The following is a 121,958-nucleotide window of genomic DNA, read 5'->3' on the forward strand; positions in this document are numbered from 1 at the left end:
TGGAGAAGACGTATATATTTGCGTATCATCGGCATACATGCCAGGAGTTCTGGCAAATCATTTCTATAATAAGAACATGAGGGGTCCCAAAATAGATCCCTGTGGGACTCCGCATATAATTTCTTTGACTGAAGATGTATAGCCATCAACCACGCAGACTTGACTGCGTTTAGCCAAGTAAGATTGGAACCACTGCAGCTCCAAATTTTGAACGCCAAATTGCTCGTGCAACTTTTTAGTAAGATTTTATAATCAATAGAGTCAAAGGCTTTCTTATTATCAACTGAAATTAATCCGGTTATTTCTCCGCTGTCAATATTTTCAATCCACTTATCACTCATTTGTATTAATAAGGACAATGTCGAATGTTTGGGTCGGAATCAACATTGAAAAAGTGAGAGCAAAGACTGATCTATCAGGTATTGATAAGATTGACCAAATTCTTCTTTCTCAAATAGTTTACTTATTTCGAGAAGAATAGGTATTCGGCGGTAGTTCTCACATTTCGTTCTATCTTATGATTTATATATAGCTGTTACCCTAGCTATTTTTCTAATCGTCAACAAATATACCAGAAAAAATTGAAAGAATAAAGATGTAAGTCAGGTATGGGGAAATAATATTGCTAGTTAATTTCAATATTCATGCAGGGATCCCGTCAACCCGGGTTGCCTGGGATGTTTTAAATTTTCTAGGTTTTTCAGAATGTTGAACTCAGTGATTATGTGGAAATGAAATTGTGAATTTGCTTCATTTGAATTGCGGTGGAGTTCTTCAGTATCGCGATGAACATTCACATTCAGCAGCAAGGGTCGGGCCGTTATTAGCAAAATAGTCGTTCAAATGTTCAGTGTTATTTGTTGGCGGTCCAACTAATTCACGGCAAAGCGATAAAAAAACAACGCATTGACAGGCGAAAAAAGGCGTAAAAAATCCAAACTAAGACGTTTTTCGGGTATGTTTTTTAGCCTTTTCCAGGAAGGTTTTCAGACATTTTAACGGTATACGTTGTTTTGGTTTTGTCGTTTTGTTTACATTTTCCACAACGGGCCGGATGCATTTCACAATAGGCCGGATGCGTTTCACAGCAGGTCGGAATTTTGCATCTTCTCAGCTAATCAGGCTGCTTCATTTACACAGTTAAAAAATAAATGCATGTAATTAACCCCTCTGGTTAAATCATCCTCTCCCAAACTCACATCGCACATAAAAATATACCAAAAGTTAAAGTTAGATTACAAATTACAGACGACACCTTTTTTATTGACTATTTAAAATTAACAAATAAACAAATTCTAATTACTTCTTCTTTGGGTTGACTGTCCAGATATAAGATCAAATCGCACACTAGTTTAATTGGTTAGGGCCCTGAATACGTTAATAAGCCCCTAAAGGCCGGCGCACACTAGAGCTATGTGCTTAGCAAAAAGTCATTCGTGGCCATTGGCGTAAGCCAGTTGCTCTCGTGTGCGGGCGATTTTTCCAGTGACTTTCGTCATTCGTGCCAAAAGTCGCCGGAAAAGTCGCCCGCACACGAGAGCAACTGGCTTACGCCGATGGCCACGAATGACTTTTTGCTAAGCACATATAGCTCTAGTGTGCGCCGGCCTTAAGCCACCAGCCGCAGACCCAGAATAAATCAAATTTAAAGTACCTTATTAATGACGCTATATTTCTATGGATATGATATCTCATTGACTTTGAGTGAAATTTCGATTCTCTTATATTTTTTATATCAAGTACTTTTCAGGAGTAATAAAAACTTCAGGGATTACCAGAAGACCCTGAGAACGAGATGGCATTACCTCACGGCTTTGCAGCACATATGTTCTCTGTTATACCAAATATTTTCCACTCAGCCCATTTGCCGGTGTTATAACGCACAGAAGTGGGATTATGAGGCAGATTATAATCCACATGTAAGCTCAATGTGGTTCCACCGACCATAACGAATTTTTCAGAACATGACCATGCAGTGCTGCCCAAACACAAACTTATCACAACAGGAAACACGCACCAGGCTATATGATTTAATCTCGCCTTCAACATCCAGGCATTTACACGAGTGTTTGTTCATCAGTTGATTTCCATCTTTTATCCAGTACCATATTTGCTTTGGGTCATTTGGGTCACAGGGCTTTCCTACAACGATGTCATCGCTTCCGACCGATAAACATTTCATCTTTTGACCAGCATTTTGAATGGAAATATCTAAAATATATATATATATATATATATATATATATATATATATATATATATATATATATATATATATATGTACTGTTTTATTCTTACACAGATTACTAATGGTCTAGTTGTTTTAAGTTCTCACTTATATAATTTTATTGAATTAAATCTCAATTTGCATGTCTTTATAGTTAGTGCATGTAAAATCATGGTCACGTTTCTGAATGTTTTATGTTTGCAGCAGTGTTCCATGCAAGAATGCGATAAATTATCACGAGGACCTTTTATCTAATTCAGGGAACTGTGTTCACTTAATAAATGACCCCTTAAGGCAGTTCGAACGAATTTAATTGAATCATATCTATTTTTTGCGTCCAAATGACGCGATGAATTCCAATGAATTCTGTCGAGTCGCTTCGTAATTGGAAAAGAAAACCGGGAAAAATACTTTACAGAAACCGACCAATTTGTTTTTTACATCTTAGTTATGTTAATTTGAAAAATTACAAATTTTGAATTTTGAGTGCCCTACTTTGTATTGTTGAAAATCTCCAAACAAGTCTGATTTTCCGCAACGCTGGTCCAAATCTCACACACTCTGGAACTGTATATAACTTTACAACAAATTACGCTCTAACACACTAACTTGCAACAATGATTTTAACCTATAGTTGTAATAACAAAACAAGATGCTTCACCAAACAATTATGCATTTCCCTGACCCGACTCTTACAAAACTACAGAATGTTTTTTTGTGGTTTTCGCTCCACTACAACCCACACTTGCGTCTGCTTACGTTATTGTATGGGACATTGATTTCGCGGTTGCTATTACGTGCAACCTCAAAACGTCTATTTCTATGCTGTATGATACTGCACTATTAACATTTACGTAACAACCTTTAATAATAATCAATCTTTGGATGAGGTTTTTGTGATATGCAGAGTTATCAAGGTCGAGGTAAGCGTTGTCAGCCGAGCCGAAAGTGAGGCTGACAACGCTTACCGAGACCTTGATAACTGTGCATATCACAAAAACCTCATCCAATAATTGTTTTATTATACATTTGAAGAATAGTAAACATAATAGTAATACATACACAATTTACGACCATAAAACTTTATATTTGCGCATACTATGTAAATGACTGTTTCTTACGGTTGGTATACTCAACCATGCGTTAACCTAAATTCTGCAACATATACTCTTACCATTTCCTTTTTGTTCTTTCAAGAGATTTTTAAACGTTCCCCCGAGAGATGGATACTCCTTGCAACCCTGAAACAAGTGTTCATCATAATTTAATTAATACCGCCGAAAAGCTCATTAATCTAGCATTCCTTGGGTTTACGGGGTTTATGTGGTTACATTAAATTATGGCAATAAGGGACAAAAAAGAGACATTAATTAATAAAACGAAATCGAGAATTTCGAGGATCGTGTTGCCTTCAATTATATGACAAGTTTGACATCAATGCTCCAGCGAGACCAATGACTCCAGCGTCAGCGACGGAGGTGAAAATTCGTGTCGGTTTTGTTTTGTTTTTTTTCTTTTTGTTTCTTTCTCGTCGTCGCAAGTGTGTTATGGCGTGAAATATACTAGTATTTGAAATGCGTATGTGACCGCATTTATCTACGTCCTAGTGTTGTCTCCCAAGAGTTGTGGTACACAGCTTTGGCTAATTTCCGGCCGATGCGCGATTCGATTTCGCTCGCATGATGCGGCAATTCCTCCAAGTTTAGATTGAATTGGGGTAACAATATATTGAATACAAGTAGATTTTGGTCCTATTTTAGTAATGTCTCTGCTATTTCGCCATTTAACAAGATGTGGTCGTGTATGAGCGCGTTGACACGTCGCAGTTTGCACAGGATTGAAAATTTAATATAACTATATAAGCACGATTTAATGTACGATGTGCTTTCGAATTTTGCGATCGAACAAAATTGAGGTTTGCCAGGCATCTAAATGAGTATGAACTGTATTATTTATGTTCAGAAGCTTTATATTGAAGACTGGAGTTAACGCCAAAAAATTTAATTTTAAAAATGACGAAAGATATTAGAACAATTTTTAGGAACAGGCGAATGATTTTGCAATGTTTTAATTCTTTACTCATGCATGCAGGATTACAAATTGCTATATTTATACTGCATTGTATCGGCATATATAACCATAACCTTATAGCTGATCTATTGATATATTCTATTCTATTCTAGTTATGGACCTGAAAGAAACATAAGCGCCAATGATGTATAAGGGGAAATTATCTTTGTGCGCATGGATGTTTCTGTACGAGAAAGTTTAATTGAACAAAAGTGATGGGGAACTCTTATCAAACAAAAGCGAGCAAACATTCCATATCACAGCTGCAGCCTCGACAGTGCCAACTTTTCTTTTTTAGTTATGGTTGCCCATAGCAATTTCAATGTTTCACTTACAGTTAAAATCTTTGGACAGTTGCATGCGAGAAGCAAAAGTATATACGTTTTTCATCAACCCCAGTAAATCGTTTACTCACACAAAATGTTTCCGTGTCTTCGTAAAGTGTCCACTCTCCCTTTGCAAAAACTTCAACATCTTTTTGTGAAGTACTATTACTGATTTGACAATTTATTTCATCATGTCCTAACTTAGGTTTGTAGTTGTAAGCCACACACATTTGTTCTTCCAGGCATTTTAAGGAGCATTCAATTTCAGAATGAACAACATGACTTGATATTATATCGTCAGTTGCTAACGAGTTGCCTGTAAAGGAGAAAATAATTCTAAACGTCTTGCCATATAATCCTGGAGTATTTCATGATGAGTATTATTCTCAGTAGAAATGTTATTATGAGCCTTCTATGCTGTGAAAGCAAAATCGGTACATTATTTCGGGATGTGTCTACTTTATATATGCAAAATATGCTCCATTATTTTTTTCCTTGCGGTCCGAATTCATATTTCAGCGTTTCCTGTAATCTGATTGGCTACGCGAATGGTCCGTATGAAGCCGTACGGACCACGCGAGATTTAATGTGCCTATATCACTTGTGGGATCTTTACGGATTTGAGTAGGGTTTGAAAAATTTGTTTATAAGTTCCAGAAACTTTTTTGATATAATTAAATAGTTTCGAAAATACGTCGGTTTGGGGGACCGGGACTCAGGGATGATTTGCAAACACGCCGTCTTTTATAATGTGACATGAAGAAATTCACTGGCGATATAGTTTGCGCTTTTCAAGAAAAAAATGCGTGAATGGTGCGTTGTGTATGGCTGTAATAACTTGGCGAGTTTTTCTCAAAATATTTTACGTTATTGGAAGATCGAAGTAAAATTATATTGATTATATTATTTTTGACAAGAACTGGGTTCCCATGAGTCCCAGGCCTCCGAGCACGACAGAAATTTCCGCAAATTGACATGTTTAGATGTAAATATTTCTGAAATATATCAAAAAGGGTTGTAGAACTTATAAACTAATTATATAATTTTTCAAGCTCTATTCAAATCCGTAAAGATCCCACAAGTGATATAGGCACTTTAAAAGCACAGAGCCAACGCTGAAATATGAATTCGGACCGCAAGAAAAAAAAAATCTATTATTTACCAGACGGAGTTTAGTCAGTCCATATAGGGAAATATTTCCCTGGGTCTCAAAGACGTCCCTCGACCGAAGCCTCGGACTGTTTTTAAGACCGTGGGAAATATTTCCCTATACAGATCTCCAATCTGGTAAATAACATATAAATTATTTACTATTACTTCATTTCATCATCGTTTTTCTCCTGAACATATTTAACTATATTGTTTACAAGAAACATGGATTTTTTTTTCAACTGATGACGTTCATTTTTTTGGGAGTGCATGTATATAAATTATTGTTTTAAATTTTACAGCGAGCCCACAGATTATTTCTCGTTCTCCTAAACTCTTACGCGTGTTTCTACGACTGTATTGAAACACCGAGAATGTTTTCTTATATAACTAAACCATATCACAGCTATTACTTCACTATATATAGAGTCGTATACACATAATATATTATATTATTTCATCATCTTTTTTCTCCTGATCATACTGTAACTATTGTTTTCAACTGTTTATTTTTTCCGCAGTTTCTATATTGTTTTATATTTTACTGCGAGATTATAAAACTATTTCTTATTTACTCGTCCTATTAAACAAGGTAAACAAATGGATTGTGTCGAACTAATAAATTATCGATGACAACATTGCTACTCACCGTTTTTCCTCACTGTTTTGAAATATTTTTCATATTCCAAAGATGATTTGGAAGATTTGGTGGTGGTACCGGTGTAGCAATCTATACCTTTCAGCAACAAGAAATGAACCAAAATAATATACATTGGCACTCGTTCAGTTCAGTGACTTTAAACTAGAAATGAGCGGTTGAACGTCAGTCCACGCAGTGAAACTCAACACACGAGTTGAGAAGTAACGTACGTCTGTACATAAGGAAAGATGAAAAGAAATATTCAAGAACACCTGCGTCATTTTAATGTTATGGACATCCATCATTATTAAAGTTTTATATTGATAGTTATATTATTATTATTTAATTTATATATACCCAAACAAACAAAGTTGTTTTAATATTATACTGTATATAACCCGCAAGCTACAATAATTGTTTCTAAGATTTATAAATATTCAAATGTTAACCAATTCAATGCGATTTCAGCATTACACGCTAGCAGCACTCTCGCCCATGGAAATTAAAAATCACTTTAATATAGCATTTGCCCTCCATTAAGGGAAAAACAATACTGAATTACGCTTATTGCATACTTAATAGTGCGCTTCTAACTTCAATAACAGCAACAAAATGTCAATTGGGCGTCATGGGAGTTCAATAAAACAACGATTTAATTTACACCGAACGTTTTAATGTTCAAATGTGAGAGTCAAGTAACAATTGCATGTAGGGAAGAATCATTAGTGCGATAAGATAAGGAATTTTCTGCGTAACTTTTTGCGTAACATAAAGGAAAAACCATTGATCATTAAATTTTAAATAACAATGTATTTTCTATTAACTGAAGTTTACATTTTTATTATGGTTATACCATTCTATGACAAAGTTTTTGCAAGACTCAGACAAACAGTTCATGTAATCATCCTCAAATATTTTCTCTCGCCAGGCATCGTGGTAGATAGGACTGCATAAGTCGAAACCAATGCACTTTTCGATGCATGGTAACGAAGAACGGAACATTATCTGCAGTGTAATTTTACGTCTTCTTCCCACAGCAATAATATGGTATGCTGTGATAAAAATCCATCCAGTGAACGTCTTTTTATGCTAACATGCATTCCCATTTGTGTTGAACTTTCAAAATTCTTCTTAAATTTACAATGGCACGAACAAGAGTTAAATTGAAAATATATTATTATTTAAATGATCTATGGGTTTTCCTTATTGCTTTTCATATCGCACTAATGATTCTTCCCTGCATGGTATTGTTATTTGACTCTCACATTTAAACGTTAAAAGATGACATCAATTAAATTGTTGTTTTATTAAACTTCCATGACGCCCAATTGACATTTTATATTGCTGTTATTGAAATTATTGAAGCGCACTATTAAGTATGCAATAAGCGTAATTCAGTATTGTTTTTCCCTAAATGAAGGGCAAATGCTGCATTCACAATTATGGCCAATCAACATGCAGAAAGCAAAGAGAATTGCGAAGTTAAATTAATATAATTTTCAATAATTTCAAATTTTTGAAATTATGAGAAAAGTCATGAGAAAAATGATATTGAAGTTCCATACATTTTAGTCCCTTGTTGAATACAGAAGACATATAATTAATAATTAATAAAAAGAATTAAGTCGTGCAATTGTTACCAAACCAATTCGTTTGATTTTAGCATTGATTCCAAATCGAAAGTCTAAATCCTTATAAATGTCATATTTGAAAAAGAGAGATTAATGAATGAAAATAACTTATTTTCAGTGGTGTAGCCAGCACGATAATTGGGGGGGCACATATTCATATATTCGTGGTACGCAGGATTAATTTATTTTCAAATCAATTGTCTTTACAGTCTGTTAACATGAATATATGAATATTCGCCCCCCCAATTATCGTTGCTTGCTACGCCACTGCTTATTTTCCCGCAAATTTTAAGTAAGAAAAATTTGGAAGCATGTAAATTATTCTCCCGTAAAGAAAACGCATAAGAGGAAAGCAGCCTTTAGTGAAAGCAAAGGTATATACGTGCGTAAAATATCTCAAAATTAACGAACTTAAGCAAGCAACGTTTTCATAAGGACGACGGCGACGCCACTTCTTCGTTTCGACTGAGACGAGCATAATTATGCACGTCTTCCTGCCGTCGTACGCGTGGTCTTGTCCAAGACCTGAAAAATTTATTTTCACGTTGTAGCTGAAACGTGAGTAAATATAATCGCTTAATTTAACTTACTTATGCGTATATATAATTTTTAAATAATTTTTATCTCTCTGATCGTTTAGAAACGCATTAAAATCAACATGACTGTTTTATTGGTTTTATAGTACCAGATGGCAAGTGCTGCTTCAAAGTCCAGTTGTACAACAGCAAAGTAAGTTCAAGCTTAACCAAATTTTAAGGTAGCATTGCGCATAGTCATTCGAAAAACTTTCATTTGAATAACACACGGTAATTCACAATTTTGGTTTATTTAGCGAAACAATTAAAAAATCAGAGTTTTCTTTTTCCACTTTTTATACAGTTTTTTAGTAGTAATAGATTATCACAAAAAATGTGACATAAATTTGCTTTTTTGAGTCTGTATACTTTGCCTAAGATAGCGGGAATACGGGATCGGCTTATTTTATCTTATACTTAGCAAAAGTCAGAGAAGAAGGTCATCAAGTGGAATCAGCCCAGATGAAGATGAAATTGATTCGTTACTAGAGAAAATTTGTGATGAAGAAGAAGAATGGATGCTTAATCCCCCTGTTACATCCAAGGAAAAGAAAGCAGAAAATGACAGAGCCATAGCTATTTAAATAATACTTCAAACCATGGAAACTGTAGGAGAGACTACTAAAAGAAAGAGGAAAAATGAAAGGGAGAATACAACAAAGAGAAGAAAGAGTACTAGTACGGCTATCAGTAGCGTATCCAGCCTGACGATTTGTCCCGCTATGCTAATATTTTGGTGTTTATTGATTGTGAAAACAATAAATTTCTAAACATATGAATAATTATAATAACTTGAAATTTACATAGCGGGACAAAATGATCAGGCTGACTACGCCACTAGAGGCTATGGAATTTTTAAAAGAAAAAGCTAAAGCTGACCTGCAGTCTCTGAAAGAAAGGGAGTTTGAGCATAGAAAAAAAGAGCAGTCATGCAAATAGTGCTTTGTTATTGCAAAACCAAAGCCAAATGCAACAGGACATGGTGATTTTTATGCAGCAACAACATCAAGAACAGAAGAGGTAACAGCAACTTCAGCACAACAACATGCACAGACCATGCAACAAATGTTATAGCAACAACAAATGCAGAGTCAGGCCTTGATGGCTCTCAAATAATTGCTAACAAATAGGACACATGAAGGCATGCATGTACACTTCGTAAGTTGTGTTATTATTTGTAGCTTTTTTTGAATGCCGGTTAAATTTAGAATATAAAAGCTCTTTTATTTTATTTTCTGGACAATATGGACAAAGACAATGTTAAGAAAATTGGAAAATACAAAAATATTAACACTTTTAAATTAATGTTTACTGTTCAAATGCAAAGTATTCTTCCAGGCTAAGTGGTTCCAAGTTAAAGTACTCAGCTGTTTATCTAGGAATTTGAAATAATTTATTATGTTACCAAACAACCATTTGACATATACTCTTGTGGCGCTCATGTTGCCAGTTGAACATTTGCATTTGGTTAGTCAGATTTCCTTGTCGAAATGGTACCAGTAGGTGCACCCTTAAGAGATATGCTGGATCCGCATACAAATATACATTGGATCTCACCTTCTGCGGTCTGTTTCTAAGGTCTGCAGCAGTCCTGAGTCAGCCAACATAGACATGCTGTCTTTTCCCTGTAAGTTAGTGTAAATTCCTCTCCTATATAGCAACATTAAAATACAGTCCCATTCATTTTTAAATTACCCTCCTTAAAAAATAGCTGAAATTAACTCAAAAATAGCATTACGTTTATTATACCCCACTCTTTAACATTTCCTTTCCGTGCGTATCCTTAAGTATATTTCGAATCCATATAGCCCCAAAAGGGTTTTCATATTAACCTACAGGTTCATAAAGGTTTGCAATCATTCCATTTGGAAAAACAGCAGGCTGAAATTTGGGAGAATGTAATTTCTTGTGCCCATTATAAATCTAGTTTTGTCTAGGCCTGCAGATCGGGCGGACACTTCCATCAATGAACCCGAAACAATTTTGTAACGGGCACCTTTTTGATGAATGGATGTTGCGTTAACTTTTCAGAAGGCTGTTGTTCCATTCAGTTATTCGGTAGTGATGAGTTTCGTAGATGTAGTTTAACACATGACTTGTAATCATGCATAATGCATATTTCGGGAACTTGTCTTCCGAATAGGGTTATCATATCGCCGTACCTGCAAGGATAGGCGAATCGATTCATCAGCATGCACAAGCCTTTCATACCATCAGCAACACTTCGCTGGTACATCTTGAACGAGAAAGGGATCTACAGAGCATTAGCTGATGAATGTAAACCTTTTTTTCCACTCGAAAATTAGCCTTGCTTTCAGCCTCCAACAGCTCGTCGAAATCGAACTTGGGGGTGTCTTCGTGGGTGAAATCTGGATTTTTCAAGTGAAAATTATCGTACAGTAGCACACATTCATCGTTTGAGATAATTTCGTCAGCATAAGAGCAGACTATAATTTCACGAATGTTCCTAAATGACATTTTGTTCACGTCCCCGTTTGTTTTTGCTTAATGATTTGTTTTTCGCGCTAAAATGTCGTCCTCAGGCCAGTCTTTCGCGGTTAAATGGCGTCACGTCGTTGTGAAAACGTTGTCTGCTTAAGTTTGCTACTATGTGTACAAATTAAGCTGCACTGACGAGACGTTAAACTAAGTGGCAGTGGCGTAGCCAGCATTGATGATTGAGAGCGCCAAATTCATTTTATTCATGTTTATAACAGACTGTAAAGACAATGGACCAACCTTTCTTTTTCAAGGTCATAGATATACAGAATACATATTTATAAGCGAAATAATCTAGTAGCAATGCCCTCGGTTTTAACTGAACTATTTATTATTTTAATATTCTCAACTGGATTCTCAATTTAGTATTCTCAAATGAATTTTAATGTTGATTTTCGATTAATGACATAGCTATACGTTAATATTTTGTACAAAAGAAAGGCCACAACAGAATCATGCATTCTTGTATTTTAATATGCATTATTCATAATTAATTTTAATCATCATGGTATTAAAGCGTGATTTTCACTAGCGACATAAGCATTAGGATAAAGGCAACAAAAACAAATAATTTTAAAATTCTTGTCCTCGTGCTTATGATTAGGTGCAAACAAGGGCATGCAAACAAATTAACATAAGTGCAAGCGCAAGTCAGTTTCTTTTGACCAATCAGAGGGGGCTACGTCATACCAGTAATAAAGATGGCGGATGACCAAAACAAATTTGTTTCGACCAAAAAACGCGGTGACTAAATTTTATGCGAAAAATATGCGAAATACTTGGGGCCTCAGAAGTAGGAACGTGTTTAGCGTCAATACAGGCAACTGTGGATCGTCTTCCAGATATGATAAGGGTCTGTTATTCGTACAGTTCTCAACGTCCAGCACGACGTCTTGTAATTTTAAGAAGGTCAGGTTCCCACCTCCACAGTCTTGCAAAAGGCGGCTTTGAAGACCCCGATGAGGCATTCAAACTGTCGCCCCACCAAGGTGTCTTAAGGCGGATTTCCACTTACAGCGAAATTGTTCGCCAGCAAAATATTTGCATATATTTTCTTTTGAATTGAGAACAGTCAAGTTGCACTAATTTATTTATGTTGTTAAAATTCAAAAGAAAATATGCAAATATTTCGCTAGCGAACGATTTCGCTGTAAGTGGAAATCCGCCTTTAGCGAGCTTAAAGTGCCAGCTTATCTCTCGGGTGCATAGGGTGGCATGGATTTTCTTGTCTTCACGGACCTTCCTAAGCCATGTTACTGCGGCTTTAAATGTTGTACCATTGTCAGAATACACCAGCATTGGTCTGCCACGACGAGCTACAAAATTACAAATCGCTTGAAGTACCTTAAAAACTCTTCCGTTTCGAGACTTTTCACAAGCTTCAAGTGGACGCCTCTTGTTAGCTGGACCCATAGCGAATAGGAACCGCGTAATCTACCCCTACAACGGCGTAAGGCGTACTCCCCGTCGTTCTGGTCACTGGGAATGCACCAGGAGGCGGGTCCTCCTCATGTTGCACCGTGCAAGGTAGCAATGTTCTCGCCTTCCTTGAAAGCAGTTCAATATATCAGAAAGAAACAAAAAATAGAGTCCAACGATGCGACCAAGGCATTCCAACAAACCGTTTGCATTGCAGAGGTCAAGTTCCGCGTTTTTTCCTCGCTCTGCAGCTGTCATCGACCTTTGAAATATCATCACCCACCACACATTTTCTTTGAAGTTCTTATCATACCGGAGTGGACTTTGTTCTCTTTCCACGGGTGAGCTCCTAATATTATGAATGAACCTCTTTGCGCAATTGTGAACTCTGTTAAGGTCTTCTGTAAGCTGTATTGCTCTAAAGAAAGCGTGTGACAATCTTTCTCAGGCTCGACGTGTGCAACTGCTAACACTTCTCGCGGTACTTTGGCTTTTGCTTGCGACTCGAGAGATGTTTGAACAAGTATCTCTGCTGTCCACTTTGTTTCGTCGTCGAGCTGATCTCCTCTGCTGCCTAGGGGCTAGGTCAGCTGGATTCTTTTCTTTAGGAACGTGGTGCCACTTGATATCTGAATGATCTTATATCTTTTCCACATGATTGTCTACAAACTGGCGTTACTCTCCAGCACACTCTATATCCAATAGAGGGCAACGCTGCTGTCCAGCCAACAATGCTGCTGTCTAACTCTCTCTTTAACGATCACTTTTATAACATGAGATTGGCTGTCATATGGCCTGCGACCAACTCCAAACGTGGTATGGTGAGACCTCTTTTGGCTAGGCGTGCATTCGCTGCCACTAACATCTGGATGGTTTTGGAATCTTGTTTGGTCAGTGCGTAGACTCCCTGCTTGCTCGCGACTCCGAAGCCGTGAAGGTGTATGTCTGTAATTGGTTCTCGGTATGGTGCCATTGGCCTCGAAAATGTCACCACAGCAAAAAGAGACTGTTCCCATAAGGACCATCGTTTCCATTGAACTCAGAGCACCGAGTGTTCTATTGATCTCTATGACATCATCAGGTCGTGTCTCCTCCCACTTGTCATCATGGGCTGACAGGACTACCCAAGAAGGAATGTGGACGATGCTAACCCAAAGACAACCTCTCCCCTATAACACAGCGAAATTACCCTGGGTACGAGGTTGGCCCAAAGAGCGTCCTGGTGAAGCGGAGAGTTTGGATGTCTTCATTTCCTCTTCTCCAATGAAACCGAAGGGCATCTCTTTCGGTAGATCTTATTCGAATTTGTAGAAGAGCTTGCTTAATATCTTCACTTAAGGCCACGGGCTTCACAGGGTAGATTCTGTAAATACGTCCCTGGATAGAGGCAGTCGTTCAGCGATTGGCTGCTTGGTTTCTCCCTGGCCGAAGCATACCAATCATCCGACGATCGTTACAGCTGTTCGACAGCTAGGGTTGTTGACGAACAATACTTCACTTTTATTAACTCTTGTCAAGGTCACATCAAGATTGTAGTCTGAGTCATGTGCCTCCACATTTGCGTTCATTTTTGGTCTTCCCATTGTATACAGTTATAGAAACACGCTTTTTGACCAATCAGCACGCGCGTATTATAAATGTTATTCTATAAATTAATAATGTTAAAAAAAGTCTATCGGTTCTCGACAATATCACTGTACACACGATATAAGTATAAGAATTTTAGCCATCGACTGCAATCACAGAATAAAACAACATTTGAGTCTTTTTAACGCGGATATGGACGGATAGCGACGGACGGACGGATGGATGGACGGACGGACGAACAGATAACTTACTTTACGATAAAAAGATTTTAAACGTCATATCCGCGTCATACCCGATTGGGTAATATAATTGATATACATTAGCTGTCATTTTCACACATATTATTAAGCAGTTTTCTTAAAAGCCTCGAGTCCTTTCTGATTCATTTCGACTTTCGACTTTCGACTTTCGACCTCCCTCCCCAGCGTTATACTATTGGAAAGAATCTTAATTAGCGTGGCATGCATAATGGCAATGAAGACTATTAGTTCCGGGCGTCACGTCCAAAAAAACAGTCCTCATACGGGCCCCTAAATGATCTAGATATATATATCGATCAGTCAACATAACCAGAAATTTAGGACATTAATTACCATAATGCCTTGAATATAATAATCATCATAATGAAAGATGGCTGCTTTGTTATAGTTGAATTATATAAGATTTGTTGAAATTAAAGCAACTTCCGTCTTACATATTGCAGTTGCCGAGTTCGATTCAAGACGAGCAGAAACTTGGCACTTTTATGACAATTTTTTCATATTTTTATCTTACCTTTAACAGGTTCCCCAGTAATGTCATCTCAGCAACGCTTTAGCTCCTTGAAATATAATGGTTAGCAAGTTGCTGAAATAACATTACTGGGGAACCTGTTAAAGGTAAGATAAAAATATGAAGCCGTCTTAAATAGAACTCGGAACTGCAATATGTAAGACAGAAATTGCTTCAATTTCAAATTTTGTCTCTTATATAATTCTATTATAACAAGGAAGCCATCTTTGATTGCGAAATCTTGGCATTATGGTAATTAATGTCCTGAATTTCTTGTTATGAAAAGAAAACATGCAAATAACAGCTAGGACGCTCAAAAGAAACAATTCAAAGTTAATATACAGGCAAATTGACTTTCTATATTTTTCTCAGTTTGTTCCTCCCAAATTTTCTCAAATATCGCAATTTATCTTGATCTGTTTGTATGACCTTTGCAATATTGTATTTTTATGTACTTACCGCATGACATGTACGAACCTGAAATTTTAGGAAGTATTAAAATATTTAATGCACTGTCATGTTTGTCTCTCTATCGCCCACATATCGACAGCATAGTTATTGTAAAAGATTGTAATATGAAACAGGTAGCTTTATAAACGGGATCAGTTTGACTGAAGCATCGCTTTTAATTCCTGAAATTCATCACGCTTTTTATAGCATTTACTTGAAATTTCCTAGTGTAAATCCGCTGTTAACTGTGAGGTGAATGAGAGCTAGACGGAAGAATTTGATTCATAATGATTTTGTTGACTTAGAAGCGACGTCGCTATAGAACAAATTGACCCGTCGACTTTTAGTTTGATTAAGGCTCTATTTAATTAGGGTGTAGACAAAAGGCGGGCGCTGACTGGCGGAAGCGGACTGGCGGACCGGTGGATTCTCACTGGCGGACGCGGACTGGCGGACCGAAAACGGTTATTTTATTAATTATTGTGTTATTAATGATTACATTATCACTTAACAATATTATTATACTTTTTGCTAATCATTAAATCCACTATTTTCTATATATTCTATGTGCTCTGGTGACAGGCTCTAATTCCTTATGGTATTTGCACAAGAGAGGGGGCAAAATATGGTTGTCTTTTCGTTAAGCATTCCCGGGAGTTTCATTTAACTCTCAGGTTCCATCATATTAGGGTCTATTCGCATAAGGCATAATCACTAAATCCCAAGGTCCGGGAATGTTTACTACCGTGGCACGTAAACAGTGGGTACTTAAAGAAAAGACAACCATATTTTGCACCCTTTCTTGTGCAATACCACAAGAAATTAGAGCTTGCCTGTTACCAGAGCACGTAGAAATTTAGAAAATAGTAGATTTAATAATTAAAAAAAAGTATAATTAATATCAATAAGTAATAATGCAATCATTAACAACACAATAATAAATAATATTATAATATAACCGTTTTCAGTCCGCCAGTCCGCGTCCGCCGGTCCGCGTCCGCCGGTCCGCGTTCGCCAGTCCGCTTCCGCCAGTCTGCGCCCGCCTTTTATCTACACCCATTTAATTATGGATGTGATAACAAAAGCTATGGTAAAAAATGTTAATCAGGTATAGAAATCGACCAACATACAACAATTTTAGTCTCACAAATGTGATATTATGCCAAGGAACTTTGCTGTGTTCAGCACGAATTTTTTGACAGGATTCCGAAGTTTTCGATTTAATAGTGACCAGCTTGTACCAATCATGACCGTATTTGTTTTGACATTCAAACTATTCATGACTAAGTCCACATGTCATTCATTACTTATAGGAAAGATTCCTTGCATCAGCAAATACTAGCAACGCAGACAAGAAGCGACAATATGAAAGGAAAATCCGCTTTTGTTACACTGTTTGTCATCCTATCGATACAATGGAGCATACAGGAATCGTTGTGCGGCAGTAGGTATCTGTTATTATAGAGGTCTCCCGCAATATTTTTTATATATAAAACTAGTCGCATCAGCTCGATCTTTTCGATCTCGTTATGAAATACTTGTAAATCTCTATTTTATAACATTTTGAACCCCCACTTTATAGCAATAAAGTATATACGATGCGTATAATTATAGCGTATCTAGGTATATCTACTATGTATTCCGCATATACAGAATTATGAACGGTAAATGCGGTCGTCTGGTGTATGTCGTAACTATACTCGTAACTTTAATACGCGCTGGCGATTCAAACCAAATCGTAATTTGTATCCCTATATACATAAAGTCAATTGAAACATATCCTAAATGCGGATAACTATTCTTATTTATTCAATATAAGTGTATCTATCTATTGATACCATATACTTTCACTTTAAACGTCAACTTCAGTTTATAAACGCCATTGCTGAAACGCAGTCTAGACAGTCATGCATTCTTGGCTTATTACTCGTGCTCTAGGAGGGCACGAGTCTAGGTTTCGTCGTGTGTCGGTCGCGTTTTGGACCTCGATGACCCAGAATGCATTGCGCACTTGACCCAGTAATGTATGACGAAATGTAATTATTCGACAATACAAGCCACTTTTACAAACAATACGGCAAAATATATTGCACAGAAGACATTACTACGGTGCGCGATGTATATTACGAGATATAATTATCCGACAATACAAACCACATTTTACAAACAATACGAAGGATGCAAAATATATATGCACAGAAGACATTACTACGGTGCAACATTTAATGCATATTCCATGGTGCGATGTATATTTTTAAATTCCTATATGAAAGCAAGATACATGATCGATGTTTTCGCAGTTTTAGACCTACAAATGCTTATAAGCAATCACACTTATTAATACCTAAATGTTTGAACCGTCGACTGACATTACGAACAATGCGAATCAATACTATTACAACTAGATTTTTGAAAGCTTTCGTCGAAACTAAAACACTGCAGTCTGCAGTCAATATATAATAGAAGCATTGACACAGTAATATGTCACGCCGTGCGGATTGTTTATAGGCTACCTATAATCGGCATTTGTGAATTGTGATAATAATGTAAATGTATTATTTTATACTTGTGTGATACATTTTTGTCGTGTAAGTTCTCCCAGGCCTAGGGTAACCATAAACCCTTAACTTACGCTATAGGTTCCCACAACACGCCATGATTGTGTCCCTCAAGTAATGCTATTAAATCCCTAAAACACAATCCCTAGAGCACGAGTGTACGCCTAAGCCGGCGTCTTGTTTGTATATTGCGGTCGGCTAATTTGCAACTGCATGCCACGGTGGGTTGAAAAAAGTAAAAAGAGTCGAACTTCATAAAAACAAGTTGTCATACTAAACGGCGTGTTAGTACAAAAAATATTATTTCAATTATTAAGTCAACTGACTGCGATGCGATTAAAATGTTTCATTAGTTCGCCGTTGCAGTTTAAAGGTTAATTGCTTAAACGCGAATTGGCAACGCGGCGCGAATTTTCAACGTTTTATATTTTTCAAAAGCAAATAAATTTTAACTTATCAACAATTTCTTGTAGATTACATAAAAATAATATAGCTACACTTATTGTATGCTCCCGAGGGAAATAGTGAGTTTTGATTTCCCAAGAGTCTGAATGTTTCCCGAGACGGAGTCGAGGAAAATATTGAGACTCGAGGGAAAACGAAACTCACTATTTCCCGAGGTGTAGCGAACGTTAAGTGTTTTGTTATATAGGAACAAGACATATTTGTTACACGACAATTTCATTTCAAAAAACTTTGTTATGATAATATGCGGGCAACAATTTTTCACTTGTTTCCCTGGCGGGAAACATTGCATTTATTTAAAGTCATGTGACTATACGAATGAACCAATCACATTTAAAATACACAGCACCTATATAACAATACACTTTGACTGCTCTATAGCGTCCATAGATTCCAAATTTTGATCCCAGAATTTAATTTATATGCTTCTTAAAACTGAAAATTCGCTTCGCATTGCCGCTTCGCGTCCAGTCTGTGTCGACCTTAATGCGGCCACCGAAAATTATCGTCGCGTATACGATATCCTTTCTGAACACAGTGGGCCCAAAACCAATTCCTTGCGAATTCGGTATTAACATGAAGGTTTGATCTTTTTTGATATTTTTACGAACCAGTAAATCTCTTTGTATTTTGATTCAGAGTAAATCTCTTTGTATTTTGATTCAGATTGTGTTTCGCATTAACGATTTTCGTGTACAATCATATAATAATTGCTCAGTTCCGGTTCCAAGCTAATTTTAAAATTGTACTGTGTCTGAATTCAGTGAATTCTACTATTTAGCTTTTTGAACACCCGTCGATGCTAAATTAAATGTGCGCATGCAGAGTGTTTGAGAAAACAGTCTTTCAAATTCGAAAAAATCTTGACTAAAAATCTATCTGAAGCACAAGCAAGGAATAAAGAAAATAACACTGAGATGGAACACTCTCTTATGTATATAAAAATGTTTATTACAAAGTGTACGTATATAGTGATATGTATAGCAGTACGTCACCAGACCTTGCACTAGGCATGGAAGAACTATAAAAAATTATAATGCATTCATAGTAGAATGCGGCGCAAGTTATCACAGTGATGAACTTGCGGTACTATACTTTATGGTACTATATATATTTCAAACCACTTTCAGCGATGGCATGTGCATATATATTAAACAAGATGCCCGCTAGGCATTAACCTCGCGTGCATGACTCATGAGGAGCGTCGGCTATTATAGTCATCGACATTCAGTGTTTCAGCATGCCCACCGGGGATGCGCATATCACTAGGGATCTGAGCATGGGGATACCCAAAACACGGGGATGCCCATATCAACGTGACAGCGAGACTCCTTGCTGGCTGAAAGCGAAACGCTGAACCATCAGGAATTGTCGACAGCACGTTGACCGTCTCCTCGCCTTTCTCTGCGATTACATACAGCTCCCTGGCGAGTCAAGGGATTATCGATAGCACGTTGGCTATCTCCATGCCTTTCTCTTCCATTGCATAAAGCTTCCTGGCATGTCAAGGAATTGTCGACAGCACGTTGACCGTCTCCTCGCCTTTCTGTGTTACATACAGCTCCCTGGCGAGTCAAGGGATTGTCGTTGAAAAACAAACGAAGGATACTAGGATAGCCATATTTCTCAAAGAGCTTGTCGAAATTGCTCGCTATTGATCAGGAATAGAGAAGCAATGAGATTGAAAACAGCAGGGTGAGCCGGCGAGCAGATCATGCGTCGTGGCCATCACGCCACGATCACGCGCTTAATTTCGCATTCAGTTTTATATATGGCGCTTAATTTCGCATTCATTCAAATATGGCGCCGGATCTTGGCCTCAACTGGCCTCAACCAATAAAATTCTCGACACGACAGAAAAATAAACGCTGGGCAAATTAAGACCTCGCTGCGCTACGCACGCGAGGTAATTATTGATAATGTTCGGCATTATGTCAATTTTATTTGACCTTTGTTTTGCCATTTAGTAAACAGAAAGTCCGTAGTTGATATAGAAAGAAAATAGTGAAGTACGAAAAAACCCGAAAACTTGTCAGAACCATTATCAAGCGCACTAATCGTATTGTTTTCCCTGTACACTTCCATTGAAATTATTAAAATACACTTAATTGTTATAATGCGGGAGAACTGAAATCTTCTGACTCGATGGCTTGGTTAATAATTAATTATTCTATTCCGTGCATCCAGGGGCCGGTTGTTCAAAAGCTGCGGTTAGCTTAACACTTGGTTAAATAAAATCTTGACATTAATTTTTCAAATCGCTTCTTTACAAAGATGAATATCTTTTACTATAAATATTTTCTGGACCAATAAAAGCCATATTTTGTAAAGGTTTCAAAACGAACAGCGGTTCAGAAGCGCTTAACTCTAAACTAAAACACTGGAATAAAATTTAGCCAATAAGGCCAAGGGTTAGCGGTATAACCTAGTTTTGAACAACTGGCCCCCTTAACACGAGGATGATTCAGAGACAATGAAATACGGAATTTGGCAAATATAGAGGCTGAACTGCATGGGTTTAAACATTGGCTTCTAAACCCCCGTTTACGCTACACTCAATTTATTGGCACATGCAGCACGGCTAAAATGGGTACCCGTGCCCATTTCAGTTGTGTTCGACCTTTGTTTTGGTAGCCTGAACTCTAAGAAAATTGGGTACGGGTACCAATTTTAGCCTAGCTGTGCCGAGTGTAGTGTAAACGGGCTTTAAAACGGTTGAACAGAAACATGTTAATTGGATGAAATCTTGGTTACATGCCAATTTAAACTTCCCAACCCGTTAAAGGCGCTTAAAATTTCGCGAGCGGTCTACGCATGAAGGGTTTCAGTATTGGTTTATATGGGAAACAATAGCCTAATAATCTGGACCAAAAATCTTCTTACCTTGTGATTTCACTAACTACTGAGGAAATCTGCTGTAATCGTATTCCAATAAATTTGCTAACAATTTTATTACATAGAGGAGGCAAGAGCACCTCCAGGTGGATGCTGCCCAAAGCGATTTATTGCAGATTGTTGTCCGTTTGCGGGCGATAATGAGACAATCCGCCCTTGTGAGGACCGCCCTACATCCTCTGCAAGCTCCAGCAGGGGGGTTTTAGGTGGCCTGTCATTTGACCCAAGGATTGCGTGCGTCCATTCCTGGAATACTCAGGCATGCGCAGGTGGATTCTTCCTGAATTCGACAACTAAGAAACCCCAACGCTGTCCACGTGGTACGTATTACCATAGACAATCCAGGAGACATGGCCTGGAAACGCTATTGCTTTTGCACGAAGTTTTTTTTTATGATAATTTAACTTTGTTTAACGTAAAACGATGTTGGAAGATGCGATGTGTGCGCAGTTAGTTGATTTATTGTGTCAAACATATTAAAGTATAATATATTAAATATATTATATAGTCAAATATATTAAACTAAGTTTCATTTCACCGGAAGTAACGCTTGCGATTTTTTCCTCCTTGTTGCTTACAGTTTACCAAAGTGTCCATTGTTTGCAGTTTACTAAAGTTTGTCAACTTTAGAAACATATGTCGAAACAATGCCAAGAAGAATATTCCTAGCATGCCCAGATAAATATGATAAATTTTTCAGAAAGTTCGTAATATTCTCAACCACTCGACCTTGCGGTGTTTTGAAACAACGAGAAATCAGTTTTGAAGTCTGTAATAATTTTATAGGGTTCTTTTGCCCTCATGATTTTCTGTGCATTATTCCATGTCCATCCGGCGCCTATTGCATCCCCAAAAAGAAGCGTAATGAAACCGTAAGTATTGCATTCTTAATATTCTTACCTAAATGATCACTTTGTGGGGACACCACATGTATAATGTATTCATGATATGCAAATAAAAAATTCCATGGTTTTCCTACAAACTGGTGATTTAATAAATTAAGTCGTAAATATTCCAATGATTTCAGAAACAAGAAGGACTGCGTGTGGTCAAAAATTTTCAGTTAAAAATTGATTTAAACTTTTCACTTCACTTTCGCTTTTACTAAAATTTTTCGCCCTCTTTAAAAACGGTTTGGCCTCGAACCTTTTTATGGTTTCAGTCCGGTTTTCCCTCTTCCGGACCTTGCAGCCGGTAAATAACATATATACCATGTAGTAAACGTCTAATCACGGTGGGGTGGCCTGGGGGTTATTAAAATATATATATTTATCAAAATACTCTCAACAAAACCTAATGTGTTCGTGAAATGGTGAACTAACGTGTTCGTGTAATCCTGAATATAGAAATAACAACTAACTACGTGGAACAAAAGTATTTATTGCTATTGTTCATCTGACCGTGACACGTGTTAATAGATGAGACTTACGTCATTGGCTAATCTGAATATTAATGTTTATCTTAACGCATTATGTGCTTACTTTGCCTATTTTGAAATCGACAGGAAAAAATGAAATGCAAGGGTTTCGGTGTTTGCTGTGGCAAGAACGACCCACCTCTTATAATGAATATAACAGGAGTGAAAAAATGCATTGGTATTAAGGATAAGAATTGCGCGTGTGGTGGAACATCAAAACCTGAGCCTTGTCCTGGTGGCTATTACTGTCCAACAACTGATGTTAAGATTGAGTGTAGCTCCGGTCACTATTGCCGTCCAGGAAGTGTTCAACCGGATCCATGTCCGGTAAGCATGTCCATTTTGAACGATTCAGGTTTATTTCAAGCAGTAAGCTCTGAATGAATGTGAAGTAGGAATTTCTAGCAGTAATTGACCTACACAGACCACCTAGCCTGTAAATAACGTTAACGTACATTTATTTATTTATGCGCCTGCTGTGCCTGTGACCTAATCGCTCCCCTTCATGTTCACCGATAATACGATGAAAATTTGAATGAGCTTTTGTTAGGTTTTTTGACTCTCAACTTGATATTCATTCTCTTTTTCTAGTGGCTTACGGATTGCGATAGAGGAAGTTCAGCTCCAATCGCCAACTTCATTGCTCCTTTACTGAACCTCATCGTCTTAATCATATTCATATGTCTCGTTCTACTTTATCGCAATAAGCAAACGGTCAAATTTTACTGGGGATTATACTTCGCCCCTCGTAAAGGAAGGGAACGCTCCTCAACGAGAAGCTTTCATGTCAACGAAGGTATAGCTCATAGTACTATCAAACTTGGAAACCTTGGAGACATGGATGATACTGATGAGGATATTAAGCCAAAGTCGTATACAATCGACATCAGCTTTGAGAATCTCGGTTTGACTTTGAAAACGGTAAGTTGTGCAATCTTTTCCGGAAAAGGGGTATCGTACGTATCACACTAAACTCTAATACCACTCGAAGGATATAACTCAGAGGAAGAAAATACTTTCATTTCCATTTAATTAAGTATAAAGCATGAAATATTTCACTGGGTTTTTTTCAGTGGCGTAGCCAGCCTGACGATTTAGTCATGCAATGCAAATTTTATGTTATCATCATTATTCATTTCTTTAGAAATTCATTGTTTTCACACTCAATGAACACCAAAATATTAGCATAGCATGACTAAATTGTCGGGCTGGGTACGCCACTGGGTTTTTTACGTTCAAAACATCATGAAATGTGATAAATTATATTATTTACTTTTAAAATTAATAAAAAAGATTTTGGACGCACATTTGAACGTATAACCATACAAAAATCATGAAATAAGCCTAAGAGCATGTAAAACAAATATTTATAGACTTTTTACAGTCATGGTAAACTGAATGTAAATTAACGTATTCCGTTGTTTTAAAATCATTCGTTAAATGTACCTGGCGTTTCAGCAAAGAATGGCACGATACACTTTTGGTTCGATACGGTTTTGCATATTTTTGTCCAATGTTCAAGGTTATTAAGTCCATTAGTTCAAGGTTAAATTACCTCCTCGCTCTTTTTGAGCTGTTTGCTTAAAAACTTCATTTTACAGTAGCGCAGACAGCCTGACGATTTTATCCCGCTATGCAAATTTTAGGTTAATATCTTTATTCATTTCCTTAGAAATTCATTCTTTTCACAGTGAATGCCGGACTGTGATTATTAGCATACAAAATACAGTAGTCCCCCGCTAACTCGAACTCGCTTAACTCGAACTCCTCGCTAACTCAAACTAAATCCAATTCCCCTTGAATTTGACAGTGTTTTTTATAGTAATTTACTCCGCTTAACTCGAACTCCTTCGGTTAATTCGAACAATTTTTTCCCCGGGTTGAATGTATCCGGTTAACTCAAACTTTGATTTCGAATCATAGATCAGCAAACTTTAAAATGTGAGAAAATAGCATTTTGACAACTAGAAACTATCGAAATAACAACAAGTTAATCGGTGTATGAATGTATAACTGATTTTAAGTTTCATAAGATATTTTGAAGTGTCACGGTCTTTATTGATCTAGTTTTTTTTATTTTCTTTTGTATTCTTTCGATCTTTTTAATTTTAAAACGTTGTCCGCTCTCGGTGACCATTCATATTGGTAGGTATGATATCTCTTGAAGATTGATTCGATAGGACTTTATACCTTATTGTATTACTTAAAATAAACGTATAATCTGACACCAACTGCGGTTAACTCGAACCCCCGGTAACTCGAACAATTTTTCTTTCCCCTTCGGAGTTCGAGTTAGCGAGAGGATACTTTATTAGCATTGCAGGGCTAAATTGTCAGACTGCATGGCTGCGCCATTGTAATTTCGGCTTAAACTTGAACTACTCCAACCAAAATCCTTGTGACGAATTTCGATTGTTTTTAAAAGATGTAGCTAATTTCTAATGTAGTGAAATATATTTTGTAGGCAAAGGATAATGGTAAAGTTGTGTTAAGTGGAGTTACAGGTCATATAAATTCCGGTGAAGTAACGGCTGTCATGGGACCTTCCGGGGCTGGAAAAACAACATTCCTCAACACGCTCAGTGGCAAGGCATACTACGGGGTAATTTGTACTACCAAGCTTATATAGCGAACTTGGGTCATCAATTTGTAGAAGACATCACGCGTGTATTCGTTATAGGCAGAGCTTTCTGTCTGTTAATCGTGGCCTCCATCACTGCAACTAACTCCAGTTTACCAAAATCTAAACGTTACTTCTTATCACGGTTTGCAAAGTAACCCAACTGTTCCATCTATCTTGCAGGTCGCTGTTGTATGTTGTCATTATATAGTGTATATTTACCTAAGATCATATCTAGCACATATACTGTACATCGTTAAACATGACCAAAAATAAACTTTGTTGCCGTGCGAAAGCCTTGTTTTAAAACGTTTATACATTATCAGCCGATCCTATTAGTCATAACGAAAAACCGTTTTTGTGATCCAGCCATAGCCATAGCTAGAAGCTTAATTGGGGTCTGTATATTCGTAAATTCATCTTATGCCTGACTGATTTCTTTTGTACGCTATTGTTCCTGCGGTAGATAAACATGAATATATGAATATACCCCCCCCCCAATTAAGCGGTCTAGCTACGGCCCTGGATGCAGCTTTTCAAACGAGTAGATGCCCCTCGGAACCGTTCAGCAACAAGTGATTAAATTTATTGTATATTTTTTATTTTAGAATGCCAGAGGGAAAATAATGTTTAACAACAAATTGGTAAAAGGAGTAAAGAAACTCCGAACAATCACCGGATTCGTTCCTCAGGTGTGAACCGTGAACCCCTTTTTCTTTTAAAAATCTGCATCATCATCGTCATCGTCATCATCGTCATCGTCATCACCATCTGCCTGATCAGATGTTTATCCGTGCAAGCAAGCTTAGTTTTTCACTCTCTTACTTTCTATAGGAGGACACGATGCACAGGAATTTGACAGTCCGTGAAATTTTGTTTTATCAAGCTAAGTTACGTTTACCTGAAGGAACCGATTCTAACACCATTGATAAAAAGATACATCAGGTAATGTTGATGTGTTCACGATGATGATGTATAGATGCCAGGGGCATCCCGATAAAATATCCGGCAGAACTGGCGATTTCTTGCCGCTTCAATATCCATTATGAGCCGATGGTAACCGGGACAGGCCCTGCCGGAGAATGCGCGAAAATGGGGCATCGGTTTCATGCATCTGAAAATTTGCATTTTCGCTGAGCATTTTGAATAAATAATTAAGTCACGTTTTCGAATCCAACATTTCGCTCGAGAACGTTTGCGAAGTTTTAGAAATACCCATTTTCCAATTAGAACTGCCTTGGCTTTGGGCGATTGAGCTCTAGGACACGCAAAAAAATTTTGACGCTATTTTGTTCACGATTATATAAACAGGCGTAAAATTCGTACTTGGTACGGTTGACGTAAAATTAAAATAATTGAAAATTCCAGAGACGTCGCCGTATATGTCTAGCGCAGAAAACCTCTGAGTAAGGTTACTAAGAAAGGTAAATTTATCCTGTTATTTAGACACTCCATATTCTAGAAATTTTGCATGTAGCAGATTCCCTTATTGGCGACGAGGTAAGTGATATCATTCATGTTATCAAGGTTTTCACGCGAATATTCAGCCTTTTGGCAGAAACTAGGCTCTTGCATGAATTGAAGTGAATGCCTAATAGGAACTATTGTTTATTTTACGTATTCCAGATCTAAGATTTAGGTCACGTGAAATCAGTGTTCCACAAACTTTTTCTACCCGATATGTCCCAAATACTTAGTTCTTAACGATACATGTGCATACGTCTAAAAGACATTTCCAAAGTGTCGACCAAACCTTTTTATACAGCGTGTATGTAGCTTGGATATGAGGATTTTCGTCTTCTTGATTATATCAGAATTAAGATTAACTTAATTATATCCAAAATGAAATCATCCATCACCCAACGGCTTTTTTAACCCACATAACTAAGCCAGCATGCATGAAACGTCGATCACGTATATGATCATACCTAAACTTGTAGGAAGCGCGAGGTATTTCTGGTGGACAACGCAAAAGAGTAAACATTGGAATGGAGTTGATTGCAGATCCAACATTGTTGTTCCTTGATGAGCCTACAAGGTTCGGAATTAAACATTTTTCATGTCATGGATTGTTAGGTTGCTATATGCATTTGCTAAAAACCCACTATTATCAGTCAGCTTGACATTAACAGACAGTCATACGTGAATAGCAAAAGGCAAACACACGAAAATTTAGTTATTGTCGGGTGGTTATACAATAAATAAGAGCTATTGTTATATAGGTGCTGTATATTCTAAATGTGATTGGCTCATTCGTAGTCACATGACTTTATAAAAATGCAATGTTTCCCGCCAGGGAAACAAGGGAAAAATTGCTGCCCGCATATTGTCATAAAAACGTTTTTTGAAATGAAATTGTCGTGTAACATGCATGTTTTTGTTCCTATATAACAAAACACTTAATGTTCGCTACACCTCGGGAAATAGTGAGTTTTGTTTTCCCTCGAGTCTCAATGTTTTCCTCGACTTCGTCTCGGGAAGCATTCAGACTCTTGGGAAAACAAAACTCACTATTTCCGTCGGGAGCATACATTAAGTGTATATTATAATCCCCGAGCCGGTGCGGAGCACCGTGCGAAGGTGCTAATTCCGCTCGGATACTTACACCCACGATGTGAAAATGCGAAATCAAAGTCGTCCGCCATTATGCAATGGACCTCACGCCATTGATGGTCTTCTACGTTATGCGCATGCGCCAGTGTGAGCTACCAAACTCCTGATTGGTCGAGAAAAATTTATATTTTCAAACGTCAAGGAATAACTGTCGTTCAGCAAAATTTATATTTTAATAAATATGGAATATATGTATTTTTACTAAATTAGAGGGAAACTCGAATGAGGTCAGGACTTTTCACGGTTTGACAAATAACAAGACCAAATTTTCGACCGAGTTCACCGTGTATAATGATGTCGGAAGATTTTACACTTGATAATATTTCATCCGGCTATAGGCGGCCCAGAACTGATCTCGCTGACCTCGCGCGACGCTCATGTAGTCTGAACAGTCTCATATAATGACAAGGTAGGCAACTCTCACGCTAAATAAGCTAAAAACGCACGCCGGTTAACTCAAACACTCAGGGCCGTGCCGACCGATATTTTATTGGGGGGGTGTCACAAAATTTTGGGCCCCTCAACACTTTATCGACTTTTGGGCCCCCTTAAAAGTCGCAACCTATTTAATGTTTCAGTAAATCTTTTACAGTTACAAATAATTAGAATCTAACCATTGCAAGTTTAATTTTGCCCAAACGAAGGAATGTACAGTCATATCAATTTAAATAATGCGCCTGTGTTTAATTCCAGACCACGCCTTGCCAAGGTTTTGGAGATCAACCTTCTCAGCCAAATCTTTTTCGCATGCCAAAAGCATAAGAGAATCAAGTCTTTTATTGTCCATTGAATTTCTACAGCGGGACTTGACAAACTTAAGCTTACTAAAACTTACGTTTTGAATAAATGAATAAATACCCGGCTTAATTTGTCTTTAATCCTGCTTAGAATCTTTCAATATGATGAAAATGACAGACATTTGAGCCCACAGTTGATGTGATCAAAATAAGCGCAAAAAACTTCATGTAAGTCGTGCTTCAAAGGGGGAGAAAACGAGAAGAAAACGCTAGTTTAAGAAGACATTAGGGGAGAAAACCAGTTGAAAATCGAAAAATGTTGGTTATTTTCTTCATAAATATAATTATTTTTAGCTTTGTTGTTAAATCAAATAACTGAAATAAGGCAAGTTCTTCCCCAAAAGCAGGGCCCCTTAGGATTTATTTTGGGGGGGTGATACACCCCCCACACCCCCCCCACACCCCCCCAGGAGGCACGGCCCTGCAAACACTTTCATAAAACCGCAAATATTTCATAAAATTATAGCGAATAAGAAAAAAAGAGTAAAACACATTAAACTTGAATAATAATTTTTACTACATTTATACGATATTTTTAGCATTCAAATGTATTCTTATGCATGTATAAAACGTAAATGTTTTTTAGGTTTGTGGCAAATATATTTCAAAATTCATGCTGGGGACACCCAGCCATACCTTCATCATATTTTTGAATTGAAAATAGAAAGCTGATTGGCTCTTTTTCCAACTGACTAAACTCAAAACTAGCTCAACCAGTGCTAAACTATTGGACAGCTTTCCATATACGGCAAGCCCTGCCCTCCTCAGCTATATTTTTTACTGTTTTTGCAAGCATCAAATAATTTCAGAAACCAGTTCTTAGCTCAGAAGATCTACTTCATCCATCTTTTTAAAAATTTTCAGTCAAATTGGACATGGCCCTAAAGGTTATGTTTAAATCAGGATTTGTGTGTCAAAAATTCGATTTCCCTATCGATTTACTCATTAAAGTTCGACATGACACTTGCCAAGCAAGTTCGGCATGCGCACATTAGGCAAAAGACCGTGTGGCTGGATTTGGCTTCAGTTTTATATCTGTATATAGCTAATCTGTGAAAAGACTGTTCAGACAACATGAGCATCGCGCGAGGTCCTAGGTAGCCCAAAGGTATTTGTGTTTTAATCTAAAGCGTCCATCCAGTTTAATATCGCCGTCTGTGACGTAAACACCAATTGCTATATTTGTTTAATAATAAGATACAAATATAGCAATTGATGTTTACGTCACAGACCGCGATATTAAACTGGATGGACGCTTTAGATTAAAACACAAATACCTTTGGGCTACCTTGGGCGAGGTCCGCGAGATCAGCTCTGGGCCTCATCCGGCACAGCTTTTTGTGGTAAACACAACTTAAATGTTATCAAATGTATTACACTATAAATCTGAATGTGTTATGTGATAAACAACATTATAATTTCATTTATAAAGCCCGTCCTCATAATTAAAAAGAAAGAAAATCAAAACATTCCCGTGCAAAAACCAGTCAAAGCGTAAACATAAAACTTCGGAAGTTGTATGAGACGTCTGATGTTATATTTCATGGTAATTAATAATTAAAATAACTTACCATAACACTGACTATAGATTAGCAACTTAACTTCCAGAAAAAGGTAAGAATCTTGTCGTATTTTTGCCATTTTTTCACAAAAATATGACGGTAAACTTTGATTCTTTAAAAATATACGGCCGTTGCGAGTTGCTATGACTACATAGTTTCCACGTGCAGAAAAATATTTCCATACTTTTCTCAATTTCTATTTCTCACATACCATGTGCCCTCCAAAACCCCCAACCCACATAAATTTTCCAACAATCATGTTACCATCCCTACGCTTAATAATTTCATTTGACCGAGGCGAGGGGTTGCTGCATGCATGTATTTCTTGTATTATTTGTTATATCCATTAGCGTGGTTGACATATTCATATACTGCATTCATGTTTTAAATTATTCATTTCTTTTCAAATTGATTGTTTTTAAAAAACTTTTTATACCGTCTGTGAACATGATTATGAATATGTCCACGCCACTTATCGATGCTGGCAACGCCACTGGTTATAACAAATATATAATACTACTTTCTCGTGTAGTGGCCTGGATAGTACTTCAAGTTTATCTGTGTTGAAGTCTTTGAGAGCTGTTGCTGAACATGGCAAATTAACAGTCTTGTGCGTGATTCATCAGCCTCGTTTCGAAATATTCGGTGAGTGTAATTCGTCAATATTCGTATCGTGATTGTTTGATTTGAGTTCGTGCAGTAGTTTTAGGTCGCGTCAAGAGAAAGTGTGCACATGCTACATGTTTTAAATGATGTCTAAAATTTATACAAAACTTCACTCATCTAGAAATGTTTCACAACATCTTGCTTCTCGGTAAAGGAGGTAAGACGGTCTATCAAGGAACTGTGCCTGGTGCTGCCGACTATTTCTCGTCTCTCGGCTTCAAAACTCCAGCTAATGTCAACCCCGCTGACTTTTACATGGATGTAATCGGAGGTTCGGTAAATGAAAAGGACATTGATCTATTTGAAGCCTGGAATAAAAATTCTGATCATGCTGAAGGAACTGCTTCTAAAGACCGAAAGGCTACATTGTCCTGTTGTGGAGACGAGGGTATGTACGAAATAATTTTACTAAAGCACGGTTCATGTATGGATGGCACAAACGTTGAGAGGTTGTCTATGTTTAGTATTTTTTGTACTCTCTTTAAAAGAAAAATACGGAAAAATTGCATTTCTTTTTGGCCTGTTGTTTACGATTAGGTTTGGCGCACTAAATTAAAAACCGCAAAAATACCAAACTAATTCACTTTCTATACTTTGGATATAGTATTGACACGGTATTAGTGTAGCGACATGGAGAATATTTCCATAGTATGGATTTTGAAAAAAAAATTCCAATTGGTGTCACTCAGTGTTAACACAGTAATAAATAACATAAATTATTTCAAATATTTATCGTTTTCCAGTGACACGTGCGTTGCCCAACCCGTTCTGTCAATTCTTAACGTTTACTCGACGAGAGTTTTTGCTCCAGTTGCGGTTGGTAAAAACATTATTCATTGACGTTTTCCTCGTGTTCTTTGCTGGTGGTGTTCTTGGAGCATTGTACCTGGAGGTAGGATATGCCTGTTGCCGCGATCTGAAGGCGATTTTCCACTCCGCGCAATTTTTCGATCGAACGAAATTTCTTGCTCGATTTTGCTTTCAATTATCACCAGGGAAAGGAATCCGCTACGGTCAAATTCTCACAATTCAAAAGAAAATGGAGCGAAAAATTTCGTTCGATCGAAACATTCCGGCTTGTGGAAAACTGGCTGTTTGCATACCCTCGAAAATCCAAAAGGCGGACATATCATTTTACCTGTGATGTAGAATTATTCAGCATTTAGAGCAATTTCGATTTTTTAAATAATCTAATTTTCGACTGACAGGTGTCGTTGAGAAAATTTACAGCCCTCACCCGTATGAGTGGAATGGCCATAGGTCTGACATCCATGTTATCATCGTTAAGATGTTTTGGAAATCACAGAACTACGTTTTGGAGGTAATTTTATATAATATATTTTAATGTGCTTAGGGCTTCAGACAATTGTCTGGAATTTTTACTTTCGTTTTCACCGATGAAAGAATGAACAACATCATTTTGAATTCCAATCAATGTTCTATTCTTAGTTTCGTAAATACAGCTATTTGCAAGGCACCGTTAACCGTGAAGTTCATACCGCGTTTGTTTACGTTTCAAACTTCTGGGTTTTACCGGAAACGTTGAATGTTAAACTATAAACAAATCTCGTTACACAGTCATATTTCGACGGTTTTGGCAGGTTCCGCCCAACTGTCAAAATATCATAGTATAACGTGATTGGTTCATAGTTTAACATTCAATGTTTCCGGTTAAACCCAAATGATTGAAACGTAAGCAAACGTGATAAAAACTTCACAGTTAACGGTGGCTTGCAAATAGCTGTATCAGCTAATAGACCCTTTCGATAATTACGTCATTACATTATCGTTTTAGATTTAGAACCACCTTAAATAAGATGGATTTCTAGTTTTACTCTCTCGAGCCGTGTGTAAAAGTTCAAAACATATTTCTTCGACACACGCATGAAAAGAAACTTTTCATTTTGCCTTATATTATAAGTGTGCAAAAAAGCCATAACTCGAGAACGAGGTTTTCGGTCGCAGCCTGGTAGCCTCGTTTTAGTGTCACAACTTATTTCCACACTTATTTGTCAAAATTTAAATTTTTTCTCATTCATGTGTTGAAGAATGATGTTTTGCATCGTTGCACGTGGCTCGTGAGAGTAAAACTTGAAATACATTTCATTTAAGGTGGTTCTAAATTTAAAACGTTAATGTTGTGGCGTCATTATCGAATGGATCTATTAGAGGATTTTTCTGAAAGACATTGTTTTTGACCATCTGCTTTCTTTGAGAGTTGGTGCGAATTTTCTAAGGGGTGAAAATTTTGTGGTGAGGAAAAAGAGGTAGAAACTTAATTTAGGGGACGGGTGGAGCAGCCATCGGCTAAAATTATAAGAGCCTTAGACTGTTTGAACTTGTAAAACAACTATAAAAACTCCAAATGTTGCAATTTTCTGGACAACTTACAAACACGAATCCAAACATATTGTCTATTTTTTCCGTCCTCCTTACTTGAAATAAATATCACATATTATTATTTAACATTTCAGTGTTAAAAAAAACTAACATCTTTGTTTTCAATCTTTCAGAGAAAGTGCCGCAGGAGTTAACCGCGTTAGTTATTTTTTAGCAGTAAATTTTGCCCAACTTCCAATCTTGGCATTGATGCCGCTGGTGTATCTCAGTTTACTTTACACTCTCACTTCACCCAGATGTAGGTATACTATAGCTTATGGGCAAGACCTAGAGTGTATTTTAGAGAAATTAATGCTACATTACTAGTATACTATGTAGTCAACATATCCGTGGCTGTTTTAATACGCATGTAGTTTTGATCGAATACACCGGGAAGAGTTTGACATAGCTTTCCAATCGGAATATAACATCCCGAGGAGACCAGGGCTGTAGCTTAATTCGGGAGGGAGGTGCATATTCAAATACTTTTCTTATGCCCGACTGATTTCTTTAGAAAGTTATGTCCATACATTATGCAAACCGGAATAAATGAATATACTCCCCCCCCAATAAAAGGGTCCATTTCCGACCTTTTTCGGATTTTTTTACTGCTGCGCGAAGCATCCGCACATAATACATGTATGCATAGTTAAAACAAGGAAACTCGATTATTCATTGCTGACTCATTTTTTTGTTATTACGCTAGATAGTTCACAGTTGAAATATATAACGCAAAGTTTTATTACTTCCTCTTCAATACGCTACTTGCATGCATACCCGGACGCGATAAACAAGTCTCAGTTCCTCGGTGCTATTTTTCCTGTCACTCATTTGCGAGAAAATCTCAAACATTCTTTATAATTATCCCCTAGCCTACTTCGCAGCCCATTATGCCGGAGTTTTCTGTGCTCAATTATGCTGTTCTGGTATTGGTTATGCCATTTCAACGATATTTAATCCCAAGAGTTCTCAAATGGCCTCAGTAGTTGTCGTTTTGGTCATGGCCATGGTGTCAGGTGAGTAAGATATCAATCCGGCATTAATGAGGCGAATAAATGAATACCCAGATGACCTGATTATAAAAGTCAACCAATAAGAAGGCAGATCCTCGACAAAACTGAATTATTGTTTCCTTCATCTGATCTGACTTTAATGCTTGGAGATTTTAAGTATTTCTATTATTTTTAACCCAACTGTAAATTATAATTTAAAATTTTCGCCTGTCATGTTTTTGTTTAAAAAACGGGAACAAATAATTTCAAGCGTATGATAACTCTTTGTCGAGCCGCCTCAGGACGTCATGCATTATCTCAGGTCAACTGGACGCAATGAAATTTTTGCAACTTACAATGCACGCATTTCTGCTTTTGAGAGGTCTCAATTTGGTAATTACAAAACCTTTGCTATTCACACTTCATTTGAAAATTCTTCGACGGAACGAAATTTTTCCTCTAATAGATATTATTTTTAATTTTGATAATTCGACCGTAGCGGATTCGGTCACAATTCAAAAGAAAGTCGAGCGAAAAATTTCGTTCCATCGAAAAATTTCACTTAGTGGAAAACTGGCTTAACACGACCTTAATTCTTCGCTCGCTTTATGGGAATATAGGTTCCTCTCCAACATTGTGTAAACTTGATGAATTGAAATTCTTTGGACCACTTGGTTATAACCTATCTTACATCCGATGGTTTGTTGAGGCCATGTTCGAGAAAGAAGCTTTACGATATCCAGACGTTGTTCGACCAGTACGAGATGCAATTGCGTTCTCTGACCATTATACCTTGGATGACAATTATGCTTTCTGTTTAGGAATGATACTTCTCATGGCTGTAGTGTACCGCGTGATTGCGTTGCTTTTCTTGCTTTTTACTAACCGTGGAAAGCAGCAATAGATTAAAATAATTTCGCAAAAAGCATCATAAATTGTACCACATAACAAAAAATTTTTGGAATGGTTTAAAATATTACGCGACAAAACAAAAATCACGCATAAATTATATGAAGCTTCCTCATATTTTCATATTCATGAAGCTAGTTCACATTTTATACTAAACTTTGTATTTGTTTATTATTCATTTCAAAAGAGATCCACCATTCAATTTCATAAAGAAAGATGTAATATAATCATTAGCATAGAGTAAATAATTCACCATTATACAAATTATTAATATCATATAGTTCGAGTATATTGAATATATTAAATGATAATGTTATGGCCGGTGATCGAAGAATATAGACTTGTTCTAGGTCGACTATAGTCTATTTATTATTCACTGTATATTATATAATCTCCGTTTTGATTGGTTAGCCATCTACAAATTTATTAATTCCTCGTATTCTGTAATTGTGACGTCTAATTTATTAATTTACTAATTTATTCGACATCTTTACTGCCACTTAATCAGGTGAATAATAAAATAAATAATAACTGATTCGGCTTTCGCGTGCTATTGAGAATTATTAAGGCCTCTTTTGGCGTTATCTCCCTCACGGCTTTGGCAGATAACGCCAACCTCTGCCTTAATAATTCTCAAAATCACGGTCAACTTCTTTCATTTATAATCCCCGAGCCGGTGCGGAGCACCTAGCGAAGGTATTAATTCCGCTATGATATTTACACCCACGATGTGCAAATAGCAATCAAAGCCGTCCACCATTATGCAATGGACCTCACGCAGTGGACTGTCTCCTCGTAATGCGCATGCGCTAGTGTGAACTATTCAGCTTTTGATTGGTCGAGAGAAAAATTTGTATTTCCTTGTTTGGCAAAAATTTTAGAAACTCTAACTCCCTAAGTACATTTACGTTCTCTGGCGCAGCTAGCACTAAAATATCCAAGATGCTAGCTTTTTCAATTGTAGGAATTTTTTTATTAATAACAGCCCAAAAAAGGCAAAAAACGATTTAATCAGCCTCAGTCAAAATATGGACGGTGTTGCACAAGCTGTGAAAGTCGGTTTCAAGAAATTTGGTACACGCGTAGGCCAACGCGAGATCTTTAAAACAGGATTTTCTACCTTTTTTGCAGTTCTAATAGGTTTCTTTGGGTGATTTAAAAAGCATTTATGAAAAGCATTCGTTCCTTGCAAAATATTCCTCTTGGAGGAACTGCCTTATCATTCGAGCGAAATCGAATCGTGCATCGGAGAATTAGTCAGAGATATCGAGGGGTGCACCACAACTCTTGGGAGACGAAACTGTGACGTATAGATGAACACGGTCACATACATTGTTCAATGTGTTGTCATGGCGGACGGTCATGAAAATTTGGGCTCAGCGATTTCAAAAAATATCAGCCAAAATTCTTGTGATTTGCCTGAAAATTTAATACAACTACAGTAGTAGAAAATGATGTAGAAAATATTACCGATGTTTCTACAATCGAAAATTACGATCCAGTTACGACGAATGTAGAAGGTCATGAACAAGTGAACCTTGAAAGTCATGAACAAACTTTGGCGGTCAGCTGCGACAGCGAGGCAAAAGGAGTGTCAATCTTGATCGGAATATTGTCGATTTAGAGAAAAGTGTTGTTAAGAAAAGAAGGAGAAAATGTGGTAGCTGCGAACCATGCCTGAGGAAAATAAATTGTGGCGAGTGTAATTGTTGTTTGAATAGAAAGACATAGAAAAACAAGTCATCAGAAATGTAAGCTTCGTAAATTCTCTAAGCTCAAAATGAAATCAAGCTGCATGGAAAACGAGTCGGGTACCGTCGCCTTTCAACACCCCGCACAGCAAGCAATTCTAATAGATAGTTCAAGTATCGAGAAATTAGGACATGCCAAAATAAATCCTGAGAAAGCGAAGGGGAAACTGCAGTCATGCTTCTGCAACGGTAAAGCTGCAGAAATTTGCATGGACACGGAGATTGCACCTTATACAAATCCCCTCTGGGACTGATGGAATTTGAACAAAGCCATACAACGGAAATTAGCACAGAGCACAATAATGTTGGCATTCCAAATGGTTCCCTGTGGCACCATTTGAACCAAAATATAATGACACAGGGAATAGAAATAATAAGCCAAATCTACCTGAATTGGATGTTATGGCGTCTGAAATCAAAGACAAAATGTGGGGTTCTATTAGTCCACAAAGTTTATGCGATCAGATTAGTAACATCTATGACGAAATCGTCCATTTTAGAAGGAACATTTTTAACATACCCCGGCAGACGGAAAAATTTCATTGCAGAGTTGACTTATTGGCTGAAGCAATTGAATTCCAATTCTGATCTCAATTCAATTGCATTAAAAGCCTTTATGGTGCTTCCATCTTTGATTCTCAAAAAGCCTTTGGCAACATCAAAGAGCAAAGAACACAGCACAAGATAAAACGAAAATTAACCTTATGGAAGCAAGGGGACTTGAATCTACTAATGAAAGAAGTGAGATTTTTACAAGATCGATTCTTATCATCAAGAAAACCCCGCACAGTAAATGATATCTCCAGAGTTTTCGCCAGATTGGTAATGCAAGGAAAACTATCCGCGGCGATTAAATTTCTGGATAAAGAAAGCTCCCCGGGTTTACTAAATCTTTCGCCGGAAACTTTGGAAGCTTTGAAAGAGAAACACCCGGCAGCCAGTGATGTAGAGGACGAATGCCTCCTAAATGGTCCCGTAGATCGAATCGCGTCCAATATTTTCGACCTCATCAATGAGCAGATGATTTATAACGCAGCTTTTAAAACCAAGGGCTCAGCTGGACCGTCTGGTATGGATGCAGACATATACCGACGAATTTTATGCTCAAAGAATTTCAGTAACGAAGGTAAGATCTTAAGAGAAGAAATATCAACGATGACCAAAAATCTGTTGAAATTATGTTACCATCCATCCCTGTTAGAAAGCTACACATCCTGTAGGCTAATTCCACTAGATAAACATCCTGGAATTCGACCAATTGGAGTGGGGGAAGTGCTGCATGCGAAGAATAATCGGTAAGACAGTAACTTCATTTTTGAGAGAGGAGATAAAGGAAGCAGCGGGGCCATTGCAAGTTTGTGCAGGATACAGTGCTGGGGCCGAGGCAGCAACACATGCCATGAGCCATGTTTTTGAGGAAGAAGGGACTGATGGAATCCTATTAATAATTGATGCGACCAATGCTTTTAACCAAATGAATAGAGCGGTAGCAATGCACAATCTTCGAATAACCTGCAACAGAATGTCCATATACATCATTAACACCTACAGATGCCCCTCCAGGCTATTCATATATAGGGGAGGTGAGATTTTGTCGCAAGAAGGTACCACCCAAGGGGATCCTCTAGCTATGTCCTGGTACTCAATTAACACAGCTATAATGATTCAAAGTTTGAGATTGAACATACCAGGAATCAAACAAGTATGGCTGGCCGATGACTCAGCGGGAGGAGGAAGATTGACACATTTATATAATTGGTATAAGCATTTGGAAGAGGAAGGAAAGAAATACGGCCCAAAATGGTCCAAAGTGTTGGCTGATAGTGAAGACGCAAGAACTGGCCAAAGAAGCAGAGCAGATCTTTGGAGAAGAAGTTAACATTACAACAGGAGGAAAACGCTATTTGGGTGCTTTTATAGGATCAAAAGAATATAAAGATGAGTATTGTAGAGAAAAAATTCAAGTATGGGTACAAGATATCTCATCACTCACGGAAATCGCGAAAAGCCAACTTCATGCAGCCTACATTGCCCTTACGAAAGCATACAAATCAAAATTTATTTTACCTACTTCATGCGAACAATTGAGGCCTTCGAAGAGTACGTAGAACCGATAAATGAAACATTGAATGACATTCTCTTACAACAATTTTTTGGTCAAGAAGAACCCCTTGCGAGTGAAACTCGTGAACTTGTGACCCTAACGCCAGCTCAAGGGGGATTAGGCGCACCGAATTTGAGAATAGAAGCTCCCTTGCAATATGTAACGTCAAAATTATTTACTAATCAACATGTAAATTCAATTAAACGGCAGTGTGGGGCTCTGGAACCGATAAAGAAGTCTATAGATGATCTGAAGCGAATGCAGCAAGCAAACAAAGCGGAAATTGCTAAGTCAATAATGGATAACATTGGTGCAATACTTTCTCCAGACCTACTGTTCTTGGTAAAGCAATCCCGAGACAAAGGAGTGAGTTCCTGGCTAAATGCGATTCCACTCAAAGATCAAGGTCTAGCCCCCAATAAGCAAGAATTTAGAGACTCGTTACGAATGAGATACAATCTAACTTTGAACGATTTACCAAGCCATTGTGCGTGTGGAGATCGCTTTAACATCAATCATGCCCTCTCTTGTAAAAAAGGTGGGTTCGTGGCACAAAGGCACCATTGCCAGAAATCGTGGACATTTTGCTCCCGCGTAATACGGTCAGCGGGTATCCACTGTAATTATTCAAACGCATGTAAAATGGCTGCTCGAAATAATAAAAAGAGAGTTCCATACAAAGTTTTGGCTAATATAAGCACATTGGACCTCGAATTTTATGAAAGAAAGCCGAAAAGAAAGTATTTTTCAAAAACCCTTGGCATTTTTGAAGTTGAACGATTGGTAACCTGCCGTAGGTTCCCTGAGGTAAGCTATACAGGTTATTGTCAGGTTATTGAATCCTCACTAGAAATTGTCCATAATTTACGACGTTTTGGAAGTACTTTAACTGTATATGGTCGTAAGTTTAAAAACAGTTTAAAAGCATATGGAGTTTTCGAAACGAGTTAGAGCTAGCCCTCTCCATCAATGGTTTCTGGACAAATCAACAAGAATTTGGCATGGTTTGTGCTATATTGTAACATAAATAAATGCTGCTGTGGAGGTAAGCAGACCGATTTATTTTAAACAAATTTTGGGTTAGAAACAAAGCAATATCCATACTAAATAGGTATCGAGTTTGAGCTAAGATTTTACTTCTTCGTAATTTTTGTAATTCAAATTTTTTTGCAATCCTAATACATTTTAAGGTGGCTCCCTACAATTTTTTAAAATATTGAAGACTTGTGATTTTGATTTAAAATTTTAGCACGAGATTTCTTGCTAAGGAAAAGAAATTTCCCAGATATATTAACCAACATTCTAACAGTCAGAAATTGCCCATAAGCATGACGTCATTACCGTTGTTATGGTAATAATGGCGATTCAATATGGCTGACATTTTACCTATTTACGCATTTTACTCGAAAACAAGTTCGGTAACCGCAATTTTTTATTTTATAAAAAGTTTTCTTAAAAAAAAATGGAAAATTTGAGCCAGTTAAAAAAATTCTATAGAGCCAAAATTATTAAAAATTAAAAAACGTGATTTTTCGTTATAGAAATTTTTTGGCTCTAAAGAATTTTTTTAAACTTGCTCAAATTTCCCATTTTTTTGTAAGAAAAGTTTTTATAAAATAAAAAAATGGGGTAACCGAACTTGTTTTCGAGTAAAATGCGGAAATTGGTAAAATGACGGCCATATTGAATCGCCATTGCTACCATAACAACGGTAATGACGTGTTACTCAAAGACAAGTTTCGACTGTTAGAATGTTGGTTAATATATCTGGAAAATTTCATTTCGTTTAGCAAGAAATTTCCTGCCAAAAATTTCAATCTAAATCATTAGTTTTCAATATTCTTAAAACTGTAGGGAGCCACCTTAATAGACTTTTCGGCCGCCATTAATTACGTCATTCTTAATCATTTTTTGAGCTATTTTGACCGATATTTCTAGCAACGCGATGGAATCCGTAATTTGCTAACAGCGCAACTGGGTAAAGTGTGTAAGAATGTGGAAATTGAGCCTCATCTTCAACCCCTTGACAATGAGAGATTTGATCTAAGATCGGCCAATATAAGTCCCGAAGCGAGATTGGACATAAAGGCGGACGGTTTCTGGCTACGTGGAGCTACTGCATTTTTGATGTAAGAGTAACGCATGTAAACTCCCGATGTAACCAAGGCCGGCCAACCCAGAACATTTTTAAAGAACACGAGAACGAAAAGAAGGGAAAATACCAACGGAGAGTTTTAGATGTTGAAATGGGCTCCTTTACCCCACTTGTTTTCGGAACCAATGGCGGAATGGGGTCTGAATGCCACAAGTTTCTTACTCAGCTGGCGCAGAAATTAGCAGAAAGAGATCATGAAGGTTATGCAGTTGTCATAGCTTGGTTGACAACCAGAATCTCTTTCGAAATTCTAAGATCGGTACATGCGAGTGTAAGGGGATCTAGGTCACCTTTCTATAGAAAAAAACTTGAAGTAGTAGACGATTTTGGATTAAATGTTAAGATTGGAGAGGTTTTTTAAAGTTTTTTAGATTTCAACTTTACGTGTGAAGTACTCCTTTTCTATAAAAATTAGGAAGAACAACAATCATTATGACTTTCGAAGAGTTTAAACAGTCCATCTGAAAATGCATAGTGATTAAAATAGTTAATTTTGATCTAGTTTTATTTAGAATTCTTTTAAATATGTATATAGTTAATTTTATCATAAATTACATTAAAGTTTCAAAAAAGTATGATCACATTACGCCCGTACTACGTGAACTGCACTGGCTACCAGTTAAATATAGAATACAATTTAAGATTTTACTTTTAACCTTTAAAGCCATACATGGTATGGCACCAGATTATATTAGTAGTCTACTTGATGTTAGGCAGCAGACGCGCTATTCTCTGCGTTCAAGCTCAAGTATTGTTCTGAATTATCCTAAAGGTCGGATGTTTAGTAGTTTTGGTGATCGATCTTTTAGTGTGGCAGCGCCCAAGCTTTGGAACTCTCTTCCTGCTAGTCTACGTGACACTGTTTCACTAAATTGTTTTAAAGCTCAATTAAAAACGTATCTTTTTACGTCAGATTTTGACTGATTTAATTAATGAACATTAAATTTTAATATATTTGTAATATTTGTTCGTGAATGTATACATTCTAGTTAGTTGTAAATACTGTACTGCGCTCTTGATCATATTCATGTAAAAAGCGCATTATAACTGATTAAATTATTGTTATTATAAATTATTATTATTACAATTGTTGAGTAGCAAATCAGAATGTAGGATTTGTAATAGACAATAGTCGGGTGTAAACTAAATGATAATAATAATTTGTATAATGGTGAATTCTTTACTCTAGCTATGCTAATGTTTATATTACATCTTTCTTTATGAAATTATATCTCTTTTGAAATGATTATTAAACAAATACAAAGTTTAGTATAAAATGTGAACTAGCTTCATGAATATGAAAATATGAGCGAAGAATCATATAATTTATGCGTGATTTTCGTTTGGTCGCGTAATATTTTAAACCATTCCATAAGTTTTCTGAGGTGGTGCAATTGATGATGCTTTTTGCGAAATAATTTAATCTATTGCTGCTTTCCACGGTTAGTAAAAAGCAAAAAAAGCAATGCAATCACGCGGTACACTACAGCCATGAAAATCATCATTCCTAAACAAAAAGCATAATTGTCATCCAAGGAATAATGGTCAGAGAACGCAATTGCATCTCGTACTGGTCGAACAACGTCTGGATATCGTAAAGCTTCTTTCTCGAACATGGCCTCAACAAACCATCTGATGTAAGATAGGTTATAACCAAGTGGTCCAAAGAATTTCAATTCATCAAGTTTACACAATGTCGGAGAGGAACCTATATTTCCATAAAGCGAGCGAAGAATTAAGGCCGTGTTAAGCCGGTTTTCCACCAGGCGAAATTTTTCGATGGAACGAAATTTTTCGCTTGATTCTCTTTTGAATTGCGACCAGTGAAAGGAATCCGCTACGGTCGAATTATCAAAATTAAAAATAATATCTATTAGATGAAAAATTTCGTTTCGTCGAAAAAATTTCAAATGAAGTGTGAATAGCAAAGGTTTTGTAATTACCAAATTTAGACCTCTCAAAAGCAGAAATGCGTGCATTGTAAGTTGCAAAAATTTCATTGCGTCCAGTTGACCTGAGATAATGCATGACCTGAGGCGGCTCGACAAAGAGTTATCATGCGCCTGCAATTATTTGTTCCCGTTTTTTAAACAAAAACATGACGGGCGAAAATTTTAAATTATAATTTACCGTTAGGTTAAAAATAATAGAAATACTCCTAGCATTAAAGTCAGATGAGACGAAGGAAACAATAATTCAGTCGAGGATCTGCCTTTTGACTGGTTGACTTTTATAATCAGGTCATCTGGGTATTCATTTATTCGCCTCATTAATGCCGGATTGATATCTTACTCACCTGACACCATGGCCATGACCAAAACAACAACTACTGAGGCCATTTGAGAACTCTTGGGATTAAATATCGTTGAAATGGCATAACCAATACCAGAACAGCATAACTGAGCACAGAAAACTCCGGCATAATGGGCTGAGAAGTAGGCTAGGGTATAATATAAAGAACGTTTTAGATTTTCACGCAAATTGTTTATCACGGGACTGGTTTATCGGTTCCGGGAAAGCAAGTAGCGTATTGGAGAGGAAGTAATAAAACTGTGTATGATATATTTCAACTGTAACTTCTATCTAACGTAGCAATAAAAAAATGAGCCAGCAATGAATAATCGAGTTTCCTCGTTTTAACTATGCATGCATGTATTCTGTGCGGATGCCTCGCGCAGCTATAAAAAATTCAAAAAAAGGCCGGAAATTAAGCCATAGATTTTTCTTTCATAGAATTTTCGCTCCCAATGTTTTATGAAACAGAACCTCATCCAGTGGTGTAGCTGAACCGCTTTATTGGGGGGGGTGGTTATTTCATTTATTCGGGTTTACATAATGAATGGACATAGCTTTCTAACGAAATCAGTCAGGTAAAAGAAAAGTACTTGAATATGTATGCACCCCATAATTAAGCTTGTAGCTACGGCCCTGATCTCCTCGGGATGTTATATCTCCTCGGGATGGTCTATTGATCAAAACCACATGCGTATTAAAAACAGCCATGGAAATGTTTGACTAGTACTAGTAATGTAGCATCAGGGCCGTTGCTAGAAGCTTAATTGGGGGAGGGGGGTGCATATTCATATATTCGTCTTATGCCCGAATGATTGCTTTTGTATGCTATTGTTCCTATCGTATGTGAACATGAATACATGAATATACACCCCCCCCAATTAAGCGGTCTAGCTACGGCCATATCAGTAGCATTTCTCCAAAGTACCCTCTAGGTCTTGCCCAGAAGCTATAGTATACCTAGTACCTACATCTTGGTGAAGTGAGAGTGTAAAGTAAACTGAGATACACCAGCGGCATCAATGCCAAGATTGGAAGTTGGGCAAAATTTACTGCTAAAAAATAACTAACGCGGTTAACTCCTGCGGCACTTTCCCTGAAAGATTGAAAACAAAGATGTTAGTCTTTTTCAACACTGGAATCTACTTAGACGAACTATTGTGCTGTGGTATTAATAAAACATTAAAAAAATCAATGTTAAATAATGATATAGTGTGATATTTATTTCAAGTAAGCAGGACGGAAAAAGTTGGCCAGAAAACTGCAACATTTGGAGTTTTTATAGTTGTTAAGGTGGTTCTAAATCTATAACGATAATGTTGGGACGTAATTTGTCGAAAGGGTCTATTAGCTGATACAGCGATTTGCAAGTCACCGTTATCCCTGAAGTTTTTATCACGTTTGCTTCCGTTTCAAACGTTTGATTTAAGTTGAATGTTAAACTATGAACCAATCAGGCAATCACGTTATACTGTGATATTTGGACAGTGGGGCGAGACCTGCCAAAACCGTCGAAGCATCACAGTGTAACGTGATTGGTTTATAGTTTAACATTCAACGTTTCCGGTAAAACCCAAACATTTGAAACGTAAACAAACGTGGTATAAACTTCACGGTTAACGGTGCCTTGCAAATAGCTGTATGTATATGAAACAAAGAATAAAACATTGATTGGGGATCAAAATGATGTTGTTCATTCTTTCATCGGTGAAAACGAAAGTGTGAAATTTAATAAAAATTCCAGATAACAATTGTCTGAAGCCCAAAGCACATCAAAATATTATATAAAATAACCTCCAAAACGTAGTTCTGTGATTTCCAAAACATCTCAACGATGATAACATGGATGTCAGACCTATGGCCATTCCACTCATACGGGTAAGGGCTGTAAATTTTCTCAACGACACCTGTCAGTCGAAAATAAATTAATATAAAATCGGAATTGCTCTAACTCTTGAATAATTCTACATCACAGGTAAAATGATATGTCCGCCGTTTTGATTTTCGAGGGTATGCATACAGCCGGTTTTCCACTGGGCGGAATGTTTCGATAAAATGAAATTTTTTGCTTTTTTTTTAATTGCATGTGAGAATTCGACTGTAGAGGATTCCTTTCACTGCTCACAGTTGGAAACAAAATCGAGCAAAATATTTCGTTCCATCGAAAAATTGCGCCGAGTGGAAAACCGTCTTTAGATCGCGGCAACAGGCATAGCCTACCTCCAGGTACAATGCTCCAAGAACACCACCAGCGAAGAACACGAGAAAAACGTCAATGAATAATGTTTTTACCAACCGCAACTGGAGCAAAAACTCTCGTCGAGTAAACGTTACGAATTGACAGAACGGGTTGGGCAACGCACGTGTCACTGGAAAACGATAATTATTTGAAATATGTTATTTATCACTATGTTAACACTGAGAGAAATTAATTGGAATTTTTTTCTTAAAATCCATACTATGAAAATATTCTGCATGTCGCTACACTAATACCGTGTCAATACTATATCCATAGTATAGAAAGTGAATTAGTTTGGCATTTTGGCGGTTTTTAGTGCGCAAAACCTAATCGTAAACAACAGGCCAAAAAGAGATGCAATTTTTCCGTATTTTTCTTCTAAAGAGAGTACAAAAAATGCTAAACATGCATAGACAACCTCTCAACGTTTGTGCAATCCATACATAATCTATGCTTTAGTAAAATTATTTCGCACATACCCTCGTCTCCACAACAGGACAATGTAGCCCTTCGGTCTTTAGAAGCAGTTCCTTCATCAAAATTTTTATTCCAGGCTTCAAATAGATCAATGTCCTTTTCATTTACTGAACCTCCTATTACATCCATGTAAAAGTCGGCGGGGTTGACATTAGCTGGAGTTTTGAAGCCGAGAGACGAGAAATAGTCAGCAGCACCAGGCACAGTTCCTTGATAGACCGTCTTACCTCCTTTACCGAGAAGCAAGATGTTGTGAAACATTTCTAGATGAATGAAATTTTGTTATAAATTTTAGACATCATTTAAAACATGTAGCATGTGCACACTTTTACCAGACGCGACCTAAAACTACTGCACGAACAATCAAACACTCAAATCAAACAATCACGATACGAATATTGACGAATTACACTCACCGAATATTTCGAAACGAGGCTGATGAATCACGCACAAGACTGTTAATTTTCCATGCTCAGCAACAGCCCTCAAAGACTTCAACACAGATAAACTTGAAGTGCTATCCAGGCCACTGCACGAGGAAGTAATATCATTTGTTATAACCAGTGGCGTTGCCGGCATCGATTAGTAGGGTGGACATACTCATATTCATGTTCACAGACGGTGTAAAAACAATCAATTTGAAAAAAAATGAATAATGTAAAACACGAACACAGTATATGAATATGTCCACCCGACTTACCATGCTTGCTACGCTACTGGATATAACAAATAATATTATATAGCTCTAACTTATTTTAAGACTTGTATAATCACCCTACAATAACTAAATATTCGTGTGTTTGCCTTAATGTCAAGCTGACTGATAATACTGGCTTTTAGCAACTGCATATAGCAACCTAACAATCCATGACATAAAAAAATGTTTAATTCCGAACCTTGTAGGCTCATCAAGGAACAACAATGTTGGATCTGCAATCAATTCCATTCCAATGTTTACTCTTTTGCGTTGTCCACCAGAAATACCTCGCGCTTCCTACAAGTTTAGGTATGATCATATACGTGATCGACGTTTCATGCTGGCTTAGTTATGTGGGTTAACAGAGCCGTTGGGTGATGGATGATTCATCCATCACACAACGGCCTTGTTAATCCACATATTGATTTCATTTTCGATATCATTAAGTTAATCTTAATTCTGATATAATTAAGAAGAAGAAAATCCTCATATCCAAGCCAGATACAAGGAGTATAAAAAGGTTTGGTCGACACTTTGGAAATGTCTTTTAGGCGTACGCACATGTATTGTTAAGAATTGAGTATTTGGGACACATCCGGTACAATAGGTTTGTGGAACACTGATTTCTGGTGACCTAAATCTTAGCTTCCAGTAGTGACGAACTGGAATACGTAAAATAAACAACAGTTCTTATTGGCCATTCACTTCAAATCATGCATGCATGAGCCTAGTTTCTGCAAAGAGGCTGAATATTCGTGTGAAAACCTTGATAACATGAATAATGTCACTTACCTCGTCGCCAATAAGGGAATCTGCGACTTGCAAAATTTCTAAAATATGGAGTGTCTAAATAACAGAACAAATTTACCATCTTTAGTAAGCTTATTCAGAGGTTTTCTGCGCTAGACGTATACGGCGACGTCCCTGGAATTTTCAAATATTTTAATTTTTCGTTAACCAAGTACCCAGGGTACAAGTTTGATTTTATGTCTGTTTATATAATCGTGAATAAAATAGCGTCAAAAATTTTTTTGCGTGTCCTAGCGCTCAATCGCCCAAGGCCTCTTATTTTCCAAAATGGGCAGTTCTAATTGGAAAATGGGTATTTCTAAAACCTGAACTTCGCAAACGTTCTCGAGCGAAATGTTGGATTCCGAAACGTGACTTAATTTATTCAAAATGCTCAGCGAAAATGCAAATTTTCAGATGCATGAAACTGATGCGCCATTTTCGCGCATTCTCCAGCAGGGCCTGTTCCGGTTACCCTCGGCTTATAACGTATATTGAAGCTGCAAGAAATCGCCAGTTCTGATATTTTATTGGGATGCCCCAGGCATGTATATATCATCACCGTAAACACACCAACATTACCTGATGTATCTTTTTATCGATAGTGTTAGAATCGGTTCCTTCAGGTAAACGTAACTTAGCTTGATAAAACAAAACTTCACGGACTGTCAAATTCCTGTGCATCGTGTCCTCCTATAGAAAGTAAGAGAGTGAAAAACTAAGCTTGCTTGCGCGGAGAAACATCTGATCAGCCAGATGATGATGATGACGATGACGATGACGATGATGATGCAGATTATTAAAAGAAAAAGGGTTCACACCTGAGGAACGAATCCGGTGATTGTTCGGAGTTTCTTTACTCCTTTTACCAATTTGTTGTTAAACATTATTTGCCCCCTGGCATTCTGAAATAAAAAAATATACAATAAATTTAATCACTTGTTCCTGAGCGGTTCCGAGGGGCATGGACTCGTTTTGAAAAGCTGAATCCAGGGCCGTAGCAAGACCGCTCAATTTGGGGGGGGGGGTGGTGTATATTGATATACTCATGTTTATCTACCGCAGGAACAATAGCGTACAAAAGAAATCAGTCGGGCATAAGATGAATTTATGAATATACACACCCCAATTAAGCTTCTAGCTATGGTTCTAGCTGGATCTTTGTATAGGAACTATTGGCTATCACAAAAACGGTTTTTCGTTATGACTGATAGGATCGGCGGATAAGTATAAACGTTTTAAAACAAGGCTTTCGCACGGCAACATAGTTTATTTTTGGTCATGTTTAAGCGATGTACAGTATATGTGCAAGATATGATCTTAGGTAAATATATACTATATAATGACAACATACAACAGCGACCTGCAAGATAGATGGGAACTGTTGGGCTACTTTGAAAACCGTGATAAGAAGTAACGTTTAGATTTTGGTAAACTGGAGTTAGTACTTGCAGTGGTGGAGGCCACGGTTAACAGACAAAAAGCTCGGCCTATAACAAATACACACGTGATGTCTTCTACAAATTGATGACCCAAGTTCGCTATATAAGTTTTGTAGTACAAATTACCCCGTAGTATGCCTTGCCACTGAGCGTGTTGAGGAATGTTGTTTTTCCAGCCCCGGAAGGTCCCATGACAGCCGTTACTTCACCGGAATTTATATGACCTGTAACTCCGCTTAACACAACTTTACCATTATCCTTTGCCTACAAAATATATCTCACTACATTAGAAATTAGCTACATCTTTTAAAAGCAATCGAAATTCGTCACAAGGATTTTGGTTGGAGTAGTTCAAGTTTAAGCCGAAATTACAATGGCGCAGCTATGCAGTCTGACAATTTAGCCCTGCAATGCTAATACAGTATCTTCTCGCTAACTCGAACTCCGAAGGGGAAAGAAAAATTGTTCGAGTAACCGGGGCCGGGTTCGAGTTAACCGGAGTTGGTGTCAGATTACGTTTATTTTAAGTAATACAATAAGGTATAAAATCCTATCGAATCAATCTTAAAGAGATATCATACCTACCAATATGAATGGTCACCGAGAGTGGACGACGTTTTAAAATTAAAAAGATCGAAAGAATACAAAAGGAACTAAAAAAGCTAGATCAATAACGGCCTTGGCACTCCAAAAAATCTTATGAAATTTAAAATCAATTATACATTCATACACCGATTAACTTGTTGTTATTCGATAATTTCCAGTTGTCAAAATGCTATCTTCTCACATTTTAAAGTTTGCTGATCTATGATTCGAAATCAAAGTTCGAGTTAACCGGATATATGCGACAAGGGGAAAAAACTGTTCGAATTAGCAAGGAGTTTGAGTTAAGCGGAGTAAATTACTATAAAAAACACTGTCAAATTCAAGGGGAATTGGATTTAGTTTGAGTTAGCGAGGAGTTCGAGTTAAGCGAGTTCGAGTTAGCGGGGGACTACTGTATTTTGTATGCTAATAATCACAGTTCGGCATTGACTGTGAAAAGAATGAATTTCTAAGGAAATGAATAAAGATATTAACCTAAAATTTGCATGGCGGGATAAAATCGTCAGGCTGTCTGCGCTACTGTAAAATGACGTTTTTAAGAAAACAGCTCAAAAACAGCGAGTAGCTAATTTAACCTGGAACTAATGGACTTCAGTAACCTTGAACATTGGACAAAAATATGCAAAACCGTATCAAACCAAAACGTGTTGTGCTATTCTTTCCTGAACCAGCCTCGTACCCAGGCGCTTTATTGGAAAACATAAAGGCTGCATTCAGCGTAATATAGAGATCTGTGGCTAAAATGTGCGAGCGCGCAGGGGTGCTTAAGGAGGACGCGACAAATGAAGCGCCTGGCAGAATATGCAACAAATATGGCGCCGGCGGACGACTTATTCATATTCATAGATGCAAATGAGCAAATTGCCGTACACCCTATCACCGGGCGGTACATTTGGGAAAGATTTTGTGCAAAAATTGTCACTGCGTTGTATTATTCATCATTTTTGAATATCAAAGCACAAACAGTTATTAACGAGCGCTGAAAGAAGAGAATCTACTCGAATATGCAATGATTTACATCAGATTTAGGTTGCACATTTCTTCCATCTGTTTGACTTCTTTATTAATTTGTTTTTCTGGGGAATCTGTTATTTTAACACCTCCAGAAACACTAAGAATTTTGACTTTGACCTGGTACGTTTTTATCATGCTGAGTTTAATTTGAAAAATTGTTGCAATTTCACATTATGGTCTTTTGCAAAGCTCATTAGCCAGTTCAATGTTTCCATCATCTAATGCAGTAATAGCAGCAGTTGATTCTGTTCATCTAAGCCATTTTCCATTACATTAAGTTCATTCTGCATTACAGAAATATTATGGTTTACTACCATGTGGTTTTATTAACAAATTAGTGTAAATAACTGTATTAAATGTTAAGAAAAATTAACTATTGAAACCTATGTAGAGAGTAATTCATTAATATTCCTTTACAACACCAACACTCTTTGGTATACTGTACTGTACATGAAATTCAACTGGTGTACTACAAAGCAAATAATAGACTTAATTCATCCCTACAGCAATATACTTATATACATCACACAATGTAGATGCAGGTTGTGTACAGTATTCCAAGAAATTACTATAATACATGTATAAATTATATTGTTCCATAGTCCTATTTACTAAAAGGAGATAAATATTTTCACATCCAACAACTATTTTCTTTTTTGTAGAATGTGGGAAAATTTCTTTAATTCCCGAGTCAAAGTATTATTTTTATTATCAGAATGCCATGTAAACTCATTAATAATGTCTGTTTTTCATGGACATTGGAGTCTTCACAATAGTCATTAGTCCAACAACCTTTCTAATTCAGAGCATAAATTTGGTGATTTATATCTTCCACTACCTATGAAAAGCATAAATATGTATAATTTATGAATAACAGTCCCAATTTCTGACAGACGAGTCTTGATATATAATATGTACTTATGTTTATTGTTAAATTCACACAAACTCCAAGCATTGGGGTTAAAGCATGTTTCCCTGCTGAAATGATTCTTTTCCTTCCTCTTTCTGTGGGGTGCTGGTAACAATCTGACCTGGAGTTTGTTATTGTATATCACTAGTAACACGCATATAAATTGCAACTTGATAGCATATTTGATATAGAATGAAAATAAAAATGTATTCTTGTTTAATTAATATCAATAGTGGAAATATTTAAATCTCAAGGCAACTAAGCACTCGCCTCTTGATTCTTCGATACCAAACGTATACCTTTCCTCCTCCGAGCTTGACGATACTTTTGTAAGGAAATTAAGACGAATTTAAATAGTGTTAAATACTGCGCGACTGCATAGTAACACAGAGGAGTATACTCATACACTGTTTACGAAACGAGATTTGTCAAAATAGTCGTAAAATAAAAAAATTCAGTATAAAGCTACCTTCAAATGATAGTTTTTGAAACGATCGTTCCAAATCATCCATAATTTTGATCGCAGGTTCAATTCTTCTTCAAAATATATCTACATATTGTAGCCTTCACGCATTTATCACTTTTTGCAAAAGTGGGAGCCGGAAATCTGCATATTCTGCCAGGCGCTTCGTTCTCCCGTCGCGTCCTCCCCAAGCACCCCTGCGCGCTCGCACATTTTAGCCACAGATCTCTATATTACGCTGAATGCAGCCTTTATGTTTTCCAATAAAGCGCCTGGGTACGAGGCTGTTCCTGAACAGCCAGGTATATTTGACGAATGATTTTAAAACAACGGAATACGTTAATTTACATTCAGTTTACCATGACTAAAAAAGTCTATAAATATTTGTTTTACATGCTCTTAGGCCTATTTGATGATTTTTGTATGGTTATACGTTCAAATGTGTCCAAAATCTTTTTTATTAACTTTAAAAGTAAATAATATAATTTATCACATTTCGTGATGTTTTGAACGTAAAAAACCCCAGTGAAATATTTCTTCCTTTTACTTAATTAAATGGAAATGAAAGTATTCTCTTCCTCTGAGTTATATCCTTCGAGTGGTATTAGAGTTCAGTGTGATACGTACGATACCCCTTTTCCGGAAGAGATTGCACAACTTACCGTTTTCAAAGTCAAACCGAGATTCTCGAAGCTGATGTCGATTGTATACGACTTTGGCTTAATATCCTCATCAGTATCATCCATATCTCCAAGGTTTCCAAGTTTGATAGTACTATGAGCTATCGCTTCGTTGACATGAAAGCTTCTCGTTGAAGAGCGTTCCCTTCCTTTACGAGGGACGAAGTATAATCCCCAGTAAAATTTCACCGTTTGCTTATTGCGATAAAGTAGAACGAGACAAATGAATATGATTAAGACGATGAGGTTCAGTAAAGGAGCAATGAAGTTGGCGATTGGAGCTGAACTTCCTCTATCGCAATCCGTAAGCCACTACAAAAACAGAATGAATATCAAGTTGAGAGTCAAAAAACCAAACAAAAGCTCATTCAAACTTTCATCGTATCATCGGTGAACATGAAGGGGAGCGATTAGGTCACAGGCACAGCAGGCGCATGAATAAAAAAAGTAAATGTACGTTAACGTTATTTACAGGCTAGGTGGTCTGTGTAGGTCATTACTGCTAGAAATTCCTACTTCACATTCATTCAGAGCTTACTGCTTGAAATAAACCTGAATCGTTCAAAATGGACATGCTTACCGGACATGGATCAGGTTGAACACTTCCTGGACGGCAATAGTGACCGGAGCTACACTCAATCTTAACATCAGTTGTTGGACAGTAATAGCCACCAGGACAAGGCTCAGGTTTTGATGTTCCACCACACGCGCAATTCTCATCCTTAATACTATTGCATTTTTTCCCTCCCGTTATATTCATTATAAGAGGTGGGTCGTTCTTGCCACAGCAAACACCGAGACCGTTGCATTTCATTTTTTCCTGTCGATTTAAAAGTAGGCAAATGTGCTAAGATAAACATTAATATTCAGATTATCCACTGATGACGCCAGTATCATCTGTAAACACGTGCCACGTTCAGATGAACAATAGCATTAATATTTTCGTTCCACGTAGTTAGTTGTTAGTTCAAGTTAACACGATTACACGAACACATTAGGTTTTATTGAAAGTATTTTGATAAATATATATATTTTCAATAAGCTCCACCCCACCGTGATTAGTTTACTAGATAAATATATATGTACAATAACCCCCAGGCCACCCCACCGTGATTAGTTTACTACATGGTACATATGTTATTTACCGGCTGCAGGGTCCGGAAGAGGGAAAACCGGACTGAAGTCATAAAAAGGTTGGAGGCGAAGCCGTTTTTTAAAGAGGGCGAAAAATTTTGGTAAAAGCAGAAGTGGAGTGAAAACTTTAAATGAATTTTTAACTGAAAATTACTGACCACACGCAGTCTTTCTTGTTTCTCAAATCATTGGAATATTTACGTCTTAACTTATTAAATCACCAGTTTGTAGGAAAACTATGGAATTTTTTATTTGCATATTACTATATGAATACATTATACATGTGGTGTCCCCACAAAGTGATGATTTAAGCAAGAATATTAGGAATGCAATACTTACGGTTTCATTATACCTCTTTTTGGGGATGCAATAGGCGCCGGATGGACATGGAATAATGCACAGAAGATCATGAGGGCAAAAGAACCCTATAAAATTATTACAGACTTCAAAACTGATTTCTTGTTGTTTCAAAACAGCATAAGGTCGCATGCATGAGAATATTACGAACTTTCTGCGAAATTTATCATATTTATCTGGACATGCTAGGAATATTCTTCCTGACATTGTTTCGACATATGTTTCTAAAGTTGACAAACTTTAGTAAACTGCAAACAATGGACACTTTGATCAACAGTAAGCAACAACGAGGAAAAAATCTAAATCTAAAAATCATTTTACTTCCGGTAAGAAAATTCTCCCAACAATGTTTCAATGGGAGCAAAAATAGGGAAGCATTTGAGGAAACATTATTAGCGAAATAGATTTAAAAATATTTTATCGACAGCGTTTCTATTCATGGATGCATGAAGTCGAGAGTTTGAACAATGACGAATAAAAGGTTATTATATGTATCGCAAGCGTTATACTTCCGGTGAAATGAATCTTAGTTTAATAGATTTGACTATGATATATTTAATATATTTTACTTTAATATATTTGAAACAATAAATCAACTAACTGCGCACTCATTGCATTTTCCAACATCGTCTTACATTAAACAAAGTTAAATTATCATAAAAAACTGCGTGCAAAAGCAATAGCGTTTCCAGGCCACATCTCTTGGATTGTCTACGGTAATACGTACCACGTGGACAAGGTTGGGGTTTTCCGGTTGTCGAATTCAGGAAGAATCCACCTGCGCATGCCTGAGTTTTCCAAGAATGGACGCACGCAGTCCTTGGGTCAAATAAATGGCCACCTAAAAGACCCCTGCTGGAGCTTGTAGAGGATGTAGGGCGGTCCTCACAAGGAAGGATTGTTTCATTGTCGCCCGCAAACGGACAGCAATCTGCACTAAATCGCTTTGGGCAGCATCCACCTGGAGGTGCTCTTGCGTTCTCTATGTAATAAAATTGTTAGAAACTTAATTGGAATACGATTACAGCAGATTTCCTCAGTAGTTAGTGAAATGACAAGTTAGATGACAAGATTTTTGCTCCAGATTATTAGGCTATTGTTTCCCATACGCTACACTTGACACGGCACCGTCGGCACGGCCAAAATTGGTACCTGTGCTCTATTTTATTGGTGTTGAGGCTATCAAGGCCGAGCGCAAATTATATGGGCACGGGTATTCATTTCAGCCGTGCCGTGTCAACGTTTTTCACTACACTCGATTTATCGGTACCCCACGGTTAAAATTGTATCCCGTACACAGTTTGAAAATTGTTCTGGCTACCAAAACAAAGGCCAAGCGCAGATGAAATGGGCACGGTAACCCATTTTAGCCATGCCGTGCTAATAATCGAGTGTAGTGTAAACGGGGCTATAAACGGGGCTTTAGAAGCCCATGTTTAAACCGATTTCAGCCTCTATATTAGCCAAACTACGTATTTCCTTGCCTCTAAATAATCCTCGTGTTAAAGGGGCCAGTTGATAAAAGCTAGGTTACCGCTAACCCTTTGCCTTATTGGTTAAATTTTAATCCAGTGTTTTGGTTTAAGCGCTTTTGAACCGCTGTTCGTTTTGAAACCTTTACAAAATATGGCTTTTGTTCTGGCCCTACACTACATTTACATATTAGTATTTCCTGTTTCTTCATTTCGCGCTAATTTACTGCTATAGCGGCTCTCATTGGCTCGCTGGGTTTTACCTGGGGGGTCCCTTCCTTCGTTTTGCTTGTGTATTATTTACGCTTTACAAGTACACTCTTTTTACGGACAAACGTTAGTAAATAAAGATTTTAAAACTATTGCTTCGTCGTTCGTTATACGGCTGCTGAAGGGCAACACGTGTTCAACGTTGCCTGAAGGAGCAGCACAGTAAAAAGAGTACAATTTTGCGTGATATTTGCATCGAGAAATCATAGTCGTTAGTCGTGGCATGGATGTAAACGAAGATGAAAACGCTACAAATCCGACTCCAAACATCGACCCAAACTCTCTCTCGAAGTCTGAATCTCGTCCTACCGAACCGGGGACTTCAGAAGACGTACAGGTACGAGAAAGTCGAGAATTAGCTGAAGCCTTATCGCAAAATAATGAAAATATCGAGAATATAACTCCGAACGGGACTATAAACCCACATTTAACCGATAATAACAAGAATGTCGAGACGCACAGTCGTCCTAAAAGGACAGTAAAGCCATCAAGAAAGTCCATAGAGAATAGAATCCAATCGGACACGAATAAACTAGATAAACTATGGCGAAATATAACACAATCTGTATCCAAATTGCAAAACACACCCGACTCCTTGGATGAAATTAAATTCCATACCTCAGAAGTACGTTCGCGATTCCACGAATACCAAACGGTATCTCAAGGCCTTATAGAATTCCTCTTAGCTCTAAACGACTCCAACTATCAAGAGGACTATGAAACAAATCGCAGATTATTAGAAAACCGCCAACACTATGTTCAAGCTAACATAAATGAAGCCAACGAACGTAAAACCCAACTACTCCTCGAAATCGGCTCATTCAAACGCTCACGCAGCTCTCGTGGTTCAACTATGTCTTCTACGACCGCTAGAGCACTCGCTAGAGCCGAAGCTTCGGCAGCAGTGAAAAAGGCTCAAATCCAAAAAATACGGTCAGAACGCGAGTCTCAATCTGCATTAGAACTGCAAAGGCAAGAACTCGCTTTGAATCAAAGGAAACTAGAAGAAAAGGCTAGAATGGAAACGCTACGCTTAGAAGAAGAAGCTGAAATCGCAGTGACAAAAGCTCAAGCAATAGATCAAGAACTCAATTTAGGAGAACCTGAACAAATAGATCTGCCTGAGGAAGACCCTAGCGAAAGAACCCACCGCTATGTCCACTCACAAACGGTCGAAGGACAAAACCTCCAACTTAATATGAGCAACGACACCCATCATGGCGAAAAGGAACTGCCTACCTTGAATCCATCAGCAAATGTATTTGCCCCTCAGCACCCTAGCCGTACACCAGACCCAGTGCACGACCCTATCAACCCCTACATTCAATTCATCGCTCGTCGCGAACTAATAGCAAACAAACTAAAAAAGTTTGACAACAACCCACAAAATTACTGCACTTGCGAGAATCCTTTAAAACAATGATACGCGGCGTCAACATCTCTCCCAGTGAACAACTCAATCTCATAATAGAACATACAACCGGTGAATCAAATACACTTGCCCAACGTATTCGCAATGCCTACATACAAAAGCCTGCGGAAGGTGTTTCAGTTCTATGGCAGAAACTCAATCAGAGGTTTGGATCTAGTTCAGTCGTAACGCAAGTCCATTTGAAGAAACTAAGCGAATTCCCGAAAGTAGGATTCCGCGACAATAAGAAACTCCAAGAACTTGGCGATTTGCTGCTAGAACTCCAATGTGCTAAATCAGACGGCGGATGTCCGGGACTCAAGATCCTAGATGAGCCGATATACATCAAGCCAATCATCGCAAAGCTACCAGGAGACATCCAAGGGAGATGGCAAAGATACGCATACCGATACTTAAAAGAACATGCAGCAATGGACTACCCACCGTTCATAGAATTCTCCACGTTTATCCAGGAACTCTCGTTAGAAAGAAACAACCCCAACCTAATCATCGATTTGCCTGAACGTGATCCAGGCTTGAGAAGTCGATCAAGAGAGGTTATCAGCACCAAGAGAACGGAAGTGAAAACCCCACCTCGTGACCCATCCAACTGGTGTCTTGTGCATCAAAAGCCGCACCCACTACGGAAATGCAGAGCCTTTTTGGCCAAACCCCTAGCAGAGAAAACAAAGATAGTGAAGGAAAACGGTGTTTGCTTTCGATGCCTTGCCTCCTGCGAACATTGTGCCAAAGATTGCCAAACAAAGGTTACCTGTACAGAGTGCGACAGTGACAAGCATCTGGCCGCACTGCATAGCGAAGCCCATCCGAAGAACGGCGGGGAGCTCCCGCCGAAATCAAACGAAACAAAAGAAGACACCCATGAAGAAATAACCACGAAATGTACTGAACTTTGTGGTAATACTCGCGGTGGAAAGTCTTGTTCTAAGATATGTTTAGCCAACGTCTATCTACATGGGAATCCTGGACACAAGCTAAAGGCGTATGTGGTCATAGATGATCAAAGTAACAGTTCCCTCGCAAAGCCTGAACTCTTTGATGTACTAAACGTCCACGGACAGACAACCACTTACTCACTGAAAACATGTGGTGGAACCAGCGAGATCGAAGGAAGATGCACCAAAGACTTGGTCGTAGAATCCCTTGATGGAAAAACAGGATATAAAATACCTAACGTTTACGAGTGTAACGATACCAGACTCACGAGACGAAATACCTACCCCAAAGGTGGCTGCCGCATACCCACATCTGCAGCGCATCTCAAAGGAAATGCCCGACATATGTAACGATGCTAACATTCTCCTGCTTATCGGACGTAACGTTCCACCTTTGCACAAAGTCCACAAGTCTCTAAATGGTCCCAAAAACGCACCTTGGGCCCAGCTTCTTGACCTTGGATGGGTAATTGTTGGCAACGTCTGCCTGAATGGAGCCCACAAGCCCGATCTTGCCTGCTACAGATCCAACATCCTAGAAAACGGACGTCCTTCAAACCTAGAACCTTGCCCAAATTTCTTTCGTACAGCCCCAAGTCTCCACTCGGCGCGAAAGGAAGAATTCCGAAACGGCTATTTTGACGACAACATCGGCCAGAACGTATTCAACACCTCGAAAGATGACAATAAGCCAGGACAGTCCATTGAAGATCTGAAATTTGCGTCAATCATGGAAACCCAAATGACAAAGAATGCTCAAGGAAACTGGGAAGCACCACTGCCCTTTCGAAATCCTGCGACGAAACTCCCTGACAACCGACAGGACACTCTTAAACGCTTTAACAACACCAGAAAGATGTTACAGAGAAAGCCCGACATGGAAAAACATTATCATGAATTCATGGGAAAGCTTCTTGAAAAAGGCCATGCCGAACCAGTCCCCGACGAATGCCTTAATTCCAACGCTGCACGGTGGTATCTCCCTATTTCGGCGTGTATCACCCTCGTAAGCCAGGAAAAATCCGTGTAGTCTTTGATTCGGCCGCAGAGACTAGTGGAATTTCCCTAAACAAGATGTTGTTATCCGGCCCAGATCTCACGAACAGTCTGATAGGAATTCTCTTACGCTTTCGCACCGGTCCAGTCGCCTTCACAGTCGATATCGAACAAATGTTTCACGCGTTTTTTGTCAACGCCCGACACAGAGACTTCCTAAGATTCTTCTGGTACAAAGAGAACGACCCGTGCAAAGAAGTGATCGAATACCGTATGAAAGTGCATCTTTTTGGCAACACCTCCTCACCAGCCGTTGCCACCACTGCGCTGAGATTAACCGCACACACCGAAGAACGTAACTACGGGACGGACGCTAGGGAATTCGTGGAACGTGACTTCTACGTAGACGATGGCCTAAAGTCGACATCCAACTGTGAAGAAGCGATCAGCCTGCTAAAACGCACACAACAAATGCTCGCCACCGCTAACCTCCGCCTTCATAAAGTCTCCTCCAACAAATTTGAAGTAGCACACGCCTTTCCCGAGGAAGATCGAGCCACAGAACTGCGTAACCTCGATCTTCACCATAATAGCGTCCCAGTTCAACGCTCGCTCGGGGTATCTTGGGATCTACACAACGATGTCTTTACCTTCCAAGTCGCTGATGAGAAAAAGCCATTCACCAGAAGAGGCGTCCTATCTACTACTAACAGTCTATATGATCCTCTTGGCATCGCTGCTCCTGTGGTCATTAAGGCTAAGATGCTATTAAGAACAATGACGACAAGCCTCCAACGAAACCCACTGGACGTTTGGGACAAGCCTCTTCCGGAAGAATATCGACAACCGTGGGAAGTTTGGCGGAGGTCACTCACAGAACTGAGACAGGTTATGCTGCCAAGGAGCTACACGGCAACATCTCTCTCGGAAGCCAAGCAAATTGAAGTCCACACGTTCAGCGATGCCTCGCAAGAAGCTATTGCGGCCGTTTCCTACCTAAGAATAGTCCTGAACGACAACAAAATCGAAGTCTCCTTCTTGATCGGAAAAGCTAAACTCGCTCCGTCTCACGCAACCACGATCCCTCGTCTAGAACTCTGTGCTGCAGTACTAGCGGTCGAAATCACAGAGTTGGTCCTGGAAGAGTTGCCCATTAAGGCTTCGTCAGTAACGTATTATTCGGACAGCAAAGTAATACTGGGTTATATCCTAAACGAGACACGACGTTTCTACGTCTACGTCGCCAATAGGGTACAACGAATCAGAAAGTCTTCATCACCGCATCAATGGAGATACGTAGCGACAGATCTTAACCCAGCTGACCTCGCCACCCGTTCGATCAAGGCTAGTGATCTCAGGGATTCCATATGGCTGAACGGTCCAAAATTCCTCCGAGATAGTACACCCCACCACGCTCAAGAAGAAAACAAGGAGACTCAGACACTTGCCGACGACCCGGAAGTCCGACCATCCGTAAACACCTTTGCCACCATGGCAGACCCGGAAAAAAGGAACATTTTGGGTACAACCAGATTCCTCCGATTCTCGCGTTGGACTAACCTCGTAAATGGAGTGTCACGACTGATACGACTGGCCCGAAGGTTACAACGCCATAGAAATAAAGAAGAGAGAGACGATGAAGAATCAGTAGTCAAAGCAAAGCGGTGTGCTCAAATGCTTATCATCAGAAGCGTGCAAAGTGAATCATTTAAGGACGAAATCCACTGCTCGAAGAATAAGAAAATTCTCTCGAAATCGTCACAATTACGGAGCCTTAACCCAATCATAGATCCCGAGGGCATCCTGAGAGTCGGAGGACGCTTACACTACGTTGATTCGTCATACGAAGAACGTCATCCCGCTATTCTTCCTTCGAAACATCACATCTCCAGACTAATCGTTGAAAATCTCCACGAGGAGGTAAAACACCAAGGTCGACACTTCACCCACGGAATGGTCAGGGGAAAGGGATTTTGGATTGTCGGAGAAAAACGCTTGATCAATCGGGTTATCCATGAGTGCTTCACCTGCAGAAGGCTAAGAGGAAAGTTCCAACAGCAAAAGATGGCTGATCTCCCACCAGAACGCGTACACCCCTCTCCTCCATTCACCAACATCGGAATCGACGTTTTTGGACCATGGTATGTCGTAGCCCGTCGCACCAGGGGAGGACACGCTTCGAGCAAACGGTGGGCGGTGCTATTTACGTGCTTAGCAACAAGAGCCGTCCATATCGAGCCAATCGAGAGCATGGACACGTCAAGCTTTATTAACGCACTGCGGCGGTTTATGGCAATTAGGGGTCCTGTTAGACTGATACGTTCAGACCGTGGAACCAACTTCGTTGGCGCGCGCAACGAGTTCGAGGCAGCATTAAAGGAAATGGATAGGAATATCATCGAGTCCTACCTTACCTCGCAAGGTTGTACCTGGGAGTTTAACCCTCCTCACGCCTCGCACATGGGTGGAGCGTGGGAACGCATGATCAGTCTGCAGACGCATATTGGACTCTGTACTACTGACATCCCAAATCACCCACTTAACGCACGAAGTGCTATCCACCTTTTTGGCGGAAGTCTCGGCGATCGTCAATAACAGACCACTCATACCGGTTTCCAACGACCCTGCGGCTCCGGAAATATTGACGCCAGCAGCTCTCCTAACACAGAAAACTCAACCTCTTCTGGCAGCCCCAGGTAAATTTGTTCCCCGAGACCTATATGCCAAGCAATGGCGACAAGTGCAATGTCTCGCGAATCGTTTTTGGTCTCGGTGGAAGCGGGAGTATCTTCCAACCCTGCAACGTCGACGCAAATGGGAGCACGCTCTACCAAACGTAGAAGTCGGTGATTTAGTGTTACTTCGATGCAAAGAATCTGCACGGAACGATTGGCCGATCGGATTGATCTCCAAAACGACAAAAAGCAATGATGGAAAAGTACGGAAAGTGGAAATCAGCACCGCGAAGAATGGCTCTAAACAGACCTATGAAAGGCCTGTTTCAGAAGTTGTCCTGCTCAAAAGACAAACTGAACTTGAGAATAGTTAATTTAAACGTTTAATAGTGGTACCGTTGTACCAGACGGGGAGTGTTCTGGCCCTACACTACATTTACATATTAGTATTTCCTGTTTCTTCATTTCGCGCTAATTTACTGCTATAGCGGCTCTCATTGGCTCGCTGGGTTTTACCTGGGGGGTCCCTTCCTTCGTTTTGCTTGTGTATTATTTACGCTTTACAAGTACACTCTTTTTACGGACAAACGTTAGTAAATAAAGATTTTAAAACTATTGCTTCGTCGTTCGTTATACGGCTGCTGAAGGGCAACACGTGTTCAACGTTGCCTGAAGGAGCAGCACAGCTTTTGTTGGTCCAGAAAATACTTTTAGAAAAATATATTCATCTTTGTAAAGAAGCGATTTGAAAAATTAATGTAAAGATTTGATTTAACCAAGTGTTAAGCTAACCGCAGCTTTTGAACAACCAGCCCCTGGATGGCACGGAATAAAATAATTAAGTATTAACCAACCCATCGAGTCAGAAGATTTCAGTTCTCGCGCATTATAACAATTAAGTGTATTTTAATAATTTCAACGGAAGTGTACAGGGAAAACAATACGATTAGTGCGCTTGATAATAATTGTGACAAGTTTTCGGGCTTTTTCGTACTTTACTATTTTCTTTCTATATCAACTACGGACTTTTCTGTTTACTAAATGACAAAACAAAGGTAAAATAAAATTGACATAATGCCGAACATTATCAATAATTCAATGTATACGCACATGCAATCGCTGAAAGTAATTTGAAATATATAAAGTATAGTGCCGTATGCAAGTTCCTCACAGTGATAACTTGCTCCGCATTCTACTATGAATATATTATATTGTATAGTTCTTGCATGCGTGGTGCAAGGTCTGGTGACGTACTGCTCAGCCCACATCACTATACGTACACGTTGTTATCTATCACTATGCGAAACACAATGTCAATCAAAATATAAGAACTTGAGTAAATCAGCCTCAAAGAGATTTACTGGATCGTATAACCGGATAACCGGATAGCCGGATAACCGGATAACCGGATAACCGGATAAATATCAATTTTCGATATCGTAATAAAGATTTTAGTCACGGTAAATTAGATTAAGAACAACAGGAAGTTCAATTTCTATAACTAGAATATCTATTTACATGTCTTTCAGTGTTTGTAGAAGTCTTCACTGCATTTAACAACGACAATGCGGCTTTTCTCAAACTCGGCAGCTTAAACGACATCACGAAAGGACGAAAAGTAACATAAACGAACTTTGCAGTCTAGTCGCACGCCGCAGTTTGTTTGCATGCATGTAATATGAAGAAAGTATCACACAAACAAGTGCATATAAGACGACCGGTATGCATAATTGAGGTGAAATATTCAGTGTTATGTTCTCGCCCTTCGTGAAGTACGCCTAACTAAACATAACAGACCTTTCTATTACATCTACTCGACAATTTTCTATTTGTCGGGTCTTTATTTCTGTCTTTCCTTTTTTAACACACCTTCCGCCCACACTGGATTGACACGTGCGCTCTCTCTCTCTCTCTCTTTGTGTTGTATATATTTGCGTTGTAAAGTATTGTGTATTTTATTCTGTCTTAAGATGGCTTTGAAATACAGTCGAAAATTCAGTGTTTCTACCTGTGTCTTGTTTCATTCATATTTTGTTTGCCAGGATGTCCTGTTTATTCGCATCGCAGTTACTTGACTTACTTGAAATAACATTATTTTCACTAACACACCGTTTAGTATGACAACTTGTTTTTAAGAAGTTAAGAACTTTTTTTAACCCACCCTGGAATGCAGTTGCAAATTTGCCAACGGCAATATAAGCCAAGAATGCATGACTGTCTAGACTGCGTTTCAGGAATGGCGTTTATAAAGTTAACGCTTAAAGTGAAAGTATATTGTATGCAATACATAGATACACTCATTGAATGAATAAGAATGGTTATCCGCATTTAGGACATGTTTGAGTTGACTTTATGTATGCCAAGATACAAATTACGATTTGGTTTGAGTTCCCAGCGCGTATTAACAAGTGGTTACGACATACACCAGACAACGGCATTTACCGTTCATACTTACTGTATATGTGGAATAAACACACAATACGACCGTAATTATAGTAGATATACCAAGATACGCTATAACTATACCTATCGTATATACTTTATTGCTATAAAGTGAGGGTTCAACATGTTTTAAAATAGAGATTTACAAGTATTTCATAACGAAATCGAAACGAGCTGATGAGACTAGTTTTATATATATAAAAATATTGCGAGAGACCTCTATAATAACAGATACCTACTGCCGCACAACGATTCCTGTCTGCTCCATTGTATCGATAGGATGACAAACAGAGTAACAAAACAGGATTTTCCTTTCATATTGTTGCTCCTTGTCCGCGTTGCTAGTATTTGCTGATGCAAGGAATCTTTCCTATAAGTAATGAATGACATGTGGACTTAGTCATGAATAGTTTGAATGTCAAAACAAATACGCTCATGATTGGAACAAGCTGGTCACCATTGAATCGAAAACTTCCAGTCAAAAATTCGTGCTGAACACAGCAAAGTTCCTTGGAATAATATCACATTTCTGAGACTAAAATTGTTGTATGCTGGTCAACTTTTATACCTGAGTTACCAATTTTTAGTATACTGTTTGTTATTACATCCATAATTAAATAGAGCCTTAATCAAACTTAAAGTCGACGGGTCAATTTGTTCTACGTATAGCGACGTCGCTTCTAAGTCAACAAAATCATTATGAATCAAATTCTTCCGTCTAGCTCTCATTCGTCTCACAGTTAACGGAGGATTTACACGAGGAAATTTCAAGTAAATGCTAAAAAGCGTGACGAATTCCAGGAATTAAAAGCGATGCTTCAGTGAAACTGATCCTGTTTATAGCTAACTGTTTCATATTACAATTTTTTTACAATCACTATTCTGTCGATATGTGGGCGATGACGAGACAAAACATGACATTGCATTTAATATTTTTAATGCTTCCTAAAATTTCAGGTTCGTACATGTCATACAATATTGCAAAGGTCATACAAACAGATCAACATACTGAATTGCGATTTTGAGAAAATTTGCGAGGAACAAACTGAGAAAAATATGGAAATTCTTTAACAAGTCAATTTGCCTGTATGATAACTTTGAATTTTTCTTTTGGGCGTTCTTGCTGTGATTTGCATGTTTTCTTTATGGCCAATCCATACATATCTAGATAATTTAGGGGCCCGTATGAGGACTGATTTTTTTGGACGTGGCGCCCAGAACTAATTGCCTTCATTGCCATTATGCATGCCATGCTAATTAAGATTCTCTCCAATAGTATAACGCTGGGGAGGAAGGGTAAGTTGAAAGTCAAAATAAATCGGAAAATATCACAAAAACCTCATCCAATAATTGTTTATAAACGAATTTAATTACCTGGGAATCGGATTTCAAAATAAATTCTTTTGGCAGTTAAAATAGTCGTTATTTATTGAGATTATAAGTTATTTCATCCGAAATAGTACTGAGTAATCTTTATATTGATGAATCTTAAGTCGCGCAATGGAAGTAAACTTATCAAAAATAAAGTGAGTAACAGGAGAGCGTGGAAACATTTAGGACTGAGAAAATCTACAACATATTGTTAGTCTATATCTTACCTTTGACAAATTTTATAACAGCGTAACACCGACATGCATGTCTCTACTTTTATTTTACATTTACGGAATTATTAATAAAACCCTTTACTAGAAATACATGCCTGCAGCAAGCCCTCGCTATTTCAAACCAAGTACACAATTTCTTGACCTAACCTGAACTAAACGTATATTATGAAATGACGCAAAACTCAAATCAGTCTATATTATATTTTATTGAGTATATTATGGCTATGGTATAGTATAACATTTATAAACGTAGTTAATTTATAATATAACATTTATAGTACGCGCGCGCTGATTGGTCAAAGAGCGTGTTTCTATAACTGTATAGTGACACGGGAATTTTCCCGCCGAACTTGAGAAGCCAAGCGATGTAATGAGAATTTGTAATTAAATCGAATTACAATATTTGTACCAAATCTTTTTATTGAGTTAGATTATAGGCGAATTAAAAAACATTTTTCCTGTGTTTCTATACAGTAATAGAAACACCTGTGGAAGTTTGGGAGAACTCGAAATAAAGTAGTAAAACTCGCCCAATGGGCTTGTTTTCCCACTGGCTATTTCTTGTTCTCCCAAGCTTCCACGCGTATTTCTATAACTGTATAGAAACACGGAAAAAGTTTTCTATATCTTAAAAAGAAAATATAGAACATCAACAGTAGCGTAGCCAGCCTGACGATTTGTCCCGCGCTATGCCAATATTTTGGTGTTCATTGATTGTGAAAAAATTACATTTCTAGGGAAATGAACAATTATAAAAACTCGAAATTTGATAGCGGGAGAAAATCGTCATGTTGGCTACGCCACTGGATATCAACACTACATCCCTTAGGGTAATTAAGTCTATATATGGGAGAAGGAGGGAGTGAATAAAATATATAAACTTATTATTGTGCGTGAATCATCCCGTGGAGATTGTCATACGCTTTCTTTAGAGAAATACAGCTTACAGAAGACCTTAAGATTGGCGCTAGCGTTAAGAGATTCATTCATAATATTAGGAATTCACCCGTGGAAAGAAAACAAGGTCGACTCCGGCAACAGCTAAAAAAAATAATGGCAATCAAATATCACTTTGCGAAATTGACAAACCCCATCGCGTTGGGGAACCTAAAATGCGATGTAAATAAAACTAGGGCCTTTACGAGCCAGATCTGACGTGGACATTTGCCGAAGCCCGCCCGCAACGAACTGATATGTGAATTGTCTAGGCCTGTTGCTGGGATTTTATGTGCGATTTTCTTCCTTATAGATAGATGTGAACGAGTAATTAGTTGCTAATGCCCTGATGTGTGCAATTTCCTATTCGAACATCCATAACTAATTCACTCGTTTATATCTTTCAAAAGAAGAAAATCGCGCATGAAATCGTGGCAAAATTGCAAGTGTAAACGGGCCTTACGGTGCCTAAGATGAGTCTAATATCAGTAATATACTATATTCTTTCCCATACGGTGCCCATCATAAAAAAATATTCCTTCTCGGGAACATATACATAGGCATTTCAAGTTGCCCACAAATTTTCAGTGATTAAAGATCGATAAAATTGATGATGTTTTGGACGTGGAAACTTGACAGTTCGATTGCGGGCTAGATAGAAAGCAAATTTTAATGATTCCCCATTCTTAGAGATGACTCCATATATCGAATACCTAAATTACCCATAAGTCGCGCATGCTTGGCACCCATGTTACATGGGCTGCATTTCTGGTGATGCTTTCATGGAGTTTGTGTTTTGTGGTTTTTTTTGCTGCAATTTATCTGTATATTTATTTCATAAAGTTGCAATGAGTTGTACGATGATGGAAGCAAGTGTAAGCTATAGCTTCTACAATTAACATGGTGTTGATAAAACCTAAATAAATCTTCACGACCATGCACTTGAAGCAAATATATGCGAAACAAACTAACTTCTTATACGATTATCTCGCAATTCGTCGGGGAACATTTCTTTGAATTCAATAATGACAATGTTTGCAATTACAAGCAACAGCAAAGGTAAAATTCCCCTAACATGATTGAAATCATTCCTACTTTGAATCAGGAGAACAATTAAGTGAATAGAAAGTATAGGTGCAACGCCGTCAGCTGCTTTAACTTAAATAAAAAAAGCTTACTAAGTACACGCTCACAATTTAAAGTGCCTATATCACGTGTGGGATCTTTACGGATTAGAATAGAGCTTGAAAAAATAGTTTATAAGTTCTACAACCCTTTTTGATTTAATTAAATAGTTTCGGAAATATTTACATCTAAACATGACGATTTGCCTAAATTTCTGTCGTGCTCGAGGACCTGGGACTCAGGAATGGAGTTCTTGTCAAACATAATATAATCAATTGTAATTTTACTTCGATCTTCCAATAACGTAAAATATTTTGAGAAAAACTCGCCCAGTTGCTACAGCCATACACAACGCACCGTTCCCGCATTTTGTTCTTGAAAAGTGCAAACTATATCGCCAGTGAAACTCTTCATTTTTACATTATAAAAGACGGCGTGTTTGCAAATCATTCCTGAGTCCCAGTCCCCCCAACCGACGTATTTTCGAAACTATTTGATTACATCAAAAAGGGTTGTAGAACTTACAAACTAATTTTTCAAGTCCTATTCAAATCTGTAAAGATCCCACAAGTGATATAGGCCGTTCTGATATAGGCAATTCAAACCGAGCCAATACTATTAAAACCTCACACACAGTTTTATAATTTTTTTACTTCTTTACTCACCCTGATGAAACATCGAAGAACGCTCGTAAATAGATAATTAGTTTGAGAATGACTTTGGAATAAAGTCGAAATATCGCCAGAATTGTGTGCCCTCTGTGTTAAATAACCCAAAACCTCAGTTTGAATAAAAATATTGCACCAAATTCAATATTAATTCTTAAACTATTAGATGAAATGCCCCCAAGAAAGCGTAGCGAACTTGAGCAGACAACAATCTCACAACGACGCGACTCCATTTAACCGCGAAAGACGGGACCGAGGACGATGTTTTAGCGCGAAAAACAAATCATTAAGCAAAAACAAACGGGGACGTGAACAAAATGTCATTTAGGAAATTTCGTGAAATTATAGCCTACTCTTATGCTGATGAAATTATCTCAAGCGATGAATGTGTGTTATTGTACGATTATTTTCACTTCAAAAATCCAGATTTCACCCACAAAGACACCCCCAAGTTCGATTTCAACGATCTGTTGGAGGCTGAAAGCAAGGCTAATTTTCGAGTGGAAAAAAATATTTTCATTCATCAGCTAATGCTCTACAGATTCCTTCCTCGTTCAAGATGTACCAGCGAAGTGTTGCTGATGATATGGAGGGCTTGCGTATGTTGATGAAGCGATTCGCCTATCCTTGCAGGTACGGCGATGTGATAACCCTATTCAGAAGATCTGTTTCCGAAATATATGCATGATTACAAATCATGTGTTAAACTACATCTACGAAACTCATAACCACCGCATAACTGAATGGAACAACAGCCTTCTGAGAAGTTTACGCAACATCCATTCATCAAAAAGGTGCCCAATAACAAAACTGTTTTGGGTACAATGATGAAACAGTCCGTCCGATCTGCAGGCCTAGACAAAACCAGAGGCTGGTTTTTAAAGGACACAGGAAAGCACATTCCCCGAAATTTCAGTCTGTTGTTGTCCCAAACGGAATGATTGCAAAGCTTATATGGACCTGTAGGTTAAAATGAAAACCCTTTAGAGGCTATATACGTTCCAGATATACTTAAGGACACGCACGGAAAGGAGATGTTGAAGAGTGGGGTATAATAAACGTACTGCAATTTTAAAGTTATTTTAAGGCATTCTTAAAGAGGGTAATTTAAAAATGAATTGGACTGTATTTTAATGTTGCTAGGAGAGGAATTTACACTAAATTACAGGAAAAGACAGCATGCTGGTAATGTTGGCTGAGTCAGGACTGCTGCAGACCTTAGAAACAGAACGCAGAAGCTTTTTCGACAAGAGGCGATCCAAATTTTTTTTTTGGGATCCAGCATATCCCTCAAGGGTGTACCTACAGGCATCATTTCGAGAAGGAAATCTGACCAACCAAATGCAAATGTTAAGAGTATAGTTTAACAAACTTGTATTTATTACGTTGGAATTGCAAACATTAATTTAAATGGGTTAATAGTTCTGTATTTCCAATTTTTTTTAACATTGTCATTGTCCATATTGTCCAGAAAATAAAATAGAGGAGCTTTTATATTCTAAATTTAACAGTTAAAAAAGCTATAAATAATAACACAACTTACGGAAGTGTACATGCATGCCTTCATGTGTCCTATTTGTTAGCAAATTTTTCTAAGAGAGCTATCAAGGCCTGACTCTGCATTTGTTGTTATTGGAACATTTGTCGCATGGTTTGTGCATGCTGTTGTTCTTGAAGTTGCTGTTGTCTCTTCTGTTCTTGATTGTGTTGCTGCATTTGGCTTTGGTTTTGCAATAACAATTGTATGCTCCCTTTCATTTTTCTCCTTTCTTTTAGTAGTCTCTCTTACAGTTTCCATGGTTTGAAGTCTTATTTAATTAGCTGTGGTTCTGTCATTTTCTGCTTTCTTTTTATTGGTTGTAATAGGAGGGTTAAGCATCCATTTTCTTTATCACAAATTTCCTCTAATAGCGAGTCAATCTCATCTTCATCTGGGCTGATTCCACTTGACTGACCTTCTTCTCTGACTTTTGCTAAGTATAAAATAAAATAAGCCGGCCCCGTATTCCCGCTAACTTAGGCAAAGTATATAAACTATTTTGACTCTAAAAAGCAAACTTGTGTCACATTTTTGTGATAATCTACAGAAGATGACAACCCTATTTTACGCAGGTATATACATTTGCTTTCACTGAAGGCTACTTTCCTCTTACGCGTTTTCTTTACCGGGGAAAAATTTACATATTTCCAAATTTTTACTAATTTTATTAAAATTTGCGGGAAAATAAGTTAATTTCATTGTTCAATCTCTCTTTTTCAAATATGACATTTATAAGGATTTAGACTTTGGATTTGGATTCAATGTCAAAATCAAACGAATTGGTTTGGTAACAATTGCACGACTTATTTCTTTTTATTACTTATTAATTATATGTCTTCTGTTATCAACAAGGGACTAAAATGTATGGAACTTCAATATCATTTTTTTCATGACAATTTCAGTGGCAAATAGTAAAATTTGAAATTAGTGAAATTTATAATGATTTAACTTCGAAATTCTTTTTGTTTTCTGTATGTTGATTGGCCATAGCTGTATTGGCTACAGCATTTGCCCTTCATTAAGGGAGAGACAATACTGAATAAAGTAAACGCTTATGAATACTCAATATGTAATGCGTTTCAATAATTTCAATAACAGCGATGACAAAATGTCAATTTGGAGTAATGGAAGTTTAATAAAACAACGATTTAATTTATGCCATTTTTTAACGCTCAAATGTGAAAGTCAAATAACAATAGCATGTAGGAAGAATTATTAGTGCGATACGAATAGCAATAAGAAAACCCATATATTATTTAAAAGTAATAATGTATTTTTAACTTAACTCTCGTTCGTGCCATTGTAAATTTAGGCAGAAATGTGAAAGTTCAACAAACATGGGAATGCATGTCAGGATAAAAAGACGTTCACTGGATCGATTTTTATCATAGCATCCATATTATGGCTGCGGAAGAATACGTAAAATACACAGCAGAGAATGCTCCGTTCTTCGTTACCATCAAAAAGTGCATTAGTTTCAATTGATGCCACGATGCCTAGCGAGAGAAAATATTCAAGAATGATTAAATGAACTGTTTGTCTGGGTCTTGCAAAAACTTTGTCATTGAATGGTAATCATAATAAAAATGTAAACTTCAGTTAATTGAAAATACACTATTATTTAAAATTTATTAATCAATGGTTTTTCCTTATTGTTATTCGTATCGCACTAATGATTCTTCCCTACATGCTATTATTACTTGACTCTCACATTTGAACGTTAAAAGTTGGCGTGAATTAAATCGTTGTTTTATTGAACTCCCATGACGCCCAATTGACATTTTATTGCTCTTATTGAAGTTAGAAGCGCACTATTAAGTATATGCAATAAGCGTAATTCAGTATTGTTTTCCCTTAATGAAGGGTAAATGCTATATTAAAGTGATTTTTAATTTCCATGGGCAAGAGTGCTGCTAGTGTGTAATGCCGAAATCGCACTCCCCTGAGACCATGATATTGCAGTTTTTGCCATATAGATTGTAAAATTTATCATGGATATTGAAATTTTTGGAAATTTGAATATTTATCAATTTTAAAAACAAATATTGTAGTTTGCTGGTTATATATACCATATAACCATATATATATATATATATATATATATATATATATATATATATATATATATATATATATATATATATATATATATATATGAAGGAAGCTAAGAAAGCATTCTCTATAACATGGTCCCTCCTGAAAACCGTCCCAGCCTACAAAGCCGGCTCAAGAAGATGTAACCTCTGCCTTGAAGAGAAGCTATACATTATGAAACGCTAAACTAAATCTCTGCTGAACAAACGCTCTGAACTTTTCACACGTAACCCGATACCTTATATCACGATGTAAATATAGAGAATAGCAACTAGACCTATCATTAGCCTGACGATCGCTTTATAGCGTGAAACTCATAGTAGCTAAGCTAGTCTTTCAATAAATAAATATATATATATATATATATATATATATATATATATATATATATATATATATATATATATACACCCGTTTGCAAAAACGTTGTCCGCAGATAGATATATATAGATAGATACCCGAAATCTAATTAGAATTAATTGCATATGTTGTGTAATATGATTGAAATCCTATGCAAATGTATTCATATGCAATTCTAATTAGACTTCGAGTATCTATCTATCTATCTATCTGCGGCCAACGTTTTTGCAAATGGGTGTATATATATATATATATATATATATATATATATATATATATATATATATATATATATATTATATATATATATATATATATATATTATGATGATAACGCCTCGTCAGTAAAGGCTGTGCAGCTTAATTTGTACACATAATTATGCACGAGATGACAACCCTATTTTACGCACGCACCTTTTCTTTCACGCGAAAAGTTTTACATGATTCTAAATTATTACTCATTTTATTAAAATTTGCAGGAAAATAAGTTATTTTGATTGATTAATTTCTCTTTTCCAAATATGACATATATAAGGATTTAGATTTTGGATTTGGAATTTATGCCAAAATCAAACGAATTGGTTTGGCAATAATTGCACGACTTAATTCTTTTTATTATTGCACTTATCAATTATATGTCTTCTGTAATCAATAAATAATAAGGGACTAAAATGTATGGAACTTCAATTTAATTTTTCTCATGAGAATTACAGTGGCAAATAGTACAATTTTAAATTATTGAGTTTTCGCAATTATTTTTGTTTTCTGCATGATGATTGCCTGTAGCTGTGGATATTAGTGTGATTTTGAATGTCTATGGGCAAGAGTGCCAGTGTGTAATGGCAAAATAGCACTCCCCTTAGCCTATGATATTGCAGTAGCTATTTGTCATTGATTATAATTATATAAGATTTATCATTGATATTGAAGTTCTTTAACATTTGAATATTTTTAAATCTTAAAAACAATTATTTTAGCTTGCGGGTTATATATGAGAATAGAACAAGTTTATTTGTTTGAGTATATATAAATTAAATATTAATAATACTATCAATATAAAACTTTCATAATGATAGATGTATGTCCATAACAATAGACGCAGGTGTTAATATTTCTCTCTATCTTTCCGTATTTACAGACGTACGTTGCATCTCAACTCGTGTGTTGAGTTTCACTGCGTGGACTGACGTTCAACCGCTCATCTCTAGTTTAAAATCACTAAACTGAACGAGTGCCAATGTATATAATTTTGGTTCAATTCTTGTTGCTGAAAGGTATAGATTGCTACACCGCAGCAAAATCATCGAAATCATCTTTTGATTATCAAAAATATTTCAAAACAGTGAGGAAAAACGGTGAGTAGCAATGTTGTCATCGATGATTTATCAGCTTGACACAATCCATGCGTTTACCTTGTTTAATGGGACGTGTGAATAAGAAATAGTATGTTTTCGGTATAAACTTGGTATTTATAATCTCGCAGTAAAATATATATAGAAACCCCGCAAAAAATGAACATCAGTTGAAAAAAAATTTCTATGTTGAAACGATGATGAATGACATAATATTATGTATACAAATATTTATGTAGTGAAGTAAGAGTAATAGAGCATATTTTGCATATATAAAGTAGACATGCACATATCCCGATTAAAAAAAAAAAATTCAGTAGACATTTAATGTATAAAGTTCTGTTTCTTATATACAGTAGACATATCCCGAAATAATGTACCGATTTTGAAAAGTAATATCTCGCTGAATATTCCTAAAAAATACTACGATAAGTTCATAAAACATTAAAATCTAAGTTAGTCTATCCTCTAACCAATGAAAGTTTTTTCATTTCGATAGGAAGTTATTTTGAATTAAATGGGTTTACTTTTTTGGGACACCTGGTAAAACATTAAACACATAATTGCTTTCACAGCAGACAAGGCTCCTATAATAACATTCTTACTCAAAATAATAGGCTTGTCCGCAGCGTTCAACACAGTTGATCATGAAATTCTCTAGGATTATAAAATTATGGCAAAAAGTTTAGAATTATTTTCTTCTTAACAGGCAACCCGTTATCAAATGACGATGTCATATCAAGTTATGTTGTTCATTCTGAAATTGAATGCTCCTTAAATTGCCTGGAAGAACAAATGTGTGTGGCTTACAACCACAGACCTAAATTAGCACGAGATGAAATAAACTGTCAAATCAGCAGTAGTACTTCACAAAAAGATGTTGACGTTTTTGCGAAGGGAGAGTGGACACTTCACCAAGACATGAAAACATTTTGTGTGAGTACACAACTTACCGGGGTTGACGAAAAACGCATATACTTTTGTTTTTCGCATGCAACTGTTTAATTATTATATCTGTAATTGAAAAATTGAAATTGCTATTAGCAACCATGGGTAAAAAAGAAAAGTTAACACTGTTGAGGATGCAGCTGTGATATGGCATGTTTGCTCGCTTTTGTTTGCTAAGAGTTCCCAACTTTTGTTCAATTAATTATATATATTTCCCCCTATACATCATTGGCGCTATAATGTTTCTTTCAAGTCCAAAACTAGAATGGAATAGAATAGATCAGCTGTACGGTTATGGTTATACCGATACAATGCCATTGAATTATAGCAATTTTTCATGAAATCAGGGGAAAGTCGGGCAATTTGTAACCCTGCATGATTGAAGCAAACATTGCAAAATCATTCGCCTGTTCCTAAAAATTGTTCTAATATCTTTCGTCATTTTTAAAACTAAAATGAGTGATTGATGTGAAATAATATATAATCGAAGGCAACACGATTTCGCTTTTTTAATGAATCTCTCTTTTTATCTCTTATCGCAATAATGTAATGTAACCGACATAAGGTCTCGTTGAAGGAATGCTAGCTTAATTAGCTTTTCGGCGGTATTATTTAGATTATGATGAACACTTGTTTCAGGGTTGCAAGGAGAATCAATCTCAGTGGGGAACGTTCAAAAACCTCCCTAAAGAACAAAAAGGAAATGGTAAGTGTATATTTTGTGGAATTTAGGTTAACGCATGATTGAGTATACCAACCGCAAGAAACAGTCATTTACATAGTATGCGCAAATATATAGTGTTCAGGTCGTAAATTGTATATGTATTAATATAAAAAGTTGTTATGTAAATGTTAATAGTGTAGTATCATATAGCATAGAAAATGGAGGTAAGCGGACAAAAGTGTGGGTTGTAGTGGAACGAAAAGATCGGAAGAACATCCTGTATATAGTTCTGTAAGAGATGCGTCAGGGAAATGCATAATTTTTTGGTAAAGCATCCTGTTTTGTTATTATAAATATAGGTTAAAATCATTGTTGTAAATTAGTTGTGTGTTTGAACGTGAATTATTGTAAAGTGTTGGTTCCTGAATAAATGTGAAATTATATGTCCCAGAGTGTGAGATTTCGACCAGCGTAGCGGAAAATCTGACGTGTTTAGAGATTTTCAACAGTACAAAGTAGAGCTCAAATTTCAAAATTTGTAATTTTTCAAGGCATATGGTAAAACGCGGACTGGACTAAATTAGTAAAACACGGACTAGCCTAGTTTAGTAAAATACGGACTGGATTAAATTAGTAAAACGCAAACTGGACTAGATTAGTAAAACGCGGACTGAACTAAATTAGTAGCACGCGGACTGGACTAAATTAGTAAAACACGAACTGGACTAAATTAGTAAATGCGGACTGGAATCGATAAAATTTGTTTAATTGTGATTTGACATAATCTATAGTTTGCCCAAAAATTTCTCAATGCATGCCAGAAAACTGTTTTACGGAGAGCACGATAGTTTGCACCATAACGGTGAAAGACATTGCCGTTGGTGGATGAAAAATTTTCTATTTGTTTGAGTTCTAGTCCAGTACGCGTTTTACTAATCTAGTTCAGTCCTTGTTTTACTAATCTAGTTCAGTGCGCGTTTTACTAATCTATCCAGCCCGTGTTTTACTAATCTTGTCCAGTCCGTGTTTTACTAATCTAGTCCAGTCTGCGTTTTACTAATCTAATCCAGTTTAACATCACTAAGATGTAAAAAGCAAAATGGTCGCCGCGGTTTCTGTGTAGTATTTTCTCCAGTCTTCTTTTCCAAATGTTGTTACGAAGCGACTCGACAGAATTTGTTGGAATTAATCGCGTCATTTGGACGCAAAAATTAGATATGATTCAATGAAATTCGTTTGAACTGCCTTAAGGGGTCATTTATTAAGTGAATACAGTTTCCTGAATTAGATAAAAGGTCCTCGTGATCTTTCATCGCATTCTTGCATGGAACACTGCAACAAACATCAAGAAACGCGACCATGTTTTTACATGCACTAACTATAAAGACATGCAAATTGAGATTTAATTATATGTAAGTGAGAACTTAAAACATCTAGACCATTAGTGATCTGTGTATGAATAAAACAGGAGACGTATCACGTCTATAGCTTTTTTCGTCGAACGAGATGTATTCGGAACTCGACTATATAATTATTTTATCACCATAATACATATATTTTTAGATTTTCGCATTCAAAATGGTAAAAAAAAGATATGTTTATCGGCCGGAAGCGATGACATCGTTGTAGGAAAGCGCTGTGACCCAAATGACGCTAAGCAAGAATGGTCGTGGATAAATGGAGGAAATCAACTGATGAACAAAAACTCGTGTAAATGCCTGGATGTTGAAGGCGAGATTAAATCATATAGCCTGGTGCGTGTTTCCTGTTGTAATAAGCGTGTGTCTGGCCAGCACTGGTCATGCTCTAAAAAATTCTTAATGGTCGGTGGAACCACATTGAGGTTACACGTGGATAATAATCTGCCTCATAATCCCACTTCTATACGTAATAAAATGTACACCGGCAAATGGACTGAATGGGAAATCTTTCGTGAAAATGAAACTGACATATGTGCTGCAAAGCCTTGAGGTAATGCCATCCTCGTTCCCAGGGTCTTCTGCTAATTCATGAAGTTTTTATTACTCCTGAAAAGTACTTGATATAAAAAATCTAAGAGAATCGAAATTTCACTCAAAGTCAATGAGATATCATATCCATAAAAATATAGCGTCATTAATAAGGTACTTTGAATTTAAGTTATTCTTGGTGCGCGGCTGGTGGCTAATGCGCTTATTAGCGTAGTCAGGGCCCTAACCAATTAAACTAGTGTGCGATTTGATCTTATATCTGGACAGTCAACCCAAAGAAGTAGTAATTAGAATTTGTTTATTTGTTAGTTTTAAATGGTCAATAAAAAGTTGTTGTCGGTAATTTTAAATCTAATTTTAACTTTTAATGTGCGATGTGTGTTTGGGGTTGAAGGCTATTTCAGATATGGCAGAGCACCTCGTCGCCAGGCCTCCAACTCGTACGTGGCCACAGTATCCAATATGGCGACCAAACATAAGGAGTGTATATTTTAAAAATACGTTAAGTTTACACGCACATTCAGTATAATATATGCGTAGACTTTGTAGTTTAATTTTTTCCTACAATAAAATTCATTTTAGAATAATTAATACAATACAAGTACATTATTGTGCATAATAGAATATAAGGATTAACTTACAGTTCCTGCTGTCACTTGCCAGCCAGGGCGCATTCTATTTTAAACCTACGCCGAAGATACACAAGTAGCATATAAGCTTCACGCTAACATGCCATGTTGTCAAATATTAAAAAAAATAATATATGAAACGCCAGGTACATTGTTTTGTAAATCGGAGATTAAAATTATTTACAGTAAGTCTGTAATGAAAAATGATGCAAATAATATTGCAAACAAGAACAGAATATAAATGATAGAAAAATAGAATTCTTAGCCTTAGGCAAGGTGAAGTATTTAATTCAAGATTGTATCATGCGCAGCCAGCGCAAAACCAACGCTAGAAGCTTAATTTGGGGTGTGTACCTTTCATTTATTCCGAAATCTTATCTCGACTGTTTTCTTTTGAAAGCGGTTGTTTTTAAGATTATTTAAACATAAATATAGGAATATAAATTTCTCCAAATTAGGCTTCTAAGGACGGCCCTCGTGTGCATTCATTTATCAATGTTTTATCAATAATCAGCAATGATCAGCATTCAGAAGAATGGGACAACGGCCAACATCGGAGTCCACCCTATCAACACTTTTAGAAACGCAGTACTTTTCGGAAAAGAAAGCACGCTGCCTGTGTGGTTTCATGTCCTCACCCCCTTTTAGGTACAGTTGGAAACTCCAATGGGAGTTGGATAATGGCTTCACAGTTCTTAACAGTCGGCAAACACCAATAAAGTTTTGTTGTCCTTCCAAGAGTTTCATTTGCCTATCCTCCAGATTGCTGTTGTACTCTCATCGCACTGTAACAACTCGAATAGAACGACTGATAGACACTTTGCTCATGGAATCGAACTTTAAATTTCTTGAATCTTTTATTTAAAATATGTGTCTATATATATATATATATATATATATATATATATATATATATATATATATATATATATATATATATAAGATTTGAAATGAATTGGAGATTAAAACCTAAAAATTGTTCATTAAAAATTTAAAGCACTACAGTTCTGTTTCGAGAGGCCTGTTAAAGCTCCTTTCTCTTCAGGTGCGTGTTCAGATTGGTATGATTGGTATGGTTCAGACTGGTACTTCATATGAACCCAATCTGAACACGCACCTGAAGAGAAAGGAGCTTTAACAGGCCTCTCGAAACAGAACTGTAGTGCTTCAAATTTTTAATGAACAATTTTTAGGTTTTAATCTCCAATTCATTTCAAATTTTAACCCAGCTCCACTTTAGTGTAGAGCACTATACGGCTGAAGGAGAAAACAAAATTGTATATATATATATATATATGTGACCTTCCACAGGAAAACATACGTTAACGCTATTTCGTTCGTTCGAAAATATCGTTCGTTATCCGTTCGTTTGCCGTTCAAACGCTTCAAGCGTTCGTTGAAACGATTTTCGAGATCGTTCATCGTTCGAAATTGCCCGTTCGAACGCTTGGGAAAAATCGTTTGAAAATTGGTCCAAAAGCGTTCAACCGTTTGATTTACCGTTCGTTGAAACGTTTGCCGTAATTTCGTTCAATCGCATTGGATTTGGTTCAACATATTAGATTAAACATTTGCAATGTTACAACTTTGTAGAAGAAGCGCAGAATGTGCTACACAGAAATACTCCCAGAAACGTATTCAGTTCCTTAGTAGAAGACTTGTAAAGGAAATAGTGAGGTTATATCGTTTTAGCCTAATCGAATGCTATTTTGTGCGCTTCATGTTATGGTTGATGCTTAGCGTCATGCAGACATGAAGGCTATTAACATTCAGTGCATGCAATTATTTCATTAGCGTCAAATTTTACGTCGTAAGCTTTCTTTCAAAAATTTATCGTTTTTTGAATTTCGGTAATGCACTAAATGGTTAGAATTTGTGCTTTACTATACTTCTGTAGCTTCCATAAGCCAAATTTCACCGCACGCACAAACAACCTCTCAAGCCAAAATAAATATGCCCTGGCAAGGTGCTAATTAAGTTGCATAATTGTCGGAAGTCTCTAAATGTATGTAAACAGACAAAACCAGATTTTAAAATGAATTGAGGGATTTTGCGTGTTACATATTAATATCGTACTTGTAAACCATGTGTATTATATAGCTAATTTATTTACATCTGATAAACTTATCTAGCTGGGCCTCCGTACGAAGCAGCTACTGATTAAAATATATTCAAAATTAAGGACCGCATCCTAGGATGGACATTTCAGCTTGAAATTCGTTGTTTTTAATGCAGTCTGACATAGCTACAAATTATACAACAATTGAGATACCCTAGCTAATATTTGAAGACATAAATACAGTGACCTAACGCGCGTTCGGTAGGGTTACAACGAGAACTAAGAGATCCCCATTTATTGGGGGCCAGGATAGATAACGAAACATCATAGTATAAGCAAAACGTGATTTATGACAAACAGCGAATTAAGGGAACCCGCAGTACCAAGTGTACCTCAAAACCCCATCCTCGGCTCTGTTCGTTACGCCACTGCATGAATATCATAGCAATTTAAATATGTACGTGCATCTAGTCTAAAACTGGAGCCGGAGCAACAAGATCCTCAGTGCCCCGCTTCAAAATCGTCTTATTTGCTTAAAAAGGTATCTTTGTCTCCCCAGATCTAAGCCATCTGGCTCGATCGACATCGTTGCTGGCATGTTGAAAGGTGGCAATTGCATAAATATAACTTATGGCATAAATATAACTCATGCATTGTAAATATTTATTTAGACTCTTAATTCACAAAAAAATACTTCATATATATTGATATGTGCACATTTCAGCACAATTCACTCCCCATGTATATTTTGGTTGTAATTTGATTTCTCTCGACTTGCTCCTCGAATCGGAAACGTGGAACGCGGAAAAGGCTCAAATCGTATAAATGATACAGACTGTATGAAAGTAATGAACCTATATCAATGATGCATGTTCATTGTGTGACATTGTTTATTACAAAAATAAACTCCGTGTTTTGTGAGGTTGAGTTTTGCGCTATGTTTTAAAGTGCGTGCAGTCCTTCCTTGCGCACAACTGCGCTGACACAAGCCCAAAGGGCAAGTTGCCAAGCTAACGTTTACAAACATTTAAGTTTGACCTTTCAGATATTTTCCTACATATATTTCGCTATATATAATTCATTAGAAAAGGAGCATTGGAATTTATCTTGCTTGGACAACATATCAGCTGTTGGGCAACAGGAAAATTTTCACTAATTTTGATTTGGGCTCCGTTGATGAGAAATTACATTCCGGATATTAAATTGCAATTATGCATGGTCATTGCACCTTGAAGCCTGCCAGCTAGAGCGGCAAAATGAGCAAATTTGAAATGGCGCCTATCAACTGTTTATGCGTGCGTGAGCGCGCGGGTAAAGATCTTTAACAATAATTTCGCGAAGACTGTCCCAAATATTTGCTGGCTATTAGCATCTATGGAGAAGTCAAGGCGTTTTAACGCGTGCATATATAAAGGCTAATACCAGGTATGAACACTAAATGAAACATTAGCTATGATATAAGGAAAGTCATGACTGGGCCACTTTATCAGGCTGGTGCATGCAGTCGATAAAAATAGATTATTATCATAATATTCTTAAGGTATAATGATGCCCTTAGTTGCTACTAACAGTACTGTGTATAGGCGACATTCCGCGACAAGCTTGACCGCAGCTAGAGACTATTGCCGCACGGAACATATTGTGTGCACTAGGTAAATATCCAAGCTTGTATTTTAAATATTCTATTACCGCGCAATGCATTGCTGAAATTTAAATGGGGATTCTCATGTGCATAAATGGTTTGGATATTTAATGTAGTAGGCTATTTATACCAAATAAGTTTTGACAGCATGCAAGCATACGTTACTACGCTGGTTCGCATACAAACGAACTTTGCGTATGCGATATTCTGTATAACTGTTATTAATTAATGTCTGGTTATCATCTGTAAACAACTTGACCTTGCGCTAATTAATTTAGTCGTTTGCGCGTCAAAGAGTATAAGCAATAGTGTACAATGGAATCTCTTGTGTTTAGCTTAACATAAAATATGTATCCAGTAGCTGAAACTCAACAAAACTGAGACGGTGACCAATGACATTGCCTATGATATTATTATCGAAGCCAGGCCATTTATTGCAATCTTCGTTTACTCTCAGTTTAGAGCCGTGTTAATAAAACGGATGCATGCATTATGTGTTTATATGTCCTTAACCACCCATACATATAGTTTGTCCGTGGAGAGATTTACAACATCTGTAACGTTGTTGCAAATAAACACGCGCTGAATATTTTGATGGGTATAGTTGCAGATGGTGCATTGATTAATTTGACATAACGATGATAATTTGTACTAATAACTGAAGGCTTTCTAACGAATAAACCCGAATTTTGATCTGCAAAATGCAAATGTATATATGTATATAAAGTATAAAATAATGTGATTTAGGTAGTTTAGCTAATAAATTTAGTTAAACATTCAAATGAAGGTATAGCTATTTATATGTACACGCATACTTGCGCCAACACATGTTAGGTGTTTGAAAATATTTCCTATTAGTCAATAATATCTTGCGTCAATCATATGCGCAACAGGCGTTAAGACTAATTCGTTAAAACCGTTCATAAACATAAATCGTTCAAACGGCTTCAGATTGAACGTTTATTTATCCGTTCGTATTCTCGACTTTAAACGTTCACATTTTTAGCTCAATTCGTCAAAACGTTTTTTGGGTTCGTTGAAACGTTATGACAGATCGTTCACTACCCGTTCGTTATCCGTTCGTTTTGCCGTTTCAACGAAATATCGTTAACGTACGTTTTCCCGTGGAAGGTCACATATATATATATATATATATATATATATATACATATATATATATATATATATATATATATATATATATATATATATATATATATATATATATATACATCAAAATAGTATAATTATACGATTGTTCACTGTCAATTATTCACTATGATTATTAACTGTCAAGAGTTTTCAAATTTTTTCAGTTAAATTTGTGTCAGTAAGGAAAAGGGTACATTTGACATGATTTCGAAGCTGTCGAAAACGGCTGTTGTACCTTTAGTCTTCAGTATTTGAGAATTGAGATCCAATAAAATCTATCAATAAACGTTTATATTTTGTTCAATCAGCATTACTTACCATTTTTGCAAACAACTTTTGACCATTTTGACCATACCCTTCTTCACCCTCATTAACTCCACACGCAATGTGGACAAAGTTCTTGCACGTTTCGCACGAATGTGCTCCTCCGACCTCTCTACCACTAACATGACATATATGGGCCATCTGAGATTTAAATGTAAAATTATAAAACATAGGTCTTTTCACATCATAAAGTATAGCTTTAACATTTTATCCAGAATAATCTTAATAACAAATTGATATTATAAAAGACTAAAGACTGACGTGAGAACAAGATCATTGACCGAAATCTGACTCATCTGGGACTAAAAAAAATTGGGAGTTTGGTGTTTCACGAAGGGAAAGCCAAAAGAGGCGAGGCCCGTGTGCGACTAAAAGCTGATTGATGAAAGACTTCATGTAATAGGCAAATTTAGCATGATTAGAGTTTGTCTCTTTTCAGTCTTCTGTGAAAGTAAAAAAATGGTTCATAATTTAATATAAATTCAAAATACTTGTCGATTTATACTTTACAAAATAACAAACAACAACGTGCGTCGTGTGATCTGCGAAGCGACGCTATCCCGGCATGCATCAAGAGCGTGGTGCAATCCTATCAACATTTCTCTGCGCGAGTTACGGCGTTACGGGATTTTTTTTCCAGAATGTTGAAATAAGACCGTCAAAACCGTCGCGTTTGAAAAGAAAGATATAAACAAAGAACAAATTTTTTTTTCGAAGATTTTGGATGGGGCTTTGCCTATTTTAAGAAAGCAAGGCGCTCCCCTGCCTATATAATTATATGGTATTTAGTTTAGTAATCATATTTTGAAATACAGCTTTTTTCTGCTAGTTCCATGCATATACCCTAAGCCATTGGGAATGCAAAGCGGCAAAATATCCGATTCGCAAAACACAGCATCATCAACTCTTAGTGGTTTTTTTTACCCTTTCTTCGCAAGATTGAATAACGCTAACCGTTTTTGTTGTTGGTCACCAGCCCCAGATGAAAAAGCTGGCTCGTGGTTACAAGTTGATTTTCGACAAAAGACAGCTGTAACAGGGCTTGCAACTCAAGGAGATTGTCATAACGGTCAAATATGGGCGATCTCTTACTCGATTGCTTACAGCAACAATGGTAATGTTTGGACTGATTATAAAGAGTCAGGCACTGTGAAGGTAATCAAAATGCAAATAAACAAAACATGTATTTATAATTGGCTGTGGCCACCCTCATATAAATAATAAACGAAATTTCAAATGTCGCAAAAAGTGGGTCGTACAATTATCTACCTTATCATCATAATGATGGTCATGATGATTATATCGAACTATCTCAATAGTAATTTTACAATATTTTAAAGGTACTATTTGTTTCTGTGTTAACGTGGAAATACCTGCAATAACGTGCATGCACGTGAAGTTTAAGTATGGCAGTTCGGGGGACATGGCTTTTGTGTTTAAACCATAAAACGAATATTTCCATCCACAGGGTCTAATTAAGTGCTAAACGGTTGTTCAAACCATGTGGACAAATGCGGCACTATACTAGTCACATGGAGAAGAATTACATATAATTCATTGAAGTTCATTAATCAGTCTTAATAAAACTAAAGCTGTTGTCTTTATAGGTCTTTCAAGGAAACAAAGATCCAAGCTCCATTGTCACCAACACATTTAAAACTGAAATCATAGCTCGATATATTCGTGTGTTGCCGAAATCATGGAAAATCTATCCTATGATGAGACTAGAGTTTTACGGTTGTTACTGAGTAGAACTTGCATCAGTTGCATGAAACGTACTGTTTTGAATTCGTAGAATTAATTTTCCGATATTTCAAATGTTTAGTGGCACTAAAAGGTTTTTCGAATATTATTCGTTTGCAGAACTATAGAATATATTGCGCATTCTTAGACTTCGCAAAATTTAAGAAAATCATTGCATCTTTTCAATTTGCCCCGGTTGTTTCTTGTAATTCGTGTCATATTAAAGATCCTGAAGTAATATTTTGCTGGTAAAGGTTTATGTCGGCTGTGCATTTTATTTATTATTTTATGTCTACGCTATTACGGTTTTCGTTTTATATGGTATTCAACGTGATAAATGACCAAAACTTTGTTTTGAAAATGCAGGACGAATACTGATAAAACATTTTGAAATACTGCCTCAAAATATTAAGATTAATTTTCTCTGCAACGAGCAATTAAGGCAATTATAATCGACCACCTAAAGCTGTATTTATAGCGTTTAGTACTGTGCACATGACAGTTTACTATAAGCTCACGAAGCTTTATTTTGACACCATATGGAAGTAGAATGTTAATTATATCCGAATTTTCTGGCCATGTACCTCGTGGAGCCTTTTTTAAATAAAATATATCAGTTCGTTCCTTTTAATAGCGATAATAGAAAATAATACAATAAAATTAGTCTTAAAACTACATGTCACATCTGCTTAAGACAAAACCGTCTTTAATTACTTGATTCATGCAATTAAAAATCTTCTTCAGGTTAATTGCGTGCTAACCGCAACAACTGGTAAAGCTACCTATAACATTAGTGGGTGCATTATTCATTCATTTTTAAAACCTCCAGTTGGTTCATAAACATTTGACTGGAAAAATGCTGGCCAGACTGCAAGATAATAAAAAAAAAACATTCAATATATCCTTACTGATGAATACTCAATGCTAGGGCAAACAACGTTTGGTTGGATAGACAGACGTTGCAAACAGGCAACAGGATATACCTATTAGCTCTTTGATGGCAAGTCTATGATTTTGGTTGGTGACCCAGGCCAACTACCGCCAGTGGATGATAAGCCCTTATATCATCACAAGCCAAATGGCACTCTCGGAGAACAAGGTTACACGTCTTTTTTTAATGTTTGAACAATGTTGTAAAGCTCACAGTAAACCAGAGTCCAGGGAAAAAATTCAGAGCAGTCTCATTTTAGAGAGTTGTTAGGTCGGCTACGCACAGGAGACGTTTCTGAAAATGACCGGGAGTTGCTTCTATCTAGGCAACCTTCAAATTTTCCCAATTTACGTGATTTTGGAAAAACTACTGGACTATTTTTTGGTAATGACGAGGTTGCTAATTACCAGCAATTACAACTCTTGGATCAGCCTATGGTAAAAATTAATGCCAGACATTCTAGTGATTTAGCCCGGAAAGCGCCATTTGATGAAATGTCTGGATTACAGCCGGTCCTTTTCCTTGCTAAAGGTTCAGGTGTAATTACAATGAATCTTTGGACATATGTTGGTCTTTGCAATGGTGCGAAGGGAATAGTTGAAGAATTTATTTATTCAACTCTTGTGCAACCCCAAGACTTTCTAGTCGCAGTTGATGTGAAATTTGATGATTATGCAGGGCCATCAATTTCTCATAACAAATATGCATGTGTTCCTATATGTCCAATAACAGCTTCCTGTAATTCATTTACAAATGACACCCTACTTGATAGACAACAGCTTCCACTTAAACTTGTCTGGGCAATGACAATACATAAAAGCCAAGCCCCAACTTTGCCTAAGGCATTGATCAATATAGGTAAAACTGAGAGAAATGCTGGAAAAACATATGTAGCAATTAATAGAGTAAAATCCGGCCCTTTAATCATGTGTTATCGATCCAATGAATTTTGAACGATTATCAAGTTTAAAAAAGCTGGCTAGTCTAAAATTTCGCATTCAAGAAGAATCCAGACTTAACAAACTCTGCGAAACAACCTTACAAACATTTAAATTTTAAGGTGATTTGTACAGACAGACTTTAAATCATAATGATAATTAATTCAAATAGTTAGTTTGTTTTTAAATTTTGTTTTTAAATTTTTATTGTATAATGACTCATGTTTCAAATAGTTGTAGCATCTATTTATGGTATACCATATTGTTTTTCTACAGGAACTAATATAGGATTAGTGATAAAAACATATTGCATGCTATAAGATTCAGACAATTTGTTTTTATATTCTCCAGTGAGTTCAGATTCAAAGAGCAGGATGATGTTTTTTTAAATAGTAACTAAAGACCAAAGTAAAAATATGAATTCATAAACATCGTAATTTCTTATTATTTTTAAATATATCATGGATATTAATTAATAATTGTGTAGTGAAACAGCTAGTGAACCTCTATTATTGTTGTGAAAAACAAATACTCCAACATATTTTTATACTTTACAAAAGCTGATACTGATGAAAAATTCAATTCAGAATTGATAGGTAACAAATTCACATTTCGTATGCTCTTAGACATGAACCCAAGCCCTACCTGTACGATAGAAAGCAGTATAAATTATGATTATTTTACCCAAATAAGCATAATTTCTAATTTATACTGATGATTGGCACTAGTTTTCTGACTCGTGCAAAATTCAAGACAGTCACCAAAATTTTGGTTATTAATGTTAAAAACAGTCTTGAATTTTTCCATCAGTGAAAGTCGTCTTTCTAATGCACTCCATTTTAGGATTTTACACCTTTGTTTCATACGGCATCTCTTGCCGTTTTTGAACTATAGTGCGATCCATGACGCTCTTCTTTGTACTGCTTCCACTGCTTTAACACTTTTTACCAAGTAGGAATTCCATACTGGATATGCGTATTCCAAAATTGGACGAACAAGCGATTTATAAAGTAATGAATATGTCTTTATTTCTATTACCCACAATACGTGTTATAAGGCCTAGAGGTCTGTTCGCTTTTTGCACGATTGTCTCTACGTGTTTTGACCAACTCAATAACTTCGCACTTGTTAGAGTTAAAGTTTACTTGCCAACATGCTGCCTAATTTTCCAAAGCAAGTAAGTCCATCCCGTACGAAAAAAAACACATGTAAACCATATGTGTTTCCCATGTGATTCACATGTGGATACATGTGATCACATGTGGTTCACATGTGATCATATGTGATTCACATGTGAATATACGTGGTTATTTGAAGTCTACATTTGAACCACATGTGATGCGCATGTGATTACATGGGATACACATGTGAACCACATGTGATGCGCATGTAGTTACATGGGGAATATCTGTCAACACATATGGTTCATATGTGATCACACGTGCTTCACATGTGAAAATATACTACCATATATATGCGGCTCACATGTAAATAATATCATGAATAGTTAAAAGACTTTAATCATAATGATTTTATTAACCAATAATATTGATTTTATTATCCATGGTGATATGTATATATGACGTATTTGTTAATCGACATCATAGACAATCCAGAAGATATCTTGTGGATTCATTTGATTGTCTATATACGCCGACATACAAGGTTATTTACAGTATATCAAAATTCTGCTGCTTATTAAATGCTATAATTTACAATAAAACAATAAGATAACTCAGCCTCGTTGGCTATGAGCGAATACTAAACTCGGCTTCGTTGTAATAATACATTCTTTCTAATATTTATAAATCTGACGTCAATCTCCGACGGGTGTAATATAGGCCGTGGGATGAGCATCCAAAAGATGCTTAGAAAACGGATTCCGTTGCACCCCTCGTGGAACTACATAATTTTCACATGAATCAATAGATAAAAATTTACTTTATCAAAATCCGTTGTTCCCCAAGCGAAAGAGGTGCACAATTGGGAGAACAATTCCTCCAAAGTTTGCTAATTTCGTGCCTTCGAAATATTCGAACCGCCATTATTTTAGTAGCAAATACGCATGCGCTTGTCAGGGAAACTCGCACTGCGCACGCGCATAAGTACGAACATGCTTCGAAGTGGAAACACGCTTAGTTATGCAAAACAATAATGGCTGAAAATATTTATAAAACTCGAATATCCTCATGTTTTATTCATTTTGATGGCGTTACGGAGCAAGTTTGCAAAGTTACACGCCAAAGGCTTAAGAATTTTCTTAAGTGTAGGTCTAAATGGGCCAAACTTAAATGTCAACGAGCTGAAATAGCTAAGAAATCGTACGCGAGCATCGATGACGGATCTGTCAATTCATACATGGAGAAGAACTCTGACAGTATTTACTTAGAATGGTACCATCATATGAAATACTGGAAGAAATTTTGTGATGAAGAAAAGATCCGTAGACAACAGCGAAAAGAAGAAAGCTCTAAAACTGTAACTTCTAAAACTGAACTTTTTAATGTATTGGCTTGGATTTGTGGATTCTCTTCAGAGCCAACTTTAAGTGAGTACGTGCCAATTAAGGGCAAGAACAGTGTCAAACTAACATCAATTGTACAAGACCTTGTAAATTTAGCATCTGGGAGAAGGAATCCTACACCCAAGAGCATAGCACTTGCCATGACACTTAGACAACTGACAGGTTCAGCCTCAGTAATTTTTCTATTAAGTGGCTTTGGACATTGCATGTCACACTCATTTGTATTGTGCCATGAGACTGCCCTTGCACAGATGAATATATCTAAGGACTCTGCTATTCCTCCAGGCTTTGTTACTGATGTGAAGGCTATAGTTATGCGAAATATTTAACTTGTCCCTTGATTGTGTCACGGTTAATGGAGTGGGATGGTTTGGCTAGTCGGCAAACTTCAAAGGCCCTATGAAATTATGTGGTATGCATGAAAACACGGAGTCGGAGTTCCGGAGCACGGAGTCCCGGAGTACGGAGTCCCGGAGTGAAGTGTCTAAAACTTTAAAACACGGAGTGGTAAAAACACGGAGTCGACGTAAAAACACGGAGTGGACGTAAAAACACGGAGTCCACGTAAAAACACGGAGTCCACGTAAAAACACGGTTTTTACTCAATATTTTTATTCTATATGTGGTTGCAGGTATTCAGACCCTGTGGAGATAGCTATGCCCTTATTGCAGGGGTGTTGGAGGACGCCTTTTGAAGATGAGATGATTGGCAATGTGGCAATGATGATGATCATTTCCCCCGGCACGCTCCCATGCCGCGCTTTATATAATTTCACTAACGGGAATACACGTGGGATTGAATACCACATTCGAACTATCTCACAAAATCACCACATATTCTACAATACATATAACGAAATCATATAAAATGTTACCAATCATCAATCTTCATCATTGCCACATTGCCAATAATTTCATCTTCAAAAGGCACCCTCCCCCCTGCAATGAGGGCATAGCCATCTATCTCCACAGGATCTGAATACCTGCAACCACATATAAAATAAAAATATTGAGTAAAAACCGTGTTTTTACGTGAACTCCGTGTTTTTACGTGGACTCCGTGTTTTTACGTTGACTCCGTGTTTTTACCACTCCGTGTTTTAAAGTTTTGGACACTTCACTCCGGGACTCCGTACTCCGGGACTCCGTACACCGTAACTCCGACTCCGTGTTTTAATGCATACCAAATTATGTTGATTTCCGACAAAAAATAGGTCACGTGATGCGATCACTGCATCACACAATGCGTTTTACTATAAAAACAATAAGCGGTATACACAACATTACAAATTTAAAGTCATTTTTGAACCCATTTTCCGTTAAAGTATTTTTTCAACGTTTATAGACAACCATCTTGTTTCAACTGTGGCCCCCAAAGAGATTTTACCGAGCAGGAAGCTCAAATTACAGTATATAAACCACGCAAACCCCGAGGGTATTGTTTTATATCGGTGTTAGATTTCGATCAAAAAGCCACTTTTTATCGAAAGGTTGCAATTAAATGGCACTATCAAGCGAAAGCGAGTCCGAAATATATTCAGAAGATCAAGAATATGACTTATATAACTTAGAGGTAACTGTGGCCATTACTGAGGCCGAAGGAGAGGACATAGAGGACGAGTTTACGGACGCTTTGAGCGAAATACATGGCAAGAAATCGTTTCCCTGCGCAAAATGTGAAAAAGTGTCAAAAGGCGGCTTAACAAGACATATGAATGCAAAGCACAAAAAAATAACAGCTAAGCAGACATCGCCAGAATTAGATCTTTTTTGCCCGGACACACTTGCGTCAATTGTCGAGTCAATAAAGTCTCAAATCCTTCGTGAGAAATTGTATGGCTCCAAAATGAATGACAATGTGAAGGCTGCTTCGTCCTCAAGCTTTTTATGATGCACTTTTCCCGCTGTATGCGAAATTTTGCAAAAAGAAGAACCAAGATCAATTGGTCGAATCGTTTTTTGGATTGATGCCACAGTCTACACAATTGTTAAACAGTGATGACTACAAGACTGCAAACCTTATGATGATTCACGTTCCAGACTACCTTGTTGGTTTTTACAACACAAATCGTGGACGAACAGAACGTACGGAAACAGCTCAAACATCACAAGCTTTACAGCCAGATGTTAAATCCCTTCACCAGGCAGAGCGTGGACCTTTGTCCTATGTCGCAGGTTATGTCGAAACTATTCCAAACAAGTAAACGTAAGAATGGAGAACACAAAGAGGAGCTGAACTAAGTGAACTTATTATTGCAAAGCATGAAATCATGTGACATGTCAAGTTTTATTGCTTCTCGTACCAGAGGTGGATTGGTTAATCCATCTGGGAATATAGTTGGTATTTTGGAAGAAGCTGAAAAAACATTTGGACAACAAGTTGGTGAATCAAAGATGACATTGAGACAGATACCAGTTGAAACCATCTGTAATATAACATTATAGTCATCTAAGGTGAAGTCCTTATGGGAGAATATTGTTCCCTCTGCTGGTGTTGACACAGTTAGTCAAACACAAAAGCTGTGTTTGGAAAATGTAATTAAATTATATTTAAAGGTTAGGTCTTTTTCCTATGCAAGGGACTACCTAAGCAAACATAAAATCAAAGAAAAGAAAACAAGGCACGATTGACGATTCAACTGTTTCGGAAAACTATACAGAAAGAAGATCAGAGTTGTGCCCACCTGGCTGTTAATGAAGTTAACGAATGGTCGAAAAAAAATCTTTTCCAGTTAAACTGGGACAAAACAAAAGAACTTGTTATCAGCTACAGCAGACAAAATAAAGAAGAAATTTGTCCACCGGTATTGATTAACGGTCAACCAATCAGAAAAGTAACAAGTGTAAAACTCTTGGGATTAATGCTCAACTCGCGCCTTACGTGGATTGACCATGTCGAATATTTAGTGAAGAGTGCTTTCCAAAAATTTTATTTCTTGATCCAACTTAAACGATCTGGAGTAAACACTGCCGATATAGTACAATACTATTGTGCATGCATACGTTCAACATTGGATTATGCCTGTCCCGTCTTCCATCATGCCCTCCCAATATATCTGAGAGAAGAACTGGAGCGCATCCAGAAGAGAGCGTTGAGGTGTATCTTTCCGGGTGTTTCGTACTCTACCGCCCTGGAGTTAGCCAATATTCAAACCATTGACGATCATCATGAAGCGCTCACCAACAGACTATTCCAAAACATAAAGGAAAGCCCAGATAATAAATTGAAACATCTACTACAGGAAAGTCATGTTCCTAAAGCTTATGACCTGAGGGTACAATACCCCCTAGTAGTACCAACAACTACTACTAAACGATTCTCCAACTCATTCATAATTGCTGGTAGTAAAGCATATAACCAGTTGTATAAGAAATGTCCATCTTAGGCTAATGAAACCTTAAACGTCCTATATAAGGAATTTTGTCAATATATTTATGGTAGAATTTTTAAAATTGTAGCGTAACCAAGAATCTTATACATGTAACTAATGAAAGCAGAACTTTTTATACTAGAGTAATTATCCTATATAAGGACTTTCGTTAACATAATTATAGTAGAACCTTAAATACAGTAGTGTAATTAAGAACCTTGTACATAAAATAATACAGAACTCTTTATTCTAGAGTAATCATCCTATATAAGGTTTTTTGGATTTATAATTACAGTGGATTTTTTAATATAGTAGTGTAATCAAGAATCTTTGTAAATATACTAATAGTAGCAGCTTTACTATACTAGTGTAACCAACCCTTGTAAAAAGTCACGCAATTCAGTTTCCGCTGCCATGTGATTTTAATTTTAATAAATCAATCAATCAATCAATCAATCAATCAATCAATCAATCAATCAATCAATCAATCAATCAATCAATCAATCAATCAATCAATCAATCAATCAATCAGGCAAAAATCATTAAGAAAAAACTTGAAAAGATCAGCTGATCCAGCAATATAAATGAATATGGTTTCCCAAAAATGTACATACATGTATATAATACTTTATTAAAATTTCTTTTAATGTTTTCAGGTGTTTCAATTTGAATACTGAACTGGGTTATTTATTAAGTCTTGCTGTTACTACATGCAAACAGGGCTAGCTATGGAACAGCACAACACCCCCAAATGAAAAATCGACATACTAACCTATGACAATATGTAAATTTTAATAATTTTTTGGCAAAGAAGTTCCATTTTGACCCATAACACTGAACTCTCATTTCCCTGGACTCTCAAAAGCATTAATAGAACCTCTTAAAAGTCATACATAAACAACAATTTGACAGATTGAGAACCTGATTAGAACAATTTGACAGACTGAGAATATTCTATATTTACAATAGGAAAGATATTATACCAATAATAGCCAGAAAAAAGAATTTCAGTCAGAAATTGACATCACATACCTAGGCTGTCCAAATAGTACAAAGTAATTATACCTTTCAATAATGCATGTGACATGTGAATATTAAAATAACCTAATAAAGGTCTTTTTGCTTTTTGATATACCATAATTAATAAAACATCAAATTTCTACACCAATGCTTTTGATTGCATTCGGGTTAGGTGGAGTCATAATTGAGGTATACAAATAAAAACCTCACTATGAGATTGTGTGTACAGATTCATACTAAGGCTTTTCTGGCTCTAGACCATTTCAGCTTACATGCAAATTAACCCATTTCATATGTTGTGACTATGGAATAATCAATAAAACATAACATTTCAGAACATTTGATTTGAAATTGGTTAATTTGCATACCATCCGAAAAGGTCTATTGGGAGCTTAAATGAGAATATTCAACTCTTTTGTCTTTCCTTTTGTTCCAATAGCCCTACATTGTTAAATTTATACCACTATTAGTTCAGTCATGTCACTTTTTTGGCTTCTTTCTTTTCTTCACAGGTTCATCACTAACCTGAAACCACTTCTTCTTTCCATACCTACCACCAACGTTTCCTCTGATAACAGGTGCAATATCTCCCTGTGCGGCGATGGTCAGGTCAATGTAACTAAACTGCTGGGCTGTGGGATTGTCAGAATGTCCTCCTTTAGCTCTTTGATGTCCAAAGTAGTCCTCTAGAACATCCTGCATGAACCTTTCGCTGAGGACATATTGAAACCCTTCCGCAAGCAAAAACTGAATGGCCTCAATATGGGAGTAAACAGAAATTTTCAAGCCTTTATAGGTCTGAGTGGAAAGAAACATCTTTCCTCTGTCATCTGCAGAATAATTCCCCTCTCTCTGCGAGGTGCTCTCTCTCCAATCATTCAGATATTGCAGGAAGACATTTTCAACCATGTAAATCTTTCATCATCTTGTGTTTTATAGGGTTTGATGAGATGATTTCTTTTCCTGACATGTTAAGTCAAAAACCTTACATTTGTACAGTCAAAGAAATCATTCATCATCCTACAAAATTGGGCTGTACCTGTTACATCTTCCTTCCCACTTTCCTCTAATGCAATTGCAACCGAGCGACTCAGGACTTGGGTTGCCAACTTTACCTTCATTTTGCTGTATGACGTAAGTACGATGTGATCAAGAGATAGTTTTGGCAAGGTGTGCAAAGCAAACTCTTGATCACTGTAGAACATATCTGCAATGTGTCTAAACAGAAGGTGACGACCATCATTCCACATAAATCGACTCTGTGAACCGGATCCCGAATTGTACAGACAATTCCGAGCAGTTTTAATGAGGTGACACGCATCAGCAAAGAAGTAGATGAACAGATGTGTAGCAAAGATATTGTGCACATTGTGAACCACATCAAGTTGCAAATCACTTACATACTTGGCATGAAGGTCGATGAACGTGCGATTTGGTGACGCTCCATCATTCACTGCAGCACAGACCCATAGGTTCAGAGACAATTCTAGGACACCAACAACTTTCCAGAAGAGAGGCATTAACTGGTAAGAGGTAACATTTTCAGTAAAATAGTATGCAATGACATGCTTGAGGTCACTGCACATTCCTCTCACCAGAAATGCCAAGGCATGGGTAGCAATAATATCCTCATCACCAAGACTAGCATAATTAGTCATAGGATCACCAAGATCCACAAAACCAATTAAGTCCCCAGAATGTTTGTCAAATGCAAGGTTGGACTGAATTTTCATCTCGTCCATCACTATATAACCACATAGCGCTGAATCCCGGAGAGTGATAATGCTTTCTCTTGAAGATTATCTATGTTTTCAATGTTTAAGCCTGCCTTAGGTTTAAAGTAATTTTTATAGTCTCGTAAGACACGTTCAGATGGCAAAATGAGAGCACCACTATCTCTGAGCCCACGGTAAGCTGCTGGAGACTTTCCATGCAAGGAGAAGGCAAATCGAATGATTTGAGGGTGATAACGCCGTCCAAATTTCTCACTTTGTAACAGTTTCATTTGCTGTTCCCAAAAGAATTTCATATGTGGTGTGGCTTCAAGATTTTGACCACCCGTGATCTTCAAAATGTCATTCTCCAATGAGCCACTGATTCCAACACCATCATCCTTTATTTTTGCTTCCAGTTCCTTTATCCTGCCTTCTAACTGTTTGCATTCCAGCCTTGATGCTTTCACTGTTGCTACCAACTTTTCAGAACTGCATGATGCAAGTGGAGCTTTACTCTTTGCTGGGGCAAATGTTGTTTTCTTTTTTCTTTTAGCATCTTTCTCAAGAGTAGAAAGAGCTTTGGCACAGGGATTGCAAGGTTGGTCTTTGGGGCTACCAGTTGCAATGACAACTTCACATCGAGGGGACCGGAAAGACACACATGCTTGAAAATTGCTCTCCAAAATGCATTTCGGAATGGAATGTCGAAGAACTGTAGACTCAGGAAATCCAGACAAATCAACTTCAGATGTCGGGTCGACCACAACGGAGTTTGTAACTTCGTCTTGCGGTAAGCCTTCACAAAGCTCAGAACTTTCTACGAACCTTAGCAATACTTTGCAGTCTTCGATTCCCCATATGCGACGCTTTCTCTCGAGGTATATGACGTGCGTGTCCGGAATAGGCCAGTTGAATGCAAACACGGTAAATTGAAATTTGATGCAGGGAACGCATCACGTGACCTATCAACACAAGGTTGAATAACATGTTTAGTCACGTGATACAACTAGCCAAACCAGCCCACTCCATTAACCGTGATTGTGTGAGTTGTATGTATATATATTTACTGCGTCGCGCACTGCGCGAACGCAGTCTTAAATTGCCGTCGGTGTTTTTTTTTTGTTTTTTTTTACGTTTTCGACCCGGTCTACCTGGCCGCGCAGGCCAACTAAGATACTCGTATTTTGAACTCGTTTGATTTCGTATCGAAACATTTTCGTGCTAAACACACTTCAAATAGTAATCTAAGCCTAGTAACCTCCACAAAAGAAATATTTTACTGAAAGGGTATTGGCAATAAATTTTTTTATTCTTGATATATCAATTAAGCATATCAACGGAATACTTAATTTCCTATTTCTACTTGTCCATTGCGTTTAGTTGCTTAGATATATGCGAAAGCATTTGACAGTCATCCGCCATCTTGAAAAAAAACCCATATGCTAATTTATGTGAAAATAAATTTGTTACGTCAGGTGCAGGGGAAGCAGTTTTACAATAGTATGCGTGCAAGCACGTTCTAAGATGAGTTTGACCAGAAACAACAGATAAACCATTTTTTTCCTTCCAATTGGATAAAAACTGAGCGCTACTACCCTACTGTGCGCTTTAATTGTACATTTAAATATAAACGCGTTTATTTCGCCGTCGTAAAAGCGCTGATTATCATTATAGCTCAGTACTATGCCAATTAATTTACGCCTGCTCGTCTAATTTGTACTTGGAGAATTTTTATACTGATCTCGAAGTACAACGTAGTGACCGTACACGACGATCAGGAAAAGGATGTACATTTACTCATTATTCACTAAATGCCTATTTATTTCGCTTGTGTCGAATTGAAGTCGAGAATTTAACCGACATCATCAAGGAATAAATAACATATCACTCATACCAGCTATATACTGGCCACATTGGCCTCGATAGGACTTGTTCATGTTGCCGCTTATTACTGCGCAACACAAAAACAAATTTGTCCTTTTGGTATCCTACTAGTATATCTATAAGTATGTTTGTGCATCTTGTTAAGGTTAATATAGGGTCAGCATACACAGCATCTTTTCAGTATAAGAAATTCAGACTACTAAAATTGCGCTACGAATCAAGTTATACAATTGGATACTGACCCTATGTAAACATGACATCCGTTAGTCAGAGCACTAACTCATGATATTACCAGTAAAAATGTTTAGAAATTTCATCAATATGACCTCCAACTCAAGCTTACGTCAACTGTAAGACCATTTTTATCTTGTAAATAACATTTATAGATTTATAGATTTTGATCTTGTGAATAACTCTTTCATTTGCGAACATGCAATAACGTTCATTTCATGATCATGAAATGTTGCAAGTCTATCGCGGGAACCAATAACCATGAATGCGGTTTACGGACATTTAGCTCATCAAGCCTCATCGTTCTTGTCGTATTCCAACGCTTTTTCAGGCCAACATAACGATTTAATAGCCTTCAGACTCTCCAGACACCAAGCATTTTTAGCCTAAAACGCATGGTCGACTCCTCATCAGACGATTGACTCTCATCTATGAGTCACTCTACGCAATGCATTGCTTGGCTTTTCAACCTGATTTGGTTTCAAATTGATAGGGCAATACCTCTTCTATTTGTTTATAATGGTTATTTTACATTCAAGTAATTGAGAAGCGCGAAATCTCTTGAAAGAACTGCGACATCGCTAGATGCGCCTATAAAATATATTTGTTGTTGTTGATCTCTCACCTGACGTCACAAGGATCAAGTTACCAAAAGATAATTTTTTTGAAAATCCGTCCAAGATGGCGGCCAAACCGAATATTTACCATGAAATAACTCGAGAACAAAACAGTTTGGGTAAAAAATAATAACATATTCGTAATCAGGAGGTCAAATTTAACTGATAGCAAAAATAAAAAAATTTATTGCCAATACCCTTGAAACAAAAAAATCGAAAAAGTTTGTTGTCGCCGGGATTCGAACTCGGGTCGTGCGAACTAAAAGCAGGAAACTGCAGGCACGATACACGTCATATAAAATAACACGTACACGAGTCGCTGTGCATGGCCGATAGCGCAGGAAATCTAGACGTTTGTTGTTCCAGAAAATACGTACAGGTAATCATAATGCTGGATTCTTGACTTGTCTTGTTTAATATGCTCACCCTGCATACACCAGCACACACTGATCATGGTAAACCTACACTAAGACAGGTTTACAGACAACGATCACATGAATCAAGAAAGCCTTTTATGCCATGAAAACCTTGTATGCTATGAAAGCCTTGTATGCCATTCTATGCCATTTTTCAATCAAACCGCACTTTCCTTTCAAGGGTAAAAACGGCCAGACCAATCCTATTGAATTTCAGTACAAACTGATTCCCAGAGTACATGATTCCAAACTCAGCCATATTCACGTATATCGTTAGCTACATATGCCTAGCACCAATAATGCAGTTTTACCCGTATATTCTGTACGAAGTGCTCTATTTACTAGAAAACCTAAGAAAGAAACATTTTTCTAAAGGAATAAATATTGACAGGAAATGGGGCGAATATTTATGCGAAACAATACGCGAACTGTATTGTTTATGTTCAGAAGCTCTATATTGAAGACTGGCACGTGCGCCGGAGTTAACGCCAGAACGGCGTCTTGTTTAATTAAGTGACTATAAATAGTGTTGAGTCAGATTTCTTGTAAAAATTAATATGAAAATTTCAGTCATAACAATTATCTATTTCGTTTGGTGAACATACAAATAATTCGTTAGTGTGAATATATATGAAAAACTGGATATATATACATGAAAGACCGAAAATTTTAAATCCAAAAATATGCCTGGATACACAAAAGAATAAGAGAACAAATGTAAGAATTACAGACTCGATCTAGTCTGTCCAATCAATGAATAGCCTGCTTACTAGAAATACATGCATGCAACAACCCCTCGCCATTTCAAACGAAGCAAAATATTTCCTGAGCTAGCCAGACCTAACCTTCAATACTATGAAATGTCCTAAATGTAAAGCCGATAGCTAATGTTTCAAATATTTCGGAAACAAAGACAGTCGTAAAGGTGAAGTGAAATCACCCGTTTTCCTGCTGTTTTCCGTTGCATTAAGTTATAGACTTTCACAGTTTAAGTGAGAGTTAATACTTCATTATAGCTAAACCTTCAAAACATCAAAACAGGCCAAAAAATATAAATAACCAAGCAGTGGACGTCGAATGTTGTTTTTCGATTGTTAAATTCATGCAGTGATTACAGTCGACTATATATAAACCTTTAAAGTGATATTTGTGATATTAAAACACCGAATTACACTTTTAAGGACTCTTTTGGAAGTTAAAACGATGATGTATAGTCGGTCACGTCTTCGCAAAACCGAGCAAAACGACATACTGTACCAAGGTCATAAAATGTATTCGTACAGCAAACACGAAATAAACCTCGAAATAAACAAAATAGACTCCTACCATTTCAAGGATTATAATCGAGTTGTTCCTTTTCACTGCTAATTCCTCCAGTTCTGATAATATTTTAAACTCTTTCCAGTGTTTTATATGTTATTTGATTCCACATTTCATATTTTGTTTTCGAAACATTTTTTTAAAAAATAGTTTGCAAAATGACAGTTAAATTGCTGACGTTTTCACTGAAACACAAACGTTTCGTCTTAGCCAATCAGGAAGTTGCTGATTACCAGTCTACACTCGTTCGCATTTCGCGCATGCGCACAAGTACAATGACCATTGAACGTCCATGACATTTGGGCAACTTTGGATTCCGCTATGTTCTCCCGGGTCCCGGGTGTAATTCCTAATCTCCGGGCGGAATTAGTACCCTCGCACGGTGCTCCGCACCGGCTCGAGGATAATATAATTTTTTATGCTCCTTTTATGTTCAGTCTTTTTTAACCAATGCTATTAATGCCTAGAGCATACTTTCATCCCTTTTCTTCTGTGCTCTAATTCTTCCCTGCGAATCTCGATCTGCGTTCGTTTCATTTCCAGCTCTTGTTTTTTAATTTCGTTGCTATACTCGGTTGTTTTGAGCAAGTAATCCACCACACTGCTTCTACGCTTTTTAGCTGAGCGTGGCGTGGCTAATGACAAACTGCCATTTGCGTCTTCTCCGATTGCCCCCTCTGCACGTTTTTTGGTTTCTCGAAATGTCTTTATATAGCCGTTCATCTTATCTCTTCAGCTTCCGTAGCATGTTTCGAGCATGCAGCATCCTTGGCTTCTTTAAACCTTTATACAAGCAGTTTCTTCTTGACTTTCAAACTGGCCTATAACATCTTCCATTGCCGTATCAAATTCAGTTCGCTTTGAGTTTCCCAAACCGCTATTGTGTAAAACTGGACTTCGATGCAGCACTTATAATTGCTATCTGGTACTATAAAACCTATAAAACCATTATGTTAATTTTGATGCGTTTCTAAACTATCAGAGAAATAACAATTAAACGATCTTTTTTCGTCTTGTTTCAGCCATAACATCAAAATCAAATTTTCACTTCGCTGCCGTGTGAAAACGTTGCTTGCTATAACTATAGACGAGATGACAACCCTATTTTACGCACGTATATACCTCTGCTTTCACCATTGTTATTCATGCACTAAAGGCTGCTTTCCTCTTACGCGTTTTCTTTATGGGAGAAAAATTTACATGCTTCCAAATTTTTACTAATTTTATTAAAATCTGCGGGAAAATAAGTTATTTTCATGGATTAATATATATCAATTGTTCATATGCGTCAGAATTGTTTTGCCCAGTAAGGTGAGGGCACAAATTGCGCCATCTATGATAACTATAGCATGCAGAGATGGAGAGGAGGTGGGCTTACATAAAAAAATTTTGTTTGTCAGTTGACTTCAGCGACCGATTCCTCTATAGCCTATGCATGGCTCCTCCGTATCAGGATATCTGACGGAACGCTATTCCTCGCCATCTTTACACCTGCCTAACACTAGTATGTAATCCTGATGCTATTCATATCGCACTAATGATTCTTCCCTACATGCTATTGTTATTTGACTCTCACATTTGAACGTTAAAAGATGAAATAAATTAAATCTTTGTTTCAATAAACTTCCATTACGCCCAATGGCATTTTGTCATTGCTGTTATTGAAATTATTGAAGCGCACTATTAAGTACGCAATAAGTGTTATCCAGTATTGTTTTTCCCTAAATGAAGGGCAAATGCTGCATTCAAAATTATGGCCAATCAACATACAGAAAGCAAAAAGAATTGCTGAAGTTAAATTATTATAAACTTCAGTAACTTAAATTGTACTATTTGCCACTGAAATTGCTATGAGAAACATTTACATTTTAGTCCCATGTTATTTACAGAAGACATATATAATTAATAAGCAATAAAAAGAATTAAGTCGTGCAATTATTTCCAAACTAATTCGTTTGATTTTGGCATTAATTCCAAGTCTAAATCCTTATTTATGTCATATTTGAAAAAAAAGATATTTGCTAGCAAATAGGAATCTTATGTATTCCGTCCTGTGCTAATGGGTTTGAAGTAATTTTGGGTTAAAGGGACAAGATAGCAATAAAAGGAAAACCCATAGATCATTTAAATAATAATGTATTTTAAATTTAACTTCTTTTTTACTTAATAAATACCTAATAAATTAATTCTGCTAATATTTTTCATCCTACTAAACTGGTTCTCCACAATATATATATTTCATGTTACACATCATATGCAATTCTAATTAGATTTCTGGTATCTATCTATATATCTATCTGCGGCCAACGTTTTTGCAAACGGGTGTATATATATATATATATATATATATATATATATATATATATATATATATAAATAAATATAATATATTATATGTAGGTGTATTTGTTCTTCTGCACAAGCACAAATACACCTTACATATATATCCACAAGTGAACACATGGCTCAATTGAGAGCAAAAGTACATAAATATATATATATATACATATATATATATATATATACATATATATACATATATATATATATATATACATATATATATATATATATATATATATATATTATATATATTATTATATATATATATATATATATATATATATATATATATATATATATATATATATATATATATATATATATATATATATATATATATATATATATATAATATATATATGTATATGTATATATGTCCATGTGCATTAATGTATAATAGATACTCGAAGTCTAATTAGAATTGCATATGAATACATTTGCATGGGATTTCAATCATATTACACAACATATGCAATTCTAATTAGATTTCGGGTATCTATCTATACATCTATCTGCGGCCAACGTTTTTGCAAACGGGTGTATATATATATATAGGTGTATTTGTTCTTCTGCACAAGCACAAATACACCTTACATATATATCTACAAGTGAACACATGGCTCAATTGAGAGCAAAAGTACATAAATATATATATATACATATATATATATATATATATATATATATATAATATATATATATATTTTAATTATATATATAAATATTTATATATATATATATATATATATATATATATATATATATATATATATATATATATATATATTATATATATATATATATATATAACATCCTTTTTGTTTAGGAAGACGATATACATAAATTAAATATTATTAATAACTATCAATATAAAACTTTCATGATGATGGATGCATCATGATAAATCGTGTTGATAACGCCTCATCAGTGCAGGCTGTGCAGCTTAATTTGTAAACATGATTATGCACGAGATGACAACCCTATTTTACGCACGCACCTTTGCTTTCACTAAAGGCTGCTTTCATCTTACGCGTATTCTTTACGCGCGGAAAGTTTTACATGCTTCCAAATTTTTTTACCACTTTTATTAAACTGTGCAGGAAATTAAATTAGTTATTTTGACTGATTAAGTTCCCTTTTTCAAGGGTGCATCTTAGAGTATTTGCCATTGATTATATAAGATTTATCATTGATATTGAAATTGTTTAATTAACATTTGAAAAGTGATCAATCTTAAAAACAATTATTGTAGCTTTCGCGTTATATACATGCAGTACAATAATAAAACAACTTTGTTTGTTTTGGTATATATAAATTAAATATTAATAATAACTATCAATATAAAACTTTCATAGTGATAGATGTATGTCAATGAGAATAAAGTGACGCAGGTGTTCTGGAATATTTCTTTCCATCTTTCCTCATTCACAGACGTACAATACTTTTCAACTCGTGTGTTGCCAGTTTCACTGCGTGGACTGACGTTCAATCGCTCATCTCAAGTTTAAAGTAACTGAACTGAACGAGTGCCAATGTATATATAATATTGGTTTATTTCTTGTTGCTGAAAGATATCGATTGCAACACCACAGCATCGAAATCATCTTTTGAATATCAAAAATATTTCAAAACAGTGAGGAAAAACGGTGAGTAGCAATGTTGTGATCGATTATTTATTTGTTCGACACAATCCATTCGTGTACCATGTTTAATGGGACGGGAATAAGAAATAGTATTGTAAGAAATAGTATTTATTTTCGGTATAAACTTGGTATTTAGAATTTCGCAGTAAAATATAAAACAATATAGAAATTCCACAAAAATAAACATTAGTTAAATAAAATAGTTTCTACGTTTCTTCTAAACAATAGTTACGGCATGATCAGGAGAAAAAAGATGATGAAATGATATAATATCATGTATACAACTATATAAAGATATGGCATATTTATAAAAGAAAACATTCTCCTTGTTTAATTTATGTTACATTCAAACACGCGCGGGAGTTTAGGAGAACGCGAGAAATAATCTGCACGTTGGCTGGCAGTAAGATTTAAAACAATATAGAGACCCCGCAAAAAATGAACGTCATCAGTTGAAAAAAATTTCGTCTCGTCTAAACAGGAGTTACGGTATGTTTAGGAGAAAGACAATGATGAAATGATATAATATTATGTATGCAAGTATATGTAGTGAAGTAATAGTAATAGAGCGTGTTTTGCATAAAGTAGATATGCCCGAAATAATGTACCGATTTTGAAAAGTGATATCTCCCTGGATATTCCTAAAAATTAGTACTATAAGTTCATAATATACTTAAATCTAAGTCAGTCTTTCCTCTAACTAATGAAAGTTTTTTTATTTCGATAAGAAATAAAACTATTTTTGAATGAAATTGGTGCACTTTTTTGGGTTACCTGGTAGAATATTAAGCACATAAAGGCTTTCTTAGCACAGAAGGCTCATAATAACATTTTTACTGAGAATAATAAGCATGTCCGCAGCGTTCAAAGCAGTTGATCATGAAATCCTCATGGATTATATGACAAGATCTAGACGTTTGGTATAATTTTTTTTACAGGCAACTGGTTAGCAACTGACGATGTCATATCAAGTTATGTTGTTCATTCTGAAATTGAATGCTCCTTAAAGTGCCTGGAAGAACAAATGTGTGTGGCTTACAACTACAGACCTAAATTAGCACGAGATGAAATAAACTGTCAAATCAGCAATAGTACTTCACAAAAGGATGTTAAAGTTTTTGCAAAGGGAGAGTGGATACTTCACCAAGACTTGGAAACATTTTGCGTGAGTATATATACACAATTTACCGGGGTTAACGAAAAACGTATATACTTTTGCTTCTCGCATGCAATTGTCCAAAGATTACAGCTGTAAGTGAAAAATTGAAATTGCTATTGGCAACCATAGGTAAAAATGAAAAGTTAACATTGTCGAGGCTGCAGCTGTGATATGGCATGTTTGCTCGCTTTTGTTTGATAAGAGTTCCCCATCACATTTGTTCAATTAAACTTTCTCGTACAGAAACATAAAGATAATTGCCCCTATAAATGCACACAAAGATAATTTCCCGTAGAATCATTGGCGCCAATGTTTCTTTTATTTCTATAACTAGAATGGAATAGGAAAGATTAAGGGGTACGAGGGGTATGAAATCACAGGAAAGTCGGGCAATTTGTAATCCTGAATCAGTAAAGCAAACGTTGCTAAATCATTGGCCTGTTCCTAAAAAATGTCCTAATATCTTTCGTCATTTTAAAAATTAAAATGAGTGATTGATGTCACCTGCCTATATAATTAGGCAACCCGATTCTCGAAATTCTCGATTTCGTTTTTTAATTAATGTCTCTTTTCATCCCCTATTGCCATAATTGAATGTAACCCACATATAGGGTCCCGTTGAAGAAAGGCTAGCTTAATGAACTTTTCAGTGGTATTAAATAAATTATTATGAACACTTGTTTCAGAGTTGCGAGGAGAATCTATCTCTGGGGGAAACATTCAAAAACCTCTGTAAAGAACAAAATATCACCTTCCATTGTTATCACGATAAAATGGAAAGAACATGTCAACGTGGAATCTGTAAGATAATATAACTAGTTTTTCTTATAGTATAGAGTACATTCTGGTATATAGGTGTATTATTACTGCATGGTCATCACAATATTTGCAAAGTTTTTGCTAGCTGTAAGTATAGGCAAGCTAAATGAGGCAGCTAAATTTCCAAAAATTGTAATTTTGCAAATTAACATAACTAAGATGTAAAACGTAAAATGACCGCCGATTTCTATAACATAGTGTCATCTCTGCCGTTTTCTTTTCCAAATGGTTTCACGAAGTGACTCGACAGAATTTATTGGAATTGATTGCTCTTTATTGAAATCACTGAAAGTATATAAAACTCGATAGAACTGCCTTTTCAGGTTCAGGTCATTGTTTATGTGAATACAGTTCCCTGAAATAGATAGGCCCTTGTGGTCTTTTACATAAAAAAAAACGTAACCTTGTGTTTACTCTAACTATAAAGACACGTAAAATGGAGAATATGGAATGATTAAGTAGAATATAGAACGATAGATTTAAGTAGAAATAGAGAACTTAAAACATCTAGACTAGTGATCTGTAAACTAGTAATTAGTGATCTATTATGAGAGCTATTCGGATTTCGGGGCTGAACTATATTAATTTTTCTAATCACCATGATATATATTTTCTGTTTTAGACTTTTCCATTTATATTTCTGCTCACATCAAATGTTTATCGGTCAGTAGCAATGACATCGTTGTAGGAAAGCCCTGTGAGCCAAATGACGCAAAGCAAAAATGGTCGTGGATAAATGGAGGAAATCAACTCATTAACAAAAACTCGAATAAATGTCTGGATGTTGAAGGCGAGATTAAATTTAAAAGCAAGGTTCGTGTGTCTTGTTGTGATAATAGTGTACCTGGCCAACGCTGGTCATGTTCTGAAGACTTCATTCTGGTCGGTGGAACAATTTTTAGGTTATACCTAGGTACGAAGTGTCAATTATATAAGGCTTGTCTAGGTAATAACAATGGCACATGGAATCATTGGAAAATCTTCGGTACAACAGAAAACATATGTACTGCAAAGCCTTTAGGTAATTCCTAAAGTTTTCATTACTTCTGAACAGTACTTCATATACAATGCAAAGAAATGTAAGACAATTTTATAAAATTTATCTCCATTAATATATAAAGTACTTAAACTTAATTTATCCTTGGTCCGCGGCTGGTGGCTTATAGGCCTGATGGGTGTAGTCTGGGCCCTAACAAATTAAACTAGTTTGTGATTTGATCGTATACCTGGACTTTTTAACAGGAGAAAGTAGTAATTTGAATTTGTTAATTTAATTGTTGTAAATATGTTAGTGGTCAATATAAAATAAAAACATGTGTGTCGTATTTAATTTGTAATGCAGTCATAACTTTCTACATATTTTAGTCTGGTTACAAAAAAACACTACAGCACTCAAACAGCTTTGGTAAAGGTTCAAAACGATATCCTCCAAGCTTTGGACAATCAAAATGCATTGATCTTAGTTCTCTTGGCCCTATATATATAAGGTCTTCAGTTTCAAATACCGAAGAAAGGGCTAAGAGAACTAAAATCAATGCATGCATTTTGATTTTCCAAAGCTTGGAGGATATCGTTTTGAACCTTTACCAAAGCTGTTTGAGTGCTGTAGTGTTTCTTGTAACCAGACTGTAGAGATTCACTTAGATTGTTTCTCATGATGTGTTGATCCAATTGAATTGTCACAACTTTTTATAGACACAAATTTAAGGCTTGAGATCGGTCGAAAGCTAGGATATTCATCAGTGTTCATGTTATCTTTCTTCAGATTTGGTTTTAGAGCCGCACATTTTAGGTTTACAGATACAGTAACAGTCTCTAGTGAGTTGTTATTATATTCATAATCGGCGATAACAAATCATGCAGTCAAACATTCCTGCACGATCTTAGAAGGAACTGGATTCAGAACACATGATTTTTGGGCCATTTCTTTTATTATGACAGTCAGATCTTTAGTAGATGTGGGTAGCAAGAATTCAAATTCACCACATTTCATTGATGATGATGAATCCTATGGTGTAGATACATACAATACTGCTCAGAAGTAACTTAATCAAAAACGCGTTCCGAACGCGTTCCAGAACGCGTTCCAAACGCGTTCCAGAACGCGTTCCAGAACGCGTTTAAATCGTGTTCCAGAACGCGTTCCGAACGCGTCCTTGAACGCGTCCGGCACGCGTCCGGAACGCGTTCCAGGACTTTGATACAGTTTGAATGCTGTGTTGTCGCCGACAAGGAATGAAGTGCAGGTATGAACAAACATGCAATTGTTAACTGAAATAGCTTAGCTGAGAGCACGGGTCGATCATTATAATTCAGACCTTCGTTTCACAATATCGGAACCTCAACTATTTTAGCTACATTTATAAGGCACAGTATGACATGAATGAAATTCGAAATACGGTAATTACCGTGACTACTGTCGAATATAACCTCCTATGACAGAGCATGACGTGAGTTTTCGAGCTCCTCGTTTTTATCAAATATATACCATATAAAGTCTGTATACCAATCAAGAATATAGGTTTATACTAGCCAAAAGCCTTGTATTTGCTTATGGATAACAAATTAAGCGATAAGTTGAGTTTCGCTTGGACGGGTGACCTCGAATCATTAAAACTGTTTGTAAGTGAAAATCTAAAATTGGAAGGAATTTGGTCGCAGCCCGCAAGTGACAAAAAGCTGTTCACGTTTGATGACTCATCTATTTTATGGAGAAAGAACAAGAACCTGTTGTACTTTAATGGTGGAAAAGCGAATGTCATTATAAAAGAACTGTGTAAAGAGATCTGTAAACTCGACGAAGACGAATCGCTTATCTCAGACACCCGGCAATCAAACGTGCAATCAGCTGATGTTAGTGACGACCTTGAATGCATAAAAGTCGGCCAGAAAGTGAATGCTGAAGCAATTCAAGTATTATCGGGATCCATTTCTCACTTAACGTCAGTAATCTCACAATTTCAAGAGTTTATGGATAAAAGTAAAAATAATCTTAGCAAATGCGATGAAATTCGGGCTGAGTCAAGTGTTAATGCAAATACGCCAGCTTTCGACAGCTCTATTGTCTCGAATGAATTCACAAACCCTATTGAGAACATTGGGCGTGAAATTATTTCAGTGCTAAATGAGTCAACAGAGGATAACAACACGACCAGCGCTGAACAATTAACAAAAGACGGACATCAACCGACCTATGCAAATGTAGTGGCATCCCGTAATTGTAAAGACATCAATGAAAAGTCTGATACAGACAATATAAATACAACTGGTGATACTCCACAACGTAAAATCAATAATAGCATTGAGTCATCTTGCGTCCCCGAGGGCTTTATTGGAGTCAATAGAAAGCGAAATAAAACAAAGAAATATTTCCTGTCTGGTGTAGCTAATAACGTCAAAGAAAGTCAAATCCTCTCGTATCTTGAGCGACGAAACATAATTCCAACATACATTTCCGCTTTCCCCAGTCGACGCAAAAGAACACTATCAGTTAAGATCCATGTTCCCTCAGCGGTCAGTTAACAAGTGCTAGAAGATAACGTTTGGCCGAAATTCGTTAGTTGTAAACCATGGCGACCGAGAGAAATTGTTAAGAATCCCTCAGAACGGAAAACAAATTTGACCCTCGACGGGAACTACTCTACGTATGTATAATGGCCAACTTAATACCAGTTAGAATTTCCTCCCGTAGTCGTGTGTATAGATCAAAGCAAAACGGGTGAAATGGAAATAATTTAATATCATTGAGGCAAAGTATTCCCGCTGATACTCCCATCCTGGAAAGTGGCATCGGCAGCAGTTCAAACTCCAGTATTACTTCACATGTAGACAATAGGAATCTATTACCTGCTCAAAACTCAGAATTTTCCCCAAGAATCTTATTGACTAACGTTATGTCCCTAGTCCCCAGGATTGACGAGTTACGTATTCTAACGTCTGGAAACAGTTTCGATTTAATTTTTGTTACTGAAACCTGGCTACGAGAATCCATTTGTGACAATCATGTGACCTTAACTGATTACCACCACTTAAGGCGAGACCGCGTCTTCGGCACCCATGGCGGCGTTTGCGTGTAGATAAAGAACTCTATTATGTTTAAACGACTACCCGACATCGAACATCCAGACTTTGAGGTATTATGGACACATGTTAGGCTACCTAGATTACCAAGAGGAATAAACTGTATCGTTTCAGCATGTGTTTACCACACACCAAGTTCTAATAATGCAGATCTCTTTGAATATCTATCTGAATCTTTGACACGAATTGATAGTCTTTTCCCAGGGTGTGGCATCATCATTGCCGGTGACTTTAACCAGTTCGATACCAGAGACCTCTGTCGTGACTTTCAGTTAAGGCGATTGGTAAACAAACCAACGGGAGGTACCAATACCCTAGACCTCATACTTACGAACATGTACAAATTTTATGATACAAAATCAGCTATTGTATTGCTTCCTCTAGGTTTATTAGACCATAATGTAATAATTGTTGAGCCCAAAACTAGAAGACCTGTTGGTATCTCAAGTAGAAGAACCGTCATCAAAAGAGACACTCGTCAGTTACGTAAGAATGAACTTGGTCGTTTCCTGTGTAACATCGACTGGCATATTGTAAACTCAACCATATCCTGCGATGATGAATGTAATTTTTTATGTTCCATCATTAAATCTGGTTATGATACTCTAATGCCAGAGAAGCAGGTAAAATTCCATCACAACGACACTCCTTGGATCACAGAAAAATTGAAACAACTGATAAAACTGAGACAACGTGCTTTTTCGTCTAATAACACTTCACTTTTTAAATTCTATCGGAATAGAGTGAACAGAATGAGGAAATCCTTTAGGGGAAAATATTTTGCTACCAGAGTTGCCAATCTAAAAAAGTCCAACCCGAAATCATGGTGGTCGGAAGTTAAACGTATTTTGAGGTATGAAACCAGTAACCAGCTGCCTGCTGAATCAACTTCATATCGAGGATACAGAACATCTAACACATAAAGGTTTCTCAGATTGAATAGCCTATTAGAACCAATGAATTTTTACAGTCCATTAGATGCCTCAGACGTAGAAATCTGAAATGTTCGAAGGAATCCCTGACGATCCACCAGATTTAGATATGAGCCTGACTGATAGTGAAATGGTGTTTAAAAAACTGAAACGCCTAAATCCATCCAAAGCCCCAGGTCCCGATGACATTCCAAACTGGATTCTTCGAGATTATGCCGAAATCCTTGCCCCTCCTATATCAAACCTATTGAGTTCCTCTTACAAACAAAAGAAGCTTCCCTTGTCGTGTAAACAGGCTAATATAACACCCATTCCAAAGAAGAAACCTTTTAAGGACATAAACAAACACCTTAGACCTATATCGTTAACTTCTGTCCTATCTAAGCTTGCGGAGGAATTTGTCGTGGAAAAATACTTCGCCCCAGCTGTGCTTACGGTAATAGATCCCTTTCAATTTGGTGGCATCCCTCGATCTTCTGCTACCAAAGCTTTAATTTCTATGATTCATTCTTGGTCTCAAGCCACTGATGGAACAGGTAATGCAGTAAGAGTGGTATTATTTGATTACAAAAAGGCTTTTGACCTGATTGACTACAAAATTCTAGCAAAAAAAGTCATCAATTTACCTATGCCAACTTTCATCAAGTGATGGGTGGTCGACTTCCTCATGAACAGACAACAACGAGTGAAATTAGCAAGAGATTGTAAGTCCGAATGGATTGTTATCCCTTCCGGTGTCCATCAGGGAACCAAACTGGGACCCTGGATGTTTATTCTTATGATAAATGACCTCCGCCCTCCTCATTTCGAGCGTTGGAAATACATTGACGATACTACTGCATCAGAAATTATTCATAGAGACTCATCCAGTAATATTCAAGATGCAGTCGATTGCGTTCAAAACTGGTCGGTAGAAAATAAGATGCAACTAAATACCTCGAAGTGCAAGGAAATCGTAATCAGTTTCACTAAAGTTGAGAAAGATTTCCCTCGCCTAAAGATTAACTCAGGTCATATCGAAGTAGTCAAGCATGCCAGAATCCTAGAACTGACAATAACCAGTGATCTAAAGTGGAACCAACATATCAACAACATTATTAAGAAAGCCAACAAAAGTATCTATTTTATCATTCATTTGAAACGGGCCCACGTCCCTGAAACTGATGTTTTAAATTTTTACACCACCTGCATCAGACCAGTTATAGAATTTAGCTGCCAAGTATTCCACTTTGCTCTACCCTCTTATTTGTCAAACTCCCTGGAACGGATTCAAAAGCGTGTTCTATCCATAATCTATCCACAGATGAGTTATACGGATCAGGGGCGGATCTAGGATTTTTCGTACCTTAGTCAAAACATTTCAGTCAAGAAATTCAGGGGGGAGACGTCGCATTCGTCGGGGGGGGGGGTGAAGATGCAATGCGACTGTTTCGCCAAATATCAGGGCTCATCAGCATGCCTAGGAAACGCATGATACTACAAAGATATTGTGTGATTCTGACATGGAAGGAATTTTCACATAAGAGCACATGCAGATTGTTTTTATGCACCAGCAGTGGCCCAGGACCTGCCTTCAAATCTTTGCACTGGTGTAGACATTGGTGAATGTAGTAGCAAATGATGCTCTACATATTGCAAGTAACCATACTTGATTAAATTTACATAAGTAAAGTGCAACCACAAATATGCTAGTTCGATTGAATATTTTGGTGTTTCTCACGTCTATAACAAAACAAAATATGAATTTCATCCAAACCTTCTTTTGGAGTTAAGCGTGGTTGAATCATTCAATTAAATAGCAATTTACTTCTTTGTTTCCCACATGCAATCAGGATAATAAGCGAATGTATTCATATTTAAAACTGAAGCGATTAAGACCCATTATATACACAGAAATGATGACCATTTCTTCTCACTGTTATATAAGTATATAATTTATATAGCTTCGTGTCTAACCAAGTCATATTTCATACAACCAGTATCTAAACAGCCCTTAGAAACAAATATTGGTATAAGGTTATTAATACTTTGGCTGAAATATTGATCATACTCTTCCACCACAAAAGAAAAACAAGGGTGCTGAGAATAAAAATCAGCATTAAGGAAGAGCTCTATGGAGGTCAAAATTCTCAATAGCTCCATTAGGCTATTGTTACTCACTTCTACAAAGCACACATAGCTGTACAAGCAGTTTCCAGTAGAGTCAGATCTAAGAGAGACTAAGACATGAATGAAACTTGGTTTTATTACACCTAGGTAAATCTTAGTCAGTCACTTAGGTAAAGATGAATAAATATTAACTTAGTAATTGATAAACTTGATAGCAAAAACATCATGTTCCACTTTCATGAAACATTAAGTGTGAATAATTGGCAATATAATCATAGATTTTTATATAATAAACTAGTGTTCATCGTTTAAAATGTAATCATGCAGGAAATATGGCCACTTGTATGCTTTACTGCAATGCGTTTTGAAAAATTATTTTTGAAATTAAAAGTTCAGAGAAAAGTTAGAGCACAGTTCAGTGCTCTAAGCTTTGCCTTAATACATCGGGTTGTACATATCACAGAAGGTATTACGAAGTTCACATAATACATTATTACACTTCTCGATTCCTCTTGATGCGTATGCATACGCCGCAGTTATATGCAAATTAAAGCGAAATCCTCTGTAAATTTCAACGTGCAATGTGTAAATTCCAACTTTATAGCTTGTGCAGCTTGACAGCTAGTTCTAACACAAATTACACAATAACCAATAATCAAATGCACGAAATCTTTGTAAAATGTTGTTATGTTTACCTTAGGGCCGTACAAAACTTCTTTGTTGTCTTCCGAACCGCAGAAGCTGTTGTTCAGTTCGTTTAATAATTCCTCAGTTGAACGCTTTGCTGCGGCGTCTATTCGCTTCTTCAGATCGGCCTCGATACTTTTAAGATATAGCCGATCGTCTTTCTCCAAAGCACATCTCACGGCGTTGTAAATTAATAAATAGTTTTGATAATAAATTTTTTCTTTCGAGTTTGATAATCGTTCGAGTTTTCGTTGCGGTCAAAACTACAATGATGTCAATCAGAAAGGCCAAGGAACCTTGCTGTTTGCACGCTCTCAGGTCAAGGTCAGATCACACTGATCGATCAGAAAAATACAACCAATGAGAATTCAGATAGATTTTTAATTAGCCTATTGAATAGCCGATTCGAGCCCCTGATCGCTTCACCGATCAGAACTCCCCACAGATCACGCAAAAAGAGGGACAGCCAATCAGATGACTGGGATTTGATGACGAAGCGAGCAAAATTCATGCATAAGACCGCTTTTCTGCGCGCTCGTGCTTGAAGGCCTGGTCACGGAACTCTTTTAGCAACTGGACTGCCAAACATCACCCAGTGAGTGACATCAGCCCAATACACTGCACGTGTTTAGCAACTGGACTGCTATTTCATTAAAACACTTTTCTTGGCAATTTTTACCTTAGTCGCCTGATCGGTCTGATCACCCCTAGATTCGCCCCTGGAAACGCATCAGCACATCAAACAAACTACTCTGTTAAAGGTAGTATATCTTTCAGTTAAAAGCTTTCCTCAATAGGCGTTTTTCTGTGTTTTGCAGCCGGTTGATTGCTATCTTATAATTGCTTCCCAAGGTTGGACGCTTCTGTTTCCAAGGAACTGCAACTTCGTAACGTTCGCCGTCGTTCACTGACGAGCCACGAACCCGTTCTAGGGCAGATTTCACTTCACAGGACATCACACAACGTTCTGGCTCCATTACGACCGATTCCACCTCCCAGAACCTCTTCAAGGAATTATTAGAGAGTTTCTGAAAGCACAACGGTGACAGCGACAGCAACTTCATTTATGGCGTTGGCGTTGCCGTCGCCGTTTCGTGTAGTATTCATTCGGTAAAATGTTTATTTTGGCGCAAAATGTCATAAAATGTTATAGCACTCTTTGGTTCCATACTTAAACAAAGATGAGTTTTAGAGAAAATAGAATAGCATTACTGCACGCCCACGATGAAGGTTACATTGACGACAAAGAGTTCTTAATGCTCTAGGATGTAAACAGATCAACATTTCTTGACTTGCCATAGTGGGTCTACGATATTCTTTACAATGACGAGTGTAAAGCTGAGTTTCACTTCCTAAAAAATTACATATACACGCTTTATGAAGTTTTGCAATTCCCAGAGGAAATGAAATGTGTCAATGGTTTTGAAGTTTCGGGCCTTACTGCACTTTGTGTTCTTCTCAAAAGATTTGCATATCCTTGCAGGTATTTGGATATATTATGCCTAGATTTGGCCTATCTGTCCCACAACTTTCAATGGTAAGTAATCTTGCTATGAACTTTGTTTATGATCGTTGGGGACATTTACTTCAAACATTTGAACAAGAATGGCTTTAACCTGCAAACTTACAACAATATGCCGAGACAATTCACAACCATGGTGCACCCTTACTAAATTGCTGGGGATTTATAGATGGCACTGTAAGAAGAGTGTGCCGACCAGGTCAACACCAGAGAGTATTATACCAGAAATACATGCATGCAGCAACCCCTCGCTATTTCAAACCAAGTACACAATTTCCTGAGTTTACCTGACATAAACTTATATTATAAAATGACAAAAAACTTAAATCAGTCTTATTATATTTTACCCAGTATATTATAGTTAATATTTCCATCATTCAATACAAAAATAATCATAAAGCTAGTGTAAACATTGCCCGTTTAATTTTGCTGCATTATACCTTCTCAGCAATTAAGCAACGGTTTAAAATCGAAGTTTCAAACGATTAAAACAGTGCAAGATCTACACAGACAAAGAAAAAACTTCAAATGTTATATTATTCTGTAATTGCAGTCGACGCCGGCGGCTAAGAGTTTCATACTTTATAAATAAAGTGTGCATTTTTTATACCAAAATTCAAATTACACTTTTAAAAACACTTTTTGAAGTTAAAGCAAAGGTGTAATGGCCTTTGACAGGTTTCTGTGTTTGCATAAAAAGCTGTAAATTTAACAAATAAACGGAATACAAAGCTGAAAAGTATACAAATACAGCTCATTCTTACTGCGAAACAAATACGAAATAAATAAAGTAAACACGTACCCTTTGTCTTTGAAAACATCTATAAACTTGCAGATTATGAATTATTCCTCTTACACGACTTTGCCTTGACTGTATCCACGTTCATCTTTGCTATCTGTCATGCTTCATATATCTTGTTTCTTCCCTTTTTACTTTTCTTCCCGTTTTGCACAAAGTTTATTTAACACTTTTACAAAAATGTTTACGAAATTACAGTTTCATTGAAATACAAACTTTCTGTCTTAGCCAATCAGAACGTTCGTTGATTACTCGCGCATGCGCATAACTTACAAAACCACCCAACATCGACCGTCCATGACATAGAATTTGGACAACTTTGGATTCGCCTATGTTCTACCGGGCTCCGGGTGCAATTCCTAATCTCCGAGCGGAATTAGTACCACAAAAATGATGATGGCCACAAAAAGGTACATGCTATAAAATTTCAATCCATTGTAGCACCTAATAGAATGTGCGCTAATCTGTATGGCCTTGTTGAAGGAAGGCGCCATGATAGCACCATACTTACAATAAACACAAAAAACATTAGCATAGCGGGACAAATCGTCAGGCTGGCTACGCTACTGATAGCCGTACCAGTACTCTTTCTTCTCTTTGTTGTATGCTCCCTTTCATTTTTCTCCTTTCTTTTAGTAGTCTCTCTTACAGTTTCCATGGTTTGAAGTCTTATTCAATTAGCTGTGGCTCTGTCATATTCTGCTTTCTTTTTCTTGGAAGTAATAGGAGGATTAAGCATCCATTCTTCTTCTTTATCACAAATTTCCTCTAGTAACGAGTTAATTTCATCTTCATCTGGGCTGATTCAACTTACTGACCTTTTTCTCTGACTTATTCCCGCTATCTTAGGCAAAGTATATAGACTATTTTGACTCTAAAAAGCAAATTTTTATCACATTTTTTGTGATAATTTATTACTAGTTAAAATTTAACTGCATAAAAAGTTGAAAAAGAAAACTCTAATTTTTTGTTTCGCTACATAAACCAAATTGTGAATTACTGTGTTATAGAAAAAGTTATTCGAATGACTATGCGCAATGCTACCTTAAAATTTGATTAAGCTTGAACTTACTTTGCTGTTGTACAACTGGACTTTCAAACAGCCCTTGCCATCTGGGACTATTAAACCCGTCATGTTAATTTCAATGCGTTTCTAAACGATCAGAGAGACAACAATTATTTAAAAATTATACGCATAAGTAAGTTAAATTAACCGATTATTTTTACTCACGTTTCAGCCACAACGTGAAAATCAAATTTTCAGGTCTTGGACAAGACAACGACGGCGGGAAGACGTGCATAATTATGCTCGTCCCAGTCCAAACGAAGAAATGGCGTCGCCGTCGTCCTGAAAACGTTGCTTGCTTAAGTTCGCTAATTTTACACGAGATGACAACCCTATTTTACGCACGTATAATTATACCTTTACTTTCACTGAAGGCTGCTTTCTTCTTACGCGTTTTCTTTACCGGAGAAAAATTTACATGCTTCCAAATTTTTACTTCAATATAATTTTTCTCATGACAATTTCAGTGGCAAATAGTACAATTTGAAATTATTGTAATTTATAATAATTTAACTTTCGCAATTCTGTTTGCTTTCTGCATGTTGATTGGCCATAACTGTGAATACAGCATTTGCCCTTCATTAAGGGAAAAACAATACATACACGCTTATTGCATACTTAATAAAGCGCTTCAATAATTTCAATAACATGCAGCAATGACAAAACGTCAATTGGGCGCAATGGAAGTTTAATAAAACAACGATTTAATTTATGTCATCTTTTAACGTTCAAATGTGAGAGTCAACTAACAATAGCATGCAGGGAAGAATCATTAGTGCGATATGAAAAGCAATAAGAAAACCCATAAATAATAATGTATTTTCAATTCAACTCCCTTTCGTGCCATTATAAATTTAAGCAGAATTGTGAAAGTTCAACACACTGGGGAATGCATGTTAGGATAAAAAGACGTTCACTGGATCGGTTTTTATCACCGCATGCCATATTATGGCCGTGCGAAGAAGGCGTAAAATAACACTGCAGAAAATGTTCCGTTCTTGCGTACTGTCGAAAAGTGTTTTGATGTAGTCCTATCTACCAGGGGCCGGTTGTATGAAAGCCGGATAGCGCTATCCACCGGATAGTGGTTTTTTCAATCACTTTAAAAATCTTTCGTTGTTGGCTGAAACTTTGATTAAATCTTAGAATTCCTAAATTGAGAAACCTCTTTAATTATTTTTCTTCTAGCATTTTTAGAACGGTTCAAAAAATCACTACCCGGTGGATAATGCTATCCGGCTTTCATACAACCGGCCCCAGGAAGCCTGGCGAGTGAAATATTCAAGGATGATTAACTGCTTGTGTGAACTTTGCAAAAGCTTTGTCATTGAGTGGTTATCATAATAAATCTGTTAACTTCGGTTAATTGAAAATATATTATTATCTAAATGATCTATGGGTTTTCCTTATTGTTATTCATATCGCACTAATGATTCTTCCCTGCACGCTATATTCCTATCGTTATTTGACACGCACATTTGAACGTTAAAAGTTGGCATAAATTGAAATTAGAAGCGCACTATTAAGTATGCAATAAGCGTAATTTTGGATTTTTTTTATCTTAATGAAGGGAAATGCTATAATATTATAGTGGTTTTTAATGTCCGGCATGGGCAAGAGTGCTGCTAGTTTGTAATGCCGAAGTCGCACTCCTTTAGCCAATGATATTGCAGTATTTTTCATTGATTACATAATATTTATCACTGATATTGAAATTTTTTGACATTTGAATTAATATTTATCAATTTTAAAAACATTGTAGTTTGCGGGTTACATACCGTATATATAACAACTTTTTTGCTTAGGAAGACGATATATCGTATATATATACATAAATGAAATATTATTAATAACTATCAATATAAAACTCTCATGATGATGGATGCATCATGGTACATCGTGATGATAACGCCTCGTCAGTGCAGGCTGCATGTGCAGCTTTGTTCACATAATTATACACGAGATGACAACCCTATTTTATGCACGCACCTTTGCTTTCACTAAAGACGGCTTTCATCTTACGCGTTTTCTTTACGCGCGAAAAGTTTTGCATGATTCCAATTTTTTTCCCACTTTTATTAAACTATGCAGGAAAATGAGGTTTTTTTGATTGATTAATTTCCCTTTTTCAAATATAACATATATTAGGATTGGAATTTTGGATTTGGAATTAATGCCAAAATCAGGATTAATGGCTATAATTGCACGACTTAATTATTTTTATTATGTACTTATCAATTATATGTCTTCTGCAATCAACAAGGGATTAAAATTTATGGAACTTCATCTTAATTTTTCCCATGAGAATCACAGTGGCAAATAGTACAATTTGAAATTATTGGAATTTATCGTAATTCAACTTCCCAATTCTTTCTGGTTTTTGCATGATGATTGGCCATAGCTGTGAATATTAGAGTGATTTTAATGATATGAGCAAGAGTGCAACCGTGTAATGGCGAAATAGCACTCCCTTAGCCTAAGATATTTTAGTATTTGACATTGATAACATCGGAATATTTATTAAAAACAAATATTGCATGTAGCTTGCGGGTAAAATACAGTATAATAATAAACCAACTTTGTTTATTTAGGTAGATATAGATTAATCACTATAAAACGTTCATTATGATAGATTGTAGCGATGTGAATAAGAATAAAGTGACGCAGGTGTTCTTGAATATTTCTTTCCATCTTTCCTTATGTACAGACGTATATACGTTATTTATCAACTCGTGTGTTGCCAGTTTCACTGCGTGGACTGACGCTCACCCGCTCATCTCTAGTTTAAAGTCACTGAACCGAACGACTGCCAATGTATATTATTTTGGTTCATTTCTTGTTGCTGAAAGGTATAGATTGCTACACAACAGCAAAATCCTCGAAATCATCTTTTGATGATCAAAAATATTTCAAAGCAGTGAGGAAAAACGGTAAGTAACAATGTGGTCATCGATGATTTATTTGTTCGACACAATCCATTCGTGTACCTTGTTTAATGGGACGGGTAAATAAGAAATAGCATGTTTCTGGTGTAAACTCGTATTTATAATCACGCGCGCAGTAAAATATAAAACAATATAGAAACTCTACAAAAAATTAACATGGGCTGAAAAAAAAATTTTTTCTACGTTTCGTCTGAAGAATAGTTACAGTATATAATCAGAAGAAAAAGATAATGAAATAATATAACACATATATATATATATATATATATATATATATATATATATATATATATATATATATTATATATATATATATATAATATATATATTATATATATATATATATAATGATAAATGTTGTGATAGAAACTATCGTGATGACAGAAACTAACGCGTACAAAATCGTCCGGACAGAGTGCTCAATGCTTGCGCAGAGCGATATAACACAGGATGAGAAACACGAGTTACTTCATCGAATTTTATTTACTACTGAACTGTTTCGTATGACAAGCGTTAAGCTTGCCACACTCATCAGGTAAATAATATATAATTACAACAGCACAAACACTTTATACAAGAGATGCATAATTAATTAGGTCGTATTACATGTAGTTGTTTACTAGGTGTTACTTAGTAAAAACTTCTTTCGATGCCGGCATGTGGAAACAAGGTCGTTGCGCTTGTTCAAAGAGCTTAATTCAGGATGACATATGATGATAAATTTCTCGGATAGGCATAAATTACAGCGTTTAGTTTTATTACAATACGGTTGTGATTTCTTAATGATTTTCCAACTGATAGTGTGCGGTGTATTAGAGTCCTTTAATTTCCAAATGTGTTTGCTTAGCTCTTTGATTTGTTGCGGAAAGAGCAGGTATGGTTGAGGTGGTTATGGTTGAAGCTAAGTTACAGTTGTATGCCAAGCGTCCAGAACATTATTTCGTCACACAACAAATCTATCCTACGCAATGAAGCCAACAACATTACCGACAAAGAAAAGAAAAGCAATTGTCGAGCGAAAGATTCCTGTTCCCTGCAAGGTGAATGCCTAAAGCCTAGCGCACACTGGTGCACTTAGCACGCACACACGTCACTCGTGACGACTGTCACATGCACATATTCCTCGTCTGCGGGGACCAAATTGAGATATTCTGTCATTCGTGTCGTAATATCCAATTATCAAACATGTTTGATAATTTCTATCACGCGTGACAAATGCGCCAAGTGTGCGCTGAACAAATGCGATTAAAACATGCAGCAAGGAATATGTAAATGTGAAATACAATAAATAACCTTAAAAGTATGGAGGAACAACGCAGTAAACTGGTTGCAGAAGCCATTTTAGAAGACAAACTGGTAGACATATATCCCAAATATCCGTGTATTTACAATGTACGCTCGCGAGATCTCAAAAACAGAGATCTACGAGAAAAAGCATTTCGTCCATCCGTCGTTTCGTCCATATTTTACGATTGGCCACCGTTAAGCGTCTCCGGCGCCGACGTATAACCAAAAGGAAAAGGAAAAGC

General features: G+C 36.8%; 5 protein-coding genes across 5 annotated transcripts; 3 read left to right on the forward strand and 2 right to left on the reverse strand.

Annotated features, from left to right (window-relative positions):
- The first annotated feature begins 16,444 nt into the window (after positions 1-16,444).
- On the forward strand, positions 16,445-35,648 carry LOC114536750 (ABC transporter G family member 24-like). The gene is made up of 17 exons (XM_028558103.1): positions 16,445-16,788; positions 21,328-21,582; positions 22,049-22,134; positions 22,767-23,006; positions 23,271-23,600; positions 25,144-25,281; positions 25,908-25,991; positions 26,134-26,244; positions 26,746-26,799; positions 27,240-27,337; positions 30,804-30,916; positions 31,059-31,325; positions 31,681-31,829; positions 32,146-32,258; positions 33,451-33,575; positions 34,189-34,332; positions 34,929-35,648. The coding sequence occupies exons 1-17, from the start codon at positions 16,638-16,640 to the stop codon at positions 35,210-35,212; spliced, it is 2,742 nt and encodes a 913-aa protein (XP_028413904.1). The 5' UTR covers positions 16,445-16,637; the 3' UTR covers positions 35,213-35,648.
- Positions 35,649-42,581: 6,933 nt separating this feature from the next.
- Positions 42,582-64,972, reverse strand: LOC114536751 (ABC transporter G family member 24-like). Its single transcript, XM_028558104.1, has 17 exons — positions 64,789-64,972; positions 55,055-55,309; positions 54,310-54,395; positions 53,417-53,656; positions 52,819-53,148; positions 49,290-49,427; positions 48,543-48,626; positions 48,304-48,414; positions 47,725-47,778; positions 47,132-47,229; positions 46,652-46,764; positions 46,238-46,498; positions 45,740-45,888; positions 45,314-45,426; positions 44,491-44,615; positions 43,524-43,667; positions 42,582-42,935 (listed from the first exon to the last, which is right to left on the reverse strand). The coding sequence occupies exons 1-17, from the start codon at positions 64,937-64,939 to the stop codon at positions 42,652-42,654; spliced, it is 2,736 nt and encodes a 911-aa protein (XP_028413905.1). The 5' UTR covers positions 64,940-64,972; the 3' UTR covers positions 42,582-42,651.
- Positions 64,973-74,112: 9,140 nt separating this feature from the next.
- LOC114536753 lies at positions 74,113-77,809 on the forward strand. Its single transcript, XM_028558105.1, has 4 exons — positions 74,113-74,230; positions 74,937-75,163; positions 75,815-75,881; positions 77,403-77,809. Exons 1-4 carry the CDS (start codon positions 74,113-74,115, stop codon positions 77,807-77,809), a joined length of 819 nt encoding a protein of 272 aa, XP_028413906.1.
- A 17,304-nt stretch (positions 77,810-95,113) lies between these two features.
- LOC114536754 lies at positions 95,114-95,884 on the reverse strand. Its single transcript, XM_028558106.1, has one exon. It carries the CDS (start codon positions 95,882-95,884, stop codon positions 95,114-95,116), a length of 771 nt encoding a protein of 256 aa, XP_028413907.1.
- Positions 95,885-104,170: 8,286 nt separating this feature from the next.
- Positions 104,171-107,367, forward strand: LOC114536775 (macrophage mannose receptor 1-like). The gene is made up of 4 exons (XM_028558126.1): positions 104,171-104,314; positions 105,250-105,476; positions 106,157-106,271; positions 106,912-107,367. The coding sequence occupies exons 2-4, from the start codon at positions 105,336-105,338 to the stop codon at positions 107,319-107,321; spliced, it is 666 nt and encodes a 221-aa protein (XP_028413927.1). The 5' UTR covers positions 104,171-104,314; positions 105,250-105,335; the 3' UTR covers positions 107,322-107,367.
- Positions 107,368-121,958: the final 14,591 nt, after the last annotated feature.

The sequence above is a fragment of the Dendronephthya gigantea genome, unplaced genomic scaffold (assembly GCF_004324835.1).
Source record: "Dendronephthya gigantea isolate DGI-Jeju-01 unplaced genomic scaffold, DenGig_1.0 000144F, whole genome shotgun sequence".
In the NCBI taxonomy this organism is placed as follows: Eukaryota; Metazoa; Cnidaria; class Anthozoa; order Malacalcyonacea; family Nephtheidae; genus Dendronephthya; species Dendronephthya gigantea.

What these genes read in the sequence shown, in the direction of transcription:
- LOC114536750 (XM_028558103.1), top strand. Translation starts at nt 16,638, where the DNA reads ATGTCATTCATTACTTATAGGAAAGATTCCTTGCATCAGCAAATACTA. An exon ending in ACCCCAACGCTGTCCACGTG is followed by an intron (nt 21,583 to 22,048) that starts GTACGTATTACC and finishes ATAATTTTATAG; the next exon opens with GGTTCTTTTGCCCTCATGAT. An exon ending in GTGGCAAGGCATACTACGGG is followed by an intron (nt 25,282 to 25,907) that starts GTAATTTGTACT and finishes TTTTTATTTTAG; the next exon opens with AATGCCAGAGGGAAAATAAT.
- LOC114536751 (XM_028558104.1), bottom strand. Translation starts at nt 64,939, where the DNA reads ATGTCATTCATTACTTATAGGAAAGATTCCTTGCATCAGCAAATACTA. An exon ending in ACAGGAATCGTTGTGCGGCA is followed by an intron (nt 55,310 to 64,788) that starts GTAGGTATCTGT and finishes TTTATTACATAG; the next exon opens with AGAACGCAAGAGCACCTCCA. An exon ending in ATTCCCTTATTGGCGACGAG is followed by an intron (nt 47,230 to 47,724) that starts GTAAGTGACATT and finishes CTAAACTTGTAG; the next exon opens with GAAGCGCGAGGTATTTCTGG.
- LOC114536753 (XM_028558105.1), top strand. Translation starts at nt 74,113, where the DNA reads ATGTATATAATTTTGGTTCAATTCTTGTTGCTGAAAGGTATAGATTGC. An exon ending in AAGACATGAAAACATTTTGT is followed by an intron (nt 75,164 to 75,814) that starts GTGAGTACACAA and finishes CACTTGTTTCAG; the next exon opens with GGTTGCAAGGAGAATCAATC. An exon ending in TAAAGAACAAAAAGGAAATG is followed by an intron (nt 75,882 to 77,402) that starts GTAAGTGTATAT and finishes ATATATTTTTAG; the next exon opens with ATTTTCGCATTCAAAATGGT.
- LOC114536754 (XM_028558106.1), bottom strand. Translation starts at nt 95,884, where the DNA reads ATGGACGAGATGAAAATTCAGTCCAACCTTGCATTTGACAAACATTCT.
- LOC114536775 (XM_028558126.1), top strand. Translation starts at nt 105,336, where the DNA reads ATGTGTGTGGCTTACAACTACAGACCTAAATTAGCACGAGATGAAATA. An exon ending in AAGACTTGGAAACATTTTGC is followed by an intron (nt 105,477 to 106,156) that starts GTGAGTATATAT and finishes CACTTGTTTCAG; the next exon opens with AGTTGCGAGGAGAATCTATC. An exon ending in AACATGTCAACGTGGAATCT is followed by an intron (nt 106,272 to 106,911) that starts GTAAGATAATAT and finishes TTTCTGTTTTAG; the next exon opens with ACTTTTCCATTTATATTTCT.